Source organism: Cyprinus carpio, chromosome B1 (genome assembly GCF_018340385.1).
Source record: "Cyprinus carpio isolate SPL01 chromosome B1, ASM1834038v1, whole genome shotgun sequence".
NCBI lineage: Eukaryota > Metazoa > Chordata > Actinopteri > Cypriniformes > Cyprinidae > Cyprinus > Cyprinus carpio.
The window spans coordinates 357,754-495,263 of record NC_056597.1 but is presented as its reverse complement, the minus strand read 5'-3'; the positions used below and the strand labels follow the sequence as shown (position 1 = coordinate 495,263).

At 36.2% G+C, this 137,510-nt stretch overlaps 1 protein-coding gene and 3 pseudogenes across 1 annotated transcript; 2 read left to right on the top strand and 2 right to left on the bottom strand.

Annotated features, from left to right (window-relative positions):
* Positions 1-20,318: 20,318 nt before the first annotated feature.
* On the top strand, positions 20,319-43,544 carry LOC122136039 (annotated as a pseudogene).
* A 5,659-nt stretch (positions 43,545-49,203) lies between these two features.
* On the bottom strand, positions 49,204-55,841 carry LOC122136038 (annotated as a pseudogene).
* Positions 55,842-59,491: 3,650 nt separating this feature from the next.
* On the bottom strand, positions 59,492-77,400 carry LOC122136037 (probable serine/threonine-protein kinase kinX). The gene is made up of 6 exons (XM_042717561.1): positions 77,394-77,400; positions 64,013-65,053; positions 61,680-61,751; positions 61,405-61,590; positions 60,595-60,715; positions 59,492-59,540 (listed from the first exon to the last, which is right to left on the bottom strand). Exons 1-6 carry the CDS (start codon positions 77,398-77,400, stop codon positions 59,492-59,494), a joined length of 1,476 nt encoding a protein of 491 aa, XP_042573495.1.
* A 16,843-nt stretch (positions 77,401-94,243) lies between these two features.
* LOC109063247 lies at positions 94,244-122,676 on the top strand (annotated as a pseudogene).
* The last annotated feature ends 14,834 nt before the right edge of the window (positions 122,677-137,510 follow it).

Below are 137,510 nucleotides of genomic sequence, written 5' to 3'. Positions count from 1 at the left end.
ACCAATATTTTTTGATAAACCTATTTATTTTTCAAACAAAATTTTTGTTATACATAAATGTAAATTTCAGGATGCTAAGCCCTACTTTTTTATTTTCTATAAGGAACTTAAATCCTATCTGGACACTCTCAGTACATCCAGCAATTCCAAAGCCCTTAAAACTGTCTCATTATGTCGTTTGCATAATATTATCCTGACTATATAATCTGTAGCTGTGCTCGCAATTGTATTTATCCCTGGCATTGACTTTGTAATAATAAAAAAAATAAAATAAAAATGCATCAACAATTTAACTAAGGTTTATCTCATTAATCACTTATGAATCTTATATAAAACACTTAAAACACAATGAAGGGTGTTGCTTACTGCAACCCGAAAACACAACTGTAGACGTCTCTCTGTATATACAGGTCCTTCTCAAAAAATTAGCATATTGTGATAAAAGTTCATTATTTTCCATAATGTAATGATAAAAATTAAACTTTCATATATTTTAGATTCATTGCACACCAACTGAAATATTTCAGGTCTTTTATTGTTTTAATACTGATGATTTTGGCATACAGCTCATGAAAACCCAAAATTCCTATCTCAAAAAAATTAGCATATTTCATCCGACCAATAAAAGAAAAGTGTTTTTAATACAAAAAAAGTCAACCTTCAAATAATTATGTTCAGTTATGCACTCAATACTTGGTCGGGAATCCTTTTGCAGAAATGACTGCTTCAATGCGGCGTGGCATGGAGGCAATCAGCCTGTGGCACTGCTGAGGTGTTATGGAGGCCCAGGATGCTTCGATAGCGGCCTTAAGCTCATCCAGAGTGTTGGGTCTTGCGTCTCTCAACTTTCTCTTCACAATATCCCACAGATTCTCTATGGGGTTCAGGTCAGGAGAGTTGGCAGGCCAATTGAGCACAGTAATACCATGGTCAGTAAACCATTTACCAGTGGTTTTGTTTTGGCACTGTGAGCAGGTGCCAGGTCGTGCTGAAAAACGAAATCTTCATCTCCATAAAGCTTTTCAGCAGATGGAAGCATGAAGTGCTCCAAAATCTCCTGATAGCTAGCTGCATTGACCCTGCCCTTGATAAAACACAGTAGACCAACACCAGCAGCTGACATGGCACCCTAGACCATCACTGACTGTGGGTACTTGACACTGGACTTCAGGCATTTTGGCATTTCCTTCTCCCCAGTCTTCCTCCAGACTCTGGCACCTTGATTTCCGAATGACATGCAAAATTTGCTTTCATCCGAAAAAAGTACTTTGGACCACTGAGCAACAGCCCAGGTCAGGCGCTTCTGCAGCTGTTTCTGGTTCAAAAGCACACGCCTGTGCACGGTGGCTCTGGATGTTTCTACTCCAGACTCAGTCCACTGCTTCCGCAGGTCCCCCAAGGTCTGGAATCGGTCCTTCTCCACAATCTTCCTCAGGGTCCGGTCACCTCTTCTCGTTGTGCATTGTTTTTTGCCACACTTTTTCCTTCCCACAGACTTCACACTGAGGTGCCTTGATACAGCACTCTGGGAACAGCCTATTCATTCAGAAATTTCTTTCTGTGTCTTACGTACGCCGCGCTTCGTAATTTTTGTTTGTGCGTATGTTGTTGCATGCTTGGCGTGTATGTTTGTGTACTTTATTTGTTTCGCACACACACATACAGTATATATTTTGAAAATATTTACATGTACATATTAATATGACGTCTGGGATCGCGCCACCAATCGCCTGTCGCCGGGTAGTTTATGAATGGCTCTAACTTCAATGGCGGGGGGGATGAAAACAGACTCTGGGTTGGGAAAAGAGTTGGCACACGCTGTGAAGACGGTTCTCTTGTTTGAGAGACCAGTCTGAGCGACTGATTATTGTTCGGGGCTCGCTGCTTTTGTGATCTTGCAGTTAGATCAGTTCTCTTTGTTTGCGCTTGAAGGCGCACTGTGTTGCCCTTGGTAGCTTACGTGTTTGCAGTGCCTGCTAAATGTTTGTTGCTGTCATGAAATCTTCATCTCAGTTCATCGTTTAACATTGTGTAGACTGATGGGAGAGGTTGTGAGCCAGGTAAGCAGGTCGCGACTTACATTTGCACACGTAGTTACGGAGATGTATTAGATGCACTAGTGTTAGGAGTGGTGCTAATTATGTATGTTTTTGTTTTAGTTAGTATAGTTTAGTTAGAGCGTCTTGTACGCTGAAGATGTTTCTTTCTACCTTTTTTGTTGATAGTTAGTTTAGTTCTTTAACTTTAGTTAAAGGGGCTTTTTGTTATATTCAGTTTTTTGATTTAAGCACCACTCTTTTGCTCCTTCCTCTTCCCCAGATTGTCTGTTGCTCTGGTTACTCTTGTTACGTTGTACTAATTGTAAATATTCATTACTTTATTATTCTCCATTATTATTATTTCTTTTCCCTTTGTTGCTACTTCACTTTATTGTAGTGGAAGAATTAAAATCTTTCAACTCAGTTATGGATGGTTGTCTGTTCCTTTCCAATAACAGATTCTCGTCACTATATTGACACACATGCAAAACTTTTGTTACGTCTAATAATATTCCTAGACAAATAACATCTAAATAACGACGGACGTAACATATTTGGGGGCTCGTCCTAACTTTTATATTGCTTATGTTTTGTGTGTGTGTGGTGCGGGGAACTGCGCTGGAAAGGAATTAGTGCATGTTGAAGTGAGTATGGTGGAATATTGGCAATGAGTACTTTTGATTTGCAATCATTTATTGCTGATCCAACTTTAGAAATCTTTGATCGATGTAGAAAAGACGATTTGTTGCAGATAGCTGAATACTATCGCATTCCTGTGGTGAGGCAATCTCTAAAGCACATTATTAAGAATGAAATTTGGAAACACTTGGTCGAATTAAAAGTATTTTTATTTCCAGATGCGGATAGTGAGAGGGCTGGCATGTCGGCTGTGGAAAAACGTTTGACTAGTGTGGGAAATGTGGCGGAAGCAGAAGATGAGAATGCTGAGGTGGAGGTTGAGGCCGAGCCCAAGGCTGGCTTACCGCCCTTCTACCCACTTTCTCCGCTTTCCGTTGGCTCTGGGGGTGATGCGCGACTGAGGGTCCGCCTAGCCAAAATCCAGATGGAAGCGCAGGAACGGGCTGAGACGCGCCAAGCCGAAATTAAGCTACGACTAGAAATCCGTAAACTGGAAATTGAAGCTGAGACACAGGTGAAACTGCGACAGCTCGAGTTGGATTCAGCGACGGTTGTCTCGGGCCGAACTGTGCAGCCTAATCCTGTTGTTTCAGTAAATTCAGAAAATTCTGTGAGTGATGTTTCGACCACTACATTTGATGTTAGTAAAACAGATCGCTTTAGTGCCTCACTTTAGAGAATCCGAAGTGGATGCGTATTTCGCTGCTTTTGAGCGTGTGGCTGCTGCACTTCGTTGGCCAAAAGAGGTTTGGTGTCTGTTACTACAATGTCGATTAGTTGGAAAAAGCACAGGAAGTCTGTTCTGCACTAACCTTAGAGGAAAGCATGCAATACGATACCGTAAAGAACGCTGTTCTTCGTGCATATGAATTGGTGCCTGAGGCATATCGGCAACGTTTCAGGAACCATAAGAAGTCAGCTCAGACATTTGTGGAATTTGCCCGTGAGAAGGGAATTCTTTTTGATAAATGGTTGTCTTCTAACAACGTGCAAGATTTGAGTTCGTTGAGAGAGTTAATGCTTTTAGAAGATTTTAAGAATTGTCTATCGGAACGAGTAGTCACGTACCTGAATGAGCAAAAGGTCACCATGTTATCACAAGCTGCGATTCTTGCAGATGAGTATGTGTTAACGCATAAGAGTGTGTTCGCTTTACCCCCGACCAGAGAAAATGGTGAGTTCGTTTTCAACTCAAAATTCAAGTACCCGTGCTAAAATCAGTTCACCACAGAATAAAGAAACACGAGAATGTTTTTATTGCCACAAGACGGGACACCTTATTTCTGATTGTTTAATGCTGAGACGTAAGACTCAGGCTCAGCAAGGACAGTTAAAGCCTGTTACTTTTGTGAAGACTGTGCGTCCTAAAGCGGTTTTAGAGAAAGATGCGATTGACTCAGGGTTTAAACCATTTTTGTTGAAGGGGTTAATCTCCGTAAATGGTAAACCTGGAGAGCAGAAAGAGGTACAAATCTTGAGGGATACAGGATCGATTCAATCTTTTGTAGTCTCTGATGCACTTCAAGTGTGTTAGTTCAAGGGATTGAGATGGGTGTTGTAAAGGTACCGCATCAACATGGGTGTTGTAAAGGTACCGCTGCACCGGATACACTTGCAATGTGACCTGGTCTCAGGTTTTGTTAAGGTGGGGATACGTTCTACCTTTCCTGTGAAAGGGGTTGCATTCATTCTCGGGAACGATTTGGCGGGAGGTAAAGTGTCACCTGTGCTCGAAGTCGTTGATAAACCTGACTGTTTTATTCCTGTTGGTGATATATCTGATAATTTTCCGGAGGTATTTGTTGCTAATGTAGTTACGCGTGCTCAAAAACGCAGAATTGGAGATGACATTGTTTTGGCTGACACTTTTTTGTCACCTGTGTTCACCGAGGAACATTTTGGGTCAGGTCCAAAAGAATCTGAAAATGTTAGACATGACAGACATTCTGATACAGCAATAGCTGAGTCTGAATTGTTAGCTGAACCTATTTCTCATGAAGGAATTAAGACTGCACAAAGAGAAGATGTGTCGTTAACTAAATGTTTTTTGCTGCTGCGGAAAGTCCTCAACCTAATAAAGTCAACGCGGCTGAATACGTGATCGAAAATGGGTTGATGTTAAGGAAATGGCATTCTCACAGAGATGGGGAGAATGAGTGGGATGTTGTATGTCAAATTGTTTTACCTACTGTCTATCGAAAACAAGTGTTGAGCTTGGCACATGATCATGATTTAGCAGGTCATTTGGGGGTGACAAAAACTTACAACCGCATTCTCAAACATTTTTTTTGGCCTGGCTTGAAGAGCGATGTGTCTAAGTATTGCCGCACATGTCATGAGTGTCAAGTGATGGGCAAGCCCAACCAAAAGATTCCACCAGCTCCATTAATTCCCGATCCCTGTCATTTGCGAACCGTTTGAGCATATAATTTTGGATTGCGTTGGTCCCTTGCCGAAATCAAAGGCAGGTTATCAATTTTTGTTAACTATTATGTGTTCTGCGACACGATTTCCGGAGGCTGTTCCCTTGAGAAGAATAACTGCGCCTGTCATCATTAAAGCTTTGATAAAGTTTTTTTCCACGTTTGGATTGCCAAAAATCGTGCAGACAGACCAGGGTACGAATTTTCTTTCTAATGTTTTTAGACAAGTGTTGAAAACTTTGGGTATCTCACATCGGATCTCGAGCCCGTATCATCCTGAAAGCCAGGGTGCTATCGAACGATTTCACCAGACGCTGAAGTCAATGTTGAAAAAGTACTGTCTAAGCTCTGGTAAAGAATGGGACGATGGAGTACCATTAGTGTTGTTTGCAGTTCGTGAAGCAACCCAAGAATCTCTGGGGTTTAGTCCTGCAGATTTAGTCTTTGGTCACACCGTACGAGGGCCGCTGAAGGTGTTGAAAGACGGAATGTTGAATGACACTAAGTCATCTCAACAAAATGTGCTAGATTACGTCAGTCGGTTCCGAGAACGACTACATAATGCGTGCTCATTTGCACGAAAATCGTTGTCCACTGCTCAGGAGGGCATGAAGAAATGGTATGACAGGAAAGCTGTTGTGCGTGAAATTCAACCTGGTGACGAAGTTTTGGTACTGTTACCAGTACCAGGTTCAGTTTTGACTGCTCGTTTCTTTGGTCCGTACAAGGTATCAAAGAGATTGAGTGAGACTGATTTTGTAATCCACACGCCTGACCGCAAACGGAAGTTTCGTACATGCCATATTAACATGTTGAAATTATATTGTTCTCGAAAGGTGTCTGAGAAATCTGTGGAAGAGAAAAAAAGCTTGTTGCTGTTCCTACTGATGTTCTAGCTGCTGCTGTTGTTGCGGTGTCTGATCCTACGATAGTGAAGGACGAGGTGTTGCGGTTTTCTCTTGGTGAGTGTGATCCTTATGATGGTGTTACACTTCGTAATGATTTATCAATGTGGTGGTAGACTTTCGAATTCTGAGATTTTAAAAAAAATTGTCTGAAAACCTTGAGAATTTGCTTGAGTCACAGAAATGGGACGTTATGAGGCTAATTCAAGAATTTCCCATGCTGTTTAGTGATGTGCCGACTCAAACGCATGTATTGCAGCATGATATTCAAGTGACGTGTAATTCTCCTATCAAGCAACATGCTTATCGTGTGAATAGTTTGAAACGGTTCTGTGATGAGGACTGAGGTTGATTATTTGTTGAGGAATGACCTAGCTGAACCTAGCTATAGTCCGTGGAGTTCTCCTTGTCTTCTTGTTCCAAAATCTGACGGTACATTCAGGTTTTGCACAGATTATCGAAAAGTAAATTCTGTGACCGTACCGGATAGCTATCCTCTTCCCAGGATGGAAGACTGCATCGATAACTTGGGTTCTGCTAGGTTTGTGACGAAATTAGATTTGCTGAAAGGGTATTGGCAAGTGCCATTGACCGCTCGAGCTGCGGATATTTCAGCTTTCGTTACTCCGGATAACTTCCTGCAGTACCGGGTTTATGGCATTTGGGCTGCGAAACGCCCCAGCAACTTTTCAGCGCCTTGTAAACATTGTGTTGTCAGGAGTGAGAAATTGTAATGCCTACCTTGATGATTTAGTAATCTATTCTTTTTGATTGGTCCGAGCATTTGACTGTTCTTCGGACAGTTTTTGAAAGATTGGCTGATGCTTCCCTGACAATTAATCTGGCTAAGTGCGAATTCGGTAAAGCAACGATCACCTATTTGGGCAAAGAAGTAGGTCAAGGTCAAGTTCGCCCTGTTAGTGCCAAAATATCTGCTATTGCTGACTTTCCTATTCCAACGACAAGACGAGAGTTACGTCGTTTTTTTTAGGCATGGCTGGTTACTACAGAAGTTTCTGCCGAAATTTCTCCACTGTAGTACATCCTCTAACCAGTTTGTTAAGTCCAGCGAATGCTTTTATTTGGACTGATGCGTGTCAACAAGCTTTTGAAGGTGCAAAGTTGTTGTTGACTAGTGCACCTGTTCTTGCTGCTCCGGATTGTACACGTTGTTTTAAATTGGAAGTTGATGCTAGTGCTTTAGGCATGGGAGCTGTTCTTATTCAAGAGGATGATGTCGGTTTTGAGCATCCAATTTGTTACTTTTCTCGAAAATTCAACCGACATCAGCGAAATTATTCTACCATTGAGAAGGAAGCTTTGGGTCTAATTCTGGCTTTGCAAATCTTTGAGGTTTATGTGGGTTCATCTGTTCTGCCTGTTACTGTGTACACGGATCACAATCCGTTAGTGTTCTTGTCCAGAATGTACAATCACAATCAACGTCTTATGCGTTGGTCGTTGATTGTGCAAAATTATAACTTGATCATAAAGCATAAAAAAGGTTTCAGAGAATATCATTGCTGACACCTTATCTAGAGCTTAAATACTGCTTCAGGTTGAGTTTTAAGGGGGTGAGTGTTACGTACGCCGCGCTTCGTGGTTTTTGTTTGTGCGTATGTTGTTGCATATGCTTGGCGTGTATGTTTGTGTACTTTATTTGTTTCAGGTGTGAAGCTCGATTGGAGCGTCCGCCTGTCAATCAGCTGACGTAGGATGCTGACGCCTGGGATCGCGCCACCAATCGCCTGTCGCCGGGTAGTTTATGAATGGCTCTAACTTCAATGGCGGGGGGGATGAAGACAGACTCTGGGTTGGGAAAAGAGTTTGCACACGCTGTGAAGACGGTTCTCTTGTTCGAGAGACCAGTCTGAGCGACTGATTATTGTTCGGGGCTCGCTGCTTTTGTGATCTTGCAGTTAGATCAGTTCTCTTTGTTTGCGCTTGAAGGCGCACTGTGTTGCCCTTGGTAGCTTACGTGTTTGCAGTGCCTGCTAAATGTTTGTTGCTGTCATGAAATCTTCATCTCAGTTCATCGTTTAACATTGTGTAGACTGATGGGAGAGGTTGTGAGCCAGGTAAGCAGGTCGCGACTTACATTTGCACACGTAGTTACGGAGATGTATTAGATGCACTAGTGTTAGGAGTGGTGCTAATTATGTATGTTTTTGTTTTAGTTAGTATAGTTTAGTTAGAGCGTCTTGTACGCTGAAGATGTTTCTTTCTACCTTTTTTGTTGATAGTTAGTTTAATTCTTTAACTTTAGTTAAAGGGGCTTTTTTGTTATATTCAGTTTTTGATTTAAGCACCACTCTTTTGCTCCTTCCTCTTCCCCAGATTGTCTGTTGCTCTGGTTACTCTTGTTACGTTGTACTAATTATAAATATTCATTACTTTATTATTCTTCATTATTATTTTTCCCTTTGTTACTACTTCACTTTATTGTAGTTGGAGAATTAAAATCTTTCAACTCAGTTATGGATGGTTGTCTGTTCCTTTCCAATAACAGATTCTCGTCACTATATTGACACACATGCAAAACTTTTGTTACGTCTAATAATATTACTACTAGACAAATGACATCTAAATAATGAGGGACGTAACATTGTGTCTTACCCTCTCGCTTGAGGGTGTCAATGATGGCCTTCTGGACAGCAGTCAGGTCGGCAGTCTTACCCATGATTGCGGTTTTGAGTAATGAACCAGGCTGGGAGTTTTTAAAAGCCTCAGGAATCTTTTGCAGGTGTTTAGAGTTAATTAGTTGATTCAGATGATTAGGTTAATAGCTCGTTTAGAGAACCTTTTCATGATATGCTAATTTTTTGAGATAGGAATTTTGGGGTTTTCATGAGCTGTATGCCAAAATCGTCAGTATTAAAACAATAAAAGACCAGAAATATTTCAGTTGGTGTGCAATGAATCTAAAATATATGAAAGTTTAATTTTTATCATTACATTATGGAAAATAATGAACTTTTATCACAATATGCTAATTTTTTGAGAAGGACCTGTACAGGCCACTGACAACAAGCCATTCGTTTTGTTTTTATCGTTATGTCTGAATGAGTTTATTCAGGGTTTAGTTCTTGACGTGTATGAGAAACAGTCACGGACAGTCATGGACAGTATGATTTTTAATGTTTTTTTAAAGAATTCTCTTACATTTTTTTAAATCCAAAATACAGCAAAAGTAGTTATATTGTGAAATATTTTTATTATTTAAAATAACTGCTTTCTATTTGAATATATTTTAAAATGTAATTTATTCCTGTGATGACAATGCTAAATTTTCAGCATCATTACTCCAGCCTTTAGTGTCACATGATCCATCAGAAATCCTTCTTACATGCTGATTTGCTGTGCAAGAATTTTTTATTATTATTATTATCAATATTTAAAACAGTTGAGTACATTTTTCATTATTTTTTGTTGAATAGAAAGATCCAAAGATCAGCATTTATCTAAAATAAAAAGCTTTTGTAACATTGTACAGTATACCATTCAAAAGCTTGGAGTTAGTATATTTAATTCATCATATATTTATTACTATTATATATTCATCACATATTAATCATTAAATTATGAAATTATAGAAATTAATACTTTTGTTTCGCAAGGATGCATTAAATTAAGCAAAAGAGATGATAAAGATTTTTATAATGTTACAAAAGAGTTCTATTTCAGATAAATGCTGTTCTTCTGAACTTTCTATTCATCAAAGAAAAAAAATTATAATCGGCTGTTTTCAACATAATAATAATAATAATAAATGTTTTTGAGCTGCAAATCAGAATATTATAATGATTTCTGAAGGATCATGTGACTGGAGTAATGGTGCTAAAATACAGCTTTGAAATTACAGGAAAAATTACATTTTAAAATATATTCAAATAGAAAGCATTTATTTTAAATATATATGTAAAAAATTACAATATTACTGCTTTTGCTGTATTTTGGATCAAATAAATGCAGGCTTGGTGAACAGAAGAGAATTCTTTAAAAAAACATTAAAAATCTTGCTGTCCAAAAACGTTTTACTGGTAGTGTATTTAAAGAAATTAGATTTTGCATAAATACAATTAAGAAAGAATGAGTTTTGAAGGTTGTTTTTTCTGCTTTCTATTAAAAAAAAAACCTTAATGCATAATGTAATTGTGGAAATTCTGAAAAATACATATGTGTGAGTTTAATTCAAGTAGTTTGTGTTAACACAGTTTCTTAATGCACTATTTCAAATTGCCCTAAAATGTTTTCCTGTGTTTGTACAGCTTGAGGATCTGGAGGTAGCTCATGCGGAGGTGGACCCTTGTGGAGACGGGTAGTCAGCAGCAGAGGGCGCTGTGCTCAGGCTTTTTGAGTATGATGAGCTCAAAACCAAGAATAAGGTCCGTCACGACCCAACCTTATGGGAGGTATATAAAACACAGGTCTTTAAATATTGATGTATTCTTAGGAAATTTATTGCATGATTTGTAATAAAGTCACACTCATGGCGCCCCTTTCAGTCATCCCAAGAATTCTGGCTCATCTTCTTTCCTGTTTCTTTGCAGTGTGGATTCAGCAGCATGGCAGAAAGGTGTTTTGTGTGGGGATGGGAAGAACCTGGCCAGACAACTGGCGGAAGCTTCAGCCAATAACATCACTCCCACAGTGTTCGCAAACACTATAGAGCAGAAACTTTCACCGTTTGCTCACAAAGTGGCTGTCCACAAGAGGTAATGTCAAAGTTCATTAAAGTCTGTCATCCTCTTCATTAATGATAAAGCAACACAGCACTTTTATGTGTTTGTTTCTCTCTCATTTTTAAGGCCTCAGTCTTGGATTGAGAGTGAGCAAATGGGGGCTTTTCTAAGTGTGTCTACAGGCTCAGAAGAGCCCCCTATCTTTCTTGAGCTGCATTACAAAGACAGTTTAGACTCTGCACAACCTCCTCTTGTGCTGGTGGGAACAGGAATCACCTTTGACAGGTAACTACATCAGAACCTAAAATCATCAGTGGTTGTGAATTTGAAGCAACTTATTAGTTTGTCCGTCTCATTCCAGTGGTGGAATCTCTCTGAAGCCTTCTTCAGGCATGGATGCCGTGAGAGCAGATATGAGTGGAAGAGCTCTGCTATTGTGATGGGAGCAGCTTTGAAACTCCCCATCAATATCATCGGTCTGTATACTGCACTAAAGACTGTCCACTGCAACCGCTGGCACGACTTATTTCAGGTTTGGCACCACTCTGTGAAAACATGCCTAGTGGAAAAGCAAACAAACCGGATGATGTTGTCCGTGCCAAAAATGGCAAAACCATTCAGGTATTCTCCTCTTGCACATATTGTACTGATATGCACACAGAGGCCATGTATTACTCTTTGACATCTGCATCAAATGTTATTACTATTTAAAAAAAAGTTATCCTGAGTTTTTCCAGGGGTCTTTAAAAGGGTGTCCGCCAAATATTGTTTTATCTCTATCAAACTGAAACTAAAATATGCTTTAAACAAAAATACAGTATTGAGTTAATGCTGAAGTTAAGTAAGATTTAAATATTAAAGAAACTTTACAGTCGTATGTTTGTCTAATCATATATCTAATCATATTAAGCATGCTGCCTCTTAATTATGATAAAAAATACAGCAAACTGTAATATTGTGTAATATCATTAGTTTAAAATAACTGTTTTCTAGTTTTTTTAATGAAATATAACTTATTCCTGCTATTGCAAAGTATAATTTTTGAAAATTAGAATTGATCCTTCAGAAATAATTCCTAATATACTGATTTGCTGCTCAAGAAACATTTTTTTTTTTATTATTACCAACAGTTAACAGCAGTTTTTTTTATTATTATTATTATTATCAACAGTGTTAACAACAGTGTTAACAGTGATTAATGCTTTTGAGAAATTGTGGTACCATCACACAAGCTGCAGTGATGCTTTCAAATAAACATAGACTCATAATAATGGTTTCTCTCTGTCTTTGTTCCTCTGGCAGGTGCCATGGATGTGGCCTTAGGTTCTGCTGCTGCAGGCATGTTTACTAACTCTGATTGGCTGTGGGAGCGGCTGCATAAGGTAATGTACAACGTCACTCTCATCTGAATGTCAAAATTACTTGAATACCATTCTTCATTGGCATTGTTCTATCATATTGTAGGCTTTGTGGAAACTCATGTCTTCGTATTTTTTTTTGTATACTCCTAGGCAAGCATTGTTACTGGTGACAGGGTGTGGAGGATGCCACTGTTTCAGCATTACACCAAACAAATAACAGAGAGTGCACTGGCATATCTGAACAACATTGGAAAATATAACCAGCACATATGAACCCTCACATATGCTATTTCACACATTGTTTCATTCTTTTTAATATGCTTGCACCCTCTAGTTCAACTGGAAGTAGCAGATCATGGTTTTGACTGGGGTGTTATTTGAACTAAAGCCTATTGGGATATATATATATATATATATATATATATATATATATATATATATATATACAGTAAATAAATATTGTGTATATATGAAATATTTATGTATATATATGTATTATGTGTGTGTATATATGTATGTGTGTGTATATATGTGTGTGTCTGTGTACATATATATATGTATATATATATATATATATATATATATATATATATATATATATATATATATATATATATATATATATATATATATATATATATATAAAGAGAGATTTAAAGTTATATTTCAGATTTTCTATTCATTGAACTTTCCTGAAAATGGAAATATATCACAAAATATTTAAGCATCTCAACCATTTTCAAATGTGATCATAATACAAAAATGTTGCTTTTAACAATACTAGAATGATTTCTGAAGGATCATGTGAAACTGAAAAATGTGGCAGCCTTAGTAGAATAGTTATTTTTCAACATTACTGTTTTTACCTTATTTTTGATCAAATAAATGCTGCCTTGGTGAGCATAAGAGACATTTCAAAGTCTTACCAGCTCCAAACTTTTGGACAGCAGTTTATTTGTTGTGTAATCTGTGGTAATTACTGTGCTTGTTTTTGGTTGCCATAACACTGAACTGGTCTGTGACCTCATAGTTCAGGTGGCGCCTGCACTGCCGCAGCTTTCCTTTGAGATTTGTGACAGCTGATCATTGGGCTCATCTCGACATTGCTGGCGTCATGACCAATAAGAATGAAGTTCCATACCTGAGAAAAGGAATGTCTGGAAGACCTACACATACGTTGGTGGATTTTGCTGCTGGTTTGACCTCTGAACCCTAATGTGACCATTGTGACCTTTGACTTGGCTGCCTCAGAAGTACAGTATATCCATGATGATCAGTAATGATGATCAGCAAAAAGTGATCAACATACTGTAGTGAAAGGATTTTTAAAAAAAATCACTGCTGAAGTTTTTAAGGCACAAGAAGAAACTTTTAGTGCCAAGAACAGAAAACAGTTTCTAATGGAAACTGCTGACAAGCATTGAACCTGCCATACTGTTGCTAAAATCTAGTTACTTTGTAACAAGCAACAACTGAACGGAACTAGAGAATTAAAGACCAGTTTGCAGGACTGCCTTTTAAAGTGGTATTGTATAAAAAAATAAAGTGGCACAAGGTTCAGGGAACTTTTCAAATTCTTCATATTTGTGTAATAATAAGATTAAATGGTACCAGAATTATACCATGTATAAATGCACAAAATAAAGACAAGTGGCATGAAGAGTGTGATAAATGTCACAATGAAAGACTGGTGTATTGGTCATTTTTACCTTGAAAACATAAATTGTATTATCTATACAAATGAAAACTATTTTCATCAATTTGACGTTTCATTAAACACTACATTTAAGCTTAAAAATGAATGTGGAACCTTGTTTTGCTATGTTAATATTGAAATGAACTTTAAAGTATATTTATTTCATGATTTGCTCACAGTCATGTTGTTTCAGACAAAAAAAAGTCATTAGTTTATAAAAGATAACAGTTTTGGTTACCATTGACAACCAATATAGTTAAAAAACAATCACAAAATACATTTTTGAAAGAGAGAAAGTCAAATAAGTTTAGAATGACATGAGGGTGGGTAAATGATGACAGAGTTGAAATTTTGGGCCGATCTGTCCTTTAAAATGCTGCTTTCTATTGTATTACATGTTTAAAGATTTACTGTATGTGTCCAGTGCAGAGGTAATGTTTAAGAAGAAAAAAACATCTGTACAAAGACTATTCATGTTATTTAGTTCATTATGGAGAAACTTTTGAACTCAATAACTGGAACTTGAAAAAGTATGAAAAGTGAGTAGCTTTGTACACCACTAGATGGCTTTGTGAAAGTGAATGGAGGAAGAAGAGAAGGCTTGTGTTATCTCAGAATGTTCAGTGTTGTGTCAGCTGGGCCTGAGCACTCATTTACACACAAAACAGGACAATTTACTGGAATGAAACCCTCTCACACCATGCCTCTCTGTGTGTTTTTAACTTTAGGAACATTCTAACTATCCTCTGGGGACACAGTTGCTAAAAGATGTCTCCAGACGTTTGCAAAATCTCACAAAAACTTTTATTATATCCTCAAAGATAAAAGTAAATGCGTCGAAATAAGAGTAAAATGGTTTACTTTTCGAATGTTTGTTTGGATTTGTCTGTTTGAATTCAAATTTAATTGAAACTAGGTTTAGCAGGATTGTGTTTTGAAGACATTAGATCGGACGTTGTGCTGTAAGCTGATGTGGAATTTGTGCAATAAACTTAATCTGAAAAGCGGGTCGAGATGGAGAGGAGAGCGATTGTTCTAACAGTGCAGAGGTTTAAGCACGCGTGCCCTGCTTTCATCCTACAATCCCCCACACACACAACCCAAGTATCCCCTTTACACACATGCACCATCCTTACCTATGTATTCTAATGAACAGCACTGCATCAGTTGCCTTATTTTCTTCATGATAGAATTTTGATGAAGTAACTTTACTTTTGGCCTGTTTAACCACTTTTTAGTAGTGCTGTCAAATCATTAATTGCGATTAATCGCATCCAAAATAAAAGTTTTTGTTTAGATAATATATGTATGCATGTATATATTTCAGAAAAATATGTTGTTTATATATTAAATATATTTATTTATAATATAAATTATATGCATATACATATATACATGTAAATATTTTCTAAATATATACTGTGTGTATTTATATATACATAATATACACAGAACACACACATATTACTCAAACTAAAACTTTTATCTTTTATGTGATTAATCGCAATTAATAATCATTTGACAGCACAACTTTTTAGACAGTATTGCCGATTTCATTAACATGGAGTATATTCAGCAAAACTGTCTAAAACAATTAAAGTATTTCCAATTACAGCTATTTTACTACAAGTTTACTTTTTAGGTGCAGTATTGCCTATTATGTTACATCTGTTATACTACAAATTCACCTATAAATGTACTTTTTTATGCAGTATTGATGATTACGTTGCAAGTTTACTAGTAAGTTTACTTTTCAGGTGTAGTACTGCAGATGATGTTCCATCTATTTTACTACAAGTTTACTTGTAAGTTTACTTTTTAGTAAGCCCATCTTGGGATTTGAGAGTATAGAGTTATATGTATGAGATTTGTGCAAGGCTGAGACAAAGAGGGATCAGCTTTGATAACAGTTCAGAAGTGCAGCCAGAGGACAAGGTCACCTGCATACAGTCAAAATATACTCTTTGCTATTTTGTTCATCTTTTGTTAAAGCGGAAAATTTGTGGTAAATGAAGGGAACCGCACAATGATGAGGACTGAAAGATAATTAACATCTATTAAGGTTGTGGGTTCGAGTCTCGGGCCGGCAATACCATGACTGAGGTGCCCTTGAGCAAGGCACCGAACCCCCAACTGCTCCCCGGGCGCCGCAGCATAAATGGCTGCCCACTGCTCCGGGTGTGTGTTCACAGCTGTGTGTGTGTTCACTGCTGTGTGTGTGCACTTTGGATGAGTTAAATGCAGAGCCTTTTTCAGTTGTGCATATTGGAGTAATGGCTGCTCAGAATTAAGCTTTGCCATCACAGAAATTAAATTGCAATTTAAAATACAGTGTATGAAAACAGAAAACAGTTGTAATGACATTTTGCTATTTAACTGTTTGCACTGTATTTTTGTTGATATAAATGTAGCCTTGATGAGCAAGAGACTTCTTTCAAAACCATTAAAAACACTTACAGAACCAAAACTTTTGAACAGTAGAGTAAATAAAACTTAAATGAAAATTCCATTGACTAGAAGCGATAAATATTTCTTTTGGGTGTGTGTATGTGTTTTGGGTTGAGGGGGTGGTTTATGTATGTTTTGGGTCTGCGAATGACTTATTGTGTGTATGTTTTTGGGCTGAATGTTAATGAGTGTGTGTGTGTGTGTGGGGGGGGGGGGGGGGGGGGGGGGGGGGGGGGGGAGAAAGTGTGTGATTGTACTCCCCCTCTTCAGGCAGGAGTGTGACTGGCTTTAAACAGATTAACATTCTAATGGTCAGAGTCTTAAATACACCCAGTAACAGAACAAAAACTGCTCATTAAAACATACTGACCCTACCACATGTTCTCTCTCTCCTTTTCCTTTAAATGTTTAATTTCTTTTTCTGTCCACCTCTTCAGAAATTGTTTTATGAATTTCTAGATAGGTAAAGTATATCTAACTTATCAGTTTGGCTCAGTTGCGTCACGCCTGCACACATCCCCCTTCAGATAACAGATTTGATTGCATTTATTCATTTTTGTAATGCAACTTCAACTTTACATGAAGTCCAATACTAGATTAAAATGTGTCATTTGTTTTCTAGGATGTATGGAAGCTTGTTTCTGCATTAAAGTGATGATAAAGTAAAAAAAAAAAAAAAAAAATGAAATTACTGGTCTATTTCGTGTTAATTTTGCTGTGTCACTGTAGTGCCCAGTGACTCTGCAACCAGAGATGAGGAATGTAATTTTGTTCACTTCTGCTGCTTTTACCTATGTGAAATTCACCTGCAAGCCTTTGTCATATCCTACATTGAGGAAGTGTTTCCGATCTCTCTCTCTCTGTCTCTTGTTTTCTCTCTGCATTGTGTGTCTATTGAGAGAGAGAAGGTGTGTTGAATGCATTGATTGTATGAAAGGCGTTTCTGTGTGTGAGAATAAATAGAACTCTTCTCAGAGACTTGTATTTCACACAGGGGGGTTGTTTCATTTATTTATTTTTTCCAACCAAGTCAAGAAATCAATGGTTTAGTGAACCATTCTAATCAGTGACTAGTTATTAGATGAACTATTTGTTTGCCTGGGAAAACAATGGCACATATTAGTGAATGATATTAAAGTGGTAGTTCACCCCAAAAAAGAAAATTCTTGTGTAGTTACAATCCTGTACACTGAAAAAAAGTAAAAGCTAGTAAATTTCACAAATAATTAAGGCAACACATTGAACTGAACAGTGAACATGATATTTTGTAAAGAGGCAAATATAGTATTTTCTTGTTAAAATGTAAAATAAAAAATTATATGTATGTATGTATGTGTGTATATATATATATATATATATATATATATATACAGATATATATATACAGTGGGTACGGAAAGTATTCAGACCCCCTTAAATTTTTCACTCAATTTCATTTTTTTCCTCATTAATGTACATACAGCACCCCATATTGACACAGAATTGTTGACATTTTTGCAGATTTATTAAAGAATCATGTATAATCAAACACAGCTGGACTCAAAAAAGAAAAAAATTAAATATCACATGGTCCTTAGTATTCAGATCTTCTGATCATCCTTGAGATGGTTCTACACCTTCATTTGAGTACAGCTGTGTTTGATTATACTGATTGGACTTGATTAGGAAAGCCACACACCTGTCTATATAAGACCTTACAGCTCACAGTGCATGTCTGAGCAAAAGAGAATCATGAGGTCAAAGGAACTGCCTGAAGAGCTCAGAGACAGAATTGCGGCAAGGCACAGATCAGGCCAAGGTTACAAAAAAATTTCTGCTTCACTTAAGGTTCCTAAGAGCACAGTGGCCTCCATAATCCTTAAATGGAAGACGTTTGGGATGACCAGAACCCTTCCTAGAGCTGGCCGTCCGGCCAAACTGAGCTATCAGTGGAGAAGAGCCTTGATGAGAGAGGTAAAGAAGAACCCAAAGATCACTGTGGCTGAGCTCCAGAGATGCAGTCGGGAGATGGGAGAAAGTTGTAGAAAAGTCAACCATCACTGCAGCCCTCCACCAGTCGGGGCTTTATGGCAGAGTGGCCCGACGGAAGCCTCTCCTCAGTGGAAGACACATGAAAGCCTGCATGGAGTTTGCTAAAAAACAGAGAAATAAGATTCTCTGGTCTGATGAGACCAAGATAGAACTTTTTGGCCTTAATTCTTAACGGTACGTGTAGAGAAAACCAGGCACTAGTCATCACCTGTCCAATACAGTCCCAACAGTGAAGCATGGTGGTGGCAGCATCAAGCTGTGGGGGTGTTTTTCAGCTGCAGGGGCAGGACGACTGGTTGCAATCGAGGGAAAGATGAATGCGGCCAAGTACAGGGATATCCTGTATGAAAACCTTCTCCAGTGTGCTCAGGACCTCAGACTGGGCCGAAGGTTCACCTTCCAACAAGACAATGACCCTAAGTACACAGCTAAAATAACTGGCTTCTCAACAACTCCGTGACTGTTCTTGAATGGCCCAGCCAGAGCCCTGACTTAAACCCAATTGAGCATCTCTGGAGAGACCTGAAAATGGCTGTCCACCAACGTGTACCATCCAACCTGACAGAACTGGAGAGGATCTGCAAGGAGGAATGGCAGAGGATCCCTAAATCCAGGTGTGAAAAACTTGTTGCATCTTTCCCAAAAAGACTCATGGCTGTATTCGATCAAAAGGGTGCTTCTACTAAATACTGAGCAAAGGGTCTGAATACTTAGGACCATGTGATATTTCAGTTTTTCTTTTTTAATAAATGTTCAAAAATGTCAACAATTCTGTGTTTTTCTGTCAATATGGGGTGCTGTGTGTACATTAATGAGGAAAAATTAACTTAAATGATTTTAGCAAATGGCTGCAATATAACAAAGAGTGAAAAATTTAAGGGGGTCTGAATACTTTCCGTACCCACTGTCATGTCTATTTATTATATATATATATATATATATATATATATATATATATATATATATATATATATATACTGTGTACAGTACTTACAGTGTATGACTAACTTTCCTCTGTGGAAGTTATTTTGAAGAATGTTTCCATGTTCCACAAGTTGATGTCATTGTATGGAAAAAAAAATATATATTTTTTCTTTTTCTTTTTGATCATCTGAGTTGGTTATACTTTATTTTATGTTGTTATAGTGTAATTACACAAATAAATACTGAGTAATATTCATTAACTGCATGTACTTATTACATTATATGGTTAAGTTTATTGTTTGGTTTTACGTTAGTCGGTTACTGTTATTACTGTAGTGAGTGCATGTAACGATTAACTGTCACATTAAAATAAAGTAAAATAAACATAACAGTTTTTGTGTCTGTACGACCACATTTCATTAATTAATACACACACAGACACACACAAGCTAGAGGTCAGTAAAATGGATGAAATGGTTATTTTGGCGATGGAACTTTTTTTTCCAATTTCATTCAAACATTCCCAGAGGTCTATGAGAAACAGTGTGTGTTCATCTTTGTGTCACTTTGATGCCTTTTTTGTGTATATCAGAGAAACCAAATGGGATGGAGAGCACTGATGTGTGTAAGGTGTGTGTATGTGTGTGGAATGTTGCTCTGGCCTGTCTCCAGGTTTAGGGAGGATAGCGTTTCCAAGTGTGTGTTCACACTGTTGTGTGTATTTGTGTTCTTTCTGAGGTGTGCACACACGCACACACACACAGAGAGAGAAAGGAACAGGTTGCTCGGACCAGCCCGGTGAGAAAGATGTGAGACGAAACATTTCCCGGTACTAAATGCTGTAGACAGAGACTGACACACACACACACACACACACACACACACACACACTTTCTTTTTATCAGTTTCTAAAGATTAATATATAGTTTTGTGAAAAGTTTGTCTTTGACCTTTGGCATTACAGACTGGTTCAGTATTCCTACAGATCTTTTTCATCCTCACAGCAGAGGAATGTGAAGATTATGTCAGTGAGAGGCAGGTACAGAGACTAGCGCTAATTACTCTCTCTCTTTCTCTCTCTCTCTCTCTTCTCTCTCTCGGTCTCTCTCTCTCTCTCTCTCCCCTCCGCCCGGTTCTCCCTCGTTTTCAGCTACCCCTCCTCCTCCTCCTCCTTGCCAGTGAAGGAGACAAGCAGGGGAACGAACAGCAGGGACGGGGAAGTGAAACAGTTTGGAGACAGAAACCAAAAGAGAAAAAGAAGAGAAACGTAAAGTTTTTCATCACTCTGGACTGTCAAGACCTGTGAGAACAGACACGATAACGGGTGAAATACAGAGAAACAGGGATGAATGTGGTTGATCTGCTGTGCCTTTGATTAATGCAACACATAGACTCTGTTTGACAGCTACTAAAAGCGCAGGTAAGTTCCTACATTCTCAGGCATGTCTTTTTGTGATCCTCTCCTTCACTGTCTCATGTTTTGTGTCAGTTTTCCTTTCTTGTTCTCTGTGTGTCATCTTCTCACAGATGGTCCAGCGATCACGTTCTCCCTCTGACCTTATTTATTTTCATAGAGTTAAATTGACATCTCTCTTTCCCTCCCTCCCTTTTTCTTTCTTTTTTCCATCTTACAGTTGTAAGGTTAGAATGTCCTTGTGTTGCGAAAACTGTGTTGAAAGTTGCTCTGCGGGTCTTTTGTGTGTGCATGTGTGTTGTGTAACTGCACTCAGGGGGTGTGCTATAATTCAGTGTGTGTGAGAGAATCAGGTTTCTGACAATGAGATGGCTCAATCTAAGAGAAAAAACAACGAATAAAAAATATTTGAAGGCCCATTCCAGCCAACCTAATAGTTTGCATGCTTAGTGTAATGAGTGTAGACGTGTACTTTTTTCAGAGGGGAATGGCACAACATGAACAGACAAGACACACACTTAACTTTACAGATTAATCACCGTTTCATAAGCAAATAATTGTTTCTAGACCCGTAGAATCTTGTTTTTCTACCAACAATGTATGGAAATTAAGTCTTAAAACATGTAATGGGGAAGTGCTTCAACTACAACTTTAATGTGATGTTAAGCTACATCTGATGAAAACCTCACTTTAGGAATATCCAAAAGGTAAAAATGACTCATATACTGTATGTCATAAACAAATTTATCTTTTAGGGTTAGGGCTAGTTTGTTGCTATTATAATTAACTTTATGTAAGAAGAATAGCTAGATAACTAGGTAAACGTGTGTCTGGGTGGGTGTGTTTACTTAGCTGTACTTGAGGTATAATTTTGTCTACAGAAGTGAGCTAAATTGTACAAAACCTCCCTTTAGGGGAGAACTATGGACGTTTTCAATTGGAAAAAATGATCCATAAACTTTTCTTCTTCTAAAATTAGAAGACATTTTCTTTTAGTTGTAGTAGTCAGTAGCAGTAGTAATTATATGTTTATACAAAAATCATAAAAGTCTAAGTCCCCTAGGTAAATGTGTGTGTGTTTGTGAGTGCCTATGAATGGGTTATTTCACGTAGGGGGTAAAGAGGTCAGGGGTCTTGAGAGCAACACACTGTGACTTTGCATTGTGGGGGATGTAGTTTAAAAGAAATTAAATGATACTTGAGAAGAATTAACACTGAGGTGAAGTACAATGAAAAGAACAACCCATCTGTGTCTGTGTGTGTGTGTGTCTCAGTGGTCATGTGACTCTCTGTTGTTACTCTAAATACTGCATCTGTTAAATGTGTAGGCGTGTTTATTTGGTGACAGACCTTTAGGGGCCCAGCAGTATATACACTTGTGTGTGTGTATGTGTGTGTGTGTGTGTGTGTGTGTGTCTATGTGTGTGTGTGTGTCTATTGGAAATCTGATTGGCTGTGGTTCTGACTTAAACCAGTTCTCTCTGCCTCCATTCAGCTGCTTATCTGATTCTCATAAAGCAGCATATTAAGGTGCATGTGTGTTTTTGGAATTTATATGCATTTCACTTTCATTAAATATTTAAGTGATTTTAATTTTCATTTTATTTGGCCTTTAAATGATTTTTGTCTTGTGAATTGTTAGTGTAAACTTTGAGAAAGAGATGCCTTGCTTGTGTTTCTGGTTTAAACTTCAGAATCAGAATCAGAGTTCAGTAAGTTTCTGTGAATCGCTTCAAACTTTATGTTTTAATGAGTTGATTCACATTTTTGAACATTTGGTAGATATAAGCATTAAGACAGGAGCAAAAATCCATTTAATCCAGAGCAAAATTTTAAGTTTCATGTTTGTTTTCTGCTAATCATTTCAAATAGTTTAAAAAAATTGATTCACAATTCTGACTTAATGTTATGATGTGTAGCATAGCATTTTCATGAAATATTTTAATGTGACATTCAAATATTCATGCAAATAATGTTTGCCATAATCATGCAAAATTTTAATGTAATATTCAAAAGTTCATAAATATAGCTTTTTGTTACTGTTTATTGTTATATTGGTGCATAAATCTTGAAATTCTTCCTTACATTTAATGACAGAAAATTAACGATTTTATTATAAAAATGCAAAATTTAATGAATGATGGCCTTTTTATAGTTATAGAAATATCATCCCTTAATGTCAGGGTAAAAGCATAAAAATAGATATTTTTCTTTCTTTTTTTCTTTGCTATATCATATCAAATTCTATTCTCCAAATGTCTTTATTTCTTAAAAAAACCTTGATCCCCACAAACTCTAAATTGAATATAATTGTAAGGTTTAGTGACATTTCTCAATTCTACATCCTTTATTGACTCAGTAGTTTTGTTTCCTCTTTGAGGGAAGCACACATTTCTTATTCATCCACCTTCAGCACTTCAGTCAGCCTTCCTTGACTTCTTGTAGACATACTATTAGATATAAAGAAGGAAATGGAGAGAGAGCAAGACAGGTCACCTCTCTTTCTGTGTTCTTAAAGTCATATGACTGATCATGTGACCTCCTCAGCATGACTTTAACCCTGACAGACATCTGGACAAGTGTATGTGTGTGTGTGTGTGTGTGTGTGTGTGTGTGTGTGTGTGTGTGAGTGAATGAAACAGGATCTCCTCTCTCTCCCTTCTGCTTTTCTTCCCATCTCTCTCCCTAACACACACCAAATACCTGCACTTCACAATGAATGCATTCTTATACTGTCTCTATAGACAGACTAGAAGAGCCTTGTGTGTATGTGTGTATGTGTGTGTGTGTGTGTGTGTGTGTGTGTTTGTGTGTGTGTGTGTGTGTGTGTGTGCGTGTGTGTGTGTGTGTGTGTGAGTGCGTGTGTGTGTGTGTGTGTAAATATATGTTCAGCATGGTTCTCCTCCAGGTACTTTGATTAATAGTGACTTCTGAGGGTTGGAGCTCTTTTAGACCAAAGGCTTAATTTGGGATATCCCACCGTGTGACATACACCCACACACACACACACACACACACACACACACACACACTAGTCTCCTTAGTGACACAAGTTCTGCATGTCTGAATCAAGTCGCTCAATTTATCTCTTGTCTTGCTAATGCTTTTATGCCGCTTCATTACACTCTTCTCTCTCTCCTCTTTCTTCTTTTCTTTGTTGTAGTGTGTAATAATAGGCCTTGTTCATTGAACCCAACAAACAGGACAAAATCTGGACTGGTGTGTGAATATTATTTACTTCTGTTATAGTGTGTGTATGTGTGGAATGAAGGGGTAAGAGAACACAACGATCCCTTGTAGTTAGTCCTCTTTTAAAAGTAACTGTTTAAAACATCTCGTCCTTCTTGCACTGATACTGAAGACTCACACACTTACAAAGTGTTTCCAAGTACACCCTGTCCTTCCAGCAAGACCTTCAATGTTGATTTTTCAACCAGAAAACATAGTACAAAAATCAACTTCTTTTCTCTTAATGTTATAATGTATAAAAATATTGTAAATGTAATCACATATGAATCATGTTTTTATCCAAGTCTTCTGTAGACACATGATTGCACTATAGATTTAACAGGTTTATTTTAGGTTTTTATTCACATATTAACATTGATCAACACATAGAGTACATCAGCGGAAGCTCAAACGTGCTTGCTTGATATGAAGGTTTGTTGTGTGTTAAGTGAGTATATTTAAACTTCTGTTTCTCACGTTTGATGTGTTCTTTATGTACTGATTAATGTTTATACTGTACATAAATATGTAAATAAATGCCTATATTATATCTGTTCATCAAATAAAGCGATCATGTCTCTTTTGAAGACTTGGATTTAGCCACTTGATTCATATGGATTACTAGGATATCTATGAGTCAAATTTTGGTAGAATGGACTTTAAATGGAGGGACAGAAATCTCACAGGTTTCATAATCTTGGTTTGTGTTTCAAATATTAAAGTCTTATATGTTGGGAGTGCAGAGTGATCCTCTAAAAAGAGTATCCTCTACCTGAACAGAATGTGAAGTGTCTCAGACATTGCAACAAATGAGTTCAGCATGATATTCCTAGGGCTTCTGTTTTTTTGTTTTTTTTTAAACAAAATACAAACTGCAACAATACAGTTATTTCAGATGGTGGAAATCTTCTCCACTTAATGCCATAATCAGTGTTGGGGAAAGTTACTTTTAAAAGTAATGTGTTATAATATTGTGTTACTCCATGGAAAAGTATCTAATTGTGTTACTTAAAATAATAATACTAAATAATAACTTAATAAAAAATGTTACTTAAAAAAGTAATGCATTATATTTCTTTTGTGTTTCTTTTTGTCACCTGGGCTGGGTTTGCTTAGTTGTTTTTAATTAAAAAAAAATAAAATAAAAAGTTATCTTTTTGCCAACTTCCATACTAAAAGTGAAATTAATAAGCCTCATGCTGAAGGAAGTGCCTCAGCCTCTGCACCTCACTCCCAGTTTCTCCCAACACGGGGGACAGGAGAGGTGTCAGTGAATAAATAAAAAACCCAAATAAACTTGCATTGCTTATTTGAAAAAGTACCTCAGATATTTTGTTGTAAATTTTAAAGTAATGCGTTACTGTGTTACTTGTAATGCATTACCCTTCAACACTTTCTGTTATACTTCAGAAATGGAGCTTTGAAATATTTTGTGTTCTTCAAATCTATAATGTTTTGATCATCTATTGGTCCAATATCTTAATACTATGCTTACATATTGGACCAATAAGACTTCACCTCACTTGAAATCTCATTGTTTTAAATCATCCTATGTATTACACTTCAATATGGCTCTTCCGTGTCTGGAGTTATTTAAAGCTCTTAAGCAGTTGAGCCATCAACGCAGTCACCATCATATGACCTTGACTAAGAGATCTACTGTAGGTCAGACGTAATACTAGCATAGAAAGTCAGAGCGCATGTCTGTTTGCGTGTCCGTGTGTGTGTCTTGATTCTATTCATGTATTCGTACAGTGCTGAAGACTGAGTTAAACCTGATATTTTCCAGTTACCTTTACCTGCAATGTGTGACGCAATATGTGCAAAACTAAAACACACGTTCACAGTATATCCTTTACCCCCCCCCCCCCCACACACACACACACACACACACACGTCTTCTACCAACTGTCACTTGAGGATATATTTAATAAGTTTCATTTATGTTTATCTAATACTTTGTCCCCACTTTTGTAACAAACACACTCTATCTTGAGGAAGCACAGAAGAAGAACTTGAACTCAATAAAGAATAAGTTTTAGATGTGTATAGTGGTGCACTGATAAGGTTATAAATGCAGACTTTGCACCCTCTCAAAGTACAGTATGTTGACTCTACACAGCCTCACCCTGCTTTATGGCCTACCCACAATGTATCATGTTGCCCAGGTTTCATAATGTTTGCTAATGATTTAAAAAGATCATATCTGATGGTGCTATTTTACATCTCAAGGTTGCATTTTAAGCGAGTGGGGATAAACTTCGGAAATGTTAATTAATGTGTGTACACTAGCATTGTGAGCACAGGACTGTTGTTAACAGTTGAGGGATCCATCCAACTGGTTTGCCACCCCTTTGTGCGTGTGTGTGTGTGTGTGTGTGTGTGTGTGTGTGAGTGTGGTGTGTGTGTGTGTGTGTGTTGTGTATGGTGTGTGAGTGTGTGTTTATTTTGTGTGGCTACTAAGGCTTCTTCTGATCAGCCAACCCACCTCAAACAAAAATAGTTTTGCCTCTTAGTGCACCACCATTTCCTGTTTATGCACGTCCCCCATCGCTCTTCTCTCATTGACCTCCCTCATTCCTCCCCCATGTTTAGTAGTCACAGCTAAATGTGTAAACAAGTGACCATCATCATATGACATCTTACTGACCTCTGCAGAAAATTACAATCGGGTAGTTGATAAATAACATGTCCATGAACTATGTTTTCAAAAATAAAGGAAAGTGTTGCTTTTTAGCATAGTTTAAAAGGGTTATTGAGGGTTTCTTTGTTTTTCAAGGGTCACATGGTCCTTCAGAAATCTGATTTAGTGCTCAGGAAACACACTTTATTATTATTAAAGTTGAAATCAGCTGAAAAGTTGTGCTGCTTAATATTTCAATGGAAACCATGATTCCCCTCTTTCAGGTTCTTTGATGACTATAGAGTGCAGCATTAATTTGGAACAGAAATCACATTATAAATGTCTCTACTGTCATTTTTGATCAGCATCCGTGTTGAATAAAAGTTTTGATTTCTTAAATAAATAAGTAAATAAATGAAAATACTTTTTTTTTTACACCAACCATTATGGCAGTCAAAACAAACCTTTTGAATGGCAGTGTACAATCACACTCTTTTTTTTACACCACCATTATGGCAGTCAAAAAGTGGTCAGCGCAACAAAAAAGTGTATTCTGATTAAAAATAAAAAGTGTTTTTATGTATATAAATAAATAATATACAAAATAATGTAAATAAAATGTCAAATGTTTTGTTGGAGGGGTCTTAAAAGTGTTAAATATTATATATTTTTCCTGTCTGCTACTTACACATCACAGCTCAGGATAGTCGCTAGAGAATCGCCACCAGCCAATCAGTGTTTCCAGACTGTAATTGTCATGTGATCTCAAAATGGCTACTTTTATTAAGCTACCACTGTAATATCACTAGATTTATTTAATGTGATTTTAAACATTTTAAAGTAATATTTATTACTTCATTTGTAAAATATTTTAATGAGGAAAAAATATTCAGTGCACATACAAACAAATAGTTTTTTGGGTCAAGTATAGCATGCACCTATGCTATAAATAATTTTCCTTTTTATATGACCAGTTTTGGTTATCTCAGTTTCTGTATGCTCTTTCACTCAAGCACACACTCCCTTCTGTGAATCAATGATTTCCACCTTATCGAAGTACCTAAAGCAACATAAAACACACTGCAACGTGTAAGTACCTGTTTCTTAGGAACAGGAATGAGAAAGATTTTCCAGGTCCTTTCCAGGTTTGAATGTGCATGAGGGCCTCTGAGCTTCAAACTGTTTGTCTTGAAATGTTTTTGAATGCAGGAATTCAGGAAATTGATTTCAGGTTAGACTGAATAGTTTTTCATAGTCAGTTTGCCACTTATAATGACTTTGGCTCAGTCAATGGACAACCTCATTCACAGCTCACCGCACACAGTCACACTCCTGCACAGACATCTTGTTTGCTCCCAGAAAAACGGGAGAGAAGGGTTCTTGGGTGTGACAAGGAAAAGGAAGGAAGAAAAAAAGAAATATAGGAGAGAGAGTGTGGGAGGGGGCATCTTTGCTCTGCTCCACCCCTCACATGCACTGAGTAAACACTCTTTTACCAACTGCACCTCCAATCACACACTCTGCTTCTCTACCCCACAGACTGTGTGTGTGAGACCAAGAGATTGACTGAGAGAGAGAAGAGGGTAGCCGCTGACGCCAGACAAACAGAAGGCCTGAGTGTGTGTGTGTGTGACTGTGTGAGTGAAACACACACCAGCTACACTGCCACTCGGACACACATTCATTCACCTGAAAAGGCAGGTAACGTGTGTTTTTTCTGCTTATTTAGTTCTGGTCAAGGCTTTATTTAAATTATTGGTGGTTACTTGTGTGTTCTTTTTAAGTGGTAATGTTGTAATGACCTTTTATGACCTTCAGGGGAACTTAAAAAATGAAAACGATACATTTGTTTGCTGTATGGTAAGGATGTTGAAATATAAATGTACTGTTGAAATATAAATAGCATCTTAGGTAATTTGACTAGCAGCATTGTGTGTTTATGCAAGTGAGCGTAAAATAGAGTAAAATGTAATTTGTGCGTCACAGTTCGCTGCGTTGTTTGTTGGTCTTTGGACTTGACTTCTTCTTCACCTTATGTTTACTGTTAGGGTGGGCCCAGACTTGTGCAAGTTACTGTTATCAGAAAGGTTCCCGTAGATATCTTTATTCTCCGTGTGCAGATTTCTTACCGAAACAATCATCAGGAGAAAGTGATGAGACTTCAGTGATGTGCTTACCTGAGGCATTTTTGAGCAGATCATCAGCTGTGTGTGTCTATATCAGCGGATTGTGTTTGATCAGGCCTCATCACATTGTGTTGCAGTAAGTAGATTAACTTCAGGAGTGAAAAGTTCAGACTGCATGATAAGAAACCTCAAGATGTCAGCAGCATTTGTGGTTCTTTCCAATGCTCTAATGTGTGCAGTGTAGTTTTATGGTAAAAAGGATTGAAGTGCTTTAGGTTATGGGAGGATGTGTGTGCATTTGTGATTTGTCCACTCGATATGTGTGTGTGTATGCAAAAACACTTAATATGTGATGTTGTGTTTGATCGTGTGTGTGTGTGTGTATACACTTAACCTTAATCATTTTAAGTTTTTTACTTCCTTTTTCCTGATTTGTTATTGATTGTTAGCATTGTTAACTAAAACTATTGAAATTTAAATGTCTGAAATAACAGAAATAAAATAACAAAACTATTAGTAAAAAACAATTAGAAATATACTCTTAGTAACTAATTGAAATAAACTACGTTTAGCAGTGTTAACTAAAAATAAAACTGATAAACATTGTTTTCATTGATTGAAATAAAGCGGAAATAAAAATAAAACATAAATATTATATTAGGTAAAAAATAAACTTTTAAGAGTGAAAATTAGAAATTTAAACATAAAAACTAAAAGAAAAATAACTAACATTTCTAAAACTAAAACTGAAATAAAATAAATTCAAGCTGAATAGAGATTAAAACCCCCCCACAAGGTAATAATACTAAAATAAAACCCCCCCACAAAATTACAAAACAAAAATTATGAATAAAAATTAATTCAAAATATTAATGAATATTATAAGAGTATGTAATAATACTAAAAATAACACTGATTGTTTGGGTTATTTAATGCCTGTTTTTGTCTAGTTTCTAAGTCATGAGAACAAAATCATTGTGTGTGATTTATATTAATGACTGGATAAATGGTTTTTACTGTAGCATGTTTTCCATAGAGAATTGAAACAGAGGATTACAGGAATTGAGAACGGTGTTGTGGGTATGATGGTCACCATATCCACACGTCTCTCACTCTGTCTGACATTGTTTGACGCCAGTGTTCTGTTTTAAGAAAACCGTAATGTGTTCCTTTATTTAAATCGTAAAGTCATGTGATACAGAGTTCATCTGCAAATGCACATAGCATATTTATCGCTACCATATAAAGACCTTTTAATAACTGAGTTTTTCTTGTAACTCTGATGTTGTTGACAAATAGATGATGCACTAGCTGTTTGGATCACATCATTACACAAAGTTCCAGTGAACAGTCAATGAGAATAAAGTATATCTGCTAAAGTATAGTCTATGCTTACATATTTGTTTTGGCCAACATTTGGCCACTTTGGCCTATAACTTTAACTGCTAGGCTTGATTAAGCAGAAGTTGTAGTTTCCCTCTTGTGTCACTTTCAAAATCAACCAGCAGCTTTTTCACTGGATAATCTATTTAAAATGAAAGCTGAATTTCGTGAACTTTAAGTAAATGTTGTGTAAATTGTCCATTTAATTTCTGTAGTTGTTTTCTTTCACTATCATTAAATCATATTATCTGTATCTATTGCCATTTTGTAGTGCTAAATTCTAGATACTGACCATTGGCAACCGAAAAATTCTATATAGAGTATAGAGAGTGTGTTAAATTAAAAAGAATTGTGGAGCCTGGTTTAGAGACACTTAATGTTAATGATCTGCACAGTGATTATGAAGTGTCACAAAGGTCAACGTTTGTCAGAGATGAGTGTTTAATAATTATAGGACACCATTATAGAGTTTTTGCTTAGTCACTGAGAAGAACACAAGGTTCTGAACTTTTCAGTTCATTGTGTGAGTGGTTTTTTAAAATATGCGGTTTTAAGAGTCTCTTCAGCAATAAACATTAACTCACCAGATTATCTGTTGGCCATGGCAACAAACTTTGACTTAACACACTGGTCAGCTTGAATGGATGCTGAGTGTAAAAGGAGTTAATCTAAACCTTGCTGACACACCAACACTCAGACACAGTAAGAACACACAAACACTCTCTCACCCATGTCTTTTAGCCACCTTTTACCCCTGAGAGTCTTTAATGACCCTCAGGCCAGCAGAGCTTTTGTGCATATTGCGCTCTCTTGGTTGCTCTATAGGGTTATCATTTGAAGAGTCCTTGACATGACTAAAGAAATGCCCAGTATCTACACATAAACAGAGAGGGCGGCAGAAAGACACAACTGGGTCAAATGACATGATGTGCTCATCTGACTCATCTATTCATTTATTCAAAAATCCATAAAAACTGCAAGGCATGCGTGCAGTAACTTAGATATGCATCTTTTATGAAAAACCATGTTTTTAATCCCTTAACTAAAAATTATTTTGATATTTTTTGTGGGCATAAAACATCAGGTGAAAACAACTTTCCCTGATAGCATTAAGAAATCTTTTGTTAAAGTCATAATTTACAAAAACTGCTACACTGGTTATTAATATTCAAAACATGCAAAAAAAAAAAAAAAAAAAAAAAAAAATTGAGGACGGAAACATAAAATTAAGTATATTAGTTAACTCCTTAACTCCTTTTGCGTACTTTTGTTTATATATATATATATCTATATATATATATATATATATATATTATATATATATATATATAATATATATAATAGGGGAAAATCAAAATGAATTTACAAAAACTGCTACACTGCTTAATTTATATTTGAAAAACTTTTGTTTGTTAAATCAAAGTTGTCTGCTGTGACCAACATGCAAAACATGCAGCGAACATACAACAGGAAATTACATATATTATACAATTTATCACATAAAACAGCAAATTATATACAATTTCTAAATTATAGATAAAACACTGCACACTATTTTTTTATAAAAGTTTTAATTCAGGTCTTAAAATTCAGTGTGTAGCAATTTCCAAAAATGCATAATATTTATTTTATTTTAGGGAGTCATTTATTTAAATGTGTACACACATGTATTAAGGTGTAAGAAAAAAAATGTTATATTGCACTTGATGGTTGCACAAGTTTTTAATATGGTTATCAAATTGAAACTTTTCTTAAAAAATGGAAACATTTTCAAAACTTTGCAACTATATTAATATTATTATTATTTTAAATTTTTCTTTTATCATGGACCTCTTATTTGTCATTGACTCGAATGCTTCTTCATTATCTGTTGTAAGAGAGTGTATATTTGCACTTTTAAGGCTGTATCCTTGCAACCAGGCCAAAATCACAACCTCATTGTTAAATCACACGACCGTCAGCCGCATAACGGCAATACTACAATCTTTTCAAAACTGGAGTACAAAACACATGTGGTTATTAACGTTCCAAAAAAAAAAAAAAAAAAAAAAAAAAATAAGTGATTGATTTGGAGTCTTATCCTTCACACATTTTCCCATCATGCAAAATGTCAGCGATGATCTATTTTCCAAGCCACAGTGACCCAGCTCTGTACAGCATGTGTGTGTGTTTGCTGTCAGTACAGTACTCTGGGAGGCCAGCGTGTGTATTGTTCTACCCTTTCTACATTTTCACACTTTTCTTTCAACTGAGATCGAAGGAGTTTCACCCTAGAGATACTAATTGATCTGCGGGATACAAAAGCCTTGTGTGTGTTCCTGTGTACCTGTGTGTGTGGAGTTTATATGTGCTTATTGTCAAATATTGTCCTGTGTGTTAAAGAAGCCAAAGATCAGATACTTCTGTCAATCAGTATCTTATATAATATAAAACATGTGTGAATCGCACACACAAAACCTCACACTTTCCAAGAATAATCCTGCTTCATTATCACACTTTCATTCCATAAACTCATTTATTTCTATCACATTGTTATTTAGTAACAAACAATTATTTAATAACTTGAATCCAAAATTAACACACACTCTTGGAAGACAGTATGGAATATATGGAAATCAACAATATTTTTATAAATCTGGCTCAATTCTCAAATTACAATAAACAACAAGAACATGCTTCTACAGTATTTAAATTGATCTTTGATTAATTCTACAAAATGTAAAAAATGTTCATTATTAATCCATGTTAGATCAGAACCCTTAAAATAATATTACCAGATACAATCTTTGATTTTACTGATTTTTTTTGTATTTTTTTAAGGTACACGGATAGTGTTTCTGTACATGTGCAGTGTTCGATTATATAATTTAGTTATTAATTATGAATGTTTATTACTCTACTTAAGGGTAGTAAGAATACAATTAAAAAACATGTGTTATACTTGTTCTTTTACTAATAATATACATCTTAAATACTATTATTCTCAAGATGGGTTTAATCTTCCATTTTAAGCTATGGAGGATTTTTAAATTGTGCAAATCGATTTCCCCCCCCGCTTCCACATTTTCTTCAAGTAAATTTGACAATATTTTTGTAGCTTAAGTTTGAATTTCTCAAAATGTGGAAATTAACATTAACTAAAGACTGTAATATGTTTTATAAATGTACTTAACTAATGTAAACAAATGCAATATTTGATAAGGTTAATGTGGTGTTTTGCCATTGTTATTTTTGTTTGAAAAACTGTTAGAATTTTTTAAGATTTTCAGAAAAGTTGTGAGATGTGAGAATTTGTCCTATTTGTTGAAATGAGAGTTGCACTCCTTGTGTGATGTGTGTGTGTGTGTGTGCGTAAGCTAGTGATTTGTGTTGGTTAATCATCCACCTGCTGCGCCTCGGTTCCTTGCACCAAGTACCACATTTTCGACTTATAAAGGTCAACCAATTGCCAGGCAGGTACAATAAGATATGGAACCTGATGTTGGATGGGAAAAATGAAAAAATCATTTTCCAACCTCTCGACGTGCATTTCTTGCCACTGATTTTTCACTTCCTGCTGATTTCTGTAGGCTATATCTGTACGGAACAAGGAGGAAACTTCTAAAACATACTCACTGCCCCAGAACACGAGGGCATAAAAAATTGCTTTTCAAGTCTTTGTTATCCCAGTGATTTTACCTTAATCATTTTAATTACATTTATTACTAGAATATTTATTAAATACAAGAATTAATTACTTCCTATTGTGATTAATTAGTCATTAATTAATCACAATTAATAAACACAGGGAGGTTGTTATAATGACTAAAATCTTAAGGATATACAGAAACTGACCTAAAGCAAACCTAACCTAAACCTAATGTATTTTGCTAAAAAGCGTGAAGCCATATCAAAAGCCTATCACTGCAGTCAACCATCACTTCTTTGCAGTCGAGCTGGTGCATGTGAGCTCCGCCTTTTGAAGCGTGTCAAGGTGACGTACATTCGAGAGAGAAAAAATCTTGAACCCCTGCGTTCTGTAAAAATTCCAGATGTGAGCATTAGAAACGCGTCGCGGTGAGAGGTCATTCATTCTGTGCTGGATGCTCTCGGTTAGAGTGTTTGGAGAGGCAGACAGTTTTGTACTCTGCTTCGCTGCTTTTCCCTTTTTTAATACGAGTATGAATATGCGCTTGAGACTGACTTGACGTCTTTGGACAGTAGCGCGTTTGGCGGTCTTTGTTGTTGGTCGTGCGCAAGAAGCCTACTTTTTGAGCGCGATGTTGTCGAGTTTAAAAACAAGTTAAACATTAAAAACACGTCTCGAGATCTTGCGTTTTTTTGCTACCAGCTCGTCTCACGTGTTTTATTGACCCCACGTAGCCTAGTCTATAGGAGGCATTATTTGCGCTTTTATCGCGCTTTTTTGTCATAATTAATCGCATGAAAATGACACCTACTTATTTTTGCTCCTCTTGCGAGTCACATTTTTTTCTTATGCTTTCTTCTCTCTTTACTGTTTAGTTTCTGGCAGCTATGCATAATATCTTCTCTCTCGACCTCTCCTTCCTCCCAGAATTCTGCTGAATCGTCTCTCAGTTTTGTCATTCATACATTACACTAGCCACTGAACCCACTTCCACCAAGAGACTATCCCCCAATCTAATATGACAAACCAGCTAGTTTATTTTAAAAGGAAGATCTTTTGAGTAGTAGTAGTAAAATGCCCATTATTATTTAAATTCTTAACTTTTTTTGTACTATGATTTAATTTGTATATAATTTTATGAAAATCAGGCTCTATTAGCTGTTTTTGCCCAACTTTTGCATAAGTGAATATAGAAATGCTCTATCCACAGATGATTTAAATATCTCGTATTAGTTGGCCTGCTTGGTCTTCATGGCTTTTGATTAGTCAGTCTGCTTTTCTCCTGTTTCAGCTGGCCTGAGCCACCACATGTACTGATTTTCAGTATATGTGTGTGCAAGCGTTGGTGAATGAGGAAGGTTTATGGATGTGTGTGTGAGAGCTTTGGTTTAGTACTGCTGAGTTGCCTGTTTGATTCCGACCTTACTGTCACAGTCACATGCTTCTCAGCGAGCCTCTTTGTAGAACCTCATCATGAAAACACCCAGGTTAGCCAACTTAAGCACGCTGGGTGTTGTAGTTGTTCATTTGTTTTAAACTTTATTCCTGAAGTATTTTAATAATTAATAACTTTTACACCTTGTTACTTTTTGCATTTGTAGTTATGTTACCTTGCATTTTTTGTGTCAGTGTGAGTTATGTGAACGTTGTGTGCTCAGGATAAAGCTGTTATATGGGTCAGCATGCTCTGTACAGTATGTGCAACCATGGTTTCATTGCTAAACAACCTAACTACTCTTACCGTCTCTGCAGGCATCCCAAGGTGCGGCTAAACTGCTAAATTACGTCGTCCACTGAGCAAACTAACTGCAAAACAGTGAATATATGTACTGTATAATGTTCAGTAAAACATTACTAACAAACACACTAATTCCCACTTCAAAACTAATGAAATTCTTATGTCAAACCATTGATTTGCTTGCTGTCAAAGACTTCCATGGCATTTGACTTTCCATGCATCTGTGGTCTGATTATGGAAATTCCTACGACTGTAGTATTTAAGCATTTTGGAGATTTTTTCCATGCTAGAGAATGTAGACGCGGCTTACTGGGTTTATTAGGCAGCTTTAGGTAGGTAGAAGAGGATTTGCTTTTTTGTCAGTGTGTGTGTCTTAGAGAAAATAGGGACTTATAGATTTATTTATTTATAATTTTATCTATCTATCTATCTCACTATCTATCCTTATCTATAAACATTATATATTTTTATCAGCAATGTTAAATGTGAAAAAAGTATAGACTTATACTATTAAAATTGTTGCTAACTGTTGCTTATTCACTTCATTTTTACATTTAGACCTTTACCGTCATCTAGGCTCACATTTAAAGTCAATATTTAAAACACTTAAAAAACAAACTTAATAACACTGTTAATAGTAATCTTTGTAGCAAATCTCAAAATTAAGTATGACGCAACCCCCCCAATCCAACAAATTAATGTCAGCTTTTCATACTGTACTGTATAAATTTGAAATCACACTAGTTGCAATTCAAAATAAACAGATTTAATTTTGGTAGTAATTTATTTTTAATTAATTTAGATAATTTTAATACTGGCCACTTAACCCATAAGATGAAAATAAAATTATTGGCCAAGAATTTTAATATTGGGTACATCCCTAGTTGATATGAGGAACTGGGATGGAAATGATTGAAATTGTATTCTTTATAGAAGTAGATTTATTAGCTAATTATGTGGTGATGAGTACAACTGCAATATAGTACATCTGACCAGAATAAATTTTTTGTCTCTTTTTAGACTCCAATCCTAATTGGATGCTTGTTTCAGAATGACAGCAGAAGACTCCGCCTCTGCCGTTGCTATGAGTAACCCTCCCCCCCTCCTCTTCTAAGGCCTCCTCTGGGCATCCGCAGCATCACAGCGCCATCCCAGAGGGAGTGGCTGGGGCCCCCAATGAAGCTGCCCTTGTGGCCCTGATGGAGCAATCAGGTTATGGTATGGTGCAAGAAAATGGACAACGCAAATATGGGCCACCACCTGGCTGGCAAGGCCCCTCCCCTCACGCGGCTGCGAAATCATTGTGGGTAAAATCCCACGTGACGTTTACGAGGACGAGCTGGGTGCCAGTATTTGAGACTGTTGGACGGATCTACGAGATGCGGGCTAATGATGATTTTGATGGGAAGAACCGTGGTTATGCTTTCGTCATGTACACGCAGAAGCATGAGGGCTAAGCGAGGCAGTTCGTGAACTGCAATAACTTCGAAATTCGTCCAGGAAGGTTGCTAGGTGTGTGCTCTAGTGTAGATAACTGCCGCCTCTTCATTGGTGGAATCCCAAAAACCAAGAAACGTGAAGAGATCATGGAAGAAGTTTCAAAGGTGACAGAGGGGGTGCTGGATGTGATTGAGTACGCGAGTGCTGCGGATAAGATGAAGAATCGGGGCTTTGCCTTTGTAGAGTATGAGTCTCACCGTGCTGCTGCTATGGCCAGAAGAAAGCTCATGCCAGGGCGAATTCAGGTTAACATCATTTTCCACTGAAACTTTTCACTTCATTATATACTTACAAAAGTATAATTTTTTTGAAGACTCTTTACACAGCTATTTTCCATACAACCAGAGTGATAGACCACATCTACTAAGCTTAAAAATGCTATAAAAAGGACAAAATACACTATGAAATCATTATAAAAGTATTCTGTAAGACTCATGTACTGTATTCCACATCTTCTGAAGTCAGACGATAAATTATGCATGAGGAATAGACCAAAAACTGATTTTTTTTCACTAAGAAATTCTCTATCCATTGAGCTGTTAACCTAAGAGCCGAATTAATGAGTCAGTGAGTTGACACTTGGGAAGTGGATCAGTTAGATTCAAGAACAAGGAATTATTTCAAGATTATTATTTTCAAAGAACGCTTGTTTGCAAGCAAGGCTTGACAGATTAAATTGCAAATTGGAAGATCCGATTCCTAGTTCAATGACTCACTGCTTCACTGATTGACTCACTAATTTAATGAGTGAGTGAGTGAGTTGAGACTAGAGAACTGGATCAGTCAGATCCATGAACAAATCATTCTTTCAAGAAGATTCTTTTCAAAAATGGTTTGTTCGAAAATTAAGCTTACTAATTGAATAACGAACATAGGACTGATCGGGTCTGAGTCGCACTGACTCGATCCTTACTGTTGATTGGACTGTTTCAGTGATCCGCATCACAGTGCAGTTAAATGCCAAGATTTGGACCATTAATGGGATTAGATTTTGACGTTGGATCGCTTATATGGTTCTTTTTTTCATTTTTTATTTGCACTTTTGAAGCCTGCTTTGTATAGTATTGTTGCATTGAAAAACAGTTGTGTGAAGATTTTTTATAGAAAAAAAAAAATAACAGGCATAGCGGTTTGAAATGACATAAGGGTAAATAATAATGAGAATTTTGCTAATTTTTAGCTGAAACTATTCCTTTATCTATGATATTTGGTGAATATACCTACCTTACTTTAAACCGGTTGTGTGGTAAATCTCGTTCTCTATGAATACAGCTCTGGGGTCACCAGATTGCAGTTGATCTGGGCAGAACCTGAGATCTGACGTTGACGAGGATGTGATGGAAACAGTTGAAAATTCTGTATGTGCGCAACCTGATGATAGAGACCAGCGAAGACACTCTACACCAAACCTTCAGCCCAGTTCAATCCTGGCTGTGTGGAACGTGTCAAAAAAAATCAGAGACTACGCCTTTGTTCACTTTTGCCAGTCGAGAACGATGCGGTGGTTGCAATGGACAAACCTGAACGGCACAGAGATCGAAGGTTCCTGCATCGAAGTAACACCCTGGACAAGCCTTGGTGGATAAGCGGAGCAGGTACACCCGCTATCAGAACAAGCATCGAATCGGGGAACGGCGGCTGCAAACAACTACTGACAACAGCCAACAAGTAGTGAATCAACGACGTAAGTTGGCGACCCATAGTAACACTCGCCATATACGGGCTAGTCCCTACAGCACCAAACAGTCGACTATTACGGCTCCCAACCGACTCATTGGACCCACCGAGACTACTTCATCAAAGGTTGGACACCTCATTTTTTTTCTTTCTTCCCTCTAAGATCAAAATGGAACGGTGGGGAGAGTGTGATTCTAATTAAAAAAAAGATCCTATATGTACTCAAAGAAATGCAATACCATTTGATAAAATCTGAATTATCTTGAGTATTTATGCAGATAAACATTTTAACATTTACACAAGTAATCAGACTTGATCTGTACAAACAAAACCAAAAGTGAGGGGTAGCACACACACCAGTGGTGGTACATACTGAAATAAATGTTAAAATTATGTCTTCTTTAACTCAGAACTTTTCATATGGCTACCACCTTTAAAACAGTGGTTCTCAATGGTGAAAAAAAAAACCTAATGCTAAATAAGATCCTGAAAATCAAAACCCACGAGATATACGGGGTAATATACAGTATGACCCATTCAGTGGGTGTAAGGGGTGCTGTAATTGCACTTCGATTACCAGTTACACTGAAGCCAAGCCAAAATTTACTTTTTTACACTTACGTACAATGTAAAAGGGGAAATTTTCACTTTCATCAAGTAGTGACGACTTGTCTTAATAAGAGTACTCATACTTTAAAATATAATGAAGATAAAAATGGTTGGGTTGGACACAAATGTTGGAAATTGGCTTTAATTTGCAAGAGACCTTTTAGAACCCAAAATCACTTTTCCTATTCAGCCCTAGTCCAGGTAATAATTTGCATTTAATTCATGGGTGATTTTAAGTTTTGAAGAAATAAAACAGTTTTGTTACTGTGGATGCTACTTGGTATCTAATATAAAATCCAGAAACAAAAAACCATTGACGAACAGCTGTTTTAAAAGATACATCCCAAAACAAAGAAGCTCTGCCGTGTTTGCCTATAATCCACTGACATTTCTAGTATGGCCACTAGATGGCATGCATTTTGAGATTGTTTTGGGCTGAAGAGCTGAGATCCCCAAAATGTATGATACTTGAAACTAATGATGGGAATCTGGTATTATTACGTTTCCTAATCATATCATCAATTACAAATGCTTGTGGTTTTTGATTGGGTTTGTAACAACTGAGATCATTTTTCTCTTTGCAAATTGAGTAAAGAATTGTGATTGCGTATTCAATCTGAGACATATTTGGTCATCTATTATCTGATTAAAAACAGAACTTTATCTTTACTCTTAATTTCAACTTCGCTCAAATGCCACACACACTCCCATCTTAAAGAATGGAAGGAAAATTGCAAATATATCTCAAGAGGTCGTTCACACTGACAGCACTTTGAATTAGAATGCCCGGAAGATTAAGTGATAGTACCACACCCCTATCTCGATCACAAAGTCATCAGTGCTAGCAAAACCTTTTTAGCAAAATACATTTAACTAGAATCGAAAGCTGACACCGAGATAAAGTCATGATTTTATTTCAGTTGTCTGCTTAACGGCCATGCAAAATGGGGTTACCAGTACTAATATAATATATATATCTCTAATTATACTAATCAGTATTATATTATCTATAAATATTATATATATATACTATAGTATGTATGTATGTTATGTATGTGCCTCCTTGAGGTTCTGCGTACGCTGAACAGCACCTCCTTTCACTTTTTATCTTAAGGCAGGTACTGTAAGAGGCCGTGGCCGTGCGGGAGCCAGTGTAATAGGGGGCACCACGCCCAGGCCGCCGCGGGTGGCTGTCATACCTTGGCTGGCTATTTCCGCTAGCGCCGAAGGCATTACAGCCGCTACCCATGAAGGAAAGGCCCACAATTGGGGGCCGGACAAAAACCCTTACGAGATCATGGCCCAATCTAGAGGCTGGCAGCTGATGAACCCAGTGGGCATCAAGCCTGGCACAAGTCAGTGTGAATTTAAATCATCATATATAAAAGAATTTAACTCAGTTGTGCTCCTACTCCATCACAGTGGAGGCAGAATCTAGAAACCTGTCTTCTTGGAAACCATAAAAGCATAATTTACTAATATTATTATTACTGAAACAAACGAACCACCAGTTAGTTTTACATTAAACTCTACAATCTAAAAATAGCAATCAAGTAAACTGGAGGTTATTTAAAAAAAGAGTGTAAAGATAATTTATTAAAACTGTACTGCCCCCTACTGGCCGAGGAGTGGAACACTAACTCCTTTATGACAGCTGTCATGGCTGTCGCTGCGTTACCCTAGTAAGCAGGGCCTTTGGTTTTTACTCTTATGTCGCTTAAAAGCTTTCGTTCAATCTATACTATTCAATTTTCAAGACAATTCTCACAAAAAACTCGCTCAAATTTGTATATACCCGCTAGATTAAATATTACAATGGTACAGTCATCTGACGAGAACTGATTAGTTAAATACATCAAACATAAGAAACAGGACACTCACTTATAAAATCACCACTTATAAAATTGCTCTTGAGAGTGTTTGACTCTGTTTGTTCGCGCGCCTTGAGTTACAAAGTCTCTGTAATGACTTTATTTTCTTACAATCAGCTGCTCTGTGTCGAAACTGACTGAATCTTGCAAGAAATCGATCTGGAGATCTGTGAAATCCTGACTGGAGTATTCTGACGTCACTTAAAACTAATGTCTGAATTAACATGGGGAATGAAGCAGAAGCGTTTTTGTACCCCCCAAAGGGAAACCAATGTGTGTGGTGTGTGTGTGTGGCTGTGGTGTGTGTGCTTCTGTGGGGTGTTTTGTGTCGCTAAATCTTAAGCTGAGTCATACATTTGTTGTAAATGAGGACAGGTTTGTTAAGTCTCAGTCTTCCCCCTTTTTCCTGCTTTAAGTCTTTATCATTTTTGCACTTGCCTGACTTATCTTCACTTTCCTGGATTTCTTATTACTGCCTCATTTCAGATTTTAAATTACTATGTTACCTAACATAGGTACACAGCTTTACTAGGATGTGACCCACAATATGATATTGCGTCAAGTCGTTACACTATACAGTCTGCATATTTTTGCCTTGTCCTAATTGTACTTGAAATGTCTTAGTAAGACTCCTTCTCCGCCCGCTGGTGCCCAGTACCGGACCTGGCTGTGTTTTCTGCTGCCCCCTGGCAACTAACGTTAATGGAGGAAGGGGAAGATGGCATCCCAGTGGGAGCACTGATTAATCCTTTGCTCCAAGGCATGGACCCCACAGCTGCCTCGGCCAACTGGCAAGCAGTCATACCTGCTGGTCTCAACACCAACCCACCTTGTCCAGGTTACTCACCCTGCCACCTTAGCAGGAGTGGGACAATTGCAGGTTATATAAAACTCAGGATAATTCTTAACACCAACCGGAACACAAGAAATGCTGTGCTGTTATGGCACTTTAACACACGCAGAATAAAAGGCGGAAAACATATTATTGAACAATTATGTGGGAGCGTTAGTGTTTTCTTACACTTTAACGACCAACTGATACTGCTACCCATGAGATTTGAATTGGCAGTAGCAAAATGTAAAGAAATTCTTTGTAACTTCAGTAAGTGTAATTTGTAAACCTTGAAACAGGAAGTTGAAAAGCCTTCTCTAAAAGTTGAAAATAGTTTAATTTGAAGGTTTTAGGCGAAAATATATCAATATGTGTTCCAGTATATTACATTTCTTTGAACTGATAATTATAAATCCACTTCTTCTAATTCCAGTTCAAATTCCCAGTTCAGCTTTCTATTCAGTTCAAATTGCCTCATTAACTGGAAGGAGGGCCGAATTCTCAAAAATATGAATTCCCGATGAGCATAATATGTTGTTGCCTGTAATGAAAGAATCACATAAAAAACACTGTTAGTAGTCAAAAACTTGACATTGAATTTTTAAAATAGTATCAGAAAAATAATACCACTGACCAAAAATACACAACCATCTAGTCACAAACCGCGCTATTTTCATAATATGGCATATCACCTTCACACACTGTGTATGGAACAATCTGTATGAATCTTGGTTCATACCGGTCATGATAATGCGCCCCCGAGGAAAAAAAAAAAAAATAAAACATTTTAAAGAAATATTATTGGACTGGTTAAAGGGATAATTTCGCCCACCGGGGTGAATATGGGGTGGTTCACTAAAAGTGTGATCTCTATTACAGTAAAGAAAGTTTTTTTTTTTTTTTAATCGGTGCTACATGACTATAGAAAACAAAGAAAAAGTGATGTGCTGAAAAATGCAGAAAAAAATTTCAAAACTCGTAATGCACTGGGCTCGATCAAAATATCAATGAGTAGGGATACAAAAATTCCTCAGTATGATCTGTAGTTTTCACAAAAGCCAAGTTTGAGTCAAACAGTGAACTTTGCTGTCAGATAACCTCAATCTTGGTGCAGGTAACAGAAAAATACTGTAATACATATTTTCAATTTACTGTCTATACTATCAACCATTGTAAAAAATACCAAAGCTGGTTGAACATCGGCAAACTTACCTTTAATATAGCAAAAAGTGTGTTTTGCTGTGGAGGGAAATTGGCACCAAGTTTTATAAAATTTTTGAGCAGAGAATGCAAACCCCTCCATTCACAACGTATTCTGTTTGAGACCATTAGAGATTTCACTCATAGGCCAGCACTACCCAGCATGACCAGTGTGGGCAAATTAAAAACCACAAGCGACCCCGGCCATCATGGTTCATTGTCTCAAAACACTTTATTTACGGCTTACGACATTTCCATGATGCCAGACATTGGTGGCTAGCTTAGGAGTAACGGTGTTAACAAATCTATGTCTTCATCTCACAGGGTCGTCGCTATGACTTCCCATCTACAGCCCATGGCGTCATAATGGTGCAGAGGATTCCGGCTTGCAGCTGCCAGTCTGTACTGGAAGCCAGTTACATGGCCTATTGCCGCCACCGCCACGCCCAAATCACCGCCATGCTGGTCGAGCGCTACAGAAGAATGCTGCTGTGGCAGACACGCCGCGACAACCTATGGAGGGGTACGCTGTGGTATGTGCCAGTCAGGCCTTGCCCTGCTCGGTGACCATCCTTCAGACGCCACAGTTCACGAGTGTAGTACCAGACCTTACACTGAGACACCCACAACAGCCAATCACAGTGACTTTACAATTACCACCCACGCGCGTCGCCACATGGCCATCAGACATTTTACGGCACGACTATGAGGTCTGCTGGTAATTTAAACCACGCAGAGTGAAACTGACATACAACAAAACTAACACATTCTGACTCGTGTGAAGCTCCCTGGAAGCCCTTAGATTAGATGCTGGCAGCAAGGATGTAGATTTCTTGCTCAAATTTATTCACAACCTTCATCAGCCCCTCTGGCCCACAATTAATTAATCCCGACATATGACCTAGACCAAAACCCACTTTCATCTGCTCCTGATGATTAACTTACCAAGACAGGTAGACTTTTGGTTCTAAGTTATGGACTCAAAATCCCTGCAAGTGACACTAGAACCTCACCTATTTTCCCTTTAGATCAATAGGAAGCAGTCTTGTCAGTTCGACTTCTAAAGAACAAAACACTTGCTCATTCCCAAAGCCATTCACACGACCTGAATGAATGACAACTCCTGTTCTCGCATGCTCATTTGCATTCTTTTATCCATTCTGGGGGAGAGGTCTTGTATATTAGCTGATCACCAGTACAGATGTGGAATGGACTGCCGGAGGGATATGTTCATATGAAGTAATTCAAAATAAGACTCGCATAAGAGAGGACACACCTACTGACATATCACTGTCTTCCCCACACACTCCAGCTGAGAATCGTGAGCCATGAGCGTTCCTGTCGCGCCGCACACTCCTAATAACGCTCCCTCTGCATTCACGGCCAACAAGAAGTAGTGAGGGAACGCTGTAGTTATTTGTTGGACTTAAAAAGAACATTATTTAACTGCCTCTGTATGCTTTAGAGCATTTACTTTTGGTTTTATGAAGAAAAACAACTGTAAAATGAACAAACAACTGCTGAGCAGGAACTTCACAAACCACAGAAGTAGAAGATGTGAAAGTGTTTCATGAAAATGCTGTAGGTTTGAGTTTATAAACATATACGTATGCATTGAAGACGTCGGGCAATCTTCCGTCCATTGGGTTTCCTGCACGCAAGTCTATATGCAAATACCTGCATTCCTTTTTCCGTCTTAACTGTTTATTTGCTTATGCATTTTTATATTTAGATTATTTTAACGATTGTACTGTTTTAGTGGTTTTGAAGAAGATGTTGTTTTATTGTCTAGAGGATATTTTTTCTTCTCTAAAACTGGAAGATAGACAACACTGTTTTCAGTCATATTCTCAGAGGCAATGTGTTCAATAAAAAGAAAAGTTGAAAAAGATAAGGTTTTCAGTTAGTCGGATATATGCTGGATAGCATTGGTTCCCGTGTTACGGGATATTTCACCCAAAAATGAAATCTACAGTATCTTTCCAAACCTGTATAACTTTACTTTTGCTTTGGTGGAACATGAAAGATGATATTTTGACATTCCATGCAATGGAAAATCAAAAACTTTTAGGTTACCAAGATCGAGCCCCAAGCACTTTTGTGTTCTACGAAAGAAAGTAAGTCATACAGAGTTAGAATGACGACGAATACACTATTTTCAAAGATTTGCACAAACTGGACTGACAAAAAATTGTGCAAACTATCCCTTTAATGTGTTTTAAATGCACAAACTGGACTGACAAAAAAGGTAGCTGGTGTTGAAGATACTAGCATTTATTTATGATGACTTAGTTCTGCTTAATTGTACTGGTTGTGTTTGTTGATGACCAACCCTTATTTTTTCAGACCCACTATCCTGTGATTCCCAGCGTCCCAGTCCTGTGAAGTCTTATGTGCATCATTAGGAGAGCACAGGCTCCCTCATTATCGTGCTTTTTGTGCCATTAATACAAATGTACACCTGAAGTACTGTCCCATTACCACTGAAACACAGTTATGTTTCATGATGTTTATTAACGGTCTTGAGTTGCAGCCCTTGAGTTGCAGAATAAAATCAGGTTAAATGGCGCCGACGCGATACTCTCTCCACCACCCCCACACCCCCCCAAAAATCCTACTATAGATGAGACAGGCAGATGGTCCATCGAGTTTTGTATTTTTTGCTTTCTTTTGTAGTTCTAACCCTGCTCATTTTTGTAGATCACACTCCATGTTGGCGTAGCTAACTGTAGTATGGTATGTTAGCAGTGATGACTGTTCTGAGGTGCAGCTTAAACATTTTAGGGTGTTAGAGGTTCTTGTGTATGATATGCTTTACACAATATGTGTGAGCAGGCACTTTTGTCTTTATAGGGGTATTTTTGATACTCCTAGAACTGGATATGAACTGGACCAAACTGAAAACCAGGGAATGCTCCAGAGAACCTGGTTAATATCCTCTTGTCTTTTCAAATGACTGCTGTATATCATATTAAGGGTCCTTCTGAAGACTGCTGTATGCCACCACTATGCCTTCTGTAGGGCGTGTATGTCACATGTGCCTTTATTTCAGACTGCTGTCTGTCAAGTGACCTCTTAAACACTGTTTGTGATACCACGGTGCCTGCTCTGTCCTATTTTCTTTCAGAAAGTCAAGTTTTTTTCTTCTTCGTTGTTTTGTGTGTGGTTATACTGTTGTTGTCTATGGGGCTCTGAGTGTTAGAGTGCTGCTTTATGTTGTATTATGCTTTCATGTGGTTTCATGTTCTAACAGAGTTGATGTTTTATTAAGTATAGCCTGTATTTTTTTTTTTTTTTTTTTTTTAGAAGAGACTGAGTGAAAGTTTGGAGAAAACTTCAACAATGTGTAACAACAAAGAATGACAATCCATGCAGTTTCACATCACGTAAGCTAGGACACACATTTTTACACCCTGCCATCGAGGACACTCTCTCTCTCTTCGAAATGGCATCGTCTGTGTGTTTTTGAGAGAGAAAGTGAACCATCCCCAGTAGTTTTTCTCGCTCTGTCCTGTTATCTATCTTTTATTATGAGAGAAGCAGTCAGGATATATTAATGTATATACGCAGTACAATGTTTTTGTTAATGAAGTAAGAGGAAATGCTATCATATATTTTTAAGAAGATATTTCCATCTCCTTATATGAATTGTGTTAGAGAAGTTAACAACAAAAACATCTTTTTTTTTGTTCTTTTTTTGCTAAAGCTAATGCAAATGTGTGGATATATAAATGTGGCTCTGAGTTGCCAGTGTGGAGTAAATACTGGCCCAAATTAATCATGCATTCATTGGCAAAACGTTCTTTCTTTTGCAATCATTTCATAAACACTACACATGTAGCGTTTTTTTCTCCATTTTTAGACTTTGTTTCTTGTTACTAAAAGACAAATGAACAAGACAAGTTGACCTCGGCAGAGGACAGTTAGATAATGTAGAATGTTAGTGCCAAAAAGTTCTTATCTTCCTTTTTTTTTAGATCTACTTAGAAACTGTTTTTCTTTTTCGCATTGTTTGTTTAAAGCTTTTTTGACATTGTTATTATTAGAGGGTCAGTGGAATAAAGCATTTTCAATAAAGAAAAGTAGATGATCTGGGCTTGTCCTTTCTTCTTTGCTCACCTTTTACACAAAATAGTTTTACAAAAAATTGTCAGCAATTGTGCTATTTAAAAAAAATATTAAAAGAAAGCAAATTTAAATGTGCAATATTTTTTTTTAAAATCTTTTCACAATCGTGTTTCTTTTACTCTTTGTTTTCAGAATTGGTCCAATATTATAAAATAGAGGATCATTAAGTTTAGAGGAGGGTTCAATCAAGATGAGGGTTGAAGATATCTTCTGATGGATAAAATGTACCAAATGTTTCAAGCAAGCAGGTGCTCAATCAGATCTAGAGATACCATCCTGCAAAGTTCCGTCTCCCTCACTCTGCTTCAGTACACTTTTCTGTAATCACTACATCTTAAGTAGATTTATCAGGTTGTGTATGATTAAGGTTTGGAACGGAATCTTGTGAGATCAAGATTTGCCGGAATGGGATCTCGGCACCCCTAAACTAAATGAACATTTTAAGATTAACATGCAGTTCTTTTTTTGGACCACTAGGGGGCAGCAGTGCAGAGGGACCTGATGAGGGTTTAAAAAGATGGAGATGGGATCTGAAAACCTGTGATACTGTAATATGGCTGAACACTGCCAGGTTTTGCTAAATGCTACCATTAACCAGTACAGTGAAGTTCTAATCCTTTCTTGTCTCAGGAGTTTGCCAAGTAGCAGTGGCATGCATGACATGATATGGCTTGCTGAATTAAGTCAATTATGCCACTCCCTAGAGATGGGAAAAAGGTCCAGCAAACTACTTTAATTTTTAATCGTGTTATTTCTTTGTAAAATTAGGGTGACACAGGGGGAGTGGGAAATGAATTATGTTTTCAGTGATTGTTGCCCTTTTAAACTGATGGCAGAAAGACATCAAATGTTGAATAGATGGCACCACCAAGGGTAGTTGTCATTCCAAATAATTTCATTTGCCTTCACAAATCATGCATCACAGTATGGCAACAATCAGTGCTTTAACATCCAAATTCATTCTCTGGCATAATTACCAATGAAATTAATGCTCAACACGAATCTATACAAATACACACACACCACACCACTATGTTCTTAATTATTATGTTTAATTATTTACATGATAATTACAGAAAAGTATGTTTTTGTAAAAAAAAAAAAAAAAAAAGGTAATTAATTTGTGAGGGTCGGCTGGATGTCCCACTTTATATTACCATAAGACACTTTTTATTCTGGACACTTAGCTAGTTCTGTGAGATTATGCATTATTAATCCATGAAGCTATTATGGCATTACATGAACCATGTCATATGTCTGTGAATGGACACTATCGGGGGACCTTATTTTCACATTTATGGCGACCAGGTTTGGTTTAACAGCAACCAGGATGGGAGTTTTTGTCTTGGAAAACAATTTAGTATATTATATATAAATAAATTTAATACAGTATATATATACAATTTACTTAAATTTTATTTTGTAATATGCATGCAATGCTGAAACTTTGAAATGTCTTTTTTTTGATTCTTTTTTTTTTTTGCAGTGCTGCTAATCGTCTGGACATTGTTAAAATAAAATTGAAAGTACAACAAAAATTCAAACCATAATGAAATTTGTGAAAAGTTTTATATATACAGAGGAATATTAAAATATGGTCACACTGTACAATAAACTTAAGTCATGTGTTTTTTTGTATAACCGGCATCATTAAAAGCAGTGCACAATTTAAAAATGAGACATGAAAGGTGTTTTATAGGCACATATGACTGTATTCTCTCAGTTTTTCTTGCTGGACATGAAACATCCTGAATAGAAAATAGTCATTTATACTTAAGCCACCTGTGTCCGCACAATGTGTCATTTCCAATTCTTTTAGAATGCTACTATTAGAATTACAGAGTCCTTCAGTAGCCAGAGCGCGCAGAGGCTCGCAGCCACCAGCAGCATAGCCCAGAGCAGCAGGAGGCAGCCCAGTCAGAGCGGTTTGGAATGCACAGTTGAAACAAAAACAAAACATTAAAGATGTGGAGTTTTTTTTTTTTTTCTTATTTGTCTTTTTTTTTTCAATCGACACCACGATTGAGAAAAGCCATCGCCGCTCATCCTTAATGAAGTAACGACCTGAACTGTTTCCCCTAGCCAGTGGCTCAGGCCCTCAGCTGACGCGGTTCAAGAAAACGTGCCCGAACAGCACACACGATGACTCTCCGCCAACCACAACCACCAACAACAACCACAAAACAAGCACCACGGCAACGGCAACAATGGCTATGGTGAGGATCTCTGCAATAGTGAATGACCGAAGCTGGCAAGGGAAAGGGAGGAAAAGAAAGATGAGAGATTTCCTTTTTATAATAAATCAACCAACAAAATCTATAAAGGTCAACAGTAATTTTTATTTGTACACTATGATTGAGGTGGCCCCATTGTCTCCTGTGTGCACTTCACACTCCATCCAGTCGTTGGCAAGAAATGCGTCTTTCCTAGTTTCCAACTTGTCCTTTAAACTAAAAATAGAGATCCCAATGGCTCAAAAACTTTTAATGGGTACTTCGTTTAGCATGATGCTCCAAATCCAACCCATCTCATGAGAAGCATAACAAGGTAGTGATTTATTATGAAACCACATAAATGCAATTTCATACGAAATCATTTATTTTATATTAAAAAAACAACAACATTAAGGGTCCATCCTAACCGAATCTCTAATCGGGGAGTATGCAGATTGTACTAAACTTATGAATGAATATGACAAATTCATATAAATTAGCCACTATTCGAGCAAAAAAACCACGTTAACAATGCCAATGACTATGTTAGAAGACCATCAGGTCCGTTGTTAGCTTCGTACTATCATAGCATACAAGATACCCAATTAGCCTAATAGCTTGGCTTATACGCCACTCATTTGCACTTGCCCTACATGTCTTCACAACAGTCTATAATGTAATTATGTGTTAAATATCCAGAGAATTCATTTATAAAAAGACCAATGTAATGAAGAGTGGGAAGATCAGACACTGGCAGAAGAAGCAGGTGAACATTTCTTCCACTTACTGAACTGCACACAACAGATCGATGGCTCCTGCAGCAATTTTACTGTTAAAAATGATTTAAACTGAAAAAACCACCTATAAAAAAAATCATCTACTTTTGTGTTATGCAGCAGAAAAAATTAAGTGTTGAAGTGAGTCACTTCCATTAGACTCAATTCACACAGCTGGCTATTAATTAAATGATCTACTTTTGTGTTATGCAGCAGAAAAAAGATGAGAGTAAATGATGACAGTCTTCATTTTTTTGGGAGAACTATTCCTTCAATTAAGCAACTTTAAGTTCAGATAAGTTATACTAATAAAGCATTCCAGAGAGAATACTTCAGAATAGGCTAGTCGATAATTAATAGGTAACAATGCAGGATTAATGAGTAGTTCTACATTAACACTTTAGCTGCTACTATAATCTAATATAGAACAAGTATAACTTATCAGTAAATAATAGTCAAATCAGCTCTGAGAGTTCTTTATTAGGTAATCTGTAATTACTGAGTGAGAACGGCCTCATTACGAACTAATAATTAATGATGCAAAATTATAAAGAATTACCAATTAATTACTAATCACAACATCAACTTGTCGGAGACATAATAAATTTGTCTTTTTTTATTCTTAATATGGTCATACAATGCATAGTAATTATTTAAATGTTACCAAGTCACTCTGTATGGACTACAAATGATCTGAACCATTATTTTAAAGAGAAGAACCTTTTTTCCTCTTTAAAATACTGGTCCAGATCACTAATAGTTCTTGAAGTGTTACTCACACTTGATGAATGCAATGAGAGAAAAAAGGCAATTGCTCTTAATCTCGGACAGATGGTAATGCTGAGATTAGTAATTAATTGGTAATTCTTTATAATTTGTTAGCTATTAGTTTGTAATGAGGACAATGTTATTCAGTCATTATTGATTACCTCAGTCCTTAATTAGTTTATCTTGTTTCCATATTAGTTTATAGTAGTAGCTGAAGTGTTACTGTAGTTACTATCTATGACAGACTATTTTTTTTATTGATGTATGTATGTATTTTTTGCTGTGTTACTCACTTGGCCACTGAACCTCATAGGTGTAGCCCAGGTTTTCTGGGGCGGTGACAAACATTTCAGCATTTCTGACTGGTGGCCAAAAAGGAACCATATTGAACTCTCTGTTGTGCCCAATTGGAGCCGCTTTTCCTCAGGGTAGACCACTGTGCCTGCTGCATAAGTACAGAGAACACTAGTTAGAATACAGCTGAAAGATGAAACTGTATGTATGTACATTATGTGTGTGTGTGTGTTCACCAGCAGTGTGTCTCTGAAGCCATTCATCAAAGATGGCATCAGTGAATGTGTGAAGCAGGACAAAAGATGGGGTCGTTTGAGTGACAGGTGAGCCCTGTCCACCTGTGCCGCTTGAGAAACAAAATGAGCCAGGCTGGGCAGACTCCTCACTACTGGGTCATAGTTTCCCCTGGGGAGCACTGTAACCTAGTGACACACAAGAACACCAATTAAAAAAAGTCTCCTCGCTTTTAGATGAGTTTATGCAGGTGGTTGTTTGGTGTGCTACGTCTTTCTTTGGCTGTGGCTTACAACTCAAACATTTTTTCAAAAAACTTCTTTTAAAAAAGTAGTTTTATCTGCAGTTGTGGGTGAATCATACTCCTCTACAAGTGTTCCTGATAAGCTCTTGAGAAGAAGTCGAGTAATATGGTATGCGTGTCAAAGGTGTTCAGCTCTAGACAGTCAAGGATGTCCTGTGATTCTGGTAATCTTTTGAACCATGGGTCGAGCCACATTACCAGCAGGGTTCCTTCTGATTGGACTTGTCTCTGTACCTGAATACACACACCAGTCAGAGAAGGTAAATAACTTTTGATAACTTTTGGATTATTAAAGACGAGCTTCATTAAAGACACCATCAGTACTTTGTGTCAAGGGCAATATGTCTCATGAAATATCACATAACCTTTTAGTGTTAAGATTTTGTTTAGAAGATGTAAAATCGTGTCATGTAGTGTGACTCCATCAAAACATCAAACTTGATGATGCAACTTATAATTTATTAATTATATCAAAAAATTGCATTAAAAAATTATGTTTATTTAGAATTAAAATATTTATATATATATATATATATATATATATATATATATATATATATATATATATATATATATATATATATATATACATACTATACACAGTATATAGAACAATATATATATAGATAGATATAGCATACATATATATATAATAACACAAACACCGTATATATATATATATATATATATATAGATATATATATATATATATATTTTAAAACACACAAACCAAACATATAAATATATATACAAATCCATAGTTATATTAAAACTGCCCCCCCCCAAAAAAAAAATCGAAATAAGCAGTAACGCATATAAAATAAAATAACAAATACATATACAAAATTCTAGGAAAATGCACAATATATAATACATAAACAATAAAATAAAAAATCTATTTATCAAAGACCCATAGCAACACCAACATTTTTCATTTTAATTTAGTTTCAGTAACTTGATGTAAAATTGAAATAATTAAACCTAAAAAATGAAATAAAATAAAAAAAAAATAGCATTGTGTCTATATAGAACTGATTATAAAACTGTATAGAGAAATGTTTAAAAAGCTACTAGAAATGACAAAACACACAACAAAATTTTGAACACTTACAGTAATACCAGTATAAAACACACGTATTCATGTGTAAGGAAAATATTATAACTTTTTACTTCATGGTTACACCACATTATATTTTTAGAGTCACTAATTTAAAGTTTGTAAATTTAAAGTTTGTAAGTTTTTTTTTTTTTTTTTTTATAACCCTATGAAATCAAAATGAATACCTAGTTTTTTTTTTTTTTTAATCACAATTTGTCATTTGTTTTTGACCCATGAACCAAATCTCTTTATGAGGTCCTGCCGACTGTGAGAAAGAAGCATCATAAGATCTGAATGTAATACTATTTACTTTGTCTGCAATCGTGAGTCGTACTTGCAAATACCAATCACATTGATCCTAATTCGGTTTTGCCCATATCGGTTTTGATCTTTCTTCTGAGCTTTCAAATGCCTCTAAAGGATTAGTCTAAACAGCATGTGAGCAGTCTTAGGTCGCTGGGAATGCATGCATGCGAGTGTGTGTGTGTGTGTGTGTGTGTGTGTGTCTTTAGCGTTTAAGCAGATGGTCTCCAATGTTCAACACTCCCCCATACTTCTCAAGATCTCCCACCAGGGGAGAGGACACAAAATTAGACGTGTGTTTTTGGCAGTATTTCTGTGTGCATTGTGTTTGTGTGGTGGCTAGAGAGGCATGGTGGTTATTGTGTATGTTGTTGAGTGTGTCGTACTGTTGCAGATGGTCCCCATGTCTCATACCTCCCTCCACACTCTCACAGATGACTCTCCACTGGGAGAGAACACAGAAGTTGGAAAACTGATGCCATTGGTGTCAAAGAGCTGCTGCCTGGCTCCCAGCAGGTCAGTCAGTGCAGATATCACACCTCGCCGCCTCCTATTGCAAAGTTCCAGTATGGCAGGGCCAAACCATTTATCCCCCCCAGCCATGTCCTGGCAACACACACACAACACGCATATCCCCACAACATGTCCCATTAGCCGATCCTCTTCTAAATCAATGGGGGTTGGTGATTTCTGCCTCACCGCACAAATATACAAGATTCTAAGCTAAATTGATTTTTCCTGAATAAAGCATACATCTAACAAAACTTTAGAGGATTATGCTTAAAACAATGAAAAAGGAACCAATAAGATAAAAAGATTTCATTTAATTTTAATTCAGATACATCCTCTTAGTTTCCTTAATGCAAATTGACTTCTTAGTATCTTTTGTTTTATTTATTTTGGATGAAAAAATAAAAATGAATAAATTAAATGAATAAAACAAATTTCACAGCCATTAAAAAAAATTATCAATTAGTCAATCATAATTATAATTAGTTGAAAATATGAGATAGTTTTGGGAGATAAAAAAGTCAAAAAAAAAAAAATCAGATACTTTTCAATGTCAAAATAATGACAATTATGACAAAATACGAACAATTTTGACTTTTTTGTCATAATTTCTAACTTTCTGTCATAATTATGTAATAATTATGTCATACTTTCAATTTTTTGCATGTCAGAACTTTCCAACTTTTTTGCATTATAACGATGTACTTGACATATGATGTACACTCTTTTTTTTCCTTATGCTTGCTTGAGATGGTACGTCATACTAAAAAGAATGATTTCCCCCATTTCATTTTTTTTACATCCTGTATGATTTGGAAGGATATATATTTTCATATTTTTAGGGAAATCTTTCTATTAGTATGAAGCTCATATCAGATAGCTCATATACCTGTATGTATGTATATATATATATATATATATATATATATATATATCTATAATAAATAATATATGCATAATAAATAATATATTTATATTTCTTCCCTTCGCTAGTTTGTTCATTGACCAATCATAATGCCAAATGTGCCATTTTGGGCCTGACAAACAAAACTACTGTATGACTTCAGAAAACCTTGTCTTACAAGGCAGCGAGTCATAGAGGAACAAACTGTTTATGATACTTTTTTTTTTTTTGAAGATTGGAAGCTCCAGTCCCCATTCATTACATTTGCCTGGAAAAGAGCAACCAATGCATTCTTTACTTTATCGCCCTCTGTGTTTGACAACACAAGCAATGATTCATCACGGTATTCTGGAATCAATTTGACATTATTTAACAGGTTTTGTATTTCTGTTTCCTGCTGTATAATTATCAATATTTCTCCTGTTTTGGGTCACCTGCATATGTCTCGTCCCAGTTGCAAACCAGGTGATACCGGTGCTAAGTGACACACAACCCACCCACTACCCGTCCTTCGTGAGAGAAATCCACAGCCGTATCCGAACTCTGCTGGCCTGGACCCATGTAAGTCTTACTGACCTAATAGCAGTGGGTCCACAATGTGCACTATAAATGGTGATCGTTCTCACACTGTACACTTGCTCCATCAGGCCAAAAAATCTCCTGATAGCCACGGGCACAGATGAGCCAGGTCAGGATGGACTGTTCCCTTAGCCTGGCTCCAGAGAGCATTCCACAAAGGCTCCTTTTCTCATCTGTAGACATCTGCATAATGACGTTACGACGTCTGACTGAGAACACACACAAAACCCAGATGAAACAGTGAAAATCAAAGGCACACCAAACATCACATATTGTATGGAATTTTCCAGTACATTTCTGTATTGATGCGTATTTTCTGTCCTCACCCACGGGTGGCTCTTTTTGATCACAGTTTGGCCCCTGTCAGGCCAGCGTCGGCATCGGCCAACAATTAAATCCACTGAAGTTTCCGCTACACTGGCAGGTCCTGTTGAAGAACCTTCAGTGGCCATCGTTCTCTTATCATCCCGCCCATCGTGCCAGAGATACCTATCACTACAACCGGCCGTAAAACCTCTCTCCAAATAAATAACAGACGGCGGCGGGTCCGACGGGCAGCAATTGAACCCAACACATTGACCTCTGTCCCAGTACTGGATCCACATCATCTTTTTGGGCAGTCCAGTAGGTGATGGGTCAGCGAGGTGCCACTCACTCCGGAAAGACCATTCTGGTGTCACACACTGACGCGGGGAACTGAGCGTAGTGTCAGCACAACGACACATACCTGCATTAAACACACTCTTCCACATCCTGGAAAGGCATATATTGGCCCCACATGCATTAAAATATGCTAAAAGGGATAGATCACCCAAAAATGACAATTTCATCATTGACTGTCATCATTTATTCAACCGCATGGTTATTATAAACTTGTATAACTTTTGAATTCATCTGTAGAACAGATGCCAGGCAAGAATGAAAATCATATATGGGTGTTTTGGAGCAGCATAATGTTGAGTAAAATATATTGGTATGTTAAAATATCTCTACAAAAATGCATAGATTGTGAAACTAAGGTTAACATGGTCAGTATCTATCAATCATGGATAACTCAGCTTTTTAGTTATTCATAGCAGTTTATACTTGTAATAATCAGCAAACTATTCAATTTAGAACACTTTAAAAAAACCCTTTTTATTTTGTATACAAAAGTATTTTTGTCTCTTTTCCATGAAAAAGATATATCGTATCTCCACATCAGATGAACTAAATAAATGCATTAGGTTTTTTTTTTTTTTTTTTGGACTGCTTACAAACATTTTCAAAACTTTGCTCTTTTTTTTTTAACTTTACACATAAATCGAACACTGCACACCACAGAATGCAAAATGAAGCACTGCATTCAAAAAATACATCACAGACACATCAGCAAACATTTGAAACACTTTTGCCTATAAATACTAGTTTCCTGTAATTTTTTTTGTGTTACATAAAAATTGTGTGTTAAAGTTTTTTATGAAATTGAAAACTGAGTCTAAGGCCAAAAATTTTGTATGGTTTTGAAGATTTCCAGTGTGTGGTTCTGGTTTTTGAGTGCCAGGTTTCCGAAATTGTTTGACGGTAAAGATTTTGTGTGTAAGCAGTTGCAAAAAAAATTGGAAACATATTAAGAATCATTTGCAGAATAGTCATCTTTAATTAATAATGTACTCATTTGAGTTCTCTTTATTTTTCTTATCTTGTTGGGAAAACGTTTTAAAATGTTATTCACGTATAATTTTTTTAAAAATATTTTAATTTATTTTTATCTTACTTTCTTTGCATATATATATTTTTTTTATTTTGGCAGTTAAACAGGAAAGTAATCATGAATGGAGAGCATTCTTCACCCTTTAGTGTTATAATTTGTTTCAGGGAAAGAGATCACTCTGGTTCTAACTTTAGGAAAAAGAAGAGAAAAAAGGTGTTGCCCATTAAGATTCCATTCCTACACAGCAACGATCCTGAAAAATGTAATGCAATGATTACCCTGTCAAAGAGAAACACAACTGGCAAAGCAACAGGATTGTTTTCTCTCTCTTTCTCTTTAATATTTTATTTATTTTTTCAGTAGAATAGGCTTTGCCGTTTGTATAGCGATCCTATTAGGTATGGTCTGTTCCAACTTCACCACGTCAGACTGTCTTAACTTGGCTGACTAGTTATTCCTCAGAGCAAACCCCCCCGCATGGATATGTCTTAATGGTTCTTACAAAAATAAAATAAATTATTTCCTTTATTGATTTTGCCATCTTTGACTCTTATGATGCAAAAGATCCTGTACTATGCTCCATCATACAATTCTGAAATGATGTATCAAACAACATTCATCTATGCATGCCTAGTGGGGCCACAAAGTCGTCTTCAAACAATGATTAAAAAAGAGTAAATACAACGATACAACTAGCAAAGTCAATTAAAAGTATGGACCTTATATCTCCGTTTCTCTCTTTTCTGGCCCACTCTCACCACTCTTCTTTCTCCTGTACTGTGTGTCCCCCCTGTGCTGCCCCCTGGCCCACTGTTTATACTTACACCACCTCCTGACTGCCCTCACCTCTGATCCCTCCATCCCGTGTCAGCAGCCAGTAGAGAGAGGTAGATGAGAGGAGAGAGAGAGAAAGGTAAAATACAGGCTACGAACTTTCTTTTCTCTTCAGTGAAAGTGGTCTTCATTTGCGTCTGGCTGGTTTGAACCTATTTTCAAAAAGGTCTGATAGAATCAGTGGTCTTTTGTTTTCATAACAGCCAAATAATGGACAGAAACAAACCCTTTATTAAAGAAAAGACACGTGTCCTCAAGTGTGTTATTAAAGTATATGCAGAAACAGAAAGACATTTTCAATTGTTTTTTTATTTTGAACTCCTTTAAATTTCAAATTATTAATTATCCCAAACATAAACAAGTTTGTTTTTTTTCTATAAAATTGGGATATACATTTCCAAGTAATGGAAATGTTAAATGGCAATAAATGTCTGTGTATTGTAAAATATTGTTCTGCTTCCTCAATACAAAACAGTACAAACAAAATCCAAAAATGATTAGCCTATTTTTGAATTGTATATTAAATTTCCAGCCATATTTATAACTCCTTTTTATAAATTAAGGTGATCCCCATGTTTGCGTTATACATTAATGAATCAGAAACAAAAAATACACTGAACTGTTTTTTAAATGCAAATCACTAGTTTTACATATTTATCATTAATAATCAAATTGTGCTGTCTCATACATTTAAACTATATTGATTGTTCCAGAGTTAGCAATTTTAACATGTTTCACTAAGTATCGTTTTCACAATTACAGACTTTATGCAGATCCTAACCTTTGAGCATTTTTGAAAATCTGATTTCATGATTTTTTATGAAGTTAACTAAATGTATTTCCAAGAATTCAAAATCCACTTCAAATAATAAGAAATAAATCTTACTACTTGTTTTTCCTTCTTTAATTTATGTATCACATAAACCCATTGTTTTGTTGTTGTTGTTGTTGTTGTTTGTTAAACTGTATAATCCAAACTGGATGGAATTAATATTTAACTCATAGTGTGGGCAATACTTTGTTCAACCTTAGTCTTTTGTTTTTCAGAAAAAAACCAAACATCTTTAAACAAGATACATATACTTAAAAGCAGGGGAAAATAGTGCAAATAGGGTTTTTGCCAAATAGCAAATAGTTAGTTTGTAGTTTTCATTTTAAAGAATAAACCATGTTAAATGTATAGATGTTTTAAACAGAAAAACTCAGTAAAATCAATTTTTAAATATATTCTCTGAACACAAGCTTAATATTTTATGCAGTTTTGCTTTTCCAGTACTCATCTTTTTCCCCGCGAATCTTTAGATATTTGTAAACCAGAATCCAGCGCTAAAAATGATTATGTCTCCTGCATTTTCCAACAGATAACCAGGTCGTTTTTACTGTATGAAGAAATAAAACTAGAGTGACATTTGCGTCAAGGATAACCAGATCATATCGATACCATATAACACAAACACACAGATTCCACACAGTCAGACCCGCAGTCATTTACCACACACTGCACATCTACAAACCCATTCTCCTTAGGTCAGCATGCTAAACAACAGGGTTCTGGGGTCATAGGACGAATTCTCCGCTGTGGGAATCCAGTGTGGATAGTTTGTCTACGCGACGTCCTCAACCTACATCTACTGGACCTAACATGCGTACTCTGGAAGGTCGTCTACAGCATTTCTGTAACACAACAATTCAGTCCGATGCATAGGTGATATAATGTGTTGTTGGGTGTGTGTTGTGTGTTATTTGTTGTGTACGTGTAGATGGTGTGTGTGCTTTTATGATATTTCTTATAATCCGGGGGAGTATGTGTGTGATCATATATACTCCACTGTTCATCGATTGGATGGTGGTATCTGTGTTGTTTGCAATCACAGTCTATGCCTCCGTTTTCCGCGCGCAACACAGGTTCTTTGAGGCCACACTGCTGCTAACAACCCTATTATTAACTTAGATCTTTCAGTATCAGAATCTATCATTAGCCATAGGCAGGTGGTTTTAGGGCGAGGACCGTTCTCATTCAATCATTATAATTCTTAGAAATCTCTCAATTCAACCCATTCTCCCACACACTCACCCACGTGCAAACTTTATATCATCATAAAATATTCATGAGTCACAATAAGGCTTATAATGTGTCCCCCACTTTTCAGATATCATTGTTTCGATGCTGTAGGGAGCATTTTGTAGGAAAACACTTTGACTATGACTATGAGTGCAATGTACTGAAAGTCATCAATATTTTTTTCCCAGAAGACAACTGATTAATTTTAACTGCATTTATCTGCTAAAGTATGTTATAAAAGTAAAATAAATTTACATAAAATTTTAGGAGCATAAATATACACTACTCTTCAAAAGTTTGGGGTCAATAAAAATAATAATAATAATTATTATTATTATTACATAATTTATTTTTATTTGTTTTTAAATATTTTTTATTCAGCAGGGACCATTAAATTAATAAAATGACAGTAAGGGCATTTATAGTGTTAGAAAATATTTCTGTTTCAATAAATGCTGTTCTTCTTTCTATTGATCACTTACAACATATATGTTGAAATAGAAAAAGCTATTTTAAATTGTAATAATATTTCAGAATATTACTGTTTTCACTGTTTTTTGATTAAATAAATGTAGCCTTGGTGAGCATTGGAGAATCTTTAAAAAAAAACAATAAAAATCTCACCAACCCCAAATGTTTGAATGGTATAGGTGGCTTCAAAGCTATCAGACAAGGATTAAAACTCATTAAACCAATGTTCCTGTAGTTCACTTGTGGGTTTGAGTCTTAGGGATCTTGTTCTATAGGTCACTTTTAATAAAATCATTTGTGTGTGTGTGTTAAGTACTTCTTAACACTCTGTATAGATGTATGTCTATATTGTACATATAATATATATCACATCAGTTATTGCAGTTGTTCCAATAACCACTTCTCCTTTCAAAACTCCTTATAGTCTTACAAAGCACACACAAACCTATTTGCCTTTCGCCTGCACTTCAGAATGTAGACAATGGTGACAGCAGTTTGCAGAATGAGAAAGAAAGCTGCTGCTATGGCTCCTATCTTCCATGTTTCCTGCCCTATGGCTTTGGTCTCTGAAGCGTGAAAGAGAAAGTACTGTCAAATATAGAAAGTTAAATAAATCAAAAAGAGAAATGCGCAGGTGTGCCTCTCTGTAGAGACTACCATCTGGCACCTTCCACAAATAGAGCACAAAATAGTAAAACTCTTCAAAAATATATATATATTTTTAAACAAATAGTCAGTGGCAGGTGCTCGACCTTAAGAAAATACTGATTGGCAACAACTAAATAATATGTTGTTTTATTCTCTAGTTATTTTTATAACATTTGCGATTTTGCAACTGTGTTATCAGAATGTCTAAGTGCAGTTATTTTGAGTAAAACATTAATTTAGGTGATTTTGCTGTTGTTTTAATCAATAAACAATTGGCTTGTGGTCTAGAACGATCTTGATTAAAAAATAATAATTCTGAATTGCTCAATTACAGTCGGGGTGGAGTATATCATATCATATATATTATATCATATTATATCATATCATATCATATCATATCATATCATATCATATCATATCATATCATATACAAATACAGCATGTTTCAGCATACTGTATATCCAGATGTTACTGAAAGATGTACTCAGACTATCAAACCGACATTGATGAGAGGTTGTATGTGTTTTCAAAATAGTTTTGCAAGTTTGTTTAATTAACATTTAAATATGGAGTGTTTAAATTATATTTATGTAGTTGACATACGTACGTGTAGAGTCAACATGTTCCTCCACTGGTGCATCAGTATCTCCAAGCCTCAGTTTGAGAACTGGTGTTGGTTGGAGCTCCTCAACAGTGTTCATCAACACTGGTACACCCTGATTGTTCTTGTTCGGGTCTCTGGAGGTGATAATCTCATTTACATCACTGGCCTCATGTGTTTTACCTGTAAAATCTGAAGAAGTTTCCACACATTCATAGTGTTACAAATAGACAGCAGGCAACTGAAGGTTTGACAGGAATTTGTGTCATTAAAAGTCTCACCGCCTGTTGCTTTTGACTTCGTAATAACAGGCTCCTGCAGCTTAATTGGTCCCTGAGTATCCACGGTGACCTCTGTTGTGAAATAGGGAGACATTTAACAGAGTGGTGAAAATTGCAGAAGAAAGATGAGATGAGAGCTGGAGGATACGTATGGAATTTAAATGACGCTCTCACAGTATATACTTAAATGTGTGAGACACAGCGACTAGGTATAAAAAGAGTACAATATAGGTTCCTAGAAGCTTTGGCAAAGAGATGTTTGTTTGTCAGTGGATAGATTACTTTTATTCGCTATATATTGTATGTGAAGCATTTTTTACTACGATGTTGGAAATTTTCCCCAGACCTAAATGCGCAAAGACATTGGTAAGCAACTAATGACTGGTTTTAATGAAGCCTGGTGAATTGTAACTTTCACATAAAACATCTTCAAACATCACTACTCAATTATACAACAGACGCACATTTGACACAATTTATCCCATGCACAGAAATGAGAAGTCGCTTTATCTGACTACACCAACTGTGACAGCGGGCCATTTTCCTCAGTGGATCATGAAGTGCTTTTAGGAGGATTGAGGGTAAAGTCCATGTTGTGTGGGAATTAAGATTTTAGGGTATCTTAAAGTTATCACAGGATGAAATGTGTTTCTGTGTGTACAATCACAGGACAGAAACTATTAGGACAGTGGTTTTCATTAGAAGTGGCCTCTGGAGCTTTTGGACAGACACCAAAACAGACCACACTCTCATTTGTGTAATAAAAAATATAGGCAGATCTTAAAATGCAACATGATCTCATTAGTAATCAATATAGTACAGGATATTTGCTCACTGGAGTGTGGGTTCTAACACACAAACATTTCATGTATATTAGGTACAGATTCCAAAATGTTACTCCTTACATGTGTCAGAATAATATCTTACAATGAGGCATACAAAAGTTTTAATGAATGCTTTTAGGTTAATAGAATATTGAATTACAGTATGTAAAATGAATGTGTAGTGTGTGTGTTTGTGTCACACATGCGCACACCACACTCACGCTTTTATCCTAATTTGATTACTTATATTTATACATTTAGCTATAAAAACACTTTATTTTTTATTCAATATAATATACTATAACTCCTAATAAAATATATATATAGATAAAAATACAATGTAACTGAAAAAAGAAGTATTTCCAAACTAAAAATTATATATCACTTTTATCACATTTATCTGTCCTAATATTTGGACATACTGTCGAGTTTTGGGGCAGGGGAGTGGATTATAACCATAGATTTATTACAGAATTGGCAGTGTGTCTATGCATATTTGTATATCTAAAAAACAACATAAACTGTATAATGTATAAATACGTTATGCAAAATACATATGAATACTATTACATTTACAATATAAAGATTTAAAAAGCTGATGTAATAAATACTTACTTTTATAAATACTTTTATGCTCTAAATTCTGTTAATATGGCCATATTGTATGTTCAGCACATATCCAAAACATAGTAAAATGTATGTTTAAATGTTATGTGCAAATACATATGACTACTGACATCAGGCTATAAAATGACACTGACAGGAAATTTCGTTTTTCAGTTATTTAAATTTGTTTTGGTGACCTTTTCCTCATGTAGAAGGAGATATTATTAGTGTTTGCAGGTGTTTGTGTGGGCTTAATTATTCTCCATACTCCCAAAAAGATACTTATCCTTTGATTAAAGAAAACAACTGCTGTTTTGCTGTTCTGTTCTGTTTCTATTCTATTCTACTCTATTCTATTCTATTCTATTCTATTCTATTCTATTCTGTTCTGTTCTGTTCTGTTCTGTTTAGAAAAATTCTACAAACTATTCAGCCCAGAATTGAAATAAAACAATACCATCTAAATCCCCATCGTGCACAGCCTGAGTGAGCAGTTTATTTCAGCATATTTCAGTGTGACTGTGTAATTAATGGTGGATAGATGACTCAGAGTGCACCCAGGAGCCAGACATCTCCAGAGATACATGTTTAGAGTCTTTTCGCTGTTATAAACTGAAGGGATGCCCTTAGGAAGCTTTGTTCCTTTGCTGTATTATTGTAAGTGCAAAGATCAGACAGTGAAAGTCTAATTGCATTAGGTTTGCAGCGAGAAACATCATCACAATTGGGAAACCATAGCTAACTAAATATTTTGCTTCTGTGGCGTACAACTGGTCTAGAAAATGTTATGCCTCTAACAGAAAGCAAAAATTGTCATTTAGTATTTAGAGGTTGAAATTTATAACCTTTATTGGTATGAAGTTGTCTTGGGTGGTAAATGCACATTAATTTTAAGTTCATTACCTGGTTCCTGTTGAGTTTTCTCCAGTACTGTTTTGTCAGTTGGATGAACCTCCTTCTCTCTTGAAACCTTCTGGAACTGTGCCTCAGATACAGCCTCTACCTCCTCTCTCCTTGCTTCAACTTCAATCACACCTTCTTCAGTCTTCACTACTTCCTGTTCTTCCTCTTCCTGTTCTACTTCATCCATATCAAATACACCACCATCTGGACCCATCTGTGCTGTTACTGCCTGCCATTCCTCTTGACTATGCTCTGATTCTTTATCCCATTCTGTATCTTGCCTTTCCACAGATTCTTCTTCTTGTTGTCCTTCTAGTTTAACTTTTCCCCTACTTATCGTCACCTCTACTTTCTCTATTTCCCCCTTTGCAGTTTTCTCTTCCATCTCAGACAACTGAGCCTCCTTCTCAATTAATCCCTGTTCTGGCTCTTCTGCATCGTCAACCACTTGCATTTCTGCAGCTACTCTTTCTGATTGTTTTTCTTTTTGTGTATCAGGATACATCTGGACAGGTGATTTATCTGCATGGCTTTCCTCAGTCATTGCTTCACCCACTTCAGCAATCTCAGGGTCTTGCAAAACTGGTTCCTGAACTGAATCTACTGCCTCAAGGACCAACTCTCCTGGTTTTATAACTGATTTCTCATCTGGCTCTGAAATTGATGATTCGTCCTGAGGTTTCAGTCCTTGAATCTCCTCTGCAGGCTCAATATCTTTTGTCAAACCTTCTTGAGCTGGTTCCTCAAATGTCTGTTCACTTGATTCTAACAAATGAGCATCAAGTCTCTCCTGCAGTAAGCCCAATGCCTCCTCTTTAGCTGCTACTTCTGTTATATAATCAACTGTGGTCTCTACCACTGGAGACTGCTCTTCTGGAGTCTTCGGTGGTGAGAGTTCACCTTCGACCTGCTCCAAGGCCTCGCGTACTTTGCCGGTTGTCGAGATCTGTACTGCCTGCTCAAATGCTGCCTTCACTGCATCAATCACATCATCCAGGCTTGGTGGGGCTGGCTCGGGGTCAGGGGAGGGGAGAGCATCATCTGTGCAAAGCAGGGAAGAGAACTTCAGACTTTAGAGCAAATTGACCAGGTCAACTTTGTCAAGCTGCTAAAGTGCAGCAGGGTCACATCACATCATTCTGTCTGTGAGTTTGAATAGCACCTATCTATCTATCTATCATCTATCTATCTATCTATCTATCTATCTATCTATATATCTATCTTACTTTTTAAAGTTGCAATGAAACATAAATATCAATATATCTTTTCCTTCCTTTTGTGACATGCATCCGAGTGTAACAGATTATCGAAAAAGAAACTAAGTGTACTAAAGGAAATTGGGACTTTTTTTTGTTTATGACATGAGCAAGCTTACTAAAGCATTTAAAATGTTTTGCATACATCCCCAGAGAGAACTCATTATCACCAGAAGATCGAGTTATGACATTTGTTATGACAAATTTACATGCTCATGGATTAGCTCACTAAAAGATCACAACATGCATTAATAAAATATATTTTTTATAACTTTGACTATTTCAGCTTGTTTTTGAAACTCGAGCCAATATTTAAAAGCATATCTTGAAAAAAAAAAAATATATGTAAAAATAAAGCAGTATATATTAATATATTATAACTACTTTCTGATGGTCTTTGCTACCTCAGTTAATATTCATTTTAAACCATTCTAAGTTAAGTTCTGAATGGTGCACAGGGTCACTGGAGACCACAGTTAAAATCTGAAGCCTTTAACAAGCTTGTAAAACAAATATCATACTGTTAAGATCCATTATATTTGTGATGACAGTCAAGCTTACAGTAGCAACACTATCTCTAGGTAACAGTTGTTTTCACTTTTAATATTGCAGTTTCTTAAAATAGTGATTGTACATCGTGACTCTATGTGCATTTTTGAGCTCTGAGCCTGAAAATACTCACTTAAGAATCGTCAGAAGCTGAGAGACTTATTAAACTGTACAAGGTATCTTTGGGAAACAGAAAAAAGTAGATATTTAAAAAGAAGAAAGAATATTAGTTGAATTAATAAACAAGAAACTACTGTACCAAACTATATATTTACTTTCTGTGTAACATATTTGTAAAAGACATCTTCTGTTTAGGCCTTTGTTTTCACAGTAATTTTAAAAAGGAAAGTGTGAATTCCCAGAAATGTGAGATCTCACAGTTGATTTGCATGAAGGTGTTGCAGTGCTGGGAAATAGCAATTGAATCACTTTTATAAGCCTGAAATGAAGAAGCTAATGGGATCTCAGTCTGGTCTATAGAGATATTAGTTTGTTTGTACTACAGCCAAACTCAAGCTGAGGCTGCCAGTGCTGTTTACAACACTCCCCCTACAAAAACATATGAAGTTGTTATTGGTTTCAGAACTGTGGTTGACAATAACGAAAAGTGGGTTTTAAGCCAATCATAAGCAAACTGCCTTTGGAAATAACCAGAAATTTGATTATGCAGAATAGCACTTTTAGAAATTGATTTCAACCTTAGATGCAGTCCATGAATCAGTGAAACATACTGAAATCGAATGCTGACTCAACATAGACTAAGCTGTTTAGGGTCTAAGGGAATATAGTATCCTTTTCCCAGTCTTTATATAGACTTTTGAATCTGATTCCTTAACACCTGCTTTCAAGCACAATTTCACAGTGTCATTGAAGAAAATGTTACTATACCTTGTGCCTGGCAAAGATGAACAGCAACATCACTAACAATCCATTATGAGAAAACAGTCCCCTGGTGGAAAACCACAGATGTCCAAAACTGCCTTCTTTTTGTAGGGTCTATTTTTTTTCTAACGTGTTTGAGATGGATGAGGGAATTAGCTGGCTCCAGGTGTGTTGAACTCAAAAGCGGAGGTCTCCCGGACTGGGATCCCGATCTCTCTTTTAGTTTGGGACTGGGAACAACAAGGATTGCCCGCCTGAAAAGTCGCAAGGCTTTGCAGATTTGTTGGGAATCGCACCAAGCCACGAGACATATCTCACTCATGTAGTAAATTAAAGGCCAGCCTGTGAGTTCATCAGGGCAGAACATTTGGGCCCAAATTTAAGAATGAGAGAACATCATCATGGAGATCTCCAATGAGGATACCCCTGTGTGCAAATATGATGGCAAACATTTATATGAATTCATTTTCTAAACACTTTTATTTCAAGCAAACAGCAGTGAATTCAAGACTTTATATGTTTTATTAGTATACATGCCCCTACGAAAACAACCCCCTATCGTATGTTTACGCTACAGGGAAGTTATTCCTACTATCAGATGTTGACATTTATATTGACAGACATGTCTTGACTTAGACTACTGTGTTTCCTGCTACAGTTTTGTTATGGAACTTCAACATTTTTACTTTGATTGAGGTAAACAAAACTGCCTATTGTAGTGTGAAAGTACTCAGTTTATTGTTCTTTGGTTAACCTATATAAATTACATTGTATGCTAATGTGCTACTCATTATTTGTAACCCTACAATGCATAAAGGTAGTCCATTTACACAAATTGTGTAAGATCATAAGTTCAAGAAAATAACATTTGTGATCATAAATGTGGTCAAAATGTATTTATTTTCTACCTTTATTTTGTCTTTCCATTATATTTTTGGTACCATACTTACAACATACAAATAAAATAAAATAAAATAAAATAAAATAAAATAAAATTAAATTAAATTAAATTAAATTAAATTAAATTAAATTAAATTAAACTAAATTAAATTAAATAAACTTACAAAATTGAATTGACTTTTTCATGTATTACTCAAGGGCTGTGACTATGTCAGTTTTATATTTTGTGTTAAATAATATAGTTCTGTATTATGATACATTTTTGTCATTTATCAGAAAAGTGATTTCTAGTGAAAACAGTTTGCATTAGATGCACTGACCCTATATCATAGCTATGAATCATAGCTAAAAAATAAAAAGTATCAGTTCAGATATATTGAAAATTTAATTTATTTGTTTGTTTGTTTATGCATTCATTCATTCCGAAACAATTTAATCATGCTGAAAATCAAGATTAAAAACTGAATGCACTACAGGCCTTTTTTTTTCACAGCTGATTACAAGGGGCACTTTTACAATAGAAAAATAAAGTTTCTAATTTTTCAGTCCTTGTTATGTTATTAAAATGACAGATATTTAATTTAAAAGTAGTTTTTGCACCTAAAACTTCTGTTCACTAATGAACAGCAGCTTGAACGCATCATGCGTTTTGGTCTGCTGAGCTTTGCCTCCTCTAATTCAAAAAATTTCTGGAATGTTTCCTGCCTGGAAGTTCACTGCTGTTCTGAATGGGACTCCAAAAAGCAGGCATGATTTCAGTCATTAGTTTTGTAATTCACATCATAACTAGTTCACATGACCATCATGGTTCCTGGCACATTGCCTTCAGCCATGAGGAGACCTTAACTTTTTTGTAAGAAGTTTGGTTCCTGCACTTTTACACACAGTGGTTTGGATAAAAGTGGCTTATGTGTCGGCTAAGCGCTCAGCCAGTCGATGCATCATATGACAAAACTGCTCTTATAAAAAGAGTTTTATGAAGGCTTAATGTATTCCTAAAAGGGAAATAGAATAAGGTGAGAGAGGACAGACCCCAATCAATGGGTCTTGGTGAGAGCTTGCATGATGTTATCAAGGGCACAAGGGAATTTTTAATGGGCATTAAAAATAGTGTTTTTTGTTGCTTCCAAAATAACAAAAAACTATGTGTAACCCATCTCTTGCACAGAATGCTTTCTTTTTCAGAGTTTCCTCCTGCTTTATTTATTATTCTCACCCCAGGCTTTGTTGGTGCTGTGGTTCGTGACTGCACGGGAGATTAGACCAGTGTAGTCTGACGGTGAGCTGTCTTCAATGAAATCACATGTCACTTCACATTGTGTGTCGCGCTTAAATCCCGCAGGAGAGAGACGCGGTAGCTTGTGATCAGCACTGGGATTACTGAGCCATGCAGCACATAAGACCCAAGCTGCACTCCATAAGCAACAGGAGGGGAGCTGAACGCATTACACACACAAAACACACTTGCTATAGAGGCTTCCTAGAAATCTCACAAGGATAAACAATTCTTTTTATTTTCAGTTTTCAAGAGGAACATTATTGTGTTGCTCACTTTGAGAAAATGTTGTCACCTGCTGCTGAGACAGTGTGATCTGGGAGATAGAGATCACCATTAAAAAATGCCATAGGACAGTGGTTCTCAGATTTTGAGCCTGGAGTATTCCTTGCCCTGTAACATTTTTGCGTGTCTCCCTCAGTACATCATACTTGACTTAGCCTCATCCAGCTCATTAGTGGGAGAGACTGCAGAGACCTGAAATGGGTGTGTGTCAGAATATGGGGAGACATACAAAGCGTGCAATGTTGGAGGTACTTCATGGAGGAGGTTTGAGAAACCCCCTGCCATAGGGAATGCTTTTGGGACCATGCATGACACTATTTTTTTTGTCTTATCTATTGATTTATTGAAAAGTTTTGTAAAAAAAAAAATGCAATTTATACAGTCAGATACATGATTGATTATTTATTTATTTATTTATTTATTTATTTTTGGTAGAGCATTAAGAAATAATGAGAAGAAAAAGCCTCTCATTAAAGGAAATTCTAAAATGATTGGAGTGCTAAAATTTTGTTAATCTAAACCTAATCTAATCTAGTTGTCTAATAATCCTGGCATTGTGTATTACAAAATATGGTTAGTTTCTTACATGTGGTGCTTTTTTGTTCCTCTTAAGTAGAGATTGCTTTGGATAAAAGTGTCTGCTAAATGCTAATGTAAAATCCTAAATTTTATTTCTTAGAAAAAAAATACAGCTTAACTGCTTCACAGCAGTTTATTAATATTGGAAAAACTTTTAGTGCAACCAACATGCAGAAACATGCAGAAAAAAAACATTTTTAAAAAAATTTAATTAATTAATTAAAAAAATAATTTTTTCTTAAAATTAAATAGTTTAAATAGTTTTTTTCTTATATAGTACGTAACTGAACCTTTTATTTCCACAACATTACACTAAATGATGACAACATAAGGGATTTCTTGGAGGACATCACCATCTAACTTTTATATATCAAAGTGCAGGCTCTCCTTTAGCCTTCACAGCTTAATGTCAGTATGCAAGACACTCCTATGCACAAAAAATTGAGAGTTATACAGAGAGAGTGAGCTTTGCACACATTTCTAATACCGTAATTGCAGACCCAGAGATCAAAAATAGTTTATTCATCACATTCCTCTTCTTACAGTAGAAGCCCCAGGAAAGTCACGGGCTGTCTGGTTTGTATAGTTCTAGTATGATTATGTAGCTTTCTGCAGGAATTTTCAAAGCATAAAATGCTATCAAAAAACACATCATCAAAGATTATCGTGATTCTGGTTTTAAACACCCCAATGGTTAGCAGTGAATACGGGGGTGTGATCCAAAGTCTCTCATTTGAATCATTATGACAACTTCAGCTAAAAAATGATTCCACTCATAGCGTATGCCAGCCATGAAAGAAAGCAACTACAGGTATTTTGAAAATCTGACAGAGATGATGTCATGGGACCTAAAAAATGCGTTGGCTGTGCTTGTGTCCCCTAGTGAGTGAGCGTGTACATGTGGAACAGAGAGAGAGGAAGAGAGGGAGAGAGGAGCATGTTTGATGTGGATTCTCGAGGTATCTGGGGGGCGCTTTTGGGTCAAAAACTTCAGAAATTCTGTTTTCAGAAAGCTTCCATTTTTCATATGTAAATCAGCTCCATGGAAGCAACAGAAACAACAGCGCCAATGATATATGCTATTAATATTCAGAGAGAAAACTTCAAATTTATACAGCCTCATTAGGAAACTTATCAAAGGAGAGAGCCAGTAACCGTAGCATTACCAGGCCGACAGAAACACTGATTTTGCTGTGTGTTTGTAAGCATGTTTTTTGCACAAGTCTAAGAGAGAGATTGTTCCCAACAACAGGGATATTTTGTTGAAAGCTTTCTCTCATTTCCTCTGTTCACTCCAGTGGTCTAATCCACTAGAGAATAGAGGCCTACTATTGAAAACAACAGTAGACCTATCATCTATTTTAGGGTTTGTTTGATGTTACTTTCTCAATATCTTAGCTCAGGTTTTTGGTGGTTAGCATGGCCTGCTGGTAGTTGCTGTAACCACACACTCAATAAAACCATTTTCCATCTGACCAAATGAAGATGGGGAAATCTGTCTGAAAAACAGTCATTTTATGCGGACTTTAGGAGCACAAAAATTAGACTGTTCAACTGATTTGGCTATTCAAAAATCAAAAAATGAACATATGTCCTAGCTACTTCTCGTAACTATTATACAAATAAGTAAAACTTATAGTTACGCATGAGGGCACTTGTCCAAAGTAAGTTACTTTTTAAAATAGAATCTCTATAGTTTAAGTAATTGATGTTCTGCCATGGTGATTTGTAGTGGATGCAAATATGGATTGTAAGGTCTTAAATGTATTGATTGTTATGTCATCCAAAATGGAATGCTCATTAACTTAATACAAATCGTAAATTATACCTTCAGACTGAAAGCAAACAGATTGAAAATCCACTCTTACTTGAATCTGGTCCAAATAAAGGATCATGGTTTGACTGACTAGTATGGCCCAAACCCTGCTGGTGGATGCTGTAAAATAATTCTGCTGCCATAAAGAATATTTTATTGACAACCATTCTTAAGAAAATATGTTCAAAATAGGTATATATTTTAAAATAGGCAGATACTACATACAGGTAAGTTGTGGCCTAATGGTTAGAGAGTTTGACTCCTAACCCTAAGGTTGTGGGTTCGAGTCTTGGGCCGGCAATACCACGACTGAGGTGCTCTTGAGCAAGGCACTTAGACCCCAACTGCTCCCCAGGCACTGCAGCATAAAAGGCTGCCCACTGCTCTGTGTGTGTGTTCAATGCTGTGTGTGTACACTTTGGATGGGTTAAATGCAGAGCACGGATTCTGAGTATGGGTCACCATACTTGGCTGTATGTCACGTCACTTTCACCTTTTTATCACTATCATATATATTGCAAGCAACACAACATTAATTGAAAATTTTTCATTTTATCTTATAACATTTTGCCATTGACAGAATTGGTTTATGTTTTTATTAATTTCTGTACCTCTTTTGTACTTTTGTAGCTTTTGTCAATTTCTAATTTCTGTTATGAGTAAGCTTTTTATTTTCTTTCTTTTAAGTTTTACATACGCCTATTTAAGTATAATTTAGTTAGCCTTCGCTATAGCAACTTAACAGTTTATCCTAGCTTGGTATAGAGCTAATCGATTAAGACAAGCTTCCCATCTAAAATTTTTTTTTCAAGATTGACCCACCAGCTGCAAATTCCAAATAAATTTTTCAGATTCAGTTTACTCAATAGTCGATATGAGAACTTGCTCAGATTCATGGCTCCCTGTCCAGGTTGCTTCATTACCAAGGATCATATTCAGGGTTGCCAGGTTTTCAAAACAAAACCTGCTGATTGCTACTCAAAACTAGCCCATTACTAGCCCAGTCGCGTTTCGAGGGAGGTCCCCAGTAAAAAATCCGTGGGGTAAAATAAAATCCACGTTTTTTGACTGGGTTTCCCTGGTACAATTCACATGCCAGGGTCTAAATACTCACTACTGGGGTTGCTTCAACCCGCGGTGGGACATGAGACACAACCTGCAGAGAGTTAAAGTAGCCCAATTCCGCCGGACTTTGGCAACACTGATCATATTAGTTATCTCAGCTGTAGCCTAATCAATGGAACCGACACATAGGGCTCTTCCCTGCTTCTTCATTAGACAATATCCTCTACTTAAATAGAGCTCTTACATAAGCATTGTATATTATGTAAGAGGGATGCCTTTTTATTAATATTTCATAAATGTGTGGTGGTGGTCTGTTTGATGTTCCTCCTGAATCATCTGCGTCCCCTTCCTTGAGGGAACAATCTCGGTGGTCCACGAGCACCGTCAAGAGAGTGTTCTGCCGTGGAGGAGGGCGAGGGGAGTGTGCAGTCGATCATTATTTATCACAGACAAAGTGTAGAGACAGACATACTCAAGTAAGTCACAGAGGTAGATATCTTTCATCATTCCTATCCACCCCCCACTTTAAACAAAGAAAGACTCGGAGGGGATTAAAAAAAGAGACACGAACGGTGAGGTAAACCTGGGTGGGTGCTGGAAACGAGGAGGTGCAGTACCGCTGTTTTCTTGTGCAGCAGGGTGCATGCGGCTTTATAGAAACCCCCCCTCATTTCATCGATGTGAAACCTTAAACCTTACATCAGCATTTGTCCCCACCTCACACCTCCCCTTCTAGCTCTCCATAATTTACACACTTTCTCACACCAACACCTCTGTTTCTTTATTTGTAATATTATTGTTTTAAACTGTCACTATCGCATGCATAATTTGCAGCGAACGCGAGAAACAGAAGGAGAGAGAAACAGGAGGAAAAAGAGGAGGGGGAAAAAGATTCCTTAGCATCTTCTTCTCTGAGGCAGAATTGGGTCAGACTGCCTCCAGGGTGTAAGAGCATCTACCTACCAGTCAAAAAACTGTGTGTGTGTGTGTGTGTGTGTGTGTGTGTGTGTGTGTGTGTGTGTGTGTGTGTGTGTGTGTGTGTGTGTGTGTGTGTGTGTGTGTGTGTGTGTGTGTGTGTGTGTGTTTCTACACCAGAGCTGCACTTGAGTGTATAACGGTATTGCATTTTCCAGTGATGTCTTAAGGTCTGATCTGTCTCAGATTTACTCTTTAATGACTCATAACTTTAACGCCAGCTATCCCAGCTTCCTGAGTCTTAATGGATTTGAGTGTATACGTGAGTATGAGAGATGGATGAATGTTAAAGTAAATGACTGACTGAAGGTTATAGTGTTAGAAAGAATGATTGTCCTGAGCCGTAACAGCAGGTCCTCGCGCTTTGTTGTGTGTAGGTCACATTTAGCCTACATTGTTGGGGGGGGTCCAAATGTCCCCCACAATGATAGTTAAACCTAAAATCAGCTGCAGCACATTGTGAGGGCCAGTTAACTGTTCCCACCGAGAAAAACGGCTTAATTAACATACCAAATTGTTTTTTAATGAAAACAGTCTGACACTTAATTTGACTATATGTTGAAAGTACATGGCTGGTTAAAAGTTTGGAATAATTCAGATTTTTTAAAAGTTTTTGAAAAAGTCTCTTATGCACGCCATGTCTGCATTTATTTGCAATAATATACAGAATAAATTGGTACAAACAGTAATATTGTGCAATATTAAACTAATCTGGTTTCTATTTGAATTTATTTTAAAAAAGTAATTTATTCCTTATTAATTATTATTTGATTCATCTTCAGCAGCCATTACTCCAGTCTTCAGTATCTCATGAGCCTTTAGAAATCATAATTTGGTGCTTAAGAAACATTTCTTATTTTTAACAATGTTGAAAACATTTTTTTAACAGTTTTTGCTGCTTAATAGTTGTGTGGAAACCTTGATCCACTAATCTAATCAATGTTTTTAAACATTATTAAATGCAAGGTATAGAACTAATTTTGGAGTGCCAATAATAATTGGCACTAAACTGAAGTACCAAATCAGCTGGAATGATTTCTTAAGGATCGTGATACGAAGAAGAATAAATTACATTAAAAAAAAAAAAATCTCAAATTGTTTTAATACTGTATTTTATTTATATTACTCTTTTACTGTATTTTTGATCAGATTAATGCTGCACTGATACAAGACTTTTTCTAAAAAACATAAAAAGTATATGTAAACGCATAAGTGTATACACAAATGTGTGTATCTGTGTAGGCCTGTACTGTGGTTTGGTCAAGTCTTCATATTGACAAAGCACTTTGAAACGATGATTTACATGCTGCCATTTGGATGTGACCACCTCAATTTTCATCAACATGACACCTGAATCTGGTTCCTTGGCCCCAAACAAGCCTGGGGAGTTGTGCCCTAGTTGACAGGCCTCTGGCGTTATGTCATTACAGTCCACGTATGGATTGCTTCAAGAAGAAAATTGATATGGTTTCAATCATTCATTTTCCATTGGCCAGGATGAAAAAAAGCCTCAGGGGGATCTGGAAATGGGGATATTGGTGGACGTCATGTCATCCTGAGAGAACAGAAGGGTGAACCATTTGCGACTGCTGTAAGTGGAGGACACTGGCTTTGTCCTATATAATAACATACAGCACATGGGTCTGGGCTCCTGTGCATTTCTCTCTGGGATGGGAAGAGATTAAAAGACATTGTGAAATTCCAAAAGCAGAAGTAATGTTGTATGGTCCAGCCTGTGAGATGAATGATCCCTTTACGAAGCCAAAAAGAGACGACAAATACAGTACCTTTCAGTTTGATATAAACGTTTCACATAAATAACATTACATTCAGGGTCGTAAAGATGCTATCTTTGTAATATTTGTTTTTCAACAAGGATGCATTAAATTGATCAAGTGACAGTGAATATATTCATAATATTACAAAGATCTAATATTTTTAAATAAATGCTTCTTCTTTTGAACTCCCATCATCAAAGAAAATGTTTACAGAGAGAAATTAAAGGAAACAAATGAATAGTTTTATTAATTTAATTGATGAAAAGTGATAGCAAAGAGTTACAAAAAAAATGAAAGCGTATCACAATTTCCGCAAAATATTCAGCAGCGCCACTGTTTTCAAGAATGATATCAATAAGCCGCAAATTAGCATATTAGAAAAAAAAATTCTAAAATGATCAAGTGTGACACTGAAGATTCATCTTTGCTATCACAGGAATAAATAACATTTTTAAAATATATTAAAATAGAAAACACTTTATTTTTAACTGTGATAATATTTTCACAATATTACTGGTAAAAGTTTTTCAACTGCCACTAACAAATTTTGAAGGAAGGTAGAGTAGGTTTCATAGCCCAATTAAAAGAGCAAAAAATATTTTGTTTTCTCTTTTCTTTTTTTTTTTTTTTTTTTTTATCTGGTCAACAAGTGTATGATTTAAGAAATAAATGTTTTAAATGAAGCAATATTTCTTTTTTTTATTGAATATTGAAAATTCAGAAGTCAGAGTAAAATGTAAGTGGTAAAATTGATTTTTTATGATTGAGTTTTGTGGGTGCAAAACATTCTGATATTACAAATTTGCGTGCATCCTCTTGAAAATGCTCCAACGCTCATCCCCTGCATTCGATATCCCTCTCTTTCCATGATATTCTATGTGATCTAATGAACAGATGATCAAAGCTGTTTCTGGGACTACTGCTATATCGCCTAATGGTTCCTCTACTGTTTTAGCCCGTGGAAGGAGGAGAAAAACGGAGACAAAGAAGACGGAGGAAATTAAAACTGAGACTGTGATAGCAAAAGAAAAATGAGAGAGAGAATGATAAAGAAATAATGTTGAGCTAGCGATGTTCGAAATAAGAAGACCGAGGAACAAAATGGGTAGAGCACCATGCTGGGCGGCGTATTGTGCGTCGTGTGTGTGTTCAGACCCCTGAGTAATCCACACTGCACGCCTCTAGTTTGGGGTACCAAGGTGGGTTGGGATTTCTTTAACAGTTCGTATTGGGATGCAGTTTGTTGCTGGTGGGCTTTTAATGATTGTGCTGCATAGCAACAGTGCTGCTTTATGGCATTAATTGATACATATTTTATAAAGTCGGCCCAGAGAATTATGAAGCGATGATGCCAATACGACTAAAGACATCTGTTTGGGATCCACTATAATGAGTGTTGTGTGTCCAAGATGTTTTGCGATCAGGCTTGGGGTGCATTTCTTCATTTTGCAGTCATTAAGTATTCTGATGATGCGATAAACAATTGAAGAGGCTCCTGTGTATTGGTGCTGGGCGTTTGTTGAGTTCTTATGGGGAGGTGATGATCTTTCTGAAGATCCACCACCTGGAGTCTCTCGTATGGGCGGTGATGGGGCTGCACACACAACTTTATGCGCTCACACATGGCGCTCTCTCACTGTGCTCACAATCCCGATTCTCCTTCTTTACTTGTCTCCGTATGCACTCAGATAGTGAGAGACAAGAGAAGTGGGAAAGAAGGTCTTCTTTACTAATTAGGCTTTGCATGCAATCTTATCTTTTCTCTCTTAGGCTACACTCTTTACTCTTTGGTGTTTTTAATAAGACCTTCCCTTGTGGCATGGGGCTGTTTTGCATGTATGAAGCACTCCCCGGGGACAGTTAGAGTTACGGCTGTGCTTCTGCGGCCTCTCACTTCTTGAACCGGGGTGCTGGGTTGCAGTGCTGTGTTTGCGCGTGTTCGACTTCCTCGACTTCTGGGGTCAGGTCAAGATGGGGGCGTGCACCTAAGTAGAGAGCAATGCAATTTCATTTTACTCACCCCTCATGTTGTCGTAATCAGGCTTTCATCTTCTTGAGACACAGGAATGGGATGGTATTTTTGAATAAGAGTGTCCTGTTTTATCCATACAAAATATAAGATTAAAGTCATGCGGGTTTGGAATAACGTATGAAGCTGAGAAGATGATGACGATTTTTGGGGGAACTATGCTTTAGTATTTTGTTTAATGACATTGTGCTTTGATCATCGTCACAAATCTGCATATTTCTCTTACTCTCTTTTTAATTTATTTTAATAGTACACAGCTAATTGTGTAAATGCTTTTAATCAGTTGTTTAAGTGCTATAATGTGTTCACAATGTTATATTTTATTACCCTCTTTTTTTTTCCTAACCCACAATAAATGCAGTCTTGGGTGTGCATAATATATTTCTTTTTCTTTCAAACAAATTAAAATAGTAATTATTCCAAACTTTTGACAGAAAGTAAGTGTAATTTCAATATATGGTAAAATTAAAAGCAGCAAAAATTCTTACCAACCCCAAACTTTTTGGACAGTGATGTTTTTCTCTTTTGTGTTCTTTTCTGGTCCCAAAGTGTATTATGAAAAAAAGTATCTTAAAAAAAAATCTCAAAAAAAAAAAAAAAAAAAAAAAAAAAAAAAAGCATATACAGAATATATATATATATATATCGATACATTATATATATATATAAGATATATATATATATATATATATATGCTATATATATATATATATATACTACACACACACACACACACACACACCACCCTTTACCACACACTTTTCATTTTCATTTAGAAATTTGAAAGTTTGGTGACAATTAGAATGGGCAAAGAATTATGATATTAACATTATTATTAATTATTATTATTTTATTTTTATTTTTTTATTTTGTTCTTTTTAGGTGAAATATCCCTTTAAACACAAATACATTTCCAGCTATAACTATTTTTAGTCATGCCATAATTCACAGAATTTAAGCATATTCTCACTGCTTGCCTCATTTTATTAAAATATTTCAATAGCAATTTGATAAAGAGTTTTCAGCCTCCAATAAAAGTATCCAGTGCTTGCAGCTCCACTTTTATGTAATATATCATATTTGAAATATTATCATATTTCCATTCTACAGATTCCCCCAAAAGAAAAAACTTCTAGAACAGAAGAATGTGAAAAAAAACTGAACAGATTCTGTCTGGGCTGCATTATTATTCACCTTCTCTTATCATCTGTTTTCTTATAATATTTCAGTTAAGACGAAAAGCCAGGTAGCTGTGTGAACAAAGAGATGGAGAGATGGGACAGAGGAAGAAGGCTGGTAGTAGGCCATTTAGTATTGGTTTGCATATGTTGTGTGAGCCAGTGTGGCTGATGTGCTTTGTCTTAGTTTCTCTGTACACACCCCCATAAGCACTAGAAGCTCTCATGGGTAGGGCCTGCCATTAGTTTTTTATTTTCCACTAACACACATTCTGCACATCATACATTGGCTTAAATAATAGCTCACCAGAGTTACATGAATATGTATACTGTTAAAAAGCATTGTGTTGTCTGTTGATAAATGAGATCACACTCCATCTAATGAAGCCATGGGATGTCCTCAGAATAGATGCACAGATGTGTGTGCTCGTGTTTGCGATGAAGTCAGTGTGTGTGTGCGTGTGTACTGTCTTGATGAGTTAATGAATGATGATGATGATTTCTGCTTGCTCTGGGCTGAGCTCCCCTTAGGGCTTGTATTTATCGCGGTTGTGTTAGAAATCAGACTCTTTTGTTTTTGTTACATTTCACACACAAACAAATGGATTTCCTGTTAAAAAAATGCAGTTTATATGCTATTGAAATTTGCAAAAAAAAAAAAGAATCCATCCTGAAACGTCACCCCTTTACGCGCACGCGCACTCGTATGTATGAGCAGCATCACTGCTTATCTTGTTCTTGTTCCATCTGATTTGTGTTGAGGATCAACTTGCGCTGCCTCCTCTCTGGCTTTGCGCGCGACCCTATAGCCCACCTGCGTCTGGAGAGTATTTTTTTAAGAAGCGGGGCATGAGCGCGAGCGCGTCGCGTAAAGCACCACTTCAAAAAAGCTTCTAAAAATGCTTCCTTATATCGGTACATGCGCGTGGACGTAGGGTTTTTGAGAAACGCGCAGACTGCACTCGTCTTTTTGCAGGATTTACCAAATCCAGACTCTCACTTGTACGGCGGATAGAGAGACGGATCTCCACCGGGATCTCCTCGCACCGCGACTCGTACCTGGAGAATCTGGTAAAAGAGCCTCAGCAGCTTCCGCTGATAAAGCCGAGGTCGTCCGGTGCTTTGGTCAGAAGTGGGAGTTTATGTGTGTGTGTGTGTGTGTGTGTGTGCTATGTGTGAGAGAGGGCTGTTATATTCAGATAAAGACAAACTATTGTTGCCGCAGTCGGTTCAAGGAAATGTCCAAGATTTCATATAGTGCTGCTTTCACAGAACACGTCGTTATTCGGCCGTAAATGTGCAGACCGCTGTTAAATTGAATTATTTAGCCGGGGAGTTGTATGCGCTCGATAGAGCATTTAGGGGACAGAGGTGAACTCATTAAAGTCTTAGAAGTTTTGTAGGTTTTCTGCAGCAACTTGCAGTGACTCTTGAGGGCTATTACAAAGCTCCACTGTAAAAATGTCCAAATATTATCAGGGAATAATGTCCTTCAGTAAAAGCTGTAAGAGACTTTTATACAGTAAAATCTTATATTATATTTTTAAAAAGACAATACATGTAATTTTACATTGTAAAATGTTTTAGAAATAGCGCTAACACGAATGAATTAAAAAGTTAATTTAATGTATGGATAAAACATATAGCCTATTGTATTTAACAAGACAATAACCTACTTTATGGATTCAGATTGTTAAAATAATGTATATATTCTTATACATGCAAATATGGAAAAATTAAGTAAAAAAAATTCAAGAGCTACATTTTTATGTGCCATGCACATTGGGTGTGTTGTAAGTTTCATTTGTATGCTATTTTAATGTTATGGTTTATTAGCCTGATGGTGTTTCTGTGTGACAACAGTCACTGGAGAGAGCATTTAAAGTTATCTTGGGGTCATCATGTGACATTTATGTCATTGTACAGCTAATTATAAGCATGTTTTACAATAACAAATACATTTTAATAGCTGAAATTTATTATTACACCAATATTATGCAGTTTAATGAATGGTAGGTGCAGTCACCAAAATGCATCTTGTGAAAACCATTGCCACTGTATTTTTACAGTTGTGAAGTTCCAAGCAATTGTAAAAAATGTAGCAACGATGGAATTGAAACGGACATTAAATAATGCTTATGCTTTTTATGCTTTATGTTAGTTTGAAAACTTACTTCATGCCTGTGAATGTATATGATTGCTCTTGAGACACCGGAGGTCACTTTACTCTAGTGATTCTCTGAGAGACAAGAGGCTTGCATAAGCAGTTTTTATTTCTGTTCAGCCTGTCATATTTTGACATTTTCTCACACGCTTGTGTAAAGTGCTGACTTCTTCCCGCTGCCTCTAATGGTACTGAAAAGACAGCCCAGTTTGAACATCCAAGTTCTCCCTTCCATAACTCAGACACAGATGGCCACATATTTAAAAGTAAAAGTAAAATAAAATGCAAAAACATCAGTGTTGTGTTCGAACAGCAGCTCTATAGGAGCTTTTCTCCCCATTTTAGCGCCTGTAGATTTAGGCGAAGTGAAAATGAGAGAGAGAGAGCTAGAGATGAGCTGTTTCTCCCTCGTGCTGTGAGGATGACTTAGTGTCTCTCACCTTCATCCTGACACCTCATCTATTATCATTAGACACACAGTCAAACAACTCTCTCAAGATGTGGGTGTGAAAGTGTGTGTGTACGAATGTGAGAGAGAAGATGAGTGTGAAAAAAGAAGAGAGAAACAGGGAGAAAACTCTTAAAATGGTCTCTTTCTGAGTTCAAGATTGACAGGCCTGGGTCACAGTCATGACCCGCTCCATTTTCGCTCAAACATATGCACATCTCTTTTACTACGCTTGGTGCTTAGTGCATTGACTTGACGTGACCTTTGACCTGTCAAGCAGTTGATCCCTAAATGATTTTAACTTTTCCTAGCAGTTTTGCAGTGTGATAGTGAGACATTAAATTGGTATTTCCCAACCTTTTTTGTCTTAAATATCCTTTCACTGACCCCAAACTGGAAATGTTTCTTATTTAATTCTTCTTATTATAATTTTTAAATTAGTATTATTATTATTATTTAAATTGATAATTTATTCCTGCAATGGCAAAGCACGGATTTTCAGCAGCTATTACTCGAGTCTTCAGTGTCAGATGACCTTGATCAAGAACAGCATTTATTTGACAATCATTTGTAACAACATAAATGTTTCATTAAATGGTGTTTATTTTTGCATTCTAACTCTAAATAAAAAAACAATATATATATATTTTTTTTTAATTGATACAAAGCAAAAATTGTTAACATTATTTGAATCATAAAATAACTGAAAATATTATCTGAAAAATTGTTAACATTATTTGAATCATTAAATAAGCCCTAAAATATTTTATTTTAAAGCCATAGTTTCTGTTTTTAGAGGTTTTAACAAGGCAAAATCAAAAGTATTCTCTTGGGTATGTGTGGCTCTCTGGTTGGGAGTCACTGCGTTACATCAACTATGACAGAGCATCTGATATTGCCACAGTTCATGGAGACTGCATTTTTGATCTTTGTGTAAACAGCTGCATGATAATGAAGTGTTGGTGTAATGCTGTCATTTTAGATGACTGTATTCATCTCACTCTCATTTTTCTCCTCTTTCTTTCTCTGTTTTCCAGATTCACTCAAATAGAGCACAGAGGTAAGTGAGATCTTCATTATTGGTAGTTTTACAGCTTGGAAAAAAACTAACAAGCAAGGGTGAAAAGAGTGAGAATGAACGGCTTAAAACTGAAATGTGGCACATGGCAGAGATCAATCTTTAAACTTATTGAACCGAGAAACCTTTAAAATATATGAATAGTAAACAAACTGAATATGTACAGATCTCCACATAATTGGAATGCACTTATGCTGCCTCTTGTGTTTTAGTTTATGAAATATTTTGTGTAATTTGATAATGCTTTTGGCTATTAGTTGTAAGCGTAGGTACTATCAGCTCGATTTAGCATTTTACTATGTTTGAATTCTGTAATATCAGCACAGAAGATGCAAAAAAGTCAGCAGATTCCTTCCTGGGCCTGGCAGGGGAAAACAGTGGTGTTGGGTTCATGTTTCATCTACTGTACAGTAGGCCTGCTTGTCTTCTCTAAATATGAAGAATGCACATCCAGTGAAGTTAAAAACATCAAAAGGCCACTTTTGCATCTTTTTTTTCTTTCATAGCCAGTAGTCAAGACTTGTCTTATCTCATATTCAATGCTCTAACATTGTTTAGATGTTTTAATGTGCCTTTCTGTACAATGCAATGCTGGAAGGCACTGATGTCCACTGAGATCAATAAAACCTCCATTCAGTGAGGGGGTGAAATGTCTTCTCTCTTTCTCACTAAACCCTTTCGGTCTCTCTCTCTCAAACAAGCACACACACAAAAGGGCTGACTGTTTTAGGCTTTTCAGTCTATTTATTGTCTCACTTAGGAGCACATATGGGCATTCACACTTTGCATATTAGACCCTATAAAACATGTATTGCGTAAACATATTGCATTAATAAATAGGCAATGGTAAATGTTTGTTCCCAAAAACATTTCTCAGGTAATTTTACAACCAAGTTCGTGATCAATATTTTGATAGGTGAATGAAAGTGAACAGCACAGCCTAGTGGCCACAAGTTCTTACTGCATTCACACCATTCTGCTCTTAAAATTCAAAATACACCCCATCTGTCACAGCAATCTCACACTTGAGCGTGATCTCTTGCATTTTTTACTCCTCATTTAAAAATAAATCCAGATGTTTGTAAATGGTACAGTATACAGTAGGGTCGAAAACCTCTGAGACTACAGTGATTTTTATTTTTATTGCATGAAATGACATATTTTTGCACTATTTCTAGGTCACTGATCAAACGTAAACAAATTTATACCAAAGGCCAGATGTTGTTTCTTCCATCGAAGCACATAAGATGCTCAGTGGAACATTCTCAAATGCTGGATAACATGGATCATCAGGTTTTGCAGAAACTGTGAAAGACAATGTCAGCTTGAGTGCAAATATCAAATAACAATTCCATTTTCAAACGTAACTTTTCGCTCAAAATGTTATGCTGATAATATAATTTATAATTACATTATAAACACATTTTGTATTCATTAAGAAAATTCTGATGGGCCTTACCATACGTATGCACATACACTGAAAATACACACTGTTAAAAAGTTTGTGGTCAGTAAGATTTTTAAAGTAAAAAAAAAAAAAAATCTCTTAATTTCACCAAGGCTGAATTTATTTGATCAAATGATACAATGAAAACAGTAAAGAATACTGAAATATTATTACAGTCCAAAAAAGTGTTTTCTGTTTTAATATATTTTAAAATGTAATTTATTTTTGTGACCCGAAAGCAGCGATTACTCCAGTCTGATGTGTCACATGATCCTTCAGAAATCAATATAATATGATGGTTTGTTGTTCAAGAAACATTTATTACTATCAATATTTTTTTTTTTGGAAATTGTGATACATTTGTTCAGAAGAACAGCATTTAGGCCTATTTTAAATATAATTTTTTGGGTAACATCAAATTTCTTAACTGTTTGGTAGTGTATATACCTACATACATTAAAAATCTAAAAAAAAAAAAAAGCCTACTGACCCAAACTTTCGAATGGTAGTGTATAGGCCTATATACTGTATACACTGAAGAATATATAACCATTTTCTGTCATTCAGAGTCTATAATAGACAAAATTTCCATTTTTTACTCAAGTGACAAAGCTCACAGTAAGACCCTCATATTCAGACAGATGTCTGTTGGTCGCAGAGTTTTAGTGGGAGAATACCTGAGTCAGCTGTTTCCAAAGTAGACTGAAAAAATCATAAAACAGTCAAATCCCAACTAATGCTTTCAGTGAGTGTGTGGATGTTTGAGAGGGAAGGATTTAAAAGGGCTGTGTGTGTGTGTTTAATGAGTTTTTCATCTTTCAGGAGAGTCCTGTTTGGAGAGTCCTGTGAGTTTCTTTCACCCAGCGAGAGACTGCTGAGTTTAGACTCAGTTTAAACTCATATTAAAACATGTAAGTTGTTTGCATTCACACACATTCACACACACACACACACACACTGGTTCTGTCCAAAACCCAATGAGCCTAGCTAACTAAGGCAGCATGCCAAGTCATAAGTGACTGATTTGGACACACTTACATTACATAGAATATGACAGCAACAGCAAGCTTGCCAAGCACACAAGCTTGATAATTGTTATAGATATTTATAAAGTTGACATGTTGCTAAGCTAACCAAAAAATAAAAATGCTATAAATTTTAAAGCCAAAGTGTCTAATATATTAAAAACCAAATGATTGTTTCTAAAAACCCTGCATATGGTCAACGTTGTGCCTGTGGTCAGATAACGCTTTCAAACTCAAATCAAAATCTACAAATGACAGTTGCATCTGAAATTTACACAAAATTACAAGGGGGGGGCGGAAGTGGAAAGTCATTCACCTTATAAGACGGTCAGTATACTATCAAGTATATCAGATATGAAGTCAGTAATATTCCAGTAGCTATCACGAAGTCTGCGATATATCATCTGGCGATAATATCGTAATTGCTGCATGTGCGATTTTACATTATCGAGTATTTTGCACAAAAAAGATTTCGAAAACACAACTTAACAGAGTCATTTCATATAATTACGTGAATCAGTCTAGACTAGTGCACGTGCCACATTATTTAGAGGTGACAACTTTCTTTCACTGCATGAATTCCATCTATGCCACGTTCTATGCTGTTTTAGAATGATCACAAATTTCCAGCCACGACATGAATGGTACTCCAGAGCAGAACATGTTCCTAAATGAATATTTATACCATTCGGCAATAGCCGTAATGACTCAGTTTAACACGAAGTGTGTGGTTTTTCTCCAAATATTATTACAAAATGTGATATTGATTTTTTTTACAACAGTTCAATAAACAAGAAGTTGACGCACCCAATGCAAGAGACTTACGTTTTTAGACACCCATATTGCCTTGTTTTTGCTCTATTCCGACAACAAAAATAATTTCCAACAACAAAGCCACAACACCTGGTTTGCATCTCTGAGCACAACGAGTGACGGTCGAGTTTCGTGTCACTGAAAACGCCTGCTAAATTGCTAAAAACCTAAAAAACAAAACCGTTTTAAACGATTCGGTTTTCTGGTCGCAATTACTGCCCTTCACTTAAACAGTGACTTGTTTTAATATGCAGCCCCTGCTGCAGTGGTTTCACATTTCACATTCAAAGTCTCTTTTAGCCGAATTTAAAAGGCCGGTGCTATATGCTTTTTCACTTTTTCAACTTTAGTTAGTCTGTAATGTTAGCTGTTTGAGTCGCATTAAAATAAGATGTCTGCAAAGTAAAAGCAAGCTCAAAGGTACCGGATGCCAAATTGGAGAGATTTTACTTTAACAGAAATGCAACTTTTGCCTCGGCAAAACTACAACTAAATATTTTGCCTTTCGTGGATGGGAATTAACCACCATATCACTTAAAGATCGACGCCCAAAATGGGCCGAAGACCTGGTGAGGCTGCACTAGAGAAGACAGTCAACGAGTGTTAAAGTCACTTATGTCGGAGAACCGCTAGTGTTCCCAAGACAGAATGCTACTTAGCTTAGATGGTTCACGAACTCACGCGCACGGTGTTTAATAGCGCTCCACCAACTGATTGATGTTTGAGTCTGGCTGGCACTGTTTTGAGCGTTAACTGAAGCTCACAGCAGATTTTTAACAGCTATGCAGTAAGAGGCCAGGACATATTTCAACCAGGCGCCGAGTCGCTGTCAATCACAACAGACACTGGCCCAGCTAACCAATCAAAGGCCACATCTTGTATTCCAGAAGGCGGGCTTTCCATTTGATACAGGAACTATTTGAGCGTTCATGCCAGACTGGAGAGAGAGGTGTTGTAATAATGTAAAATATGTGAAAAAATAATGTGTTTTTCGAACAACCTAGTATGAGAGCCTGTTCTTGTGTACATCCCCAAAAACAAGATCAAGACTTTGAAAAGGAGATAATAGGACCCCTTTAACTAATGGCAAATATCAGTATTCCAACGTTTTATGTTTTAATATATCAACACATTATTTATGCATTTTTAATTACAGGTAAAATGCCTGCATTAAACAGTGTGTAAACACATCTAAATGCCACTCAGATTGCAGTGCTTCTGTTGCTGATTTCATTTGTTTGGTAACAGCCCAAATGTCATTATTTATTCACTTCACTGATTAAGAATTCTGTAAGAATTTCGCTCAAAAGCTCATAATGGACACTGTTTAGGAACAAAAATGGCTTTATAAATTAGATTTTGTTCTCTTCATGAACTGATGACCATTAATAATACAATACGAAAACCTTGTCCACAGCAACCCATACCAGTCACCACCACCATGCATTTGGCCTTGAATTATCGCTATCACAGATACTTTTACCAGCATCAACTTAGAATTACCTTTTTACGCAAGCAGAACTCACGGGAAGTAATATATGATAATTCTGTTTCATATAAAGATATATTATTGGTATAGTGGTGATGGACATTGAATATCGCACCAGCGCCATACTCAGGCCCCAACCATTCCAAGGGTTTCATCTCCACAGATTTCCCGCCTCAAACCAACCGTTCACCTGAATCCAAAGTCTTAATCAAGGTGTTCAGCGTTACTTGATGCAAGATTTAATAGATATTGTCATATCTCTTCTTAAGGCTCTATATATAATTCACATGTGAGCAGGCATTATACCTGCTATATATATAGCTGTTACCATTAATAAATTAACAAACAAGTATGACATATTGTTGTAACATATATAAAATGCTCAATACTCCATTAATATATAAAAACTTATGACAACAGCCAGAAAAAAAATATTTTTCTACTATTTTTGTTTTTAGGAATAAAATGCTGTATAAAACCCAGCAAAATTATATATGAACAATCCCCTCTTTAAAACCTTCAGAATATAGATTAGGCAATGATTATTCGTATAAGAGTTACCGAAGTGGAGATTTTTTGCCCAGTGCAGGGAGAAACATCCTTACCTTGAGAGGAGAGTGGCCTTTGCAGATATGTACGCAATTGAAATCCCGAGTCACAAATAGATGTATTTTCACTTTTATAGTGATATAAATGAAAGTACTTTTAATGCGATTTTTGAATGTTTTCTTCCCACCAGTCTGAAAAAAGCTTATGAAAAAACCATAGCTTCCAAAATCCAAAAAATTGACAGGTGCATGAAAAAAGTGTTTTTGCCCTGGAAATGTTTACCTTAAGTAACACAACTGTTTTCAACATTGTAAGAAAAAATAAGACACAATTTTTTGAGTTGTCAAATCAAACCATATGTCAGTTACAACAGTATTATGTTACACCGAAGACACCAAAGCATGAAAATAAATTTGCATTTTAAAAAAAAGCGCCATAAAATGGAAAACAATTTTTAAGTTGTAATCATACATTTTAAAATATTCACTGTTATTTTCAAGAAATAAATGCAAGTCCATAGTCAACATTTTTCTCACTTCAGACAGTTAAACTTGGAGGAGTGCTTTCTTACTGTAGCTCTTTGCCACTCGCATTACTGGCAGTCGTATGCTACATGCACCTACAATTCAGGCCTAAATTAGGACTCTGTCCAAAGCTAAACACAGTCACGCTTGCTTATTTTGTGGAAAAACAGCCATCGCAAGTATGAAGAACCAGTCTTATAATGCGGCCTCAGTAGGCCTCAGCTCCCCTGTGTTCTCACACATCTTCCCCTGAACTAACAAACTTACCACCTAATTACATACAAATGCCTCTCTGTATTCCCCAAACCCTGTTTCCCTCTTCCTGTGTTCTCACACAGTTGGTCCTGAAGTAGCTTCTCTCTGACCAGCTGCTGTCAAGCCTCGCAGAAAATAACGTGCACATGAATACTGTATATGACCATAAAACCTCAGTGGATTTAGCGCGTTAGAGTGCGTGTGTGTTTTATAGTGCATACACTGCTGCATTATTGAGAGCTACTCACAGATGCATCCAACTCTTTCTGACAATGACGATGTAATCCACTAAAAATACATACCTCATCTGTCCCTCTTCATCTGTCGGTTTTCTCTCTCACTCTTTCTCTCTCTCTCTCTCTCTCTCTCTCTCTTTCTCTCTATTGTTTTTTCTTTCTTTCAGTCTTTTCCTTTCATTCCCTCTCTCTCCATATATTTTCTTTCACTCCTTGATTCACTTCTCATGTCTGTCTTTCTGTGTAGTCGCTCAATAACTATACCTTTCTTTTTCACACTCTCCACTAATTTAATGTGCTAAACTGGAGCTGCATTAGATGCATTAGATCGTTTTCCACCTCTCCTCTCAGTCGATAACTATACCTTTCTTTTTCTCACTCTCCTTTATCTCCATCTCTTTATTAGAGGTGGTACTTATGAATCTGGTAGTGCATTAAAGTGATAGATGAAGATAGTATATTTCACATAGCTCATCTATAAATAGAAGGTGCAAATAAACCTTGAAAAAAAAAAAAACAGCAGCCACCATCCTCCTCTTTTCACAAACAACTCTTTTCACTTTAATTCAATACATCATGCTGTGAGACTGCTGCTGCCCTCCTCTGGAGGCTGATTTTTTAACATTTTAAAACCTGAAAGATATGATAATACTGTATGTTCTTCTTTTTGTCTCATATCAGCTTCCGTAACTCTGACCAGCAGCATGTGGGAGACTAACAGGTAAGAACACCTTGATACATTTTATAACCTCAAGCTCAACGCAACAACAGTTATTCCAGTCCTGGTTTGCAGTTGGCTGTTCTGTTCTATAGAAATCATACATATAATATATCCAACCATTCCAGCCTCAGCCAGGTTTGTGCTTGATTTAATGGAAGGAAGTGGAACAGTTCTGCCATGTTGTATCTAAAGAAAAACTTGACTGGTTATATAATTTTTTTTGCACTCAGGAGTAGGCCTAAATAGCAATTTCCAGATAATTTCATCAAATGCACCCCAGAAGACAAATGCAAGTTAGTTGCAGAAATTTGACTTGAAAAGAAATGTACATGCTCTGATATTGTGCATGGGTGATAAATTATATAATATTTTATTATAATATTATAAATTATTATATTGTATTATATTATAATCTATTACATTATACTATATCTATACTATGCACTATACATTATACTAATCTATTACATTATACTCTAATATTGATACATTTTCAAGGACACTTTGATGAATAGAAAGTTCAAACAGAAAATAGAAAAGAATAGTATTTATTTGAAATAGGAAACTTTTGTTAGATTATAAATGTCTTTACTGACACTTTTGATCAATTTATTGCATTTTTGCTGAGTAAAAGCATTAATATTATATTATATTATATTATATTATATTATATTATATTATATTATATTATATTATATTATATTATATTATATTATATTTATTATTCATATATTTTTTGGTACAAAAGTTTTACAGTAGAGTTTAAGAAACAAGAAATTTTAAGAAACAAGAAATTATAATAGAGTGATTCACGTTTCAGACTAAATTTGGCCAGTTAGCTTATAAATGTTTTTCCTCTGCTCTGTTGAAACTATGAAAATAGTTCCAATAAAAGCCAAAGTGTGGGAGTGAAGTGACAGCAATTTCCCCTCTCAGCTCGCAGAATTCTGTTATCACTCTGCTTCAGCTTCACCTCCATTTTTTCATTTTCGCTCTATGCTCACTTGTGTGAGAGGGATGTAGAGTGATCTTGGAGTGAAGGAAAAAACTTTCTCAGATGTTCAAATGTAACTGGTTATATTGTGCATCTTGTTTACTATATATTTATATATATATATATATATATATATATAATAATATATATATATATATATATATATATATATATATTATTAGTGCTGGGCAACAACGTTTTTGACAAGTTTTTTGTTTACATAGTATAAGTGTTTGTATGCAAGGGCTGCCGGGTCTGTGGTTATGAGCACTTTCTGTAACTAACACAAATTAATGCATGTATATATATTTATCACTGTGGGATACTGGGTTTATATATATAAATGCTTATATATGTGACTATAAATTATGTGAATATAAGTATATTTGTGTGTTGTGTGTTTGAGAAATATAGTGAGTATGTGTGGGTTTTTATATCAGCATTTATTTTATACACAGTACAACACACATACTAGAAAAACTGGCAATTCAATCACGCATTAATGATTTCTGCTGCACTAAATATATATATATAATATATATACAGTATATATATAGAATATATATATATATATATATATATATATTCTTTATACTATATATATATATAATATAAATATTGGATAAAGGAATGAATTTCTTACTGACTCCAGTATTGGTTAAAATTAGGGTGAAATTGTTTGTATAATTGTGCATGGTATGAAAACATGAACAACCAAAAACATTTATTTTTAGAAAATATCGCTTAAACATATTTGCAATACTGAACATCATTTGCAAAAAAAAGCCATATATAGGTTATAATAAAATGAGGTTCTACAAGTTGTTTACACATTCTGAGTATCGTAAAACAGCATTTCCATACACTGTTTAATTTACATGTGTAGTTTAATGGCAGAAATGTTCTGAAAAAAAAAAAAAAACGAGCAGATTGTTTGTTTGATATTTTATTCATATTTATGCAATGAAATTTTTTACATATTAAATGGACAAAAAATAAACACACATGTGATAGCAATAGATAGATAGATAGATAGATAGATAGATAGATATTAGATGTATCAATAGTGTCTTCTAATTTCTATCTTGATTATGGTCATTTTTGTTTGAACACAAGGAGTCCTGACAAGAGCCAGTGTTCACAGATAGATGACTCTGATTCATCATCATCTGTTCTGTGTTGGAATGACATGTTTCTTTTGCAAAGTGAGACATACTCAATCCAGAAGAGGTGAAAGAGAAAATGTCAGACAGGTTTGTGTAAAGTACAGTAAAAGTCTCACTGGATTGACAATTAATGGTTAAAATGAATGTTTTTAAACGTAAAACTTGATATTTCCAACCAATAGAATAATGGACTTAGCTTTTTAGCTGATGAAAATAATACTGTTCTAAAAAGCATTCTAAGCTGTGTGTTTGTGGCTTAGTGGTAGAGCATTGTGTTAGCAGTGTAAAAGGTTGTGGGTTCAGTTCAGGGAACACACATAGCCTGAATGCACTGTCGGATAAAAGCGTCTGATAAATGTATATCTAATAAATGTAATCACTTTGTCTACCACTGTATATAGATAGATATATGGATGGATAGATAGAAAGATGAAGATTAATTTTATCACTTAGTTCATTAATTTCTGCAGCTCAGTTTGATGACACAGTTTTCTACTCTCCTTTTTTAAAGTCATTTCACTCAAAGGCCAATCAGTAATTAATTATGTCAGTATAATATTATTATACTTTATATGCGTATAGTGCATAAAATAAGCTATATATATATATATATATATATATATACACTGTAAAAAAAATTCAAGCTGCTTTAGCTAATTACATTCTTATAACTAGGTCAACAGACCTCCATTTATCCACCAACATACAATTTCTTTCTTTTATTTGTTATGATGAACTGTTATTCTCTTAGTTGCTCAACCTTTACTGAACTACGGGTTTTTAATGATGTTTCCAGAAATAATCTTTCCTTATGTGGTCAAACGACATTTAGAAAAGGGCTGCAAAGTGGTCTGTGGTAACCTGTGCACTATCTGTTAACTAAAGCAAGATTATTTTTGGCATCATTTACATATCTGCTCTGGGAACTAGTTATTGACATTTTATATATGTGACTGTTATGTGTGTGAGAGACAAAATTAGTCATTAGCATGAGAGAGAAACAAATTTCATTCTGCATTTATTTTCAGTATTTTCAAACATGTACATCAGTAACAAATGGCACCTCAATTTGCATATAATTGAATTCTGCTGCAATAACAGTTTATACAGACTAGTTCATCACAGGCTGTGAAAAAAGTTCACCTCATCTGAGATGCTAAAAGGGTCAGTAAAACAAGAAGCACTTTTCTGTTTTCATTTTTAGACAATCAAACAATATCCCTTTTAAAGCTCTATTGACAATCATTACATTTGCAATACAACTTTGCAAATTCATAGGCTTAAAATAATATTTTTTTGTTTGATCAAAACAAACAATCAAAAACACTCACCAAGACTCTTCACATTGATTATTTTTGCAATTCCTTTTGATGATCCATAAATTCCACTCTTCACCTTTAAATCTTTTCATTGAGGCAGAATCAGCACTAGCCTATGTTTATAAAGTAAGTGACAATCATATTTTTTATATATTTATTAGTACTTACTATATTTTATATATGATTTATGTAAAAGCAATTATAAAACATGTTCAAAAACAGTTTTTTAACAGTCAATTACACAATGATGGCATAGACAGCAGTATAATATATATATAAAAACACACAATGATGGCATAGACAGCAGTATAATATATATATACACACACATTACTTTAAATTAATATTATAACTTTGACAAATATTTCAATCAGTTCCGCGTTGAAGAATACAGCAAGCCACTCATCTTGAAAGAGGCAAAGATTCATATTTTAGCATGACCAGAAATAATAATAAAAAATCTTTACAATTCCATAATTCTGGGGCCATGAATATATATTTTATATGAGCAGAAAAATACTTACCTATATCTATTTATCTTACCAATTATTTATATATATATATATAATTCATACAATGCGTATATATAATATATATATATATATATATATATATATATATATATATATATATGCATACACTAATATTACTATATAAACATATAGACATTGTAGTTACCATGCTGCATGGGGAAGTTGTCACAAGTCCTATATCTCAGTAAATATAAGGATTTATTTTACAAAAAATTGTTGTTGTTTTTTTCTTCACCTTGATTTAAAACAGTTGAAAACTGTCTTAAATTAAATGTTCCACTTTTCTTCTCCAAATTATAACAACATTACACTTCAAATTTGTGTACAGAGACGTGGTAATTAAACACAATAAAAACTACATAACTGAATAGGTATTGTTACTAGCCAAAGCTGAGGTGTCCTGTATTCTTGGATGAAGGTGCCTTTTTCATAATGTCAGGTCGCTGCAGGTTTGACTTTCAAATGGATATTTATTTATTTTGTCTAGAAATGTTTCAACTGTTTACATTCTTAAAAAAAAAAACTGTTTAATATGAGGATCCATTGTGCATATGGGCCTCATATAGACTTCCTCCCTGCTTATTTCTGTCTTTTTTTTTTAATCAAGTGAATGAACATTGCCCCCCCCTGGGTTTAAAACAAAGGAGTTCCCTAAGAAATATTAGCTGACATTAATGTGACAACTATAACCTATATCACCTAATTAGAGAATAGACTATCATAATCATGATTGTACCACGACTTTGATATTGTCAAATGTTATGGTTTTTCAAACTACAAGAAATGCCATGTAGGATGTTTAAAGATAGATAAGACCTTTTTGGACATTAACAAACTGTATTATGCAAACTGTGCCAGTTTCATTGACGTTTTACCTTAAGTTTCTCCGATGTGCAAATGCAATGTCTCCAAATTATTTATTTTTTCCTGAACCGGAGATTCATTCGGGGCACCTGACGCCACTCCGCCGCCGCTCTCTCCCTGCCTCGAGCCCGTCCCCTTCATATTCCGCTGCGCGTGAGTGTGTGCGCGACCGCGAGCGCTTCTTATGCGAGCGCTCTTGCCGCACCTGCTGCACACACAGCATCAGCATCATCAAAAAGACAGACCTGCGAGCTCTTTACGCGCGCTGGAAACACGCAGTGATTCTGCTGCTGTTTGTGCTTTTTATAGTTCAGCCCAGCTCCGGGGTGAATCATCGTAAGGAGAGGGCGGGCTTCTGGATTATATCTCTGGTGCTTATAGATGAATGCACAGGCGTACCGAGCCGGTGAGACCCGAATCGAGAAAACCTGAACCCGACAGATGTATCCAGTTGATCCAGGTAGGCGAGGAGTGAAAGCCTTCATCCGCTCCCCGGTTATTATGAAGGAAATGACAAAATAATTTCATTGTTATGTTCAGTCATCCACTCGAGCTACAACTGTATGTGAATCGATGGGAAATCCTTTATTGTAAATCATAGCAGGCTAATACAGAAGAATATATTGCATGCACATTCCCACTTTTTGGCTGCTATTTTGCTAGCATGTTAACATAATGTGTTTTTTTGAAAAGCAGTATTGCATCATGTTCTTAATATTCTATTACATATTCATGCTATATATATTATATATATATATATATATATATAGGAGATATATATATATATATATATATATATATATATATATGTTATGGGGATAGTATATATGCATTTTGCTTTATTGTCTTAATTGACATGGATTTTTGTTGTGGTTTCCCCACTACTACTGCCTTTTTAGATCATTCAGTGATGTTCGGGGAAACCCAGTGCTCCAGGGCATTATGCTGAGCTTAATGTATTACTGTTTATGACAGAATGTTCTCCACGGATCATTAACACATATTCTTAATGGACCAATAAACTGAATGACTCTACATTTGAGCAAAGTTCACATGAAAGGGGATTATGTGTGATGACTTTTGCTATACCTCCTAATGCCCTTAGTGTGTGTGTGAGAGACAGAAAGGGGAGGGATGGAAAATCGAGGGATATTATGATGTTTGGGTATTAAGGTTTGCATATGCAAGAGAACAAATTTGGAGGAAAGGAGTGGAGTTTGGCGGTTTGGTCTGAGCAAGGTGGAAGTGTTTGAACCCGATAATGCCCAGAGCTGTGAGAAAATGACAGATGGATGAAGAAGAGAGAGAGAGAGAGTGATTTTCTGAGTTTTGAATAATTTATTTCTTTTTCATACCGGCAAACGAAGGGTTGCTTGGAGCACACTTGAAAACTTGCACTATTTGAAAAGCAGGTTGACTCAGCTTCAGCGGCATATGGTTTATATTAATAATGCAGACATCACAGAGGCACAATCCCTTGTGCTTATTGCACAGACATTCATTCTCTGATACCAATTATAGGTGTGGGTCCTAAGTGCTTCTGCTAGTGAAAGTTGTGCTTATGACACTGAGCTGAAAGCTAGCAGTAAAATCTCTTCCTGAAACTGGAGAAGAGTTTAATAGCACTGATGTGCTCAGTGCTTAAAGCTTGATCAGCTCAAGTGTTCTGCATGTGCATTACTGTCAAAACCATATGGTTTAAGGGGTCTTTTTGGAAATGATTTCTAATCTTCTTGAGAAGAACTTGTACTCAATAGCCATTATATAGCGGTATAGATAGTCTGATGGATTGGGGCAAGTATGATTGTGTTTCAAGTCAGTTCATGGAATACCATATTTTTTGCATTAGTTATGTTTGCGTGAGCTTAAAACTACTGTTGAGTGAATAGGAATGCAAAAGAGTGAGATGTTTTCAAATGTAATGTATTTCTTCATTTGAATACAGCTAGACGAAAACAAAATAAAATGGAACAGAACCTTCTGCATACTTTTTGTGTACTTGACACTGTTATAAAAATTCAGTGCTCATGGTGGTAGATTGCTAAAAAAACAAACAACCTGTGAGACGAAATGCAAAGACGCCTGTTTGATGCATGACCAAAGTAGACCAAAAAAGTACAGCATTGGAGCATGAATCTATTCTCTCTGTCTATATATAATACATATGCAAATCTTATATAAAAATAACTAAATTTTTTATATAAAACGTTTTTGTTAAAAAATAGTAGCATTATTTTTTCTTTCTCTCAAGGGCAGAAATGTGTTGCTTATTGAGAGAAAAAAATCATATTTTTATTATGTACTGCTGCTTTGGCTGTCACTGTAGTTATTGGAGTAGTTGCACATGTACAATCCAACTCACAGCAAGATGAGCAGTGACAAGATTGGTGTTGCTTACAGTAAGTGGAAGAATAAAGCATTTCTCTCTGGAATCTCTATTATGTTTTTTTTTTTTTAATGGCTGCTAAGCTGCACAGCTGACAACCAGGTTTCCTACATAGCTGTGCTAGTTTCACAGCTCTTTCATCTTTTTCATTTTTATTGTGGTAATAAGTGGGATAATGTAACAGTCTGATAATGTTAATTTACTGTAGATGGTCTTTATTGCGAAGTGAATCTCAAAAGGGTGATGAGAATATAGGGTTTATTTTTGCAGTAATGACTGTACATTATTCCTTACTTGATTTTTTTATTTATTTTTTTGAGTATTAGTTCATCTGTTTGGAAGGCTAGTGTTCAAACAATTCATTTCTGTAGCACTGTTGTCACCAATTGGCATGGCAAAGATAATGACTGTATCTGACTGAGGTTTTCCTGAACAGTTCTCTCTGTCTCCATTGTTTTAAACCTTTGCCCCAGATTTATGCCATTAGACTGAGCCAAATTGTTGCTATGGTTGGGCTTGTGGGGAAATAAAACAGAGCAATGTTTTTGAGAACCCGCCACATTGTAATTAATTTATAAATAGCTCCTAGATGTCTCTGTACATTTAAGCTGAAGATGAGAGAAAGTACATTAACAGTAAAAAAAAAGAATTACACACTATACCTTTAATGTTCAATAAAATATGTGAGGTTCTGTGAACTTGTAGAGAACTTGTTTTGCAAGCATATTCAGGGAACTTTATTTAATACTATGGGTCCTATAAGCTAAACATCAAAGACTGTGATCAGGGAGATTTTTTAGTGATATACAGTTCATGAACTAGAGGTTCAGATCTCTCTTTTAAAAGCATTTTTGCCTCTTTTACTGGATAGCAGAGTCAAATGTGAGGAGAAGAGGGCAAGCAGGAAACAACTAGTGTTACTCACAGTGTGGCTTATAAAGTGGTAGTCAATACAAGTTATTATGAACTTGAAGTTGTTTTTATAAAAACAGTGCACCTGATTCAATCACAAATCACAATGGCTCGGTTTTTTCTAAATCACTCATGTGTTAATGCTAAGTCAATTCAGCAGCTCTCAGTTCTTTCAAACGGGCCTGCTTCATGTATCAGTTTGATTCAGCGATTTTGTTTACTTCATCAAAAATGTTCCCTGAAGCCCTGGGGGCATTTTAACAAGACATAAGTAAAAGCGTATGAGGTAAATGAAATTTCACTGCTGTATTTTGGATTAAGTTAGATCATTACATATCATAATGACTGTAATTTCATGTGCTGCAGGTTACAGCAGTTCAGTCTGTTCAGTTGCACCCCAATTGTTATTGTCTTCATGCCACATAAAGGAACACACTGTTACTTACAGCACTGTTCCTATTGAATTGAGATGTTTGATTCAGTACAGGCCCGTTGCTGTTTGGAACCTATTTAGATCTATTCATGAGAGGTTTACAAAAATGTTATTGCTAATTTTTACTGCCAGCTCTTTATGAAGATAGAAAGTACTGTTGTGATATGGCGTTGCATATTCCATTTTTTTAAATGCAGGCGAAAAATAAACAGAAAAAAAAAGAATGGTTCTCAGTTCCTAGTGATCAGCGCTGGCACTTTAAAAAAGGCTTGTTATAAATGATTATGGTTTGTTTTAGCTTGGTGCGCAAATCCCCTTTGTAGAAGCATAACATATGAAATTATGGGTAATCCATTTAGACAAGCTGGTCTTCTGAAGTGAAGTGAAGAAGCACCTATTCTTGAGAATATGTATTTAGTAGGGGTTATTCAAGATCCATTTCCTTTTTACATCTCATTTATAGCAAAAATACATGGTTATACAATACCAATAAAATAAGTGCAAACAAATATTTGAAGCCCAGCAACTATGGAGTGGGAACTGAACTTGATTCTTTGATCTGATCTGACAGAATCAAATTACCCATACAACCACCTGAAAGAAGAGATACATATTATCACTGTATAATATTGCAGAAAATATTTTTGTTTATTCCATAAAAAATGAAAACTAAGTTTTGCAAAAAGCATGCATGTAATATGTGTATATTTATTTGGAAATCGCTATTGCAATATTATTGATTTAGTATATAATACGGATAGCTGCAATTTTATTCTTGTGTGGCATTTATATCTTATTTGTATTCATAATATCTGACATCTCAGTATTATTGTCAATAATCACAATGCATGGCCTTTATTATTATTTTATAAAAACGTTGAATCATAGGATTGGAAAGAGATGTTTTTTATTTTTATTTTTGAACTGTCACGATTGATGCCCGCCTTAAAGGTAGAAATCCTTAAAAAAAAAAATCTGTGTATTATATGATTAGTTATTATTATTATTATTTATGTATCTTCATACATGCACTTCCTTTACAAATCACCCCAAGCTAACTTTCCTAATAATTAATTTTTTCTAAAGATACTATAGCTATTTACATAATCTAGGTGAAAATTCCTGTATTTTCCTATATCTTAATATACAGTATATTGCAAGAAAAATTAAATATCGCAATGTCAGGCCCTATTACATTTATTTATTTACATTATTTATTTAAGAACCTACACTGGGGTCTGTAAAATGAATTGTAAGTTCTGCTCTATTTAGTTGCCCAAAACATCCAGACAGGCAGTTCTTTTTGTTTGTTTATTTTATTTGAACAAATCAATATTTCTTTTCTTTTTGGCGGTGTAGAAACATCTAAGGTCTTTAAATGTTGCATAGAAGTACCACATTGAAACAGATAGAAGATCTCTGGAATATGCAGAGGACCCCATTTGATCGTGTCAGGGCCGCAGGGCGTTTCCATATGTAGAAGCTTCAGGTCACTTTTGGCCAGGGGTGAGACAGATGTGTGTACCTGTTAACTGTCAGCTGTAGCCAGCTCCATGTCAAAGTAGCCCCCCCCCCCGCTCTAATTGGACGTCTGGGTTGTCTGGCAATGAGTGCCTGCCAGCGAGACTGTCCCACATCTACATGTCATTTTGTCCTCATCTGTTCTCTTGCCCTGACAGCTGCATCTGTTGTACACAGAGACTTAATGAAGGGGTTTTGTAGAGTTTGTGTTTTGTAACGCACTAACATGTTCTTTGTGTTGAGTTACCAAGCGGCCATGGGCGGTCAAGAAATTGTCTTTCCTTGCTGTTATATGTTTGAGTGCTCATGTGATGGGATGAATATTGAGAAATGACAACCTGTTTGTAAAGGAGAAACTCCCAGTTCCTAGTACCTGGTGGTGTTCGCTCTTCTCAGTTAGTCATTATATAGTGTTTTTGGGTGGGTGGTAAACGATTGTGGTTGTGTGTGAACAAACCCTGGGAAACACATTACAGCATTTTTTCCTCCCCAATACTGCAAATCACCTTATGTAAAACCACCGTTATTCATACAAACAGATGTTACTTATAAGATGAACCACAAGGGTCTATAACCTTTTTTCAGAGCCAAGGACCCCCTGGTGGAGGTTTAAGGCCTGTATTACAATAACATGCGTATAGTATAAAATTAATACATTTTTATACTTTCGTTTCTATAGTGCTTACGTGGGCAGAAGCCATTAAATTGATCATTAACGATGTACAGAGTCCTATATAGGTTGCATTTTAATTTAACTTAATGCATTTTAATGTGGAGTAAATAATGAAACATTTAGCTGAGCTGCAGTTTTCTTAAGTTTAGCTTTTGATTGATGTTTGTTTACTATTTTTTTTTTGTTTGCACAAAAATGTGCTGCAGGTACTGTCACAACCTCCTGTTGAAGACCCCTGCTGTGGAAAGCATAAATGGTACAACAGTTTGTAGTTTTATGGCATTGTGTGTCCATCTATAGTTAATAAGCTGCACTATAAATTGTTGTTCATGTCCATAGGACTCTTAGATGCAGTACAAATTGATTTACTAGTTAAAAATGACATTTGTTCGCAAAATGAGTACATCGCTCAGTCAGGATTTGAGACAGGGGGGGGAAAAGTGGTTTTTTTTAGTGGCTCGGCTGTTTAGCTTTACATGTGTAGTCCTTTCACACAGCCTATCGCAATTATTTGGATCCCCTATTTCACTGTTGGAAATAGAGGGGGGATGTTTTTAAAATAACTGTTGTGTAGATGTTAAAGGGATGTTTATCCAAATTCTCATGTCATTCCAAGGCCTATATAACTTTCTATCTTTTGTGGAGAGCAGAGGGTGATTTTTTTTTCAAGCATTATCCTGGGTTCAGGTCATTTCCAATATAATGTAAAGTTCTCTACAATTGGCAAAAAAAGAGCACATGTAAAAAGCATAATTGAAGTATGGCAGAGATTGTCAGTGGACATTCAAACAACGCTGCTGTTCGACACATATCTTGTGACCAAACGACAGTGAGTGTGTTTTACATACCATGTTCTTCAAAGTGCTCCAAAATGACAAAAAACACATAAACAGCGTCATCACATTGGCAGATGGAGACGTGGTGGTTGAGTTTAACACATTTATGTGACAGCAAACCTGTGTGGTTCATATAAATGCGTTTGGTTAAACTGTATTCGTTTTGATTGGCGTAAGGTCAGAAATGACTTAAGAATAAAAACTGATCAACAAAATTTTTGCCCATTAACATTATTTGCATGTAAACACCGTAACCTGCAATCTTTCTTGGTAGCTTAGTTGAAGAGATGCATGTGTGATATGTATCAGGAAAGCATTCTTCCTGCAGATTTAGTGCAATCCAACCAGAGTGACGTGGGAACAGCTGCACGGATGGTTTTCGGGTTGTATATGTATATTGTAAATATATGTGGATATCTCCTGCTCTTTTTTAACCAACGAAATATATATATAAAAATTATATATCTTCTTGTGTAGCTGAAGGATAAGGGGGTCATAGAAATGTAAATATGAGAGGGATATCATGAGTAAGTGTTGTAAACTTTATTTTTTTGCACTGCGACAGGTTATTGGTTGAATGTAAAACTGATAAAATAGATTATTTAGACAATAAAACAGCATTTATGTTAGTTATTTGCATATTGGTTTGTCAAAGCACTGAGTCGCAATGTCAATTTCAGGCGACACCACAGACCAAAACTGGCCCTACACCGGCGATTAATATCTGGCCACGCAACTCAAAGAGCGCCCCGCAGCCAAGATTATCTTTGATAGCGAGCGACAGGGTGTCTGAAATAGATCTTTCATGACAACCAACAGTTACTCACAATCACTTCAGCTCTTAGTGATTTCAAAATAAAAGTACGAGAACTTTTTTTGCAGGCAATGGTTTATTTTGAGATAAATTGAGAGCCTTACTTTTATTTGAAAAGTTTTTAATTGTTGCAGTGCTGTTAATATTATATTCTTTGCAAACAGCGACGACAGCTTCATTTGCAGATAAAACACACCAGCTTTGCATTCACAAAACTAGGTTGGATGAACGCATAGTTATCTTTCTATTGTTCTTTGTATGCCATATTATCGCTTCCCTTTTTCTCACCAGCTAGTTTAAATGTAACATCACTTGGCAAACAAATCGTAATAGCGTTACCTACCGCACGCAAAAACAATTAAAAAAAATGCAGTAGTAGTGAGTACGAGAGGTTGCCATGGAATAATTCTGAGTGTCGCAACAGTAGGCTACATCAAATAATTATTTACAATAAGTTTAGCTCCATTGTGTAAACAAAGCAATTAAAATGAGTCACACATTTATTGTACACAATTCTGGAAAGAGAGAAATACAATCATAGTTTGTTAAGAGCATGACTCAAACATGCCATTGATGGGGCTTATTCAAGTCTCTTGTCTTTTCTGAGTTAATTGATCCATTCCGCATCTCCCGCCTATGTGTGTTTTTGCATAGGCTGTCTCGTGTTGCAAGTTGTTGAATGAAGATTTATCTGGCAGGTTACGTGTCCCACTATCTCTGCTTATTAATATCCAATGTAAAACCCGGACACCGCCACCACCAATTGTGGCTTTTTGTTAATGACTTTGCTCTACTACAGGATATAACCACAGAGGTAACAGCTCACTACCCAGTTACAAAAAGACACTGTAAACAGTCTGACCACAGGGCATTATAGTTTGCAGTTTTGTCATCAATTCAATTTCTTAAAACTATCCTTTGACTATGTTCTGGCCCGCCATCTAGTGGCCAAAATTTTTTTGCGGTCCCGATGCACCACAAACCTTACTTGGCGACCTGGTGGTAAAGTATGGTGTGAGGACATCAGCGGGTGACATATTTGAGAATGGAGGGCAATATTTTCAGTGACTAATTTTGGCATTGCTTTTGAAGACATGGAATGATTTGCATTAAATCATGTGGACCACTTTTATGGTGCGTTTGTTATTCTGGAGCTTCAGCACCGGGCCGGAACCCATTCACTTTTAGTGAATGTACAAAGAACAGCCATTGATATTCTACAAATTTTTTTTTTTTTTTTGATCTCCTTTGTGTTCCATGGAAGAAAGTAGGCTACAAGTTTGGAGCAACATGAGGGTGAATAAATTTCTAAGATGTAATTTTTGTTTGTGAACTATCCTTTTAAACAATGGGCTCCAAAAGGTCTAAGGAGTTCTCATCACATACATGCTGTGTTGTTTTCACTGTTGTATGACCATGCTGTTAGCCCTCTCAATCATGACTAAGATAATCACCAACCTGCAGGCTAATTGTGTCTGTGCATGTTTTAACGTGATTGGTCTGGCCATTAGTAATCAATATCAAATTATTGACTAGTTGATCTTTGAATAACGTAATTAAGATGCAGATTTGTTTAGTCCAGCAAGCTATGTTTCACTGTTCCACAAATATTCACATATATACACACTTGCTGTTCAAGTTTTCTTTTCATAGGTCTATTTATGTTCCTCTCTGCTCTCACTCTGTCTATCTAATATGCACAACAGACGCGTAGCCACAAAGCTTCAGCGTATCGGACTTTGGCACAATGGAGTTTTAGTTGAAGCAGGAAATATCAGGTTATCATTTATGCTGATTGCTCGTATTCTTTCCAGATTAGGCAGGGTGGTAGCGTTATGGCTCTAACACAGGGGAGGAGGAAAATAATCCACACACACACACAAACACACAATACCACACTGTCTATGCAGTTTTGAAACAAAAAAATGTATCATGTGACAAATTAAGAAATTTTTGTAAGATTCTGCAATTGTCTTGTGACAATGTTAAGGCCCTTGTGCTAAAGGTGTCTAATTTTCTTGCTTCCACTCAAGCAGAAGATGCTCTTTCAAATCATGCTGGCAGCATGGATCGTAAACTTAAGTTTATTCTAGCTTAATTGCATGCCGTTTCAAAAAAGTCAAAAATAAATAAAAAATAAATAACATAAACTATTCTGATTTTAATGTGTGCAGGTAGTCAAATGGTTTTTTTGTTTTTTTTTGCGGTTGCTTTATGGTAGTTTATTTGTTATTCTTTTATTTATTCATATTTGTTTCATGTGAAATTCATGGACATAATTTTAAAATATATTGTTACTGAGTTTTACATTAGAAAAAATGCAAAACAGGAGCATTTTCCCTATCTGTCTTATGATTTGTAGATGTTGATATACAGTATCGTGTTGGTGGATATACTCAGTTTTTTTGTGTTGTTTGCGTATGCTTGCGGCGGCATCTACGTATTTTCCTGATAATAATGTATATTTAGTGGATTGGTGTTTCAGCTGCTGTGGAGTGTTTCCAATCATGAATGTAGGCAGATGGTGTGTGTGTGTGTGTGTGTGTGTGTGTGTTTGTAGTGTAGTGTGTGTGTGTAGGTGTGGTGTGTGGTTGGGTGTGGCGTGTGTAGGTTTAGAGGTTTGAAGGGCAGTTCAGTTTTACATGAGTCAGAGATCAGGATTGACCCATTTCACCTGCCACAGCGCAGAAGGCCTGACATGTGGAAAACACACACCCACAATTTTTTGGGTCAAAGTGTAGCTAGGTTTGTATGTGTCAACCGTTCCCTCCTTCGCGCCCCGTTTCCTACATCATCATGATTCCCTGCAGGAAGTGGACATGTGTGGTCTTTTCTCTCTCAGCCCTGGTAAAAGTGAAGCCGGGCCTCAGAGTCTACAGTGCAGACAGATTTTATAGTGAAAGTAATTTTTTTTAAAATTGTGATAGGAGATGGGGGAGGGCAGCACGGATGAGGGGGTCTGCAAACCACTCCTCTATCTTAATGCTGTGACACTGACCCAATTCGGTGTCTTAGGTGATGTGATCAAGCGTGGTGCTCCGTGGGGCAGAATTATATACTAGGGAGAATCTGTCGGCTAATTAAATATGTGATGATTCTCCTGGAGGGGTTACCATAGCGATTCACCAACACGCCCCCCATCTGTGGCAATCTCCCCCATGCACGCCTGTCCATAATTTAATGCAACTTTTACTTAGTGCAGTCACCAGTTCAACTGCCCACCTCAACTCTTTCTTGTCACTCCTCTCTATCTCTCTACTCTCTCTATCCCTCGTCTCTCTCTCTCTCTCTCTCCTCTCTTATTCTTGGTGATATTTTCAGAAGTTACGATAACATTATACATTTATGGGCTGAAAATTTAATAATTACATTGAGTTTACGTTTTAAAGTTTTCCGGCCTGCTGGAGAGAGGGGTCTTTGAGAAGCTGTCATGTATTATCATTTATTCAATCCTTTGTTTAATTAAAGTTTTAATAAAGTTATAATATCTGAACAGGTCTGGATTGATGAACTCTGAACTTAATTATTTGCTTCCCACATGTATGGTCATAACCAAGACAGCTATTACAGTATTTGTTGATGCTACTAGCAAGCTTTTCCTTTTTCAAACTACGCCCAAAAAAACTTTTTTTGTAATCTCGCAGCTGACAGCTTCTTGTAACGTTTGTGCAATGGCTGGAGTATTGTTGTAATGTTTATCACTGTGGAAAGCTAAGTACTGAATCTGAAGGACAATACAATATATTTATAACCCTCAATGCAGTTCCAAAACACCAATTGATTGTTTTGTGTTGATCGGTAACATTTTTTAAGTGTTTGATGAAAAAAGTCTCATGCTTACCAAGGCTGCATTTATTATTTCTTTAATTAGTTATTATAGTATTAGTAGTATAGTAGTAGAGATAGTAGTATGGATAGTAAAATATATTATTTGATATTGTAAGATATAAGAAAAACTTTTTAAAATCAGAAATTCTGAGGAAAGTTCAAAATAACAGCATTATTTGAAATATTAATTTTTTTTCTGTATATAATGGTTATACGTGTTAACTTTTGCTCATTAATGCAACTTTGTGAATTGAAAGATGAGAGAATTATGACACGACGTATATACGTATTATTGAATTTTTTGAAAAAAAAGGACCCCCAACATTAAAATGGATAGTGTACTGTCGGAGTTATCGCTTTTTTTCTTTTTTTCTATTAAGTGGAACACAATGAGAGCGATGTTTTGCATGTCCTGGTCGAACTGTTTTCTGTTACATGGAAATGAATGGATAGTCCAAGCTTCCAAAAAATGACCAAAAAAATTCAAGTTATAAACCTAACTGTCATACCTCGTGCCCATCTGCTGCTAAACTAGTAGTGTCATTTACATTTATACACATTAAAAACATGAGTGCGCAAAGATGCATGGTGCCAGTTTTGATTGTCAGTCACACGTTTCGCACCATGAAGGCACAATATGGCGATGAATTGTACTTTTAAAACAAAATTTACAGCCAGATTTTATCAAGCAAGTTAGTGTTACTGGCTTACAGGAAGAATTAAATATACTTTACAAGTCCTAATTCCCCAAATACATATGGACTCTTTTTTTAAATTGAATGATTTATTTAATGCGTTTAGTATTTATTTGTGCTTTCTTTTTTTTTGTAGAGCTCAACCCAATCACCTAGGCACAATTTGTGCAATCTAAATCATTAGGTTTGTAAATGCTGGACAGGATGTTCATGTCTTGTGTGAAAACTGTTCCTTTAATGCAAAAGCTAAGACTACTCTCTCGTCTGTGAAGGGGAGGCTATATGGTTAATCGATAGGTTCATGGATTGATTGACCACTCAGTAATTTGTGATAGGATCCTCAGGGGAGAAAGTCTACACTACGGAAGTACTAATTGATTAATGCAATCGGCTCGTGTTGTGCTGCGGCCTATGCACATTGGAACTGACAAATATGTGTGCTTGTCAAATTGTACTTTAGGTTAGGGAGTGCCCTACAGCTTGGTGATCCACTTAGACAAGCCAATGAGAGGATGCAGAGGCACAGGATCTACCGAAGCGACTACCAGCTGTACTACTGATTATTACTGAGCGTGCCAGCTGGCGGGCATACGCACAAAGTGAGTACACAGCCATTCAATACATATAAAACAGAGGTGAATCCTCTGAACGGTTTGCTTGTGAAAAACTGTTTGAAAATGATTGCGGCTCTTTTGGAAATATTCTTCTTCCACACCAGTTGCAAGGATAAAGGCCCACTTTAATGAGCTTACAAAAGTAGTTGTAATTAAAACATATGTTTTGAACATGCTAAGCAATTCATAACGGCTAAACCAGTTCAGATGGATTATAATACTATTCCTCATTTGTTTCTTTCAAATGTCCAGCTCAGGTTTACAAAGACAAGCGTGCTTCGATGACTACATACAGAAATGACGTCAACGTTTAATACAAGGATTCAGCTTTCATTTGATGACCATGATAAAAACATTGAAGTAGATAGTCAGACTGGCATTTTGTTAATCTATTAGAAAGGGAATTAAATCCATTGTGTTTTTGTTGGTAAGAATTTAATGCTGAAAAAAAAGATTACATTTTATTACACATAATTCATTTTTTTTAATCAATATAAATTATGTAAATTGATTGTTTTTATAAAATATTTTTATATTACTTATATAAACATTGTTCTCTCTTGGTCTTGTAATTGGTTTATAAAAAAATGTAAGCGTAGTTGCACTCACGGGCTTTTTATTGTTGTAAAACGTTTCTGAGCCTGCCAGATTAAAGCAGTAAAGTGAAGATGAAGAGATTTCATCGTGCATCATCTGGGTGATGGACACAAACTTTCACATACAACCCTCCGGTTCTGTCTGAACCTGGAGCTGAGAGCTTTGTTAGTAACATGCCATTAGTTTAGAGCTGCTGTCAGGGGTTATAGGCGATTAATGTGACATCATCCTTAGATCGAGGTGGATTAGCAAGCACGGCCGGGACTGCATCAGTCACACCGCATTATCTGCACTTCCTCATCTACAAGAGTTCATTCAACTGTCTGTTGTATTAACTGTAAATGCACTTTTAATGCAACACATGACGTCACAGCATGATTTTAAAATAGGTTTTAATGATGTTAAAGTCAAAGTCAAATTATTGTAAGTTTCAACAAGAGATAACCATGTGGTAATTATTAAGCCTTGGTTTACTTTTAAACGTTTTCCACATGATTTGTTCTTGCGTGCAAAAACAGCTGGACAGAGTGCAATGTAATGAAGTGGCATAGAATGCAAGGGTTTTTGACTTACATTGTGCTCATGGCACGAGATGCTGAAAAAATAAAAAAAAAAAAAACAAAAAAAAAGTAAAAAATAAAAAAAAAATTGGTTACAAAGAAAAAAAAAAAAAAAAAAAAAAAAAAAAAAAAAAAAAAAAATCATAAAACAAAAAAAATGGTAATAGTAGTATTTGTACTGCAGGTAATATGCAGTTCCTAAATCATTATGGTAACTGTATAGAAATTTTAGTCTACATTTTAGAAAGAAAAATTATTGTATTTTGTAAAATGACTGATTTTGTTTTTAGTTGTTTTTTTTTTTTTAGAGTAGTATAGAAATGTAATATTAGCTACAATGTAAACAAAAAAGAGTTAAGTACCAGGTAGGGATTTAAAAAAAACAAGCGCCAAAATGCAGGTAAAAAAAAAAATTGCCAGCGACCCATGAAGTTTTTAGAACTGTGATACTAAATGTTGAATTTTTTTGTTTTATTTTATTTAAAAGGATAGAAATTCAAAACAATTGATTTTTTATCGTAGGGTTTTATTATTTATTTTAAATATAGGAGTATAGAATTCAGTGTGGTCCAAACATGAAAATAATTAATTGGCCTAACTGTCAAAAAGTAGAATGAGTCAATTTATTATATTATTATATTTAGTGCATCTAGTGCTTGTAATTTATTTTCTCGCCTGTAAACTACTCTCTGTGAGAGTACAACTTCTGATGCATAGAGCATTTGTCCAGTTTCATTCTGGAGACTTGTAAATAGTAAAGGGTTCCTTATCCTCAAGGGGACAATTCTGAGTAAACCAATCTCTGTCTTTTCAGGTCCTCCTCAGTTCACTCGGAGACACCGTTGATCAGAAGGGGTTCAGGGGGAGTTGCCTCTTCGTGTCAAGCCACAGGAGATCCACAGCCTAAAATCACATGGAGCAGAAAAGGCCAAAAAGTCACCAACAGAGATTGAGGTAAACACACCTCAACTGAACAAACACAAACCATACAGACAGCTTGCACACATTTGGCTCAAAGCAGCGATACAAGGTTGTAACACTACTAAAGGGAGATTCCCACATTTGCCCTGCTCAAAAGGAGCCATACAATTGGTCTATAAAGACACAAAGCTATTCAGGGAGTGTTACAACACGTTTGCCTCTGTGTTGGTGGTAGGTGATAGGTTGAGGAGGTTTCAGGGTCTGGGTTGCGAGTGCCAGCCACTGAGGACCACCCGTTGATGAGGCTGTGTTATGAATGTGTGGCCTCAACGAATCAGTGAGGATCAGCGCCTCACCCGTCTTAGTGTTCTCCGCTGGTAGGCACAGATCTGACTAGAGCTTCTTCAAGAGTCTAGTCTTTCAGTGCATTTCTGTCAAGCTTGCTTAAAAACCTGGATCCTTGAGTATTATGTTATTTTTAGAGGTTGCACTTACATAGGAATGTCTGAAATATCAATTGAAGAGAAGATAATGTTTCATTCAGAGAATATTAATGATATATGGGAGAATATACAGGTTTGGGCCCTTTACATTTTTAATTCCAAGGACCCCAAAAAGTAATGATTCCCTTACCACTTCCTAAAATATAATGGTAGCTATATAATTTAAGCATGTTCTAAATGCATGTCATTTTCTAAATTCTAAACTCTGAAGGTTTTATGTCCTTAAATATAATACATGAAGAGTTTAATATATGTATATATATATATATATATATATATATATATATATATATATATATATATATATGTATGTATATTTTCTTTTTTTTGTAAAATTAAAATGCATCCCTGTTAATTTGTAGTTTGTGGTTCTATATAACCTACAGAGCTGTTTGTGGCTACAAGGCTAGGGCCTATGAAAGAAAACTTTTTAAAAACAAAACTGTATGCTACTTTGCATAACTCTGCATAAATCACCTCTCTTTGAACGATAGAAGCCCTCCATTGAGGCAGAGGTGTGAGTGTAAGCGTGTTTGTATTTGTTTATTTTCAGAGGGCCCAGCTTCCCAATGGTTTTCTTTCTATAGATATTGGGCACTCAGCTGAAGGTTGTGGGCGTTCTCGACTGCTACCCTGCTTGGTGTGAAGGCCAGCGGAAAAACCTGACCCTGAGATACCTGGTTTAAAGATTCCTCCCCATAAGATACCACCAGCATGGGCGATCAAACAAGCTACGCTCAGGTTTGTGTAAACATGACAGGATTACACAGTCTCTGTGCTCCTATTCTCATCATATGTTTAAAGGTGCCACTTAGCAAAATGTGTCTCATTCAAATGTTTTTGCACATAAAAAAAAATAAATAATACATTTTGCACTATGTTTTGTGATATGGTGTACTCACTACATGAGATGAAGAGTCATATCAGTGAGTTTAAAAAATGTTTTTTATTCTACATTGAAGCAGGTCGTTACACTGACCAATAAATTACAAATATTAATGTTGTTATAAACGACAACAACTAAGAACAATATGTTTTACTTTCAGTATACATAATTAGTGGTGATGCACCATATTGAAAGTTTTATACACTATGGTAATAATTCATACAAAGTTTAGGGGGTATTTATCAAATTAATACTTTTTAAATTTTAATACTTCAGCATTAAATTGATCAAAGTGACAGTCAAGACTTGTTAAATGTTTCAAAGATTCCATTATAAAGGAATGACTCTGAAAAATTACCGGGTTAGTAAAAAATATTAGCAACATTGATTATATAGAAATATTTTGGAGCATCAATCAGCCTTATGGAATGATTTCGACAGGATCATGTGGCATGAAGACTGGAGTAATGATGCTTGCATCAGATACAATAAATTACATTGTAAAACCTATATTAAAAAATGTAAATAAGTCTTTTTAAATTTTGTTTTTAAAAATTATTTTTTCAAAATTTTACTGTTTTTACAAATTTTTTGATAAAATGAGCGTTTTGTAAACATGGAGATTTTAAAATTTTTTTTAAAAAAACCAACCAAAATTTTTTAAATGGGTTTTATAGTGTAAAAACATTTCTATATACTTTAAAATAATAAATAAAAAAAAACCCGAAAAACAAGAAATACAAAAACCCCATCCCAAAAAGAATTTAATAACAAGGGAAAAAATTGCATGCAGTCCCTCCCAAGCCCGATTTTTAAAAAACCCCAAAAACGGCCAAAAATTCCCAGTTTAAAAAAACTAACACAAAAAAACCTCTTTGAGGCACCTTTAAAGAAATCCTTTTAGCCTATATGTTTTCCCTCACCAAAAACCACCCACCCCACGGACGTCTCAAACCTTTTTTTTTGCTGTGGGAGCCCTTTAAAGTATAAATTGCGGTCCCTCTTTTCTGTTTTTAATCACAGAGTCCTTTGGTAAGTGTCCCTATTCTGGGGGCCCCCCCCACTCCAGGGTTTAAACCCCACAAAAAAAACAAACATGAGTTATTGAAAAAGCGCATGATAATTAAAACAGTAAAATTGTTTTCCCCCCAAAAAAGTTAGTCCCCCCTCACTTCACCCCAAAAGTCACACAGCAGTCCGTACAGTAGATACAGCCCCCCTTACCCAAGGCGCGGCCCCCTACCGTGTGATACAGAGCCTCTCGCTTCCACTCTCCTTACTTTTTCGGGCTCCCCCCCTTTCCCGGGCTCCCCTTGGGTTAAACTACCCCAAAATGCTAAACCTGCCCTCGGAAATTGGATTTCCTGCTACTACCCCCCCTCACTCTTTCTCTCCCCTCTCCTCTCCCCCCCTGCTTTTTTTCACTTTTTTGCCTAGAATGGGGTTTTAAAATTTTCCTAATGCTAAAATGTTCCCGCGCTTTTCCCCCAAAAAACCGTCCCCTTTTTTTTGGTTTTTCCTCCTTCGGGGCTTGAGGTCGGCCGTTTTAAAAGTCTTTGTTTTTTTTTCAACATTATTCAAAGGAATTTCTTATTGCACTGGTTTTATGATTGTTTTCCCTTAAAAACGGAGGTGTAAATCCAGAGGTTTCCTAAACTAATCTTTGGGCCCTCCACTGGTTGTAAATTTTTCCATATTTTTCTGTAAAGGGTTTTTTTTTTTTGTTAGTAAAAAAATTGTAACCTTTTTTTTTTTTGTGTGCCCTTGTACAAAAACGGGATAGAAAGGTAAGTTTCCCTTGATTTTTTTTCCCTTTTTGGTTTTGGTAATCTGGAATCAAATTTTAAAACGGCCCCCTGAATTTTTTGGCACTTAGCGGGTTAAAAAACAGAACTGCGTGGCTTGGGAAAAAAATTTGTACAGGAGCTCTTCCCTTGTTTAGGTCTATGAGGGAAATCACGCAGGTCCGACTCCCCCGCGGGGGGGGGGGGGGGGGGTTTCCACCCTTACCCATGTGAAACAGCCCAAATAAAACCCCTTTAACTGTACCGAGTAAATTCCCGGAAACCCAAAAAAACCGGGTTTTTTGGAAAAAGGGAATCGGGTTTAATCTTTTTAAATATTTTTTTTTGTACTTTTGAACCCCAAAAAAAAAAGTTACGACTGCAGCTTAATAAAACAATCTTTAAATGAATTTTTCCAACGGGAAACGGGCTTTGCAATCGGTTGTTTTTCTCCATTAATTAATTTAAACAGGGGTTTTTTAAAATTTTCCCCCCTTTTTACTTTTTTTTCAAACCCTTTTCCCTTTTTTTGTATGGGAATTTTAAAAAAAAGGGTTTTCTGGATCAAATGCCAATGCCTTATGGGGGGTGAAAAAGGGAAATTAATTGAAAGCATTTTTTAAAAAAAAAAAATTTCTTTTAAATTTAATTTAAACAAATCTGAATATTATAATCGAAAATTTTTTTTTAAAAACGTGCTAATGATGGAAATGTTTTTTCCTTTTATTAAGAAAACCCTTTTTTGCCCTCTCAAAAAAACCCAACTTTACACTTTGCACTTAAAAAATTTAAGAGTCCCCCTCCCCCCTTTTTCCCTCTTTTCCCCTTGGCCCTCTTTTTTTGCTTTTTCTATTAATCCCCTATCTTTCGTTTTCTTTCTCTGTTTTTTTACCTTAAATTTCGCCCTTTTTCCCATTCCCCTCGCTGCACAAAACCGTCTTCTTTTTAATCCCCACCCTGCTTTTCATTTTTCACAATCCAGGGGGTACCCCCTACCCGAGGTAAGAACTAAAAAGCCACCCCCCATATTATCCCGCCTTACCGCTCTTTTTTTTTCTTTCTATCTTCTCTTCCCCCCCCCTTCCCTTTTATCTCTTTTTCTCTCTGTTTGACAAACCCAAACTTTTTTCAGAGACTGGTTTGCCCACGTTTAATTTGTTCTGTCCCCCCAAATGAAAAGTTTTTCCCCCCCTTTACACAGATCTTATCTCAATTTTTTTTTTTTTATGGTAAATTAAATCAAATACATTCTTTTGTGATTTTGAAAAAAAATCTTTTAAAGAGGTTTTTCCTTTGGGTGGTTTTTTCTTGTGGGGTTTTATTTTTTAAAACAGGAAGTTGGGCGGGCCCTATTAAAAGGTCATCCCTAAAACCTTTTTTAGGTTATATTGGGGAGGAGGGACATTCTCATTCTGGGAAACATTTATTGGAAAAAAAATTTGGGAAGATGATTCATCTTTTTGGTCTTTTGGCCCCCAAAGGCTATAAATTTTAAATGTGTAATTATTTTAAAAGTGCACTATAGTGTTTAGATGGTTTCAAGCAAAACCCCGGGAAAACAAAAAGCCAGGGAAAACCCCAACTTTTATTCCCCCTCCAGTCTAAAAATTGGTTGCCCCCTTTTCTCAAAGGGAAAAAAAAAATATGATGAAATCTTAATATGAAATTTTGGGGAACAAATAGGCGTTTTGGTTTTGTTTTTTTCCCCCTAAATGGGAGATGGGGATTTGGTTTAAATCATTTTTAAAATTATTTTGTATTTTGAAATCCCGACCATTAATTAGCAATTTCAGTGACATTTTTGGGCTGTCCCCCAACATTACAAAAAATACTGACTTTTTTTGTAAAATTCTTTGCTTTGCACAAATTAAAAAAATTTTTTTTCCCGTTTTTGCTGATTTTCTCATGCTCTTCGACCCTTGTGGATCTTTTCACTTCTTTCTCCCCTCTAATTAAACACCCCTTTTTATTTTCACTAGAATTCTCTTGGTGAAAAATCAGGGTTTTTTTAATTTATACTTTTCTTTTTTAAAGAAGCTTTTTTTAAAAGCTCTCAGGCTCCAACAGTCTGTGTCCTTGGGGTAATTTTTGTTGTTTGTGTTTTCTATCTAACTTTAATTTTAAATAAAAATTTGTTTAAAGAGGGTGAAAGCTTTTTCCCCTTTTTCTTCGCCCAAGGGCCCTTTTTGTTTTTTTGAGATTTTTAAGGCAATATTTTTTTTTTTTATATTTTATTCTTGAAATTTTTTTTAAAACTGCCCAAAGTTTTTATACCCTTTAACTTTTTTCATTTTTTGCTGATATTTCATGCAACCAGTTTGTGGGGGTTTTGGCATGTCTGAGTTGCAGTTAACAAATGTTACGGGTTCAGTAAAAATTTAAGCTCTATGTAAAGCATCTGTGACATACTGTTCCAATAAAAGAGGGAAGTATTGTCCCGGGATAACTGTAAAATGCATACAACAGTTGAAATGTTGTACTGTCTACACTAGCATGATATAATTTTTACTAAACTGTGTAAAATTATATGAAAAAAGTAGATGCCTGTCAATAGAGCTTCACTGTAAACAACCCAAGCATTTCTTCCAAAGTACGAGCGGTGACAAATGTGTCATGTGTGTCGTGATGGTAAATAGGGATTTCAGCGACAAGATTTTTGGGGCCGATACCGATTTTAACAAACACTTATTGCCGATACCGTATTGTCACTTGAAATTTTGGAATCAAAGATAGATAGGTATTTTTGATTCATGTTTTTGTAAAATCAGCCAAAGGTTCAAAAACACCTGCATTAAATTATACTCGCAGTTTTATGCTGCATCATCAAATAATTCTAATGAACATGGACTGGATCCATAACATCAGCAGGATCATAAAAAAACAGAACAAAGATACTATTAAATAAACAGTGCTTTTTTACGGTAGGTTGAACAGTTTTCAGGTACAGAATTTAAAGTAAAAAATGTAAAATAACACTTCATGTATAAATTAAATACATTATTATTCCTTCTTTATGTAAACATACTTTATGATGATTAATCTTCTAATTTGTTTTTGTATACTTTAATAGTTTTGTAAGTTTAAATATGTATGAGATCTCTTACTAAGGTGGGACCTTGTTACAAAAGTATTTTGTTCAAGGAATCGTGTGTGATAGTTTGTCTTTTGGTATTTGTATAGCATTAAAGTGCAGACAGCAGTGCGCGGATGATGCAACAGGACATTATAAGCTCAGTATCTTAAAGCAGTTAATTAATAAACCATTGGTGGGTGGTTATAGAGCGCCTTTTTCTTTATATAGCCGAATATGCCGATGGTTGTAAATTGAGGAAAAATCGCCGATAAATATTGGCGGCCGATTACTTTGGGGCATCCCTGTTGTAAATGTAAATGCCTTTTATATGTGGCATGTGTATCCAGGTGCACTTCAGATTGATCAGAAGTGAAGAAACTGATCAGGGTAAATACGAGTGTGTCGCGACCAACAGCGTAAGGAAAGGAACACGCTACTCAACACCAGCTAACCTTTATGTCAGAGGTACAGCTTTGTGTTACTTATTTGAGTGCTGGGTAGAATTAGAAGATAAAACCTGTAACTAACACATTTTTATGAATAGTTGTAGTATGATCTGTCCTGATTCTTCTTAGATCATCTCCTCTACCTTAGAAATGTTGTCATTATTTGTTTTTTCAATGCTCATTTCTCACTGCCGGACTCCTCTATAGGAGTTAAGAGATGGTAAGTGCTCTGTCGTCTTTTTCTTCGTCTAACCCCCACATCCACATAATCCTTCCCCTCCACTGGAATTCCCTCCCTCCGGATGGTCTAACTCACTTTCCAGATCCTAATACTGCATATGTCATTTGACACTAATCGGCCATATTCACCTGACCCTACTTAAACCGCATTCCATAACATCATGCTAATAGCAAATTATATCATAGTAATGCTATGTACTTTTATTTGAACTTTGTGTCCATATGAATATTTTTTTTTTTTTATACAATTTAATTCATACATTCATCCTTAGGTTATATGGGCATTTATGTTATGAATACTGTGACATTACAGCACCATATGTTTCTTTCTGTATTTTCAACAATTTATAAGCCAGGGAGAGAATGGTTTGTTTTGTTTGCAAGTAACCATTAGATACAGTAGAAGGAAAATTAATAATAATAATATATAATATATTCCATGGTGTCCTAATGAAATTACAAGAAAGCATGCATAACATAAGACAATAACAACTCAATATTAATAAAGAAACACTTTACAGTAATGCTCCATTTGTTAATATCAGTTAAATGCATTAGTTTAACATTGAGCTAACACAGAAATAGTACTTCTAAAGCATTTATGTGTTAGTAAATATTATTTAATAACTGCATATTATTAGCATTTTCATAAACCAGACAGGAAAAGTGTTTTTTTATTATTATTATTTTTTTTTTCAAATCAGCTTTTTTCTTTCCCTTCTTTTTCTTTTCTTTCTTTTCCTTTCTTTTTCTTTTTTTTTTCAATATTTCATTACATTTAAATTACAAATTCAGCATCACTGTATGTATACACTTAACCCCACAACTACAGTACCCATTTTGGGAAAAAATGCTTTTTTTTATTTCTTCATTGGCTAATTCTTATTTAACAACTTTTTGTTGTGTGAAATATATTTTTAACCCTGCATAAATTTGCTTTACAATGTACAGTGTGTACTTTGTCGTGCCAAAATCAGTGTTTAGTAGCTGTAAAAAAATTCCAGGTGTAGCGCTTTTTTTTCTCATCATGGTGGTCACAGGCAGCGGTTGTTTGATGGGTCCTTTCTAATTAGATGGGCAGTCATTCACAAAAATTATGCATAGTCTGGGACATTAAGAGGAGGCACAGCCACATCTTATCCTGCACTCTTCACTAACAACAAAGATTGATAACCACCTAGCGTGTACAACATACTTGAGGGCGTATCTTATTGAGGCGCAGTGCTATCTGCTCTGTAGCATTAATTAATGTTCTTTAGCATGAGTTTAATAAATGACCGTCACTGTCTTTCACACCCTCAGTGCGTCGCATCCCTCCTCGCTTCTCAGTGATCTCACCGATGGATTTGGGTATGAGATCATGCCGGGAGGAAGTGTGAATATCTCCTGTCAGGCATGGGGGGCGTCTTCCCTTCCATGCCATATGTCAAATGGATGCTGGGAGCAGGAGGATTTGACTCCAGAAGATGACTGATGCCTATTGGGCGGAATGTTTTAGAGCTCACAGAATGTACAGGCCAGTCTGCCAACTACACATGTGAGCCATGTCGACGCCGCTCGGAGTTTATGAGAAACTGTTGCCCAGATCACAGTTTTAAAGGTACGCAGGAGTGTGGTTTAAAAAGGCTCTTGAAGATGTTTAATTAATGAAAGAAAAACCTTTTAGTTAAACAATATGTTCCATGGGCAGAGCCAATATTTAGCGAAGCAGGGTGGCTGATGGTTGTTTTTTTTCCAAAGCCTAGTGAGTGAGCTGGCTTGCTGTCTAATGCCTGGCTAAACTGAAATATGACCTCATAAGTCACAACGACTTGGAACCATTCTGCCATTGGCAGCAACTTTACTCCCCCTGGGGTGCACACAACAAAATCAACTTTTTGTCTCACTTCCTTCGTTTTCCACTTTTTTTTTAATTACAATATTTGGTTTGACCCTGAGCTGGTTTCAATCATTGAGATTTGCCTTCGCCTGTAAAGTAGAAAAAAAAGAGCATTTCTGCTTTTTGAATTGGGCCAAAAAAATTTGTGAAATAAAATTGTTTTGGCGTTTTTTTTTTATTTTTTAGTAGGTGTCAACTACATTCTGGAACAACCTTACGTGCTATACCATATGTAAATGATGATACTCAATGACAATGTTAAAAAAACTATTTTTATATAGTTTTTAGAAGACAGATATATAATTTAATATATAACTTAACTTTATAAATAATTTAAAAAATATATAAATAATTTAAAAATGTAAAATTTTAGTATTCCTGTGATTGACAAAGCAGATTCTTTTTTTATCAGCCATTACCCCATTCTTCTGTCACATGACTTTTTAGAAATCATTATATGTTGATTTGATGCTCAACTAACATTCTTATTATATGTTATCATATTTTAAGTTAAAAACAGTCGTGGTGCTTAATATTTTTGTGGAAACAGTGATACTTTTTTTCATGATGCTTTGATGAAAAGAAAGTTCAAAAGAACATCATTTACTGTATTTGATTGAACAGTTTAACAGCATCCTTGCTTAATACAAGTATTAAAAAATCTTGCTGACCCTAAACTTTTGAACAGTAATCTTGCTGACCCTAAACTTTTGAACAGTTGTACTGACCAAAAATATAAATGTAAACTTTTTGAACGATTTTCACATTAAATATTACACACAGCATTACAATATTAAATAAATAGTTATTTAATATTTTAATTAAATGTCCCTAATTGATTCACATTTCCTCCTCCGTAGGGCCCTCCTAATCCCTCCTCCAGGAGCTCCGGTTGTCATGGAGCGATCTGCCACCCCAGCATTATTACTCTAATGTGGAAGGTGGGACAGTGGAAATCCACTTCCTGTATCTTTACTACATCATTCAGTATCGTCCCTCGCCCCGCCTCCTTACCGACACCGATCCTTTAAAGAAATTGATGCATAGCAACAACTCGTTACAGCGTTTGGTTGTGGACTCAGCCAGCCCCTACTCGCACTACCTTTTCCTTTCCTGGTTGTGGCGGTTTGAATTCGATTGGCCGTGGCCCACCGAGTCAAACCGTGGAAGCTCGCACGGCCGAGCAGGCGCCTAGTTCCCTCCTCCTCGGGCGTGTCAGAGGTCGTATGCTGAGTGGTTCCACAGCAATGGTGCATTGGGAGGAGGCAGAGGAAGCCAACGGTCAGGTGGTTCGGTTACAGGGGTGTATTACACCTCGGATTCATCACTTACTCTGTGAGCCAATGGGGAGAAGGAAATGGTCTCGAGGGGCGAATTTTCTGAACATACTGAGATCTGACACCGAACAAAGAAAACCTATTATATTAGAGTTCTCCGCTTTCACACGCAGTGGGAGATGGACCTCTCTTTCCCAGCCGTATCTGCACATCATTGCCAAGACAGGAGGTGTGCAGAATGTGAAGTTGGGATTATTTTTATAGGATTCTTAATATTGCAGCTTATTTTGTTTCTGTTGCAGATCATTTTCTTTTCTAGAGCATTGTTCGTCTTTTTCTGCCTCCTCTAATTTTTAGTCCCGTCCCAGCCCACAGAACTGAAGGCAGAGGTGAAACAGAGACCAGCATAAAAATGTCCTTCTGTCGTGGATCCCTCCTGCTCACAGTGGTACAGATCCATCACTGGCTATGAGCTCATTTACAGGCTTGGAGACCCAGCCAGAGCAGGTACACACAGACACACACATACAAACATTTCATTTGCATTTTGTAGTGTGTAATGTTTAATGATAATTACTTTTAAACCTCATCTTCCAGAAAAATATCATTTGATCCAAGCTCCAGTTATCTGCTGAAGAATCCTGAAGCCGTTTTCCACCTACATAATTTCAACTAGCAGCACGCAGCAAACACGGCGGCCCTGGGGGCATTCACCAGTGAAATCACCGTGTCAGGTCAGACTCCACAAACACGTATGTTCTGTTTGAAGATTTTTATGAAACTGATACAGACACAGACACCTTTCTCTCCTTGCTAAAAAAACACCCAAGCTATGTGTTTTAAATGATGGTGTGCTGGCAGGCTTCAACTCGCAAGATGTCCTTTAACTAATCCCCTATTACCAGCAAGATGTCCTTTACGCATCAATAACCACAAAGTTCCTAAGAAGGTTTAAAGATCCCCCTATTTAAGTTGCATGTACTTTACAACTTCTACACTCGTGGTGCCTTCACGATTCCATCCTCAATACCAACTGAGGTTTTTGCTAAATGGTTCCATACCCCTCAACTGCTCCCCGGAGAGCACTGGCTGCCCAAAGAACCGGGGTAGTTTCCTAACATCTTCAGATTACAAAAAGAAAAAAAATTCCTAACATCTTAAAAAAACAAAAATCCAATAAATATCCTATCCTAAAAAATAAAGACTATAAAAAAGCAAAAAAAGATTCTTATATTTCAAAACAACAATAAACTTTTGAAGCACCTTTGTTTAAATAACCTTTCAAAGCACCTTTATTTTTTAGGGTAAACTAAATAAAGCGCTACCATTCAAAAATGATATTAAAGCTATTTAAGTGGCAAATGTAATTTCACATACAGTACAGTATATAACCATCCGTATCATCAATTTTTGCAATCAGTTACGCTGCCATTCAAAAGTTTGGTGTTTTATAATTAAGACATTGCTTTTATCTGGAAATTATTAATTAAATTGTTTAAAAGTCACAGTAAAGACATTTATAATGTTTTTATTTCAAATAAATGTTGTTCTTTTTAGTTTTTTTCCATCAAAGAATCTTGAAAAAAGGCAACTTTTTAACTCTGGACACTGAAACCAACTGAACTGGACAATTTTTCCAGCTGAAAGTATTTAGAGAGTCCGGAATTAAATGTCTAGAAAGATATCAAAAAATCTGATAAATGTACAATAAAGAAAAAATGAAAATTGATGCATGTAAATATTATGAGTGCTGTTTATGCAATTAAAAAGTGGATTAAAAAGTGTCCTGATGAAAATAAATGTTGCACTGATGCAAACAGGAAGTGTCAGTTAGAAAAACATGCCTATATGTAGGTATGTGTGTAAGATTAGGACAAGTGTTCATTAGAACTGACTTTAAGAAGAGTCCCATTGTAGCTCTTAGAAGATTTCTTTTGAACAGGAAGTGGAAACTAGTGCTTCAGACTGCAGATTAACTTGACATTTTTTATGTTGACACATACACACATAGAATATGATAAGCGTAAAGCTATTGTCACACTATATTTTAAGCATGCATAATTTCTTGATGTCACGCTCTGCAGCATCTTTTTAAAAACTTAAATTCAACATCTAACAATATGTATGATATGATATTATGATATTAATCATAAATCCAAAATGTAAAAACATACAATCTGCTCCACTTTCCGGCAGTGTTGCAGTTTTAAATTTATGTTCTTTTAAGCTAAGGTCATACGGTTACATATGATACGTATTTGCAGGTCTGAGTTCACCAAAACCAAACTTTAACAATGCAAAGAAACGAAAAACGAAACAGCTTCGCATGAGCTTGCATTTCCACCCTTTCACATTTGCATCCACATGAATGAAAATCAGTAGAAAGAAAAGTATAGTGTGACCGGCCCTTTAAGGCCCACTCACACCAAGAACGATAACTATAGAGATAACGATAAAGATATAGTTCTAAGAATCATTGTCAATAGTCCACACCACAACTATAACGATAAAGGCACAGAGAAACGATATCGTTGGAATTACTTTCAGAACAATTTTTTTCCAGCTGATGAACGATAAAAAAACATCAGAATCCATCCTGCTATAAAGAGCTCGAGAATTTAAAGCGGCAGACAAGCATTCGCTTAAAATAAACAGACGATATTATCCGCTGGTATGGACACTAATATCTTTATCTTTATAGTTATCTGTATATTTATCGATTTCTTGGTGTGAACGCAGCGGCTTTATATTCGTTATTGCCACTGGAAACTTATATAATGAAAATAAAATAGTGGTGTATTTAGCTTTTGCCTATGCAAGAAAAAATAAAATGAGAAAGAGGACTTCCCTCTGACTCGCATGATATTGTCCCAGTCCGTTCACTGGATGGGTTAAGGGTAAATAGCAGGTAAGATCATGAGACACTCAATTAAAAAGGATCTGGAAAGATGGAGTCAAGTAAGTTTTATGTTGAATATATTTCTTTTTCATTTCAGTTCACCATTTGCAGGATGATCATTTTTAGTTTGATGTCTTTTTATACCTGTCTGTGACAGTACCACAACATTTTACGTATGTTTTGTCTATTTTTGTCTTTATCCCCTCTTATTTCATCTCATTTTTCATGCATTATCATCCATGACAACACTAAAAACCCTATCCTCTCCTGCCACAACACACACAATTAAACCCACCCACTTCTCTAACCACCCAATCAGAGTCCATACCCCCTCCCCAGGAAGTCACATGCTTAAGCCCCTCTCTCCACAAGCTCTATTGCTTAGCTGGGCTCCACCTCTGACAGATGAAAATGCAGGCATAACAGGATACTCCATCAGATATGTGGCAGTGGAACGGGAGAAAGACCCCGTACAGAGGATCACGGACATCCCATCGAACTGTTTTCGATATCGGATTGAGGGGCTGAAGAAAGGGGACCTTGTATTCTGTGACAGTTGCTGCCCACACTGACACAGGTCAAGGGCCTGAGAGCCTACCGATATTGATCCGCACAGAAGAAGACGGTATGTCTGTATGACAGTTCTTAAATTTGACCCTTTACCTGAAGCTAAGTGTCCCTTTCCTTCGTCTACCAAAGGCGATTTGTCCTCTCAACATTTGCCTTGTCCTGAACCAAGTGATTCCATTATTTCTGACTTCCCCCAAGCTCCTCTTTCTTGAAGGATTTTTCCATCTGTATCGATAATTGCATTTTTGTCATCCTGGTGAAAACATGGTCAGATCCTTATCCATGGCAAAAGCTTTTTTCCCGACGAATTGCCATACCTCTCTTTTCCTCACCTTTTCCATCCTTCCTGCTGTGAGCTGGAAGGGCAGTCAGCTAGTGACTACATGTTTGTTACAAAAAATGCCCTTTGTCCCAGCGCACCACCACAGAGTGGGATTGTGTGGTCTAAATGCCACCTCTGCCCAGAGTGTCATGGAAACCTCCAGTGCTGAGGAACAAGCAGGAAAGATTCGAGGTTACCAGGGACAATGCCTAGAAGAACGCAGGGGAGGAGAACAGTCTCTCACAGAATTAGGGAACTCCTACTGAGAGGGAACCGCAGGTAGGAGATCTTCACCTGACTGAAACACACACACACACAACACACACACATCAACACACACCTCACTTCTCAGTCAGTATGTGCTCGCAAACCTTCTTTAGGGAAATGGGGTGTTTATTTTTGTTGACTTGTTCTCACTTTGACAAAGAATAATTTAATCTGAAATATACAAGGACTCCGCAGTATTCACTCTTTTTGACACGATATATGTTGACCCGTGCGCTGGCAAAATGAGTCAGAATACGCCATGGTCTAATTTTGAGCTATAGGCCGAAAGAAGTGAAAAAAAAATGTACAGTTTTTGTCCGAATGTTGAGGTTTTCACAAAAATTTGTTCATTAAGTTTCCCTCTTCTAGGGACCCCAATGTTACAAATCAAAGGTAATAAACATCTAAAATGATCTTTATTTTTATGTGTTTCTGAGAGGGAGTATACCTTTTTCTCGGCTTGCTCACTTCTGGATGACTGCCTGCTGCTTCTCACCAAAAGTTGCTGGTCCAATGGAATTCTTGATGACATGAGTCCAGACTAGTGAACATATTTATTTTTCAAATTCCATGCTGATGAAAATAAAAATGATCGCATTTTGAAAGACATTTGCAAAGCACATCTATAAAGTACATTGTGAAATATTTCTTGGCTAAATTCACCAAACATAATTCTGGTTATGTCCTTAGCCCATGAACGTTTAGTTAATAGTTGGGGAAAAATCCTTGATTAACATGTGATATTAGATCCATGCATTAACAGTTGGTCGTTAATATAGATCTGTCTCAAAGTCAATCAAACATTTAAAAGAAAAGACGGAGTCCAGCTCGCTGAGGCTCGGTTTATTGCATCTTTGTTCTTATTTTTACTAACAAAGATTAAAATGAAAAAATGAGCTATATTGAGATTAATAGATAGTAATTATCATTAAGAAACAAGAATTGGAGCGAAAATATGCAACCTTGCTTGGTGGATAATTGCTTTGGAGTCTTCAGAAAAACTTGATTTTTCTCAAAATCAACCTTCAAATGGGCTGTAGCTTAGGATATTTGGCCAGAAACTGGTCACAATAAAGTATATGTGCACTGTAAAAAATGGTTTAAGCGGGTAACACGACACTAAAAACTGGCTAAGCGTAAATAACCTATTAATTGCTTAACAGTAAGTTTCCACTACTAATTGGTACTATAACGGTTTGGAAAACATTGTTACGGTAAAATACTAGTTTTTTGGGAAGTGAAAAGAATGTATGTATTTTCAGTGGAAAAAAAAGTGTACGTTTCACATTTATTGTTTTTCAAAGTGTTACATTAATTAATGTACATTAATTTTACCTTTTTAATTAATCCGAATAATCTAACATATTTTGGTATTATGAAAATTAAATAGTGATATGAGAGCAACAGTGTGACATTTTGGAAGATACAGAATTAGTGAGATTGCAATCTTATATGAGGAGTATTTTGACAACATGTCACTTCCAGAAGCAGCCAGTACTTGTGACATTTTAATTACTACATAAACAGTTTTGAAAAAAATATTTCATTCATAATTAGTACCTCAGAAGTCAATTTGTATAAATTTACTGCTAGCTCAACTTGTTGTGGTTATAAGTATCAAGGTTTATCCAACTGATACAGTATGTTCAGAACCCGGAACAATGGTCCTTCCATCACACAAAATCTCAAACAAATCCACAACGGTCACCCAATATCAAAATTTGAAGGAAGAAAAAAAAGAAAAACATTGCTAAAGTACATGTGATAATGGTGATGGCGTGAAACAGTATTCTGAAGATGTTTCAAGGTTGCAAGTAGTGCTTCTCACTGAAGAATTCACTCAACGATATATTAGAAAATATGCTGCAGATCCCAGCTATCACTTTGATCTGAACGAGTTGTGTTTGTTGTCAGTAATTAGGCTTCTTAGCATGCAAGCTAGCTGATTTCTAAAGGCACTTTAATTTAGCCTAAATAACGATAAAATGCAGCATCTGCCTTATATCCGCATGCTGAAGCCAGAACCTCTGATAACTATAGTCAAAAACTAAGAGCCTTAAAAAACCACCATTAATTGTTCCCAGGAAACCTTTCACACTATTTAGTCTTAATAGACACTTTATTCAGTGGGTTGGTTGCGTAATCATCATATGATCATCTTGGGCAGGCACAATGAATGTTAACTATTATGTCTTGTTTTTGTACCAAGCCACAGAACTACTCGGAACCAATATGTGAGTATATCTAATTTGACACGACCCAAGAATTTGAATGCATATATTGGACATGAATAAAAGTCCCTTTGAGGCAGATCAATTCACTTTGCGGCTATCTGTGTTTGCTCTTCAGGCACCTTATTTTATCTAGGCAGTAGGGCATGAATAGAACTATCCCTGAGTGTTCTAACAACTGGTAGTCCTGTTTGATCACGGAGTCAAAATCAAATCATTAAGAGATCAATGATATACAAAAAGCTTCTTCTGCGCAAATGATAGTAACTAAACAAAAAAACCCAAAAAACAAATCAGGCTACTCCAGCGTACATGTGTTGCACATACTGTACTAAAGTTTAAAACTTAAAAGTATCTCTTTAACTGGACAAGACTGGACATCCAGTCAAAACCACATTGGAGCACTGCAATGCTCCCATAATTTTGCACAATTCTTTGCCTTCATTCTTATCAGTCTCTGATATGAATACAGATTATGTGGTGCAGTATAAAGCACATTTGATTTCTTTAAATTTTGAGTTTTTTTCTTTTTTGTTGAATTCGTGTTATGGTATAAAATGTTATTTGTTGATTAGGACCTAATTTTGACTGATTTATGGCCGCCGAACACTGAATACTCTGTTGACTGTGGCTGCATTCAATCAAAAAGGCGATGGAGCAAGTAGCACACCTCTACAGTCATCAGAACCACTAAACCTTCATTGTGTGTTACACCACTCCAAACATACATACATGCTAATGCATTGGTTAGTATCTACTTGTTTTTATGTCTTTATCTTCAATGTTAAGAGGAGGACAGAAGGTCACCCAAAAATGAACAATATTTGTACTTTACACCTCATGTCATTCCAAACCTGCATCCTGCTTTGTTTTATTACTATAGAATCACAAAGGAGCGCCCAATTTACAGGATTGCTTTTCTGGCAATCTTCAAAAATGTGCCAAGGAAAGCATCTAAATGTGGATTGTCAAGAGTGAATATCACTGGAGCAATGATGACTCTTTTGGTCCACTTTTCAGCGTTTTCAAATTATAAGGGCAATGGCTTGATGTATAAACAACTCATTCATCCAGACAATTTTGTGAGACCCGATCAAATGATACACACTGAAAACGATCTGGCGCTCAAAATTATTTCCCTAGCAAAGAGTTCCTTCAGGAGTTCCTTATTCTCCTTTCAGAGTATTTCAACTTTTTGCCTAATAAGGTGCGAGGAGTTCAACAATATTGAACATATAAAGTTGAAACACTTCAGCTCCGATACTCGTGAACCAGAGATCAAAATAATTCACTGACAAGAATCTGCACATATTTCAAAGTGTAAAGAATATTGTTACACAAATCACACTACTTCTATTCACTTAAAAAGCTCGGTATGGTGGATGTCAAGGATTTTAGCCGAAGAATGATCACTAGAATATTGAGTCTGTTACATTTCGATTCAACCAATTTGTGACCGGATCAAACAATTCACACAAAAGAGAGCTTCTCTTATTAACGCGATGCGTGAAATGTCAAGATTTCCAGGGAATTCATTTCATCTGGGGATTTCAGTGAGGTCATTTTTAAAGGTTTGAAATCTTAAGTCCCGTTTCATTGTAATTCCATGGCAACGTTGTTCTTTTGTTGTATTGCACACGAAAGTCTTTTTCAATTTCTGGGGTGAGTTAACTACATCATTTGAAGGAACACTAAATCAAGTGTATGCACTAACCCTACACCATCTTATCTGCAAGTGACTACATATTGTAGTGGTTGATCTACAGCATTATTTTCTCCTCCACAGTGCCAGGTATGCCCCTGCTTACAGTTGCGCCATCCTGAAGATGGCACTGCCCTGCTGACAAATGCGCACGCCTCCTCCTGCTGGTCTGTCCCCCTCTGATGGGCTACAGGCTCTAATATGGCCCAAGGTGACCCGACCTCAGATCTCCTTAATGGCTTCTGATACGAGCTAAAGGCTGCGGAATTTGAGCACTTACAGATTCCCATCTTGGACTTCGCGCCCAAGGGGGTGCTGTGATTGATAAGTGTTTTCCCGTCTGGTCCGCGCTATTTTTAGATTCCCCGGTTGCCCCCCTTTCCGCCTCTTCTCCGTACCATCTGAGGGTTTATGGGTCAAGCGCTTCAGGTCACACTTTAACACACCCAAACATGGTTGCAGACAACCAACAGCTGACATGGTTAAACATAACCCCAGGGACAACAGAGGCTTTAAATTGTGAGCGGACAGAATACAGTTCCGCTGTTGGCTAATTTAACAGCGCAGAACATCACTCCTCCTTCTTGATTCTGAGATGAGGGATGCGACCAAACAAACCAATTATTAGGATTCCAGGTTACAGTGGGGGGTTGCGCTGTGTCACTTATAGTAATGGCACGGAACATTGCCATGGAATCAGAACGTTTCGCGAAGGCCACAGTGGTTTCTTAATGGACTGTAGGGCCAAATATATGACGTACTTGTTGGCGAGAGTGTGCAATGCTAAGCACACCCACGGCCTGTGGGCCCTATGTATCCCAGATATCCACTCAAAAACACACAACCAGTCAACATGGACGGTACGGGACCTATCGTGTATCCTTCTCACACATCAAACTTTGGTTTTTGCTGTTCAGTGACAACATAGCTTTCCAAAACAAAAACGCCACTACCCCATTTTCATTACTCTGTAGAAGATGGTTTCTGTTTTAGTCTGTGGGGTCAGCATTTTATTCTGTCTTTGTTGGTATGAGTCTCTAGTTCGGTTTGGCCTCTGTTAAGTGCAGATAAAAAGGTGAGCATCTTTCTGTAATGGATATAGGTGACTGTGGGAGTGCTCCCATTTTTCTCATACGACAGCTATTGTCAAGGTGCGCCTTTAGAAACAAGTGAGGAATTTCTTGATTAGCACATTGAGGAATAAGTAACTTACTAGCTCTTTTTCTCCTGGCGTCTCTGTGTGCACCCCTTTACGGATAACAGCCTGATGTGGTAAATGTTTGTAGGAGAAACCCGTTTGAACAGGATTCTTTGATGTTCTTCCTCATATGCTTTAGCAATGCTGGAGGCCAGGGTTGCTCAGGTGAGCTTGAAGTATGGATGTGTGATGTGTTGATCCCTTTTTTTTTTTTTTTTCCTATCTCTATTAAATATGTTTGCCTGTGAAACTTCAGAAAGTGAAAGCTGCTATGAAGAGTCAGTGCTGCTGACCTGGGAGTCCACGAACCACCCACTAATAAAGCACAGTCCCTCTTATTGTCAGTACTGCGAAATACAGTACTCTGCGGCGTGTGTGTGTGAGAGCTATGATCGGGTTTTGTGAAACACTTAATGTGTGCAAAGGTTAGGGATGTGGTTCTCCAACTTTTTTACTCCAAAAGCCACCATGAAATCAAAACCTGCATGAACTAATGGGTTATTAAGAATGGGTTTATTATAATAGGAGTTTTTCAAATTGTCTGTGGTAAAATAAGATGGACACATTACTTTGCTCTACATCCTAAATTATACACAACAAATACTGACAAACGATTTGACGTTTAACTTTTATTTTTAAAAATGTACGGTACAGCACTGTAAAGACAAGCTGCTTGTGTTTCAGATGTTTTTATTTACACAAACCAGGAGTTTCAATATATTATCATAAAATAATTATTCAAATACTTAAAGTACAATGCTAGATGTTTCAACAACTCAAATGTTTTTCAGAGTTCAACACTTTTAGAAAACTATAGAAAATTACATTACTTTTTCCAAGATTTAAAAATCATGTTTGTACTCAAAACTTTCAGTTTCTCAGTTTGTTTCTTACATGATAAAATATTTTTAGACTTAATGTAACTAGAAAAATGTAGATTTTAGTTTACAGGTGGACAGCTTCATGGCATCCTATTTGTACATATTTTCATTGGAAACTCATATATGGTTTTCTGACCTGAAACAAAATCTGAATAAATTATAAATAAATAAATCTGCCTTCATTATGCCTTCATTATTGATTCATGACTTTTCCAGGTCTAGAAATCACACTTCTAAAAATTTCCCCCATATATTTCCTGACCTGGGATCCCTTGTCTAAAATTGTTTGAGGAATTTAAATTTAAAAAAGGAAATCTGATATTTTTTGCTTTTTTTTTGTTTGTTTTTTTTAAAGCATGTTTTGTCTTTTTTTAATAATTTAAAGCCAACTTGTGGCCCCCTTTTAAATGTGCTGAGGCCCCCTGGTGGGCCCTGGACCCCTGGCTGAGAATCACTGGCTTAGATGACAGAAGATATTGTTGTGGGGTGTTGTTCCCCCATAGCCACCCTTCATGCAACATATTGAGATGAAATTGTGATGTACAGTGTTTTATAAACTTGTGAGCGGTGGCATACAATGTCTGAGGTGTCAGTCTTAATCTCTCTCTGCCCTTCCCTCGTGAATGTGTGCGTCCACAAGATGAGCAAGGCTTTGCTGGTTAAGTGTGGCAGTTTACATTGTATTTTGCTTTTCTATTTCCTGCTTCTCCACTCAGATCTCATATGGTGATGTGAAGAGGGTGGAGGTGGATGGCGGCACTCGGTCAAGCAAATTTGGTGACCTAACTGAGCCCCCAGTCTCTTTCTACCCCTCATGTTACAGTAAAGCTGATGCACTTGGGCCTGCAGCACCGTGCAGATGCCATGACGGCCTCCAAACCTGCTGAACAGGAAACCCCAGGTTTCTGGAAAGGACCCTCTCTCAGAAGTCATCTCTACCCCGCAGCTGCCCACTGTCCAGGGACAGGCAATGTCAGGTCAGGAATACCCATGAAAATAGAGGGTGGGATTTATTAAAAGCTCAAATTTTGACTTCTTTGAACTGTTTATGTTCGGTCTAAATTAATTGTCAATTTCCCTTGTGGTCTCAAGGATCTAAACCAAAAATTCACAGAGGCCAGTTTATTTGAGTCAGTAAAACTAATATGTGAACGATTACCCTAATAAAAAGTCATATATTTAAAATACATTCATTTTCATACAAGAATAGTTTTAAATCTATTAAGATATTTACTGCATATCGCTCAAGCACTTACTAATATAAAACTTAGGATAAAACTTTATTTGGAGTACTACTTGTGCACATGCACTTTTTTAAATATTAAACAGTAAAATGTGTTTTAATGGCACTAATTGATGAAGAATTGTAAGGATATTTGAATAATAGCTCTTTAAAAATGTAATAATAACTCTTTAATCCGATTTTTAAAGAGTACCTAAAGTATACTTGCAATAGTTCCACTTTTAAAGTCATCAAATATACTTCAGTAAATAATCTTTATTGGACTTCAGCACTACTTCTGCACATAAAATGCATTAATTACAATTAGCTGTTGCCAAGTTAGCAGACTTCAAGTATACCAGTTTTGTTTTCTAAAAGTAACAAGTGCAGGGTATTTTTAATTAAGTCAGATATGTAAATGTTTTGTCTTACTTCCAGTGAAATAAATGTATTCAACTCATTTCAGTATATTTATTTTCAATAGTAATACAATTTAAAACTTACTGTTTCCTGTTTTAATAGTTTATTATAAATAGAGATATTTTTATGTTAATTTTCTTCATGTAATTAGAAAAAAAAAAAAATTTCAGCATTCAGTTTTATGGTGCAAACATTTTTCTTTATGATCTTTTTTTTATTTATTTAGAGCCAAAGCACCCCAGACTTTCTTTATGAGATTCACCCTTTATAATTCATATCATATTTGTATTGAAGGGGTTTCTACCTTGTGGTTGTCCCCCTGAGAGGCAGAGAGGGGAACTTCCAGAATGGTATGGAGTGGATCCAGATGAGATGAACATTGGATAGGTAATACTTTTTTGTAAATGATTTCAGATTTTGTTAATTTTGGTACAATTTTCATCAAGTCTTCACCGCATTGTTGAAAAGCTGTTCAAAGTTTAAAACATATGTTAGTTTCAACTTACCGGGTTACGGTGTCTGTTGTGATTAACTTCGTGGTCAGTGCGCATTGTCTATTTTTAGTTTCTCCAACTCAGCTGCTAGGGAGATAATGCTTTGCAGTCCGGCTCTGTGCGCATTCTGAGGCAATGAGAGCTAAAAAACATCATCAGTGCTCATTTCCAGAATCTTCCAGCAAATTCAAACTGGGAGAGCAGGGCGCGATGTATGGAGCTTTCTTTCCTAAATCGGCAGCTTGTAAGCAGGACAGGGGTAATGTGTGCCGATGCAGCTGAGCTGCCAGGCTGGAGCCAGGCCAATGCCAGGATCACTTCTTTTCTCTTCTCATGTTAAGAGTATACCCTTGTGGTCCCATTATGAAAATGTATGGACACACACGTTTTTAAATAATCATTGTGTGAGCAAATACTACTTTCTACGAGAAAAAACATAAGCTTAGTTTAGAAGCTTGATATTTTAGTAAAGGAAATTACTTGATATACTGCTTGGCCCCTTTAAGAAAGCAGGAATTGCTTGACAGCCTGGCAGAAAGTAGCAGGGGGGCAAAACTTTTAAAATGCATGAAGCATTTTTTAGAAAAAAAAACTACAGTAAAGAACAAGATTTTTGATTTTTTGATTTTTGGGATTGACAGAACCATGTAGCCCCTTCCCACATTCTCTGATACGATGCCATTCTCCGATGTTGAGCCAGCCAGCCATCGTTGGCCTGAGGAGGAGGAAAGTCTATGGGTGGTGGGGCCAGTGCTGGCGGGCATTTCATACAGCATTTCATCCTCTCCTCCTCTTTAAAAGTGAGAGCTAACGATAATTGAAACAGAAAAATACTTGAAATTTGAATGTAATTAAATTACATCAACTATGATGAGAGATTAAGGTGGCGCATTCATGAAAAACCAGGAAATTTGAAACATTCAAAATGGAAAAATCCTAGATCTATGGAGAAAATATTTTTTCTAATTTTCTAACTTGTTGTGTCTCTAATATTGCTGATGTAAGTTTTTTGGGGTGAGTGGAATCATTCATTAATTTCAGTCCTTTTGATGATCTCTTGAGGATCACAGATAAGCCTAAATTATTCATATATACGTTTGAATGAAATTTGAAAAGAATGATAGGGCATCACAAAGTAATAAAAATGATAGATGCTTTATATTCACTTCTGCAGAAGCTGATTATTTATCCCCATTCTTTTTTCCTTCCTCGCTTTCTCGTGTCACAAACCAGCAAAACCAGACAGGTCCGTGTATTATGTTTCCTCTAAATCTATTACGACCGAAATGCAAAAAATATAAACTATTTCCTACTAATGAGTGTTTCGTTAAATGCCCTTGCCATGTTGATGTTACAGGAAGCGGGCAGAGCTGGAGGGCAGGAAGTGTAGCTTTCCCAGCAGCAGTAAGCCTGATTTTCCCAGCATCCATCTGACCCAGTGGAGCTCGTAGAATCAACTTTCCCACTCTTGTAATATATACTGAGAAAAGACAGTCACAAACACACTCACGTACAGTAAGTAAGAGTGCTCAGATCCACTTTCAGTGCCCCCTTTGATGCACACACCCCGTCGGTATCCACGACAGTGTTTGTCTCTTTTCTAGGTTTGTCGTGCATCTAATCTTGGTTTATCGACGGTTTCAAGATCAAGTTATTTGTGTTTTTGAATTCTATATTGATTGTTTAACCCCCATTCATTTAATGCAGTACCGGCTGGGCTTTTTCATCCTCTTAACGAACCTCTTTGGCTTTAACAGTGGTGTATGTGAAAACCTGCTGCAGCATGTGACCTCACACACCACAAACACATCTACGTACACACTTTCAATCATGTTAACTTCCATTGTCTTCCCCTGTTTTATATTTAGCTAATAATATTGTTGAATCTCCAACCTCTAAACCCTCACACAACTTCTGCATTTTTAGATGTTCATAGACATTGTTTTCGAGTTTATTAAGATGTTTTCTAACCTGCTTGTGGGGAGATTTAGTCCCCAAGTCAATCTAAATGGGGACACCCAGAGCATGTTTTTAATAAAACATAATATGGGTAGAGATTATCGTATTCAGTGTTGAATCGCCATGTGATCTTGAATTTGTTGAATAGGCAATTATTGCAAACGTGAAAAGAACTCTTCTCAGTCATATTCTAAATTGCGCAATATTGATTTCTTCTGCTTTAAGTTTTAAATTGATCTGATTCAGCTGTTTTCATTGTTTTATATTTCTCTTGCTCGATGAAACCCGGTTTCTGCTGTCTCCTGTGCACGATGTCAGTATAGTTCAGATTTTAAATTTAAGAAATTTTAGAGTGGGATATGAATATCTGTCTGGGTGGAGACCAGTCCCCTCCCACAATCAAAAATAATTTTTCTGTGAGGCTGTTTACTTCACTAGATATTGGTGTATGTAGGTGAAAACTTACATTCCCTGCATTTTCAATAACCTACGGACTACAATAAAGTTATTTTTAAAATATATATACCTTTATTTTATAGTTTTTATAGATTTTATAGATACCTAGTGTATCATATGTGTCAACATGACAATCTTACTTTATAATTATTGATCTTATTTTTTATATGGATATAAATGTATACACTCAAATAGATAGTAAGCCACCTAAAAGTAACCATTGGTCTAGTGGCCATCCATTTAGATTGGTCTAAACCATCATTGTTTACTACATTTAGCAACATGATAAAGGAGATTCAAATTTGTATATTTGCCTGTGCGGGTGTTTGCTATGATTTAACCTTACTGTAAAGTTCTGTAACCTACGTAAAAGTCTACTGGTATAATTTTTAAGGCCTCTAAATTATCAATGAGTTTAAAATAATCAAACTGCAAACTTTCTTTCTCCTTATTTCTACACTAGACCCCCAAAAACATAGAGGTTTGATATAAAATACAATTTTTGGTTTCAACCGGTTAATCCACGATGAATTGCAATCAAAAATAAAAGTTTGTTTTAGACTTAATATATATGTGTGTGTGTACGTGTAATTTTTAAGTATATCAATATAAGAAAAATTTACATTGTGTGGTATGTATATATATGTATACCAGTATGTGTATATATATATATAGATATATATAGATATATATTATATATAATATCATATTTATATATGATTAATATTCTACCATAAATATATATAATTACCTATATGTTCTTAAATAAATACATGTATTTGTGTGTGTATTTATATGATATACATATGCACAGTACACACACACATATATTATGTAAACATAAACTTTTTATTTTGAATACAATGAATCGTGTGATTAATCATTTCGGCTAACCACTTATGTAAATATCACCGCTTAATAAGAATTTATTGTAAAGTAGATTGACCAACTGGTATTACTGTTATGCAATTAAATAGGTTGTCTGCTATATTGTCCATAAAGATCTCAATTGATTTATATTACATGCAGAATTTCATAATATTTTTTGGCCATGCAAATATCAGCAATTGCAACTTTAAATATGCTCAGTTTGGGCCTTCTGAATAAAACTGAGGGTGTTTTTCCTCCCTCAGTATGAGCTCCAAATTATCTTCTTTATTTCATACTCTATAAGACATGCAAAGCCTTAATTAATTGTCTAAAGGTTTAATAAACTGTTCCATTCAACAACAATAACAAAAAAAATCAGGCTATATATAAATATATCAGGCTTTACAGGGTGATATTCTTTTAGCATTTTTTTCCTCAAAACACATAAACTCATGAACCCTAGTGCTAAAACATAGATGAGATCACCTAGCATTCTCTCTCCACTGCTCAGAGCACTCAGTCCAGCAGCGTGCCGTTTTCTCAGGAATACAGAACTGATGTGATTGTGTGCTGTGATTGACAGGCCATGACCAGCCACCCTCCAGTGTTAAGTATCACGGCTGCCGGCTTCGCATAGGAAGGATGAAAGCCAGCTGACACCCTGAGGTTCATCTCCAGAGTATGAGGTCAGAATCCTACACAACACACTTACGTTCACCCCCCTTGGTGTACAATTAAAAACATATTTGCCAGTGAATGATGTATATTCACACACCACATTTTTCAGCATACTATAATATTCTTTGGGGAAATCTCTTTTATGTTCTTTTGTTGTGTGAGCACTCATTTCACAAGGCATAGGGCAGGGTGATGTTTCTAACAATTGTGCAGTGCAGTATGCATAGGTTTTGTCCCAGTGGGATGTGTAATTCCATGGCGTGCTTCTCTCTCTTGTAGTCTATTGTTCCAGGGCCCAAGCAGTTCTCATGGTAACATTCTAATCCTTATGAGAATTAACAGGCAAATAACAGATATTCCACGGCAGTGTGCTTACGACTACACCAGAGTAGCACGTTCCAACAATGATGAGGTATGATTGGCTGTGCTCAGTATAACCATATTGCTTTTTTTTATATCCTGTATTCATGAGAAATAACACATTTTTAATCTTAAAGGGGTATTATCATGGGAAATCAACTAAGAGAACGTTATTAACCCGTTAACATTTATTGCATCTTGCAGCCAGTTGCTGCTTGTTATCTCTAAATGTCACATAACTGTACCAGTGTTATTATGGTAAGCTACCATTTTTTTAATTTTTTGGTATTTTACGTAAATAAAAGCTGAAATAAAAATACAAAATTTTGATCAGCTTAAAAAATTTGCCAACATAATTGTCTTGGAAACAAACTGAAATAAAGTTAGTAGTAAAATTCCTAAAACTAAAACATAAATATTAAAAAGAAATATGATGAAAAAAAGAAAAGCAAAATTGCTATAATAGTATAGATATAATATTAAAATAACACTGACAGGTGTTGTTGAAAGGTATATTAGATCACTTCTGATACATTGCAGAAGTTAAGAGCTTTGTCCAGCAATATCCCTTATATTGTTTATTTTTGTGTTCAGTTTGCTTCACTTTTTGTATTTTAATTATTTATTTTTGGCATTTTTGCCCTTGTATTTTGATAGGACAGTATAGATAGAGAGGAAGCAAATTGTTGGACGAGAGGGAGTGGCATCAAGATGGGACTTCGGAACTCCAGGTTGCCCGAAGTGCAGCTGTGCTAAATTTTCGGCTCTGATGCTTCTTTCAATCATTTTGAAAATATCAGATCTGACACACTTACTAATGGAACCGAATTCCAATCTTTTATTTACACCCATTAAAATGTATGAAGAGCGTTTGTTTTTTTTTCTTCTCTTTGTCAGTTTGAAAGTGATGAAGTTGTTTGTCATTCCCTCTGGTTAATGCAGGTGTTCCTGGCCGGTGACTACATCAATTGCCAAGCTTCGCAGACGGGTTACCGCCGACAGGGCTCATACAGCGCCACCCAGGTGCCCCATGCCAGACACGTTTGAGTGACTTCCTGGAGAATGGTGTGGGAACACACACACAGCAAATATCATCATGATCACCAAACTTGAGGAGAAATCCAGGGTAAGAGCACTAAATCATACAAAAACAGACCACACTCAAGTCATGTGCAGTCATACATTTCCAGACAGAAACACAGTCTCTGTTCCAAAATCTAGTAAGCATCCTTGCTTTCTACTATTGGCAACGACATGATTGGTCACTTATGTACAATTCATGCACGCTCTTGGTCATACTAATTGTCAGTTATTTATATTTTAAATCAGATTTTCAAAAGCTATGGGCCTTTATGCAGCCCACCAAAAATGTTAGATGAACTAAAATTTGTTACATTAAAATTTCAAACAGTGTTTGCACTCGGGATGCTTAAAATGCTGTTTAAGTAGATAACCTGACTGGATTTTGAAACTGAACTACTGAGACACTACGAACACTTAATCAAACTCATAAAAAACACACATACACACACATACTAACCATACTAACTTTTTTGATCAAACCTTACAGCATTTGATATTTTCCATACTTCTCAGTGAGTCCGTTGTGTGTGGGTGTTACGGAGCGAGAAGTGAAGTCTTATGCTGTTTGTCTATTATTCTCCAGATGCATTCGTATTTCTTCTTCTCAAAGGCTGTAAGACGTCTCACTTGGCTAATTAGACCACTGTCACTTTTTCACTTGAATGGTTGATATTCAAGGGTCTCACCTCTTTCCTTCCTCCTTGTTAACTCCTGCCTCATCCCTTTTTCACACCCCACTCGCTCTTTTTCCTCTGATCTGTCTCATCTTGCTTCCTTCCTCTTTCCCTCACTGACCTGCTGAGACACATTTTCGC

Bases quoted from the DNA above. Each gene is read 5' to 3' on its own strand.
- LOC122136037 (XM_042717561.1), bottom strand. The intron at 61,752-64,012 runs GTAATGAACTTA...ATTTCACAACAG, and splicing joins GAAAACTCAACAGGAACCAG to AGGTCACCGTGGATACTCAG. The intron at 61,591-61,679 runs GTGAGACTTTTA...AAACTTCTTCAG, and splicing joins GAAGTCAAAAGCAACAGGCG to ATTTTACAGGTAAAACACAT.